The sequence below is a fragment of the Calonectris borealis genome, chromosome W, assembly GCF_964195595.1.
Source record: "Calonectris borealis chromosome W, bCalBor7.hap1.2, whole genome shotgun sequence".
In the NCBI taxonomy this organism is placed as follows: Eukaryota; Metazoa; Chordata; class Aves; order Procellariiformes; family Procellariidae; genus Calonectris; species Calonectris borealis.
This window is the reverse complement of record NC_134351.1, coordinates 17,521,741-17,665,919: the sequence shown is the minus strand read 5'-3', so window position 1 is coordinate 17,665,919 and position 144,179 is coordinate 17,521,741.

Sequence of the window (144,179 nt, the reverse complement as noted above, 5' to 3'; positions counted from 1 at the left end):
TCACTACAAATGAAGATTAAATTGGACATTTAGCCAATGCATTTATAGATACATGGTTGCTCACCAATGTTTAGCTTCTATTACAGTAGTTTCCCAGTGGTGCTCTGTACATGTACATATGAAGATGCAGTCTTGGCTTCAAAGAGCAAGATAATTTGACAGAAATTAAACAAAGTATGAGGGGAATTAGCAGCAAACTGAAAAGACAGACAATCGATGGGGATTAATTTTTTCATTAGTTTTTGTGCATTGAACAATTTACTTTACTGCACTTTTTAGAGTGAGAAGTTCTTGAGTGAAAAAGGGAAACTTAGGAGGATTCCCCCCATCCCCATTGTTGTATTTAGAAAAAGGCTTGAGGAGGTACATCTGTAAGATGCAACAGTAGAGGGGAAAAAGCACAGAAATTAAATTATCAGCCACCTAGCAGATATGAATGGAAATTTGAGTCCATTTTCTATATCTGAATTATGATTTTTTTTTCCCCAGTTGCTGTTTACTATATGAAACAATGGAAATCTACTTGGGAAATTACTGAAGTTTGTTCCTCTGCATCTGACAAATAAAGCAGAGCATCTGGCTTATGTCTGTATTACTGTCTATAATCCATGGCCAAACAGAAGATACTGGAAAGTAAGCATTGTCTTTCACAGAAAATGTAAAGATTTCAAAGTGTGCATTCTGTATTTGACCTAAAACATCTTTGACAATTATCACGGCAAGTCACGAGATCAAGACAGTGAACACATCTGATTAAGCAGATTTGGAAAGTTGTTCTGCCCATCTATAGCCACACCTTTTACCATTTTCATCTAGTGTTCATTCAGGGATAGTGGATTTTCTCCCATCTGGTTGAATATCCATCCAAAAATCACACAGCTGTCTTTATAAATAATTGAATAAGAACAGACTTCCCCACTAATAACAATTATTGAGGTGATAAGAGGTTACTAAAAAAAGTGGATTGTATACTTCCATCAATATACATGATGGAACTCACACTGAAGTAATCTATCAAATTTGCTTTCATTCTGTTCTTCAAACTGCAGAATAAATAGAGAACATGTAATTATTTACAGGGGAAGTATTTTCTGTAGATAAGATAATTTTAATTGAGATATTCATTATTAAAATGCCAATTAACCTTTATTATTATTTAAACTAAGCACAAAATAACTTTGATGCAGATATAGAACTGTAAAACATTTAATGAGGTAAATTGCTTATGGAGCTCTAGTTTAATTAGTTCAGTCATTTTCTGTCAGTTCTAATTATATAACTAAATTATCTACATTTGGTAAATATCACATTTAGTATGAACTTTTCTTTCATGGCAATTAGCTCAATATTCAATGACCTTATTTGTGTACACTTGTGACTTAATTTATGTTTTGTAAACAGTTATTGGTTCTTATTTCTCCATACAAACTGAATCAGTTTCAAGTTTTTTATCAATTCAAGATGCATTTTCAGCAATTCACTTGAAATGTATGGAACGTGTTATATAATTAATTATCAAAGTAACTGAGAGTTTGCATTTCCATTTCTTTTGCAGAAGACTTCTAGAAAACCGACACCTTTTCTAGCATGAGAGTTGTTTCCCATCAGCTGCTTTCAGCACACTGGATTCAGTCAATTAAGAGCATTCAGCATTCTGGCAGAGGAAGGTGGGATACCCACGGCACTACCTCCAGCTGTTTCCTTTGGGACAATAACGTCCTTGCAATTGGTCATTACTTAAATGAATATTCTCTCTACCACCATACCTACCACTACCATTTCTCACTTTTATCTAGTCAGTGAAATTGAGAAATGCCATTATCTTCTACCTAGGTAAGAAAACCTGGGAACATATCAGTAGAAAATTTCTTCTGCAGGGAGAATCAATAGGATCATCTCAGTCATTGCATTCTGCTGGTATTGTGTGGGTGCCTGTGTACATTCATCTTCTGTTTACTATGATTTGATGATAATTCTTGCATCCTAACTGTTTTTTACAAAATTCCACTTATTTCAATTAAAATATAAATATTTTTATCAAAAATCTAGATTTAATGTAATTATTATAATTAATCATAAAGTAAGTACAATTTGGTTAATTCTCAGAATCCACAGGTGTTCAACCGGCAGACCAGTCACCTGTCCCCTCTGCCACTGGGAAACAGACCCTTATTCACTCTTCTTCAGTAACCTGGTCAGTCAAGCCCAAACCAAATTTCTAATGTGCATAACATTCCCCAGTTGTTGAAACCAGGGATGACTAACTAGTCTTCCAGGAGCCAAAATTGTTTTGTGAATCATGTAAAGTTGGTTTATTTGTGCAACTGGGATACTACCTGGTCAGTTGACTGATGAAATTGAGAACTGATGCTACATATTTCTTGGCTGGAGAAAGGAGGTCTATGGTAGAACTGGCAGCTCTAGCTGAGCACAGTGCTGCAAAACCTGGGTGTTCAGTAGTCCTCAAAAATCTTGCTGGTGATAAAAGTATACAAAAGTTTTACCTCCCTGGTTGGTTGAGGGAGAAAACGTACTTCAGTAAACTCCATCTAGCCCATTGGTATGGGCTACCCATGCAGATGATGAAGCATTGATTTTCTATACTCTCAGCAAGCTACCTCTCTCAATAGTTTGCTAGGTGTTATACTGTCTTATTCTACAGGATTTGAAGTTGCAGCCCCATATAGAGGGTATTTAAGTTCTTTGGAGGTGAAAAATCATAAGCAGTAATGGCAAGATCCACTTTCAGAAAGAATTTCCAGTAGGACATTCAACAAGCTTCTGGACAGATGCAGATGGCAGAAAACTGACTCAGATACTGCTATATTCTTTAATTCACCCTGAGATGATTAACGTTGGATATACTCTTTTAATATATAATTACCTCTACCATAACCTCAGTTTTAACTAAGTTTCTCCCAGATATTGAAAAATAGCACTGTCTATTCCTTTTAGAGCATCCAACCATCAGCAAGATGTGATTTACAGTATTGAAAACAATTGATATGTCTAAGAATTACAGAATGGACATTGAATCTTCATCTACCACCAGGAAGAAATCAACCAAACTTATCAGCTTGATGTCTGTCTGTGTCATATCCTGGTCAAAGCAGAATGCAGACAAAAACAGGGAGATGATAGCTAGCACCTAGAAAGCAAGTTACTTTTATCACTAGAAGCTTTACTTGAAAATGCTAAAATAGTGAAAGCTGGTCAATATCTGAAAGATTGTCAGCATCCTCTGATGACTTCTTTGTTTCCCTAAAAACAATAGGCAGATTAGCACTTGTAAGAAAGAGGTTGCAGTCTTCCCATGCAAGGCACTCAATATTTTCTTAGTGACCTTAACTCACCATGAGGGCTGCGGTAGAATGGACATATACCATGTAAGAGAATTCAAGGAGTACCTCCACCGTTAATCATTTTGGGGAGAGCGGGGTGGATGGAGGAGATTGTTTCATGCCAAACTGAGAACACACAGGAATTAAATAAATCAAATGTAGTTTTTAAAAAACAGACAAATGTAGGGCATTCAGAAATTACTTTGTTTTCAGTTGTGCCCTGGCATTCATCGTTTGCCATTATATATCAGAAAGAGTGTGATAAGATTTTTTTCCTTTACATCAGAAGAATCTTTCTAGGAGTGGGTCCATTAAGTGCCTTCATTCCTATGTACTTTTGAAAGCGTACAACAGTAGGCAAAACATTAAAAAAAATGGAAAGGGAAACAATAATTCAAAGGAGACAAACAGAGCAATCTGAGGATTGTCTTTTCTATGGTTTAATTCATAAACTGAATAGTGCATGTTATGTTTAGTGTGATATTAATAGTGTGTGATATTAATTAACTAATGCAAATCATGAAACTTGTTCCTCCTAAGAAAATGACATCTTTCTGATTTTCATACTGAGCAACTGAAATATGTCTGTATAAGTCAATCAGATATCTGATTAATAATAATTATAGAAAAGAATCAATATATAAATTCCTTATCTTAAAGTGAATATTATAAATCATTGTTTCTATTAAAGTATTGTTTGCCTACACCATGTCTAAGAATTTTAAAGGCTCAAAAATCATGATGCTCCAGTTCTACTTTTCAAATATCTGCAGTGTAATTGTGTAACAACAGAAACTGCAGATTGGCCCCAGGACCCTGCCTGCTAGTGACCATTATATTTTTACTTAGATAGACCAGTTTTATTTATTTATTATTGTTTTCCTGCACTTTATGACAGTCAGAGTCAGTATTTGAATCACACACACTGAATCTTTAGTTTTAGAGAATTACTTGACACAGCCACTTAGTTTTTTAAAAATCAACAAAGAACACCAAGCAAAGGAGAAAGGTGGGTTGTTTTTTTTTTTTTTCATTTTTCATGTAGGAATGGTATTACACTGTACTGGAAATAAAAAGAGCTGTTCTGCCTTAAATGAACCTTACATTAGCATGAATTGAAATTACATATGTTTATCAAGAAAAGAATTGACTTCTATGCTATAATACTGTGACAAATCTTTAAACTAAAATGACCATTACAGTGAGAGTCATTTAATAAAATTTATACCTCTGTGATATAGATTGTTGTGGTTTAACCCGGCAGGCAGCTAAACACCACACAGCTGTTCGCTCACTCCCCTCCCCCCCCCCCCGTTGGGATGGGGGAGAGAATTGAAAAAAAAAAAAATTGTGGGTTGAGATAAAGACAGTTTAATAGGACAAAAAAGGAAGGGATAATAATAATAATGATGATGATGATGATGATGATGATGATGATGATAAAAGAATATACAAAATAAGTGATGCTCACCACCCACCGACTGATGCCCAGCCAGTTCCCGAGCAGTGGTCCCCCCTCCCTGGCCAACTCCCCCCAGTTTATATACTGAGCATGACGTCGTATGGTATGGAATACCCCGTTGGCCAGTTTGGGTCAGCTGTATTGGCTATGCTCCCTCCCAGCTTCTCACTGGCAGGGCATGAGAAGCTGAAAAGTCCTTGACTATAGTAAGCACTACTATAAAACTTATAAACAACTAAAACATCAGTGTGTTATCAACATTATTCTCATACTAAATCCAAAACACATCACTATGCCAGCAACTAGGAAGAAAATTAACTCTATCCCAGCCAAAACCAGGACATAGATAAATAGAGCTTTTCAATCCAAAACATCCATTGACCTGAATTTATGTTATGGGTAAAATACAACCCCTTGCATTTGTCTGTGTGTAAGCTATGGATGAATTTGTTTTCTAGTTCCTAACAGTAACTTCTCTATTAATTAACTGCATGTGAACCTTACCCATTTAAGTAAATTAATTCAAAATGTAGTTAGCTTTGAAATAATAGCACATTAATAAATACTAAGACCTCCTTGCTGAATAGGACACATTTTTAAAATAGACTCATTTCAAAAAAGGTGTATTTAAAGCATATAGACATCTAGAGATCCTTGTTCAGGATATTGTCAATACCTCAAAGATATTTCAGAAATCATTGATCTTTCTTCTTCATTGAGCACAATTACCTTTTAATTTGAATGACTTTTTAGAAGATTAGATTTCTGGTATAATAATGAGAAAAATTACCTAAAATAATTTCGATGATTTTTCCTATCATCAAAATGACATTTCTTTTGAGCTTTACGAACAAGTACAGTACATTTGAACTGAACTTTTGATCTAATTATTCCTATACAACTTGTATTTAACATCTTTGGTCTGAGTTAGTGATCTAATCTGCTGTATAACTCAGCTTTTATTGATCTGTTCTCATGCTGAGCAAATCAAGTCTCACTTTTATGGGAGAGATTGAAAAAGATAGTAAAACTGCCTCTGAGACAGCAGTTTAAATCTGTGCAATAACAGCGGAGGCAAGAGATAAGACTTCTATTACACTGCCAAACTTCACATGAACTCAAAGTGTCATTAAATAGTGACATTAAATGTGTCATTTGCCACATATATTTATTTTACTAGATAAGTTGGTAACCACCCATTTAGATGCAATGCAGTACCACATTTTCTTTGCCACATCTTCTTTGGCACAGAATCTATTCCTGATACTCAAAATACATTTGAAATATCTTTCTTGTGGTACTTTGCATACATTTCAGATTTTCTGTTCTCATGCAGTTTTCAAACCTTTTTTACTTGACTGAGTTCCAAAAGCAATTTTCAGTAGTGGGACCATTTTTAATATGCTAGTCTGTCATGATAAAAGAAGATTAATTCTCAGATACCCTTAGCTTTTCAATCATGATCCATAACATGTGAGTTCTGTAATGCCTAGTGTTATTACATTACTAAGCATGGAGGAAAATAGAAGCAGTCAAAGTGCTGTATCTCAGCTTGATGTTATTGAGCATAGTTTTACTTTAGAGGGTTTCCTATTGTGGTATTTTTCCCATTGTTCTCTGAGAAGAAAGACCTGATGAGCACACTGAATGTATACAGTATGTGCAATGGGTGACACTTTTCACTCCCATATACAGAACAGTGGTGAAGCAGAAAATGCTTGAAAATAGATTTCCTGAATTTTTTTTAACTTTAATATCCTGGAGTCAGTCCAAGATTGCTGATTGCACCTCAACGACTTGCATGTCTATCAATTACATGATTTTGGTGAACATTCTATCTTCCTATCTGAAAGTCGAGCATTTTATGATATTGGACCCTTAGATTGTCATATGGGAACAAATAAGAATTACCCATGATAAATACCATTAATCTTGATGTACAGTCTCAAAATACCCAGTCTTAAAACTTCAGTTTCTGGCTGAGATACCAAGACTTCCTGTCTTTAGCAAATGCATTTAACATTCATGTATTAGGGTGTCCTGGTTTCGGCTGGGATAGGGTTAAATTTCTTCCTAGTGCTGTGTTTTGGATTTAGTATGAGGAGAATGTTGATAACACACTGATGTTTTCAGTTGTTGCTAAGTGCCCTCCTAGTCCAAGGACAGCTCCCATGCCTACTGACTGAGCTAGGTATACAAGATGGGAGGGAACATAATCAGGACAGCCAGCCCAGCTGGCTAATGGGGTATTCCATACCATGTGACGTCATGCTCAGTATATGAAGGGTAGGCGTGATCCAGGAAGTAGCGATCGCTACTTGGTTATCGGTCAGCGCGGGTGGTGAGCAATTGCATTGTGCATCACCCATTTTGTATATTTTATCATTATCATTATTATTTTCCCTTTTTTCCCCTGTTCTATTAAACTGTCTTTATCTCAACCCACGAGTTTCTCTCACTCTTACCCTTCCGATTCTCTCCCCGTCCCGCTGGGGGTGGGGGGAGTGAGTGAGTGGCTGCGTGGTATTTGGCTGCCTGCCAGGTTAAACCACGACATAGGGCATAATATATTCCCATTTATTTTTCTATTTCAGATATGTAGTACTGGGATGAAGAGCTGAACCATAAGCATAAGTGGAATAAGAACGTCTGGATTGTGAGAGGGGGAGGAGGCAGACTATGATGAGCAACCAAGAGGGAAAGAGAAAAATTAATTATAAAGGCTAGACAAGACACAGAGACGGTGCTGTCAAGAAAGATCTCTGGAGCCCATTGTCATCCGACACTAAGGGGACAGACAGGTTCTTTTAGGGATCCTTGGCAGAATGATGATGGCACTAATCGTAGTTACAATTTAAGCTTTATTTTCTTAACAGGATATTATGATTAGTATAGCACAGAATTTATGATTAGAATGGCACAGGATTTGTCCAAACAGAATCAATATAGTACAATCTATAAGAATTTATAATACAATTTAACTTATAATTTCTAATCACCTGGACCCTCTGCAGATTGGGTCAAATCTTAATACATGGTTTGCTGTATCAATATAACAATCATAATCTAGACTCGAAAATCATATAAAAGAATATGAGTTACTCACTCAATCCTCAGAGGAAGCAGACGACTGTGGAGGTGTCCCTGGCCACCGGGGGGGGTCACAGGTCTCACTGTCCAGCAGCAGTTCTGGTCCAAGTTCCCCCACTTAGGATTTGTAACTGCTTGATTTTATAGACGGTGCTCTGTGCACTATTATGCTTCCCTGTTCTGTGACGGGCTCATCAACAACACCTGGCTGGCTGGGTGCCTGGGACCTTCAAGACCGGTAAGGAAGGGAGTAATCAGCCTGGCACCCAGGAATCTTGAGGCCAGTAGGGAGGGGAAGAAGAAATCTGTTTGGTTTGTCTACTTGGTGCACAGGACCTTCAGGGCCTGATAATGAGGGGAAAGGGGACTAATACATGACCTGCTTGGTCACAGAGAATGGCTGCTTGCCTTATAAAATGGTGTTAGTTATGCTAACCACATTACCAGGGGTTGGGAGCAAGGGGTACCGGTCACACTCATTGAGAAAATTTGTGCTTTCATCCACATGTAGTGGTTGGGCCACTTAAAGGTTATTAGTTCCCTTCATTTAAGAGATTTAAGTCTGCCTATAGTGTGGATTGGATACAGTTTTGGTGAGAGGGGATTGGAGGGGTTTTAATATCCTTTCCTCCTTCCCATCAGCATCAATGAATGAAATGAATACTCCACAGTCCTGCAACATGGTCACATCTGGACAGACCTGTTCAGTCAAACTGAGTCCATAACTGGCCCCGTGGATCTGAGTTTTCCAGCCTTACTTAGAAGCACAGAGCTGGCAGCATGGGACTGTGCAATCCATCTGTTTGGGGATTTGGCTTGCTTTTTAAGAGTGCGTGAAATTACACACAGAAAATGTTAAAAGGAAACTAAATGAGTAAAATTCAGTGCTCACCACTGTTATCGCTACTATTGTTTTAATTGGCTCACTATCAGCTTGGTCACAGCAGCACTAATCAAAAGGCCAAATGTTAAGGAAGACCAGCAGGATAATTATACTAGAATATTGACAGTCAATGGAGTTAACAGAGTTGAGTACGTTTTAACAAAACTAGGAATTTATAAAACTATTTTCTAGTGTTGACAGAGCATTAGAAAATACAGAATGAAGGTACTAGTGCAACAAAGCTGACCAAGCCCTGAAATCAAGTTGTGCATTCACTCTGTCGGGAAGGCAGCCTGCCAAAGGGGTATCATCTTGATTTCTCAGCAAACAAGTTTGAAAAGCTCCTGATGGCATCAGCCTTTTGGCTGCCAAATCACACACTGCTTTATTAAATTCAACAGCAGCCTCCCTCACCCACTTCTTTTTCAAAGGAAAGAAACTATGTTGTAATTTTATTCTTTTGGCTTGAATACCTGAAGATGTTAAATGGGAAATTTTAGGTATTGGGGAAGGGTTGCTTGAATTGGTTTTTGATTAAACTTAAAGATTAATCAAAGCTTGAGGAAAAACAATTTTTGTAGGATTACATAGGACAGCATGGGATCAAGTCAGTTGTTTTTAGGGCAGAGAGAGAATGATCTGATTTCCATCATTAATAAAACTGTATCATGTATGGTGAAAGAGATGTCTCCCAGGTGGCACTCCTGAGAAGGAATCCCTACATGGAGCCACTTCTGCACTTCAACTATTCAAAACTTCTCTGCAAATAGAATTTAGGAAACCTAACAGTGAAATGAGGCATGCCAATCAATATTAGGGGACTTATCCATCTCTCTGCTGGAGGTGTGAGAATAAGACAGAAGCCTTCAGCAGTGCTGAGCTACATGGGACTGACACAGCATATCTTTGGTATCACTGATTCCCAATCTGGGGGTCATGACCCCGTGGTGGATTGTGAGGCTATTTTCTGGGGAATGCAAAAGTTTTCTTCAGAAACTGAGCGTCTATTTAAATCTGTTTATAGACTTTCTGACTAAGAAGATAAGCTCCAGGAACTGTTTCCTTGACTAATGAATGTATGAAAACAGACTATGGCCAGATCCTGAGACAGGATGGAAGAAATGGTGTTCCTCCTCTTTCCCCCACTCTGCCCAGCAGAGCAGACCCGAGAGAGGTTCTCTGCCAGCAAAAGCAAATATTCTGTGTAACCAGGGCTTCCCTTCAAAAGGCTTCTCCCAGTTCTCTGCTGACCTGCCGATGGGGGGAGAGCATGCTGTATCCAGGCATGCCAGTATGCCTGCTATAGACACAGGCTAACGTGTGCCATCTTACAGCAAAACATTTTATAACTGCCTCTCTTAGGGGAGGCAGTGTCATCTGACTGTGAGGGCACTGCGCTGTGTTTCCTTGTGTCACCAGCTCTGCAAAACAACCACATTTTGCTTTCCTGTTTCCTCCCCCAACCCCCTCACTTTGTAGGTTTTATTTTCTATGTGGAATGATAAACTCTCTGAGATGGACGAGGTCTCAAACTTTAAGTAGTACTGAAAGCAATAGGATCTGCATCACTGGGGGACTTCTAGGTACTACATTAATAATAATAAAAAAAACATTCCTCCACTTCTTGACTTCTAGAGAGCTTGTCAGCTCCCTGAGAGTTTTTGATGAGCAAAAAATCAAGGTTGAATGGAATAATGTTAGGTGACGTGTGAATAGTCTGCTGTATTTTGCTGTATCATACTTGGAATCTAAGCATTAAAAGTTTCAAAAATTGAATTTTAAAAGTATTTACTTTTGCATAAGGTTTTGAATTTTCTTTTTCTTCAATTTTTCATGCTGATTTAAATATAAATAATATAAATAATATAAGTAATTAATGACTTAATTTCTTTTGTAAATGTTATATTTCCTTATTGCATACAAGATGATAAAACTTGTTTTAAAGCAAAACATTTTATTTTTTTAACTTTTAAACACTAAATTTCAATACAATATAATTTCACCGATTTCTTAAATCAGATTGCTGTATCACCCAACAATTGTTAAAAATTTCAGAAATGTTACTTTAATGTCCTGATGTTCATTTGAGTGTTCCTTGGAAATGTAAATGAAGTGTTTGGTGATCTCAGTTCAGTTCCTAGTAAATGTCCACATCACAAAACTACTACACTTAATTTTGCATGATTGATAGTCTCTGCTTAACTGAAACCTAGAGCTGAGCCAGCCTGGGGACTTTATTACCTCCCATTCTAGTAAGGGTGGTCCAGACAGGTCAAAGTCGAGGTCAATAGTAGGACAGAGAAGGCACTAATTTTGCTTTGAAAAAGACTTCTCTTAATGAAACAAAGAAATTCACTTTCCAGCACTGTTTAATGACCAGAGATAATCTGTCTAGGAATGAAAATGTTTGCGATAAATATTATCTTCTTTACATTCTGCTTTTAATCATTGAAAGTGTAATATTTTAAATACCCTTTCAGTATTAAATGATCACTGATTTTGTTTGGAAGATATATTTTATACCTAATTCTGAATTCTCCTACTTAATATGAACCACTGAGAATGCTTTTGTGCCTTTCTTTTCTCAGTTGTTAAAAAAAATGAAACGCCCTTAGCATTTGTTTAAATTTTCCTCAGAGTAACTGGAAGTTTTCTCTGCCTACTTGAAAAAGCAGCTATCTGCATAAAGTTTCTGAAGTCTCAGCATAGTTGAGAAAGGTGGGCATACTCACCCTTAAAATATATTTTTATGTACTACTTATCTGCTTAGTATTGCATCTATGATCAGTTCTGCATATAACGCAGAAGTCCATTAGCAACATGTTTTAATCCAAAAGAGCATTAACAGTAAGATTGGGGCACCCTGAGAAAGCCAGAAGGAGGGTAATTCAGTGAGTTGGGTTTGATTGCGTATTCTGTTTTCTATTGCAAGACATTTCTTTTAGGTTAGTGCCAGAGTAGGATGCAATGACATCACCAAGAGCTGAATCACAACTGGAGTAACTCATGTTAGTCAGGTCCCAATTCAACAATGAATGTAAATCTATAAGAATTAAACTTGTACTTAAAGTTATACTGAAGATATATAGGTGCCAGCTAATCAGGCATTTAAATTTTTCTTTTTTCCATGTAGGGAAGTCCATACTTAAATTTAGGAATACTCTGTACTTCTGGGATTTTTACAGTCCCTCATTTTTAGAATGTATTTGACTGGAATATGTGTCTGATTTTCTCAGTGAATGAATTTCACTGCAGCATTTTAAAAATAAAGAGTAGCTGGTTTTACAGTTTGAAGTGGAAAACCTGTGTGAGGTTGTACTGAACTGAGCTTCTATACCTGCAGAGCCAGCTTCTGCTTTCTGAAACTGTGGGCTGTAGGGAAAAAGGAAAGAACAAAAAGTGCTGTTTTTTTCTTTTTCTTACACTTAGGTAATAGAGATTCAGGTGCAATGCTTTGATGGATGAGAAGATGCAGCACAGAAAATTCAAATTCCAATCCAGAGCATCTAAATTCTGGGAGAAGTTTGGATTTTAGATTTGGCTCATCATAAATAAATAAGGCTTTTGAAAATATTGGAATACAAGTCTCATTTAGGCATACTCAAATGGAGGAGACATTTGTATCTGGTGCTTTGGTGTTTCCTCATTTCTGGTGTATTTTTTTTTTCTCATGCACTTTCCTAATCAACAGGTCTCACTGTAGCATACATGGGCCAGGTTGGGCCCCTCACTACAAGAAAGACATGGAGGTGTTGGAGCGTGTCCAGAGAAGGGCAATGAAGCTGGTGAAGGGCCTGGAGCACAAGTCTTATGAGGAGCGGCTGAGGGAACTGGGGTTGTTTAGCCTGGAGAAGAGGAGGCTGAGGGGAGACCTCATCGCTCTCTACAACTACCTGGAAGGAGGTTGTAGTGAGGTGGGCATTGGTCTCTTCTGCCAAGTAACTAGCGATAGGACGAGAGGAAATGGCCTCAAGTTGCGCCAAGGGAGGTTTAGATTGGACATTAGGAGAAATTTCTTTACTGAAAGAGTGGTCAGGCCTTGGAACAGACTGCCCAGGGAAGTGGTTGAGTCTCCATCCCTGGAGGTATTTAAAAGACGTGTAGATGAGGTGCTTAGGGACATGGTGTAGTGGGCATGGTGGTGTTGGGTTGACGGTTGGACTCGATGATCTTAGAGGTCTTTTCCAACCTTAATGATTCTATGATTCTATGATTCTACGATTCAATTCAGTTTTAAGGCATTAAATGTATCCTGATTTCTGTCATTGGATTGTATCCCTAAAATACAAGAACAAAAGTTTTAAACTGAAGGAGATCATGAAAGTTGGCTCTATGAAAGGAATTCTTCTCTTTCCTTTTCCTCATCCCCTTCAATCCAGTAACTCATTTTCTGATTGTGACTGAGTGTGTAGTCTAGCTCAGCTGAAAATTAAATAAGTATATTAATATAAGTGGAATGAAACGAAAGAGATCATCTTTTTGAACTTGAAGGGAAACACCTTTCAGTTTAGGTGTCTTGAATAAAGGGAATATGGACACTCAACATACAAAAGCAAGCGTGTTTTGGTTGGTTTTGTTTGCTACTGTTTCAAAATCTCCATGCTACTAAAAGTCTTACAGAGGGATTAGCATTGCACTGTTGATAAAAGATCAAGAAGACAATACAGAATGACCTTGCTTTGTAAAAGTAAGGATTGAGTATCTAAAGACTTTTGGAAACAAAGCATGATCTTCAATGAATTGGAACCATATGGAAGAGGGAAAAACCCAGGTCTAAGAAGTAAACATTAGTTGACGTTCATAGTGAAGATCAAAAGCTCCCATAAACCATCTCCCACAAAAAGGATGGAGAAAGCTCAGATTGGAAACTTCATTTATATTCTGCAATTCCTTTCACACTTCTTAAACCTAATTCCTAGTACAGAAGAGAGACTGAGAATTGTATGACTTAGATATCAGGTACTTTATATATATTACAGAAAAATAACCCGATTCATCTTTGTATTCCCTTAGCTTTACAGTAATGTGACTTTGACAGCAATGGAGCAATATCATTGTAACACAGGGAGTAGTGCTGCGATGAATTAAAGCCGCAGTAGGTTGGTGTTGGAGAAAGTTAGCCAGACTAGGCCGCGGTGGGAAAATTCTGAGTCATGCTGACAAGGGAGAAAAGAAAGTCATGCTGACCTTGCTCTGTGCAGATAAGCAACTTTGAGAAAGTACAGTATAAGAAAAACAGGATGGAACCCGGACCACGTAGCAGTAACCGAAAGTAGGAGGAATATGATAATGTAATTTTTAGAGCTAAGCCAATGATTGTGAGACAAGTATGCATAAGGTAGAACTTAGTGTATAAATATGTGTAGGGTTTTACAATAAAGTTGAAGCTGGCCTTATCACTCACATTGAGTCGACTGCCTGCCTTCCCTCGCTCGTCGCAAGTGGCGCCCGAACAGGGACCCCCCATCCCTGTTTTCCACCGGACAGCGAGATCGGAGAAGCACTGGTAGCAGCGACCAGGGAGCAGAAGATCAGTAGACGCTGTCGCGGCGTGCCTGATCCGTGCTTGAACCCAGGACGATTAAAAGGGGTTCGCCGTCCGATAGAAGGCTACCCGTGGGAAAAGGCTTCAAACGACCGGATAATTAAGAGGGTCAAGAGAAGCGCGCAATGGAAGTAGAGGTAGCCTTCGATATTTTAAAATGCTTTTTAGAAGAGCGGGGAGTAAGCCAATTAAAAGACCTGGCTGGGTTAATTGTGTTAGGGAAAGCGAAAGGGTTTTTTAAAGACCCTGAAAGTATGTTTGAAGTAGACGAGTGGCGTTCTTATGGAGATTGTTTGTGGGATCTAGTAATTGATGATGATAAATCAGCAAAAAAATTAATGAAATCTTGGAGAGATGTTATTAATTGCATAAAAAGATATAAAACTGAAAGGCGAATAGCTACAGCTGCCTCCGATCGGCTTGAGCAGTCCGATCCTGCCGCTGGACGTCTCACAGCAGGGGGTGACTACTTTTCACCTCCGCCTTCGGGAATTCCTGTTCCCGTCGTTCGCCGACCCTCTCGTCCCCCTCCTGATCCGCCGACAGAAAGGGCTTGTCCCTCCGCACCGCCGGGGGAAAGGGAGGGGAGAGGGAAGGTCCAAGTGAAAATGAGAGGGTAGACGGTAGCGGACAGGAGACTGCTCAAGCTGAAAGTCTTCTAAAGGCCTCACCCCCCCCACCCCCCCACCCCCCCCACCCCCCCCTCCCGTCCCAAGCTCATCAACAGCCGCGTTTAGTGCGGGTTAGTTGGGACAAAATAGCACGACAAGCTGTTGAACAAAAGATTTTGATTTATTAGATCAAATTAGCCCTCAAGCCTTCCCGGTAATCTACCAGGTAGATAACGCGGGGGCTATGACTGGGGTGCATCAGGCCCTAGATTGGAAAATATTAAATCAATTGCGAAACACAGTTAATGAGTCGGGAGTGCATAGTGAGCCTGCAAGGCAAATGCTAAACTATATCTGGGGTAGCGGAATGCTATGTCCAGAAGATATTAAGAACATAATGAGGCTTATTTTGAAGCAATCACAACAATTATTTTGGCAAGCTCACTGGCAAAGACTTTGTGAAATATCTGCGCGCTCGCCCCGAGCCCCAAATGATCGTTTAGCTGGAATAACTGTAGAACAACTAATGGGTATAGGTCCTTTTGCCTCTGTAGAAATGCAGATGCAAACTGGCCCAGACGTGTTGTTAGAATCTATGAAATTAGCACGAGAAGCCTTGCAGAAAGTTAAAACTACACCAGCTCCTCCCTCATATATGTCAGTTAAACAAGGAAGAGAGGAGCCTTTTGCATCTTTTGTAGATAGAGTCACAGACGCTATTGACCGCGCAGATATGGCAGATTTTATGAAAGGACCTTTGCTGAGACAGTGTGTATTAGAGAATTGTAATACTTATACGAAGGGCATCCTTGTCACCTTACCCTTAGACGCCACCATAGAAGTCATGTTAGAGCGAATGAGTAGAGTTCCTGTAGGAGCTCAAGCCATGTTAGTTGAAACAATCAGAGAACTAGGGGAAAAATTAGTCAAGGCGCAGGGACAGGCGTTTGCAGCTCTTGCCCCACTGAAGCCTCCGGATGCCCACCAAAGTAAGACGACTGGCCGACGAGAGTATAAGTGCTTCCGATGTGGCTACCTAGGACATCTGCGTCGACAATGTCGAGAGCTGCCAGAACTGTCAAATGAATAATCATAATACTACGGTCTGCCGGCGTTCGGGAAACGGGAAACCGAGCGCCAAGAGCCGCAGCGCGCCGACACCAATCGCGGCTCCGGTCACCTTCAGGCCAACGGCAGCCCCCAACCAAACGACAGTGCAGAGATACCAGACGCCATTGCCCAGTTTCGACCAGCAACCCAACTTCGACCAGCAACCAGGGGGAGCCTCGGACTGGATCTGGCAACAGCAGTAGATGTCACGCTAATTGACGACCAGCCGCGAAAAATTGCTACAGGAATTAAAGGGCCCATAGTTATCAATGGACAATCTCATGGAGCGTTGTTGTTGGGGCGATCATCCAGTGGTCTCCAAGGACTTTTTATATTACCAGGACTTATCGATTGTGATTCAAAAACTCAGTACCCACATCGTTGACCGAGCAGTGGATCGTATTGACCCTGACTTACCTGTGGACTTAACCGTTTTGCACGGCCCCACACATTTTATTGGTGCACTCACGCAGTGCAAAAAGAAAAAGGGGGAGACTGTGAGAGTATTAGAATGGATATTTACTGGAATGCAACCAAAGACTACAATTCAAGATAACGACACGTTTGATTGGAATGTGCTAGATTGAATTTATAGCTGTTACTGCTGTTTAGCTATTAATTCGCAGGCTCTTGTGCTTGCCATGGGGCTTGCTTGCCTTAATGTGTATTAGAGTCTTGTGCTCGTTAGTGGCTGCTTTTTTGCTCTCGCTGCTTGCTGTACTGCTGCACTGCTTATCGTCTTACTGTGCTGTGCCTGGGAACATTCTGATAACAGCAATGGGGATGCGCCTGGGCCGGCAGATGGCCAGGGCATCGCTGCTGCTTCTGTGCTGCTGTGCTGGACAGGCTGGAACTGCAGCGTGAACTCGAATCGAAGGGACTGTGACCTGTGGCTGAGTCCATGCGGGACAGGACACCCCGAGGCGTCTGTGACTGTGGATAAGCCCATGCCCAAGCAGCAGGAACCACCTGAACCAACGGAGGACAAACTTTACAAGAAGCAGCGCAAGTGCAGCAGTGACCCGACCTGAGCCAACTTTGGTGCCCAGTAACTCCACGCAACGCACCACCTCTGCTGACCTGAGTGACCACCATAACAGATGGAGCCCAAAGTCATGGACTAAATGAACGCAGTGGACATTTTGTGTACATTTATGGATATTTTATGGACATTTTACAGGGGATTACGCGGGCCTGTCCTACGTGTAGCCACCATGGGCCTGGTCTCGGAATCGGCGTGAATCCCAGGGGACTCGAGGCCAGAGAATTGTGGCAAGTGGATGTGACTCACATTGCTGACTTTGGCAGACTGAAATATATACATGTTACAATTGACACCTATAGCAAATTTATATGGGCCACGGCACAAACAGGAGAACGAGCACTCCACGTAATGCGACATTTGACTAGTTGTTTTGCAGTTATGGGAGTGCCACAAACGATAAAAACTGACAATGGCCCTGCATACACAAGCGCCAAAGTGAAACGTTTTTTCCAAACATGGGGAGTGCGACATACTACTGGTATTCCGCACTCACCCACGGGACAAGCTATCATTGAAAGGGCGCATCAAACGCTGAAACAATATTTGCAAAAATTTAGGGAAATCTCAGATGTACAAGAAAGACTTGTTAAGACTCTTTTTGTGCTAAATCATTTATGTATTTTTGCAGATCAGAAAGAGCCACCAGCATGGGTGCATGGTTATCCTAAAGAAAATAAGGATGACAAGCCAGTTTTCGTTATGTATAGAGATCCAGCAACAGGACTGTGGAAAGGTCCAGCAGAAGTGAAGTATATGGGTAGAGGTTATATGTGTGTACTTACTCCCACAGGGCCGAAGTGGATTCCAAGCCGCTGGACCAAAGCTGCTGTTGCTGATGATGATCAATGTAGCTCTGCCCATACTGATCCCAGCGATGCCGTTGCCCAGCCGTGCGAACTTATGGGTGGCGTGGGCGAATAAAACTGGGACGACAGACTTTTGCCTGAGTTCAGCTACGGCAACTGAGCCCTTTAAAACATGTCTGATAGGCTTTCCTGAAATTATTGCCAGAGATGTTGATAATTGGACGTCTGTAACAGTTAATTGTATAAATGTTACTGTAGCAGATTGCTCGGTACAACTAATAAGAGCCCTAAATCACACTCTCCCTTGGGACCCCCAAGAAATTGACCTTTTGGGGTCAGAAAAAACTGGAAATGCAACTGATAATGTTACTACTCAGACATGTTTTGTGTTTGGCAGCTTTAGCCGCTTTGCCGCACAGGCCCAGACTTTCAGTCATTGATCGGCATAAGCAGCCGCACTGATGATAACAACCCTTTTGTTAATACCACCGGTTGGACTGTTGTTTCACCTTTTACGAAAGGATTCGAAATAGGCCAATATTGTGGGAATTATAACGCTTCCAAAACACTCAGTGCCTATGGACGGAGTATGAAGGGAACCAATAACTCTTTGTGGAACAATGATATGGCCAAAGCTCTTCCCCCCGGATATTTTTTGATCTGTGGGGATCGAGCATGGCCTGGCATTCCAAAGAACGCCTTTGGAGGGCCTTGTTATGTAGGTAAATTAACTCTGCTCACAGTTAGCCGACAAAGTTGGCTCAATATAACTACAGTAGCGACAAATCGACACAAAAGGTCTATACATCAATTGCAAGCAGACTGTAACGACAATATAGAATTATGGTCAACCACAGCCAATGTATTTGCTTCCCTAGTGCCTAACATAGGCACTGCGCAAGCGCTGGCTTGGTATTTTATTAACAATTATAGTTATAGTAAAAATAGCATATCACTGTATTTTAAATAATGTTGTAAAAATGAACCACAATGTATTGGTGGTCCAAAAAGAAAAAGGGGGAATTGTTGGAGAAAGTTAGCCAGACTAGGCCGCGGTGGGAAAATTCTGAGTCATGTTGACAAGGGAGAAAAGAAAGTCATGCTGACCTTGCTCTGTGCAGATAAGCAACTTTGAGAAAGTACAGTATAAGAAAAACAGGATGGAACCCGGACCACGTAGCAGTAACCGAAAGTAGGAGGAATATGATAATGTAATTTTTAGAGCTAAGCCAATGATTGTGAGACAAGTATGCATAAGGTAGAACTTAGTGTATAAATATGTGTAGGGTTTTACAATAAAGTTGAAGCTGGCCTTATCACTCACATTGAGTCGACTGCCTGCCTTCCCTCGCTCGTCGCAGGTTGGGGGTTTTTTGGAGGGTTTTTTTCTTTTTTTTTTTTTCTTTTTTTTTTCCCCTGGTGAGTTATAATATACAAATGGAAGAAAATAATCTTTCTAGTAAGTCTGATGGTGATTCTTATGAATGAATACATACTGTAACTGAGCTTGAGTAGAATGACTTATTCTCAGATGTTTTCTTCCACCTTCTTGATTTTCTCCAGGTATGTCTGTTTTTTTCAGAAAGCAAGACTGCAGGGAATGATACCAGAACATCAGCAATAATCTCATCTTTCTCAAAATTTGATCTCATTGACCTGCCAAATTTGGCATGTACTCTATAAAGTCCTGTAATTTTGTATTTAGCAGCAGCTAAAAGAAAGAAATAAAATCAGAGTTTATACTTGGTTCATTCATCCCTGCTTCTATAACAGAGCAGCTAATCATTCAAAGACATATGTGCTTACTCTCCTTTATATATACCAAGGTCTGGAAGTATTTTCAAAAAGTTACGGTAAACATATGGGTAAATATTTCAAGATCACATCCTAAACAAGCATAATGAATTAATTTTATTTTAGAGTGTAATCTGCTATTGTTTCTTCTAATTGTTTTTTGAACCTCAAAAGTAATTTATTTGATAGGAGGCTTTTTCTTGTGTGCTTCTGATACCTTCCCAGGTCAGTCAAATGGTATGTTATCTTTATTTTTTTTCTTTCTTTAAAGGAATAACTTATTTTATCCTATTTTATAACTTAATTCTGGTGTTTTGGGGGGCATTTTCATTGGGAAGAATGCAGGTATTCAACTTAAAAAGAAGATTCCTACAGATTGACTTTAAAAAGCATGAAATTTGTTTGAAACAGTTTTCTTGCCTATATTAAAGCAGCCAGGAAAATAATTTAAAGCTGCTTTTAATACTACCTGCTCATCTTAATATTTTTCATGTTCCTAATTTAATTTTTAGGAGTTATAACATGAAAATAATGGCTGAGTGATATTTAAGTAAAATAGGGCAATTAATCTTCTTTAAGAGGATTTACACAATAAATGGTTTTCTAATGATCTCAACTTTTCAGAAGAGTAATGCTCATGATCCTTGATTTTAGTTTGCTGTTTTGTTTGTCATTTGATGATTTAATATTAAAATTATCTGCATTATTGAACAACATACTGCTCAAATATCCTGCGATACTAGAAAGAAATCCAATATTCTAAGCCTTTCACTATTATTAGTTCTGATTACTTTTTTTTTAAAAGACACGCTATTGGATTCCTAAGATTATCTGAAAATCTAATTTTTTCTTCAAAAAGAAGAATAAATTTTCAGTGACCAGCATTGAAACTGAGGAGCAATTCCAGTGTCATAGTTAGTGTGATTCAGCCAGCCTTACATGTTTTGTGATTAATTCATGATTTTTTAACTCTTTAAACAGGACTGCAAATCAAAAAATATCAGGGTGAATTTAATTAACCAAGGTTTTGATTATGGATGCACTTTGCCTAACCAAGGAAACCAGCCTGGAGTTCAACCACTAGTGTATTCTGCATTAATGTAGCACTAAAAATCTACATGCTTGATTCATCCAGAGACAACACATTCCTGAAGATTCTATAGATAACAGGAAGAAGCAAAAACACAAGGGGAAGGTATACTTGTGCAATGGTGAATTCTGAGCTCCTTTGGAATTAACATGTTGGGAACGTGAATCTTGCAGATAGCTCCTGTGGCACCCCCAACCCATTGCTAAAAAACGTTGTTATTAAAAAGCCATGGAGCTACTGTCCTTCCTCTTGTCATGGAGGGATGCTGAGGCCGCTGAGGCCTTTTGTGACTGTCAGCAAGAAACCAAACTGCATGTACATACATGCGTGCTGGCCAAGATAGTTACCACAGAGGTAAAAAAACCCCAGTGACTTCTCTCTCTTGCATTTTACTCTCCAACGAACATGGCACGTGACTGCTGTTAGCATTTCACTAACATCCCCAGTGTACCTAGCACCATACATAGAGTGAAATGATGTCACCCTCTCTTCCTGTTATTGGTCAGCTCCATCTGCCCCTCTTAGTAGAATGGTGGGCACTTGACTCAGAGCAAAAGTTGGGGTTTCTACAGAGACAACCCCCGAGATGTCCGATGCTTCCACCCAGACAGAACTGCTAAGGAAGGAGATTGTGGTGCAGACCTCAGGTTGCAATGAGTGTCCAGACCTTCCTCCTGAGGCACAAGCAAGTACCTGCAAAAGATGCAAGCAGATAGAGGATCTGTCACACCGGGTGGCTGAGTTACAGGAGACAGTGAGAAGACTGCATGGTATTAGAGGGGCTGAAGAAGAGATAGATGAGTGGTTTCAAAACCAGTCTGTTAAGGTTGATGCTACTCAGAAGGAGGCACCGTGGATCCTGGTGACCCACAAAAGCAGGACTCCGCTTCACTCTCCACCCTCCTGTATAACAACCAGGAACAGATACAATGTCTTACCAGCTGAAGATACCTATGAGCAAGCTCCGCAGGGAGAAACCATACCAGCAGCACACACTAGAAACGACAAAAAGAAACGACGAGTGCTCATAGTAGGTGACTTTCTGCTAAGGGGAACTGAGGCACCCATTTGTCAGCCTGACAGGGAATCAGGTGAAGTTTGCTGCCTTCCAGGTGCTAAGGTCCAGGATGTCACTGAGAGGATGACACAACTTGTTAGAAACACAGACTATTATCCACTATTACTCTTTGTCCTGGTTGCAGCTGGGCTAGAGTTAATTTTCTTTCTAGTGCTGTGTTTTGGGTTTGGTATGAGAAGAATGTTGATGGCACATTGATGCTAAAGTTGTTGTTAAGTAGTGCTTACACTGGTCAAGGACTTTTCCGCTTCCCATGCTCTGCCGGATGCACGAGAAGCTGGGAGGGAGCATACCCAGGACAGCTAACACAGCTGACCAATGGGGTATTCCATACCATGTGATGTCATGCTCAATATATAAACTAGGAGCGTGGTCCAGGAAGGGGGGATTGCAGCTCAGGGGGACTGGCTGGGCATCAGTCGGCAGGTGGAGAGGAATTGTATCGTGCATCACCTGCTTTGTATATTCTATTATTGTTGTTATTACTATTATTATTACCGTTCTACTTTGGTTTATTTCAATTATTAAATTGTTTTTATCTCAACCCACGAGTTTTTCTCACTTTTACCCTCCCGATTCTCTCCCCCATCCCACCGGGTTGGGGGTGAGCGAGTGGCTGTGTGGTGTTTAGTTGCTGGCTGGGGTTAAACCACGACAGTCCTTTTTAGCGCACAATGTGGGGCTCGAAGGGTTTAAGATAACAACAAATTAACCAGAGCATATTAAGGAATTTACATCTGTTAACAGTTGCCGGTCACAATATTGATTCATCTGTTCTTGATATTAGTTTATCTCATCTGCACCGTGCTCTTGTTTTTGCTGTACCTGTTAAAGATTCGTATTGGTTTTTGCAGCCTGCTGTACTCTGCAGTGATTAGTGATGTTTTGCGTGGGAGATTTGTTATTAAAACACTGGCATCGGGGGTTCTTTGGTATTTGGGATTTGTACTGAAGCCATTACTGTATTTCGGGTACCACCTCATAGAGACAATTAGCAATTATACCTCTTCCTCTGAGAGGTTTTTTATGGAGGAAATAGAGAATGGCCCCTTCACTACCTTCTTCTATGATGTTTTCTCCTCCGTTACAATAACTTATCAGTACCTCGAACATCCTTGGGTAGTTAAGATACATCTATTGGTGCTCCTTGGGAATATTGTTTCGGTTTTGTCTAAGGTTAATAAGCAAATTAAGAATAGCATCCAGAGATCTGCCCCAAGGCTGGATAGTTATGAGTGGCAGGGTGAGTGGGATAGCATGGGCAAATGCCTAGGACGGTGGGCACCCCCAGTGTTTTGGAACTTCACCCCTGAACAAGTGCAGAATCCTGAAAAATTAGTAGAATATTTGGAAAAAGGATGCTGTCACCCTGGCAATTCCAGGGAGACACAGATCACTGCAATGTGCTGGGGCCTGGCCCATGCCTACTGAGCCCTGTTCAACACCACTCAGAACCCTCAAGGGGAAGAGAAGGTCTCTGGATCTGATGACAAAGCAACAGACCCTGCGGCAACCCCACCCCCCACGGCAGGCACTGGCAGCTACTCCGCCCCCTGCGACAGAGAACCAACCCATGCCGGTATCAGTCGCCCCTATACAAAAGAAGAAATACACAAGAAAATCAGCTCGTTTAGTAAGGGATGAAAATGAACCAGGGCCATCAGGAGAACAGGAGGAGGAGGAGGCAGAACCCGTAAATGAGGTGGTAACCACCTGATCCCCATCCCTGAGTGAGCTGCGAGATATGCGAAAAGATTTCAGTCCTCGTACAGGCAAGCACATTGTCAACTAGCTGCTCCGATACTGGGATAACGGGGCCAGTAGCCTGGAATTAGAGGGTAGGGAAGCCAAGCAGCTGGGATCCCTTTCTAGGGAAGGGGGCATTGACAAAGCAATTGGACAAGGGGCACAAGTCCTCAGCCTCTGGAGGCGACTCCTGTCAGGCGTGAAGGAAAGATATCCCTTCAAGGAAGATGTTATATGCCACCCAGGCAAGTGGACCACCATGGAGAGAGGTATCCAGTACCTGAGGGAATTAGCCGTGCTGGAGGTGATTTATGATGACCTGAACAACGCACGAGCTTGATTGCAGCGCATGTTTCACATTCATGGATGACCTGTGCAATAGCGTCCATGGTCAAGTCCACCCCTCGATCACGAGCCCATCTATATGTTGCGTCTCTTCCTTGATGGCCTGACACGTCATGGGCCCACCGAGGTATAAACAGTTCACCCTTATGTTGCCAGTCCAGATCCACCTGAGCCACTCCAATCTTAGCAGCCTGATCCGCCTGCTGGTTGTTTTTGTGTTCTTCAGTGACCCGACTCTTGGGTACGTGAGCATCTACGTGACGTACTTTTACAAGCACGTTCTCTACCTGGGCAGCGAGATCTTGCCACAATGCGGCAGCCCAGATGGGTTTACCTCTGCGCTGCCAGTTGTTCTGCTTCCACTGCTGCAACCACCCCCACAGGGCATTTGCCACCATCCATGAGTCAGTATAGAGATAAAGTACTGGCCATTTTTCTTGTTCGGCCATGTCCAAGGCCAGCTGGATGGCTTTCACCTCTGCAAACTGGCTCGACTCACCTTCTCCTTCAGCAGTTTCTGCAACTTGGTGTATAGGACTCCATACAGCAGCTTTCCATCTCCAATGATTTCCCACAAGACGACAGGACCCATCAGTGAACAGGGCATATTGCTTCTCATTTTCTGGTAGTTTATTATACAGTGGGGCCTCTTCAGCACGCGTCACCTCCTCCTCTGGGGATATTCCGAACTCTTTGCCTTCTGGCCAGTTCGTGATCACTTCCAAGATTCCTGGGCGACTCGGGTTTCCTATTTGGGCCCATTGTGTGATCAGTGCGACCCACTTAATCCACGTAGCATCGGTTGCATGATGTGTAGAGGGGACCCTCCCTTTGAACATCCAGCCCAGCACTGGCAGTCGGGGTGCCAGGAGGAGCTGTTCTTCAGTACCAACCACTTCCGAAGCAGCTCGAACCCCTTCATATGCTGCCAATATCTCCTTCTCAGTTGGAGTATAGCGGGCCTCGGATCCTCTGTATCCCCGACTCCAGAACCCTAAGGGTCATCCTCGAGTCTCCCTCCCCTGGTGCTTTCTGCCAGAGGCTCCAGGTACGGCCATTCTCCCCGACTGCGGTGTAGAGCACATTCTTTACATCTTGTCCTGCTCGGACTGGCCCAAGGGCTACTGCCTGAACTATCTCCTGTTTGATTTGTTCAAAGGCTTGTTGTTGCTCAGAGCCCCATTTGAAATCATTCTTCTTCCCGGTCACTTGATAGAGAGGGCTTACAATCAGGCTGTAATCTGGAATATGCATTCTACAATGTCCTGATTCCGGCTGTGACAGAGTTAACTTTCATGGAGACATGGCTGTTATTTTGTTGATCACATCCATTGGGATCTGACGACGTCCATCTTGCCATTTTATTCCTAAAAACTGGGTCTCCTGTGCAGGTCCCTTGACCTTACTTTGTTTTATGGCAAAGCCGGCCTTCAGAAAGATTTGGACTATTTTCTTCCTTTTCTCAAAAACTACTTCTGCTGTGTTGCCCCATACAATGATGTCATCAATGTATTGCAGGTGTTCCGGAGCCTCACCCTGTTCCAGTGCGGTGTGGATCAGCCCATGGCAAATGGTAGGGCTGTGTTTCCACCCCTGGGGCAGTCGGTTCCAGGTGTACTGGACGCCCCTCCACGTGAAAGCAAACTGTGGCCTGCACTCTGCCGCCAAAGGGATTGAGAAGAACGCATTGGCGATATCATTTGTGGCATACCACTTGGATGCCTTTGATTCCAGTTCATATTGGAGTTCTAGCATGTCCGGCATGGCAGCACTCAGTGGCGGCGTGACTTCATTCAGTCTACGATAGTCTACTGTTAGTCTCCACTCTCCATTGGACTTTCGCACTGGCCATATGGGACTGTGAAAGGGTGAGCGAGTCTTGCTGATCACTCCTTGGCTCTCCAGTCGACGAATCAGCTTATGGATGGGAATCAGGGAATATCGGTTGGTGCGATATTGCCACCAGTGCACTGCTCTGTTTGCGATTGGCAGCTGTTTTTCTTTTACCCTCAGCAACCCTATATCAGAAGGGTCCTCTGAGAGACCGGGCAAGGTGGACAGCTGTTTAATTTCCTCCGTCTCCAGGGCAGCTATACCAAAAGCCCACCGGTACCCTTTTGGGTCCTCGAAATACCCTCTCCTGAGGTAGTCTATGCCAAGGATGCACAGAGCCTCTGGGCTAGTCACAATGGGGTGCTTCTGCCACTCATTCCCAGTTAGGCTCATTTTGGCCTCCAATACAGTTAACTCTTGGGATCCTCCTGTCACTCCAGAAATACAAATGGGTTCTGCCCCTTTATAGCTTGATGGCATCAGGATACACTGTGCACCGGTGCCTACGAGAGCCTTATACTCCTGTGGGTCTGATGTGCCAGGCCATCGAATCCACACAGTCCAGTAAACCCGGTTGTCCCTTTCCTCCACCTGACTGGAGGCAGGGCCCCTCTAGTTCTGGTCATAGTATCCGCTTCTCACTTCTTGCAAACGTGAATTAAGAATTCCTTCATTACAATCCAAAGATCAGCCCTTCTACTCTGTCTGGGGAACTGTTCACTGGAAACTGGACCGTCGTGAGACAGGTTTTTCCTGAAAACTGGAGCAGCATTTTTCCTGGGAGAACCCCCTTGTGTCATTGTTTTTCCTTGCAACTCACGTACCCGTCCCTCTAGGGTCAAGGTAGGTTTTCCATCCCACTGCCTCATGTCCTCTCCGTGGTCACGCAGGTAAAACCACAGGGTGCCCCGTGGTGTGTACCTTCTGTATCCTCTCTCTTGAGGAGAAAAACGCTGACTCCTAATGGCTGAGATACTGGTCCGTACAGGTGGAGAGTAGGACATATCCTCTTCGAGTTGCTGGACCTCCCGGGCCAGTTTCTCCACAGCTGAGAGAAGGGAGGAGGACAGTTTCTTCGAAATCTCGGAGTCTGCCAACCACGTCATCTACCCTTGGTGCTTCTTCCTCTTTCCAGCACAATACTGCCAACAAACTGGCATACGACGCTGGTGCACTCCGTACCAACTTCCTCCACATGGGTCACGTGCACTGGACTTCGTCTGGATCTTTGGGCATTTGGTCGTCATCCAGGTCACTATAAAGCGCCTCCAGCATTCCTAATTCCCTCAGGTACTGGATACCTCTCTCCATAGTGGTCCATTTGCCTGGGCGATATATAACATCTTCCTTGAAGGGATACCTTTCCTTCACGCCTGACAGCAGTCGCCTCCAGAGGCTGAGGACCTGTGTCCCTTTTCCAATTGCTTTGTCAATGCCCCCTTCCCTAGAAAGGGATCCCAGCTGTTTGGCTTCCTTCCCCTCTAATTCCAGGCTACTGGCCCCATTATCCCAGCATCGGAGCAGCCAGGTAACAATATGCTCGCCTGGATGACGGCTGAAATCTTTCCGCATATCTCGCAGCTCACCCAGGGATAGGGATCGGGTGCTTTCCATCTCATTTTTGAGTTCTTCTTCTTCCTCCTCCCCTCCTCGTGATGGCCCTGCTTTTCCTTCATCCCTTTCTAAACGACATGGCTTCTGCTTCCAGGATTTCTTCTTCTGTACAGGGGCGACGGATACCAGCAAGGCTTGGTCCTTTGGTTCAGCTGTAGTACCTGTTGCTGGGCTTTGGGTAGCTGCCGTGCCTGTCGCGGGGGTTGGAGTACCCGCGGTGTCTGTTGCCGGGGTTTGAGTAGCTGCAATGCCTGTGATGGGGTTTGGAGTACATTTTAGAGGGATGGCCCATAGACTACAGGAATGATATCTGTGTGTATATATATCAAAAGGCAGGAAAAGTGGTGGTAATTAATTGGAATGTATTGGAAAATGCGAGACCTGGGCATGACGTAAATGGTATAGAATAAAGGGTGGATACTGTCCTGGTTGCAGCTGGGCTAGAGTTAATTTTCTTTCTAGTGCTGTGTTTTGGGTTTGGTATGAGAAGAATGTTGATGCCACATTGATGCTTAAGTTGGTCAAGGACTTTTCAGCTTCCCATGCTCTGCCAGGTGCCCAAGAAGCTGGGAGGGAGCTAACCCAGGACAGCTAACCCAACTGGCCAATGGGGTATTCCATACCATGTGATGTCATGCTCAGTATATAAACTAGGAGGCGTGGTCTGGGAAGGGGGGATCGCGGCTCGGGGGGACTGGCTGGGCATCGGTCGGCAGGTGGTGAGGAATTGTATCGTGCATCACCTGCTTTGTATATTCTATTTTTGTTGTTGTTATTACTATTATTATTACTGTTCTACTTTGGTTTATTTCAATTTTTAAACTGTTTTTATCTCAACCCACGACTTTTTCTCACTTTTACCCTCCCGATTCTCTCCCCATCCCACTGGGTTGGGGGTGAGCGTGCGGCTGTGTGGTGTTTAGTTGCTGGCTAGGGTTAAACCACAACACTCTTTCATGTGGGCATAAATGACATGGCAAACCAGAACCTGGGCAGAATCAAGCAAGACTACAAAGCTCTGGGGGTGCGATTGAAAGGGATTGGTGCTCAAGTTATCTTTTCCTGTATTTTACCAGTTAGAGTAAAGGGTATTTAAAAGACATGTAGACGTGGCACTTAGGGACATGGTTTAGTGGTGGACTTGGCAGTTTTAGGTTAACGATTGGAGTGGACGATCTTAAAGGTCTTTTACATCCTAAACGATTCTATAATTCTAACATAAAGCTTCCTTCCTTAGGAATTTACAATGTATACGCAGTGAAGGGACAATGCAAACACAAACCCACAAGATGTTTAGAGAACATAGCAGAAGGAGTGAGGGAGGGTTGCTTCAAGGAATTATTAAGTCCTGGGAGGTTTATTTTTTTTGAAGGAGGGTGGATGGGACAGCATTGTCTGGTTGTTCCAGGTGTAAGGCAGGGTAGGGAGAAACATAAGGTGCAGCCTGGATGAAGGGCAATGGGACCAGAACACAGTGAGTGACTGGAGAGAGCTGCAGTGTCGAACTGCAGTGGGAGATTTTCCCACATTCTTTATGTTTATAAGGTTCCTCTGCCATATGGAGTCACTGAAGTTTTGAATGAGTAAACCCCGCATGCCACACCTGCAGCCTTCAGCGCCAAGGGCAATCACCCCCTACAGACACTGCTTAATTGTTCACCAGTTTAGTCCTACAGAGAGTACTTCTACAACTTCTTTGCTAGCATTCCCAATGCAAACAGTTAGAAAGATGTGTACCTACACATCTCAACGTGCAATGCTTCTAGCAGCCTTTTGGGCAGTTTCTGGGAGCTGAAAAATGCTGATTCCTAGCCTAGAGGGTGATACTAGGTAATACAAAGCAGAAATCCAAACTGCAGAATTCATGAAACTTTTTGTTGTGAAAAACAACAGACAAAGACAACATTGCCTGGAAGGGGAAATTTGAGTCTGCAAGCTGTTAGACTCTAGGTACTGATAAGGGAAGGGATCCTGCACTGCATTTTGAAAAAAGTACAGTAAACACATTTCTAGTCAGAACAGGTCTTTCCTGCCTCAGGCTTAATATGACACTTAATTGCTACTACATGTGAAAAGAAAAAGCAATTCAGCACTCATAACAAACTGCTTTTTCTCTGTCATTGGGGCTAAAATACCAAAGGATTCCTGCAAGCAAGGGAATTGCTGTCTGCAAAGATGTGTTGTGTTTTCATTGGATCCCCTTTTTGTGCAAGTTGAAGAAATAAATATTGCTTTAAATAAGAATAAAAGTAGTATAAAAAATAAACTTCCACATATATAAATGCAATAAATGGGCTTCTCTTTCCAGACTCACTATGCTGGAAGAGCCAAAGAAGGTTTTCAGTTCAAAAGGAAAATACTTTGTTCCCCACTGAAAATTGCAGGGCATTAGTTTCCCTGGGCTTCTCTGGGAAGAACACTTTTGGTGATTTTTCTCAAAATTCCATCTCTCACATTAGAAACATGCAAATGTGAAACACAGCTTCTTTATCCCCAGGGTAAAAATATTTGTTAATAAATTTAATCCTTGAAGCTGAAGTTCACTTTGATGAAAGTAAAACTTTGGGTCTAGCCATACTCCTGACTGTGAAACTGTTGTCCAAAAAGCGGATTCATGCCCGGCGTGCAAGTAACCAATTCCACACGCTCAGGAGAGATATTGTTTTATTCAGGCCTGGGTGCTCGGTGGACTTGCCACAAATCAAGCACACCTGGTCTAATCACCTTTTTGCTTATATCTATGCTTCTCATACATATTTTAAGATTCTTTTTTACATATTCCTTAAATTTCCGAGAACTAATTATAATATTACATCATCCTAGACACATGCGCACTGAAGTCTTTAGGGTCTTCTTGAGGGTCTCGAGTGGTCTCTGGTGGTCGGTAGGGTAGTGAACTCTTCATGAACCCGTTCCTTTCTTTCCTTATAAGGTCAAGGTTTGTCTCCGAGCCATGTCTGGACCACGTTCATTTATGGTTCTTAATTTCAAGGTTAATCATTACTAGGGTCTAACAATGCTACACACCTGCAAACACAATACCTGCTAGTTACCTAACTCCTAAGCAACAAGTCTTCATTGTTTAGAATTACAGAAGCGAGCAGTATGGAATAAGAGGTACTGTAACAGACTGTACCTACTGCATCAATTCCCCCCTTTGAGACTTATGATGTTGAGCATCATGAGTCTCACACTATTCACTTATAAGACATACATTGAATCATACAACAAGTAATTATAGCTAAGATGACGACCAGTATTGCAAGTAAAAATAACTGTTTGAGCCAATTTAAATTTGGAAGCCATAAAAATTTACTTCTCAGGTTAAAAGTTCCCAGATATTTCGATTTCTATTCCATTTTGGCAATAGAAATTGGGATTGAGCTTTACTGATCGTCGTAACTAATATCAACAGGCTCCACATTTTCTATTCCTAAACCCACAATTCCTAATTAATTTGGTTTCCTTTCTAACAATAAATATTTTAAATATCACAAATAATTCAGCAACATCTCCGGTGACTCATCAAGTACGCCTTAAAGTTAATTTCAATGGTTCCTTAGGTGTAGATGTCCACGGTCTAGGAGGTATTTTCTTTATTCTGATGTAATGAATCCAAGAGTTTATTTCTTCTAATTTTACAGTAGTGTTTGTTGTTAATAACACTTGGAAGGGTCCTTTCCACTTTTCTCCAAAGGGGTCGTCCTTCTACGTTCGCAGGTAGACTTGGTCTCCTGGGCTGAATGAATGTACCAGAAATTCAAGGGGTAAAAGTGTGCTCAAAAGAACATATTTGTGTAAAGAACTCACTATTTTACTCAAAGACAAGAGATATTAAGTTAACACTTTTTTCTCCTATTATGTGCATTTGTTCAAACCTTCCTGTTAGATTGACATTATAAGGTTTACCATACAGAATTTCAAATGGACTTATTTTTTCTCTAGCTCTCGGGGTCACCCTAATTCTTAACAAGGCAAGTGGTAAAACTTCAATCCATTTCAACTGAGCTTCCTGACATATTTTAGAAATTTTTCTTTTTAATGTTTGGTTCATTCTCTCTACTTGTCTACTAAATTGTGATCTTCTTAGTGTCTTACTCACATTCTTAATAACCTCCGCCACAAAATGTGGACCTCTGTCCGAGGACATCCCTAAAGGGACTCCAAATCTTGGAATAATTTCCTTTAATAAGTGTTTTGTTACCTCTTTTGCTTTGTTGGTTCCACACAGGAAAGCTTCTGGCCATCCAGAGAAGGTATCTACCAATACCAATAAATATCGGTATTGATTGCACCTTGGTAATTCTGAAAAATCTATTTGCCAATACTCACCGGGAGTTATGCTTTTCCTTACCTCTCCAGGAGGGGGTCGGATTTGTATTTTCGGATTGTTCCTAAGACAAATCTCACATTTATTACTCACACTTTTAGCAATCAATAATATTTTAGTCCCTATTGCATATCGTTTTACTGACTCGACCATTGCTTCTGCTCCCATATATGTCTCAGCATGGCTTGTGACCATCAATTTCTTCATGATTTCGGGAGTTACTATACATTGTCCATGTGAAGTAATCCACCATCCTAGATCATTCTTTCTGCACTGTAATAGTTCAGCCAACTTTTTTTTTTTTTTTTCATTATAATTTGGGGTGTGGTATTCAGCGCTACATGCTTGGCAGCTTCATTTGCCTTTCAATTTCTTTGTATTACTTTTGAGTTTCCTCTTTGCGCTTTACAATGAATCACAGCAACTTCTTTGGGTTTTTTTTTGTACTGCTTTCAATAAATTTAACATCTCTGATCCATACTTCATAGGTGAGCCACTGGCAGACAAAGTTCTCGCTCTTTCTATATCGCTCCATGGGCATGAACAACTCCAAAAGCATATTTAGAGTCTGTATAAATATTAACTCTTTTACCTTTAGCCAGATCTAAAGCTCTTGTCAAAGCTTTTATTTTTGCCTTCTGGGCGGATGTATTTGGAGGTAATGCTTTTACTTCTCGATCTTTGGTTAAAGTTACCACGGCATAGCCAGCCCTCCTTGCTCCTTTCACAGCAAAGCTACTTCCATCAGTAAATAATTCTTCATCCAGAGTCTGGAGAGGGACATCTTTCAGGTCTGGCCTGCTGGCATATACCTGTTTGATAACTTATAAACAATCATGATTAGGATCACTCTCTTTTTCACTTGGGATTAAAGAAGCAGGATTTAAAATTGTACTTACTTCAAAATGATGTCATCTTGTTCCACTAACAGAGCTTGATATTGTAGATTGAGGGGGTGCCATCTTGCAAATGGCTTTTTTCCTATTATTTCCCAATCTTCATTGTCCGTGGGAAATCTCAAATCCCAAATAAATTACAGTTTGTTTTGCAATTTGTGCTTTCTTTTCTGACACCCTGTACCCAGCCATTCCCAAAAAGTTTAGAAGGCTAACAGTCTTTTCTTTGCAGATCTCAATAGTATCTGCTCCCAATAGGATGTCATCAACATATTGAAGGAGGGTGATTTGATCTTCCTTACCAGACTACTGTTCCAATTCCTTGATCAGGGCTACTCCAAAGATGGTTGGGCTATTTTTAAACTCTCATGGCAGTACAGTCCAGCAGAGCTGAGTTCTCCTCCCAGTCGACAGATCTTCCCATTCAAAGGCAAAAATCTTTTGACTGTTTTCTTCCAGAGGTATACAAAAGAAAGCATCTTTCAGATCTATAACAGAGAAATATGCATTTGATTCATTGATAGTTGTTAGCAGCATATATGGATTAGGGACTACTGGATGAATGTCCACCACTAACTGATTTATTGCTCTTAAATCTTGAACCAGCCTATATCCTTGGTTGTGTGGCTTTTTCACTGGAAGGATAGGAGTATTGTCATCAGATTGACATTCTCTTAAAAGTCCATATTTGAGAAAGTTATTTATTATTGGTTCCAAACCTTTTCTGGCTTCTATACTAATAGGATATTGTTTCTTTCTTACTGGTCGAACTCCTGTTTTCAATTCAACTTTTACCGGTTCCGCATTTTTCACTCTTCCTGGTTTCTCTGTTGCCCAAGCAAATGGGTAAACTGCATCTTTAATCTCTTCTGGAATTTCTTCAGATTCATCTGGGTTTGTCTGTAATAAATAAACTTGGGCTTGCCAGGCATTAGCTTCAGGAAAATGAACTTGGATTTTTCCTTTTTTAAAGTTAATTTGTGCTCCCAATTTATTCAATAAATCCCATCCTAAGAGAGGCATGGTGCATTCCGGTATATATAAAAATTCATGCATCAATGTTTTTACTCCAATTTTACATTTTAAAGGTTTCAACAAAGGCCTTACCTCTTTCTTTCCCTTGACCCCAACAATAGATACATTAAATTTACTCATTGGTCCTTTACGTGTATTTATAACAGAATATTTTGCTCCAGTGTCCACTAAAAAATCAACTACTTTATTTCCCAGCTTTACCGGAACCAGGGGCTCAGCTGGGAGAATATCATTTTTTTTGCCCCCAGTCCCCATTATTCAGAATCCTCTCCCATCATAAGTAGATCAGCTTCAGGTGGAATTTGCTGTGGCTGAATCACAGCAACTTTCTTATTCTCTGGACACTCATTTTTCCAGTGTCCTTGTGTTATATGCAGCACATTGATTGATCCCTGACAGAGTAGACTTTAAATATATTTCCACATCTTTTACTTCTGCCACTTAAGTACTCTTTGCTTTTACCTCTCAAATATCCTCTGCCCCTACCTCCAGCAGATCTTTGGTCATTCACAAAAGCAGCCGCAAGAATTGCGGCTTTCTGTTTCCTATTTTTTTTTCTTTCATTTTCCGTATTAGTTTTTTTCCAATACCACTCTCTTTTCTCCAGGAGTTAACAAATTATTTAAAAAAATTTAAATATCTTACCAATCTGGATTATGATTTTTGATAATTGTCTTAAAAGATCTATACACCTTTTCAGGATTTTCTCTATATGATCCTACCAATTCTTTCCAATTAATCAAATCAGAAGTAGTAAAAGGTATTTTCACAAACACTGGTTCCCCCCTTAGGTCCACAGCCTGATGAAGGGGTGCTAATAAGACAGACCCCTGTTGGGTCCTAGTTCTGCCAGCTATTGGACTAAATGTATTACTTCCCCTTGCTTCAGTTTCAAAACTTTCATTTTTCCTCGGTGCCACCAACATCTGTATATCTTCTTCCTCTTCTCCTAGTTTTAAACACTGTTTTCCTATACTACAAGCAGAACAACAATGCGTTTTTGGTTCCTTGTCCTCCATCATCATCATCATCACATTAGAATCTGAGTCTAAAAGTTTACATTTCTTTCGAATTTCATGATCATTTCTCAAGGTAAAGAACAAGTCCACATAAGGGACCTCATCCCATTTACTCTGGTTGTCCACAAAATAACATAAGTTGCAAAATAGTACTATATTGCAAAGTTCCCAATTCTGGCCATTTTATCTCATCTTCTAATTTATACATTGGCCACCATTTAGTACATTATTCAGTTAATTTCTCCTTTCTCAAAGGATCTCCCCCAAATTTTCCCCAATGTTTTATGATGCATCCAATGGGAGACCAAGGTGTTACTTTAGACTATTGAGTTCCCATATTTTTGCCCAAAAAGAACGTTCTAAACCATGATTTCATATACTCCAGTCGTCACTGTCAAACATATATGAATATACCCTTTTTACCTTTGGCTCCACAATTTCATATACTCCTGTCGTCACTGTCAAACGCATATGAAAATACCTTTTTACCTTTGGCCACAATTTCATATACTCCAGTCGTCACTGTCAAACGCATATGAATATACCTTTTTACCTTTGGCCACAATTCCTTACCAAATGCATGCACAATTTTATACCCCAGAACAATATCTCTTTCACCTTAGCGTTGCACCGTTGAGTCGCTCACCTGCTCTGGTTGGGGAGGATACTCACGGAGTCCCCGATCAAAAGGTCGGTGCACGCTGGAGTCCAGAGAGCAGGGTCTCCCCACCGAGAGTCGGCAAGTCGATCCGGGCAAGGCTTCACAGCAGTCCCATCTGGGTCGCCAAAAACTGTTGTCCGAAAAGCGGATTCGTGCCCGGCGTGCAAGTAACCAATTCCACACGCTCAGGAGAGATATTGTTTTATTCAGGCCTGGGTGCTCGGTGGACTTGCCACAAATCAAGCACACCTGGTCTAATCACCTTTTTGCTTATATCTATGCTTCTCATACATATTTTAAGATTCTTTTTTACATATTCCTTAAATTTCCGAGAACTAATTCTAATATTACATCATCCTAGACACATGCGCACTGAAGTCTTTAGGGTTTTCTTGAGGGTCTCGAGTGGTCTCTGGTGGTCGGTAGGGTAGTGAACTCTTCATGAACCCGTTCCTTTCTTTCCTTATAAGGTCAAGGTTTGTCTCCGAGCCATGTCTGGACCACGTTCATTTATGGTTCTTAATTTCAAGGTTAATCATTACTAGGGTCTAACAATGCTACACACCTGCAAACACAATACCTGCTAGTTACCTAACTCCTAAGCAACAAGTCTTCATTGTTTAGAATTACAGAAGCGAGCAGTATGGAATAAGAGGTACTGTAACAGACTGTACCTACTGCATCAAAACTACTGGGTAGAAGGCAACATCTGTGACATGGATAATTCAGTAATACAGTGGGAGGAGTCTCTTAAGAATGGAGCAAAATAGTTTTCCCAGTCAACTAAAATTTTGTAACTACTCTGAAATCAGGACAAGATATCAAAATTGTGAGAACTACCCTGAACCTCTTCCTCCCATCTGTGTCAACTAAAATGCCTCATTCTGGTAGTTTGGGGCAATTTGGATATATCGCACAAGTGAGAATTTTCAACCTGAGAACAATACAAATTAGGTAATTCAATTTTTGTTTAATTAATTACCTAAGTAAATAGTTTAATTTTCCAATTTGGTCCTGAATGTCATATTAATTAAAATGCAAGTACCTCTAAATGTATCTCCCTTTAGTAAAATATACTGAATATATTGGCTCATGCCTGACCCTCTCTACCTCAAAATGGAAATATAAGGATGTCATTCCTGGAGCAAGTGCCACCTTGTTCCAGGTTAGAAAGTAGAAACCAGGTTATCCAGCAAACGAAATTCAGACCCCATCCAGAGGGACTACCCTTAGGGACAAAAAGACAGTTCATATTCTGTGAACTCTTGGAATTTCTGCTGAAATTGTCACCTATTGTCAACACTATAATGATAGTGCTCCTGTGCTACAAATTTACTAGTCTAGATCCTTTCAAAGAGAGATTGTTATGACTTTAAAAAATGAATAGGGCTGGATAGATTATTTTATCCTTTTCCCTCTATTGGCTCTAGAAATAGAAATTCTTGTGAGTGAAGCAAACCCTGATTCATCCATAACTCCTGCAATCATATTTTGTTTCCATACTTCCCAAAGCAGAGCTAGTCTTTAAATGAAAGAAAAAAAATCATACACATGTGAACAAGACTCTGTCTGGTATCACTTCGATAACAGATGACTACAGTGCTCCCCCTTAATAGTGGAAGTCCAAGAGGTATGGACCTCCTATAGCTCCTCCTGAAGTCCGTGGGTATATTCTTCAGTACAGTGTGAGCAACTTTGTGACTTTTAAACTAAACTCTTTTTACTAGTTGGGATCACTTATTCAGGTATTGAACATAGCTTGAACTGTATGTTCACCTCCTCCACACACACATCAATACCGAACTGTTTGTGCTACTTCACTCACCCAGGTCCTTGGATGAAATAAGGGAGATACAAGAAGTTTCTGGGGGAGTTATTTCAAAGGGGAAAGAAAAAACCAAAACCACCACCTGCAGGACTGGACTCCCATATCTGAGCTGGGGTAGCTCAACAGGACTATAGCTACACTCCTTTTCCTGCTCGCTGCCCCTGTGGCACTGGAGGATGATGGTGCATGGGTAGGTGCTGTGGCTCCTGCTTTTGGATGGAGGAGAGAGGGTTAGGCTGACTGCTTGGCAGTGTGGACACAGGATGACTGTATGGGGCAGGGATTATAGGAGGCAAGTGATGCCTTTCACAGACGGGAAGAGGAGGAATGACTGATCCGCAAAGAAGTGTGAAGGGTCCCAAACTTTGTTTTTTATCTATGACTGTCAGGATTGGATCACTTTGCTTTAGGTTTTCAGCCTTGGTCTTGTCTCCTCCTTTTCTCTCCTTGTACTAGTATAGATCCATGATTTTATATCATCATTCCTTAGGATTTGTTGTGAACATAGACTCTGATACTACTTGATCTATTTGCAAGGCATATGATAGGTGAGAAGGGGAAAAGGATCTTTGACCTTCATTCTTCTGGTCCATTACACCCTAATTAATACCCTCATACCCTCAGAACCCACTTTTTAATTTTGGTTTGTTCTTCTCTTATTGCTCCTCATAAGCCATTTCTTTTAAATCCTTTCATTGCTTTTGTTAATTTTTTTCTGAAACCTTTCCTGTTTGTCCTAGTGCATTTCATATTTTCATCTTCAAATGCTATTTCAGTTCTGCATGGCCCATACCCAGCACAATAACTCTGATACTTACAATACAAACAGCATACAAATGTAAGAAGAAAGAATATGTATCATAGCAAGGAATACTTGCAAAAGAAATTTTGACGTTAAGGCTAAGCAAATTCTATTCTTTTACTCCAGCAAAAAGAAATAGGACATCAGCAATATGCAAAATTATAGCTCTTTCTGCCTTTCCTACTACACTGAGCAGAATCTTCTGTCCCACCTGAAAATGCTCTGAAATGGTGAAAGTAGAAAATGAAACCCCTGATTGCTTGGGCAGTAGTGGGGGGGTGTGTGTTTAATTATTGTTTCAGAGCTGCCTTTGTTCATTTCTTTGTTTTACTTTTTAATATTTTATTCCCAACATAAGGAAGTTAAAATGTCATGAATTTTTAGAAGTATTGACACAACAGAATAGTTTGTCTTTTTCAAAGCCACTGCAGTCTATTATATAATAACATATACTGCATAATAACATACATTTGTGCAGCATTTAGGAAATGTGTGGTATTTACCTGATGGACTAAAATAACTGCCTCAAAGCTGTTACAGTCTTTAAGGTAAACATGTGTTTTGGCATGCATACTAATTTTAAAAATATTTCCTATTTACCCCATATGCTGTAATCACACAGTCTATTGTATACATGTATAGAAAGGCACACTTAAATGGATTTTTGTCAAGATGGTTCATAATAGTTCCTTCAGAGTCCTGATGTCTATCATGTAAAGTAAGTACTTAGATGATAAATTCAGCCACTTTTTCTTTGTTGTTTGGGGGTGCTGGGAATGCTTAGTCCACTTTGGGTTTTAAAGAGATTAGATCATAATAGGCAACACTGTGAGCAAGTGTTACTAGGAGCAAGTATGAAATGTCTGTGAGAAAGTGCCAAGCTGCTTGTTCTTTAAAACCTGACTTCATATTAAAGGGTGGAATATGTCCTTGCACAAAGTGTTAGCAAAATGCCCAATGCAGAGTGCTGCTTGAAGGGCCCCGAGATCCTGATCCAGCATGATTAACTCAGATAGCTTACTTGTATGTAGATACACCAGCATTTTAGATGTGCTGAACTATTTGCCCTACAGGAAGTTGTTAAATGGTCAATGGAGAGATGCAGATACCTCTGAAAGTCTCCGGGGTCCAATGTAGTCCATATAGAATATATGGATAAATTACCTTTTGTTTTCTCTCTGCAAAGGAGAGCTTCACACATAGAAATTGCTCCTTTTGGTGAAGAGGAAACCCTCTATGGTCCAGCTGGTACATGTACGTGAATGTTTTGGGTTTGGATGTGCACAATTTTGTTACACAAACGTCACCAATTTTGATTATTTTCTTTTTTTGTGTCGTGCTGCCGCTGTGGACACAGATCTGTTCACAGTGAATTTGGCCACAATCTTTCAGGAATACAATTGACTCTTCATCTTTTTCCCTTATAAATCAAGGATATGCTGGCTACATAAACAAAACAAATTTTTGGTTTCTACACCAAATGTGTGGAAACATGTATTTTATTATTGTTTTTCTTTTCAGTACTTAATTTCCACAAAACAAGCAAATTGTAAGTGAGCTATGTCAAAGTTAAATAGTTTGATTGGGAAAATCAAGATTATCACTTACTGAATTAAATTACAGCAACGTTATTTGCTCAACCAAAATCAGAGCTTCCTTGTCATACAAATAGAGACATTTTTAAGGTTAAAAAACAAAATACAATTATTGGGAATGTCACTTTATAAAGACTATAAGATGTTTGAGAAAGGAAGCTATTAGCAGTCATTATAGGAATATAAATGGTTAATAACATTTATTACCTCAACAAACACTTATATTTTTATAGTAACAGCAGTCTCAGACATGCCTCTTCATCCTATGTAGAACCAGAAGTAACATGGTAAATTATTATTCGTTGTGAATTAGGGTACCTGACCTCAGATGTCCTTTGCAACATGAGGTCTAGTTTTTTAAAAAATTCATTATTATTTGAATAATATAGAATGCATTTTGTAAACATTCATTAAAACAAAAAATGCTACATTAAATGGATAATGAAATTGGCGAGATACAAAGGACATCCTGAATAATTCAGCATATGATTGTCTTTATGTACACAGTGTGTAGAGCCTTGAACATTTCCTTTCTCAGAGCAACAAAATGCTAATACTAGACAGCTGTGATACCTAGGAAAGGAGCTCTTATTTGAAGACCTTTTTCTTTTTTTGAATCCAACCTTCAGATACCTAAAACTACAATTGCAATCTCACTCAAAACAAAAGCCATTTGTTGAATGGTGGCTTGTGTTCTTTACACAAATGAAACATAACATGCTTTGGTACTACAACTAATTTAATATAAAAAATTTAAATTATATAAAACTTTTATGCTAGAGACATATAAATGACCAGAATCGCTATTCTTAACATTAACCAGAGACAGTTTAACCTCTGCAATGTTTTATTGTTCTGTATCAGAACAGTGTGACAGCTACTAATTGTTTTTTGTTGCCTGAGGGATCAGCTAAAGAAAAAAGAAAGCTTCAGAGAAGGAGGGGAAGACAGAGGGAAGGTTACATAGTGTGCTATCATGAATAAATATTTGCAAGGCATCTTCACTATAAAGCATAGCTGTTTAGAGCAATGTAGCCTACTTTTGACTGTGATCTTTCATACTAAATTATGGCAGCTAGACAAAAGCCCCTCTGATGAACAAAATATAAAAGTAATGTTAATGAGAGCACCTCCATTTGTCTTACACTATCAAAGCCACAAGGAGTAAAAATTCAATATAGTATATTTTCAAATGTTACTTAACAACATTCTTAATCTGAATGGTTGAATTCAATGGTGTTGTGTCCATTGTCTCCATTGTTTCCATTGTCTGCACTAGGCTTAAGTATGGGCCATAAAATATACACCACAGAAAAATATAAGGCTATGATTGTTTAGGCTGACAGTACTCTGTTTTTCTAAGAAAGAGGGAAAGATGAAGAGTGAGTGTGTGTTTTATAAGAAAAAAAATACTTAAAGAAATGGAGCTGAAGTCCAGATTCTGAGTAGTTTTGAAAAGACAAAACCCGCCCATTTTATTAAAGAACATAGTGCTTGGGTACTAAATATTTAAGGAGTAAAGTTTCATTCCTACTAAAATCAATTGAAAAATAATGAACAAGTTATCAAATAAATAGTTAAACATTTCTGGAAAAAGATCAATCTCAAAAGCCTTATAAAAGTCAAGCAGTTGTAATTATTGACTAAATTGCTTGAAGAATATACTATACAGGCACTTGTGCTGGTTTTGGCTGGGATAGAGTTAATTTTCTTCATAGAAGCTAGTATGGGGCTATGTTTTGGATTTGTGCTGAAAACAGTGTTGATAATACAGGGATGTTTTGGTTATTGCTGAGCAGTACTTACACAGAGTCAGGGCCTTTTCTGCTTCTCACACCACCACACCAGCGAGTAGGCTGGGGGTGCACAAGAAGTTGGGAGGGGACACAGCTGGGACAGCTGACCCCAAATGACCAAAGGGATATTCCACACCATATGATGTCAGGCTCAGCATATAAAGCTGGGGGAAGGAGAAGGAAGAGGGGGACATTTGGAGTGATGGCGTTTGTCTTCCCAAGTAACTGTTACGCGTGATGGAGCCCTGCTTTCCTGGAGATGGCTGAACACCTGCCTGCCAATGGGAAGTAGTGAATGAAGTCCTTGCTTTGCTTTGCTTGCGCACGTGGCTTTTGCTTTCCCTATTGTCTTTATCTCAACCCACGAGTTTTCTCACTTTTACTCTTCTGATTCTCTCCCCCGTCCCACTGTGGGGGAGTGAGCGAGTGGCTGTGTGGTGCTTAGTTGCCAGCTGGGGTTAAACCACGACAGTCCTTTTTGGTGCCCAACGTGGGGTTTGAAGGGTTCGAGATAACGACAGGTTTGATTGGAATGTGCTAGATCAAATTTATAGCTGTTATTGCTGTTTAGCTATTAATCGGCAGGCTCCTGTGCTTGCCATAAGGCTTGCTTGCCTCACTATTAGTCTAGTGCTCGTTAGTGGCTGCTTTTTGCTTTTGCTGCTCGCTGTACTGCTTATCATCTTACTCTGCTGTGCCAGGGAACATTTTGATAACAGCAATGGCGATGTGCCTGGGCTGGCAGATGGCCAGGGCATCGCTGCTGTTTCTATGCTGCTGTACTGGACAGGCTGGAACTCCAGTGTGAACTCGAGTCGAAGGGACTGTGACCTGTGGATGAGTCCATGCAGGAGCAGGACACGCTGAAGCGACTGTGGCTGTGGATAAGTCTATGCCACAGCAGGTATACCCCTGGAGAGACTGTGTCTCATGGATAAGGCTCCACTTGGAGCAGGTACACCCCTAAGGGACTGCAGTCTGTGGATAAGTCCAAGCCGGAGCAGGGGCAAGGGGAGGAGTTCATTGCAATGTTAAACCCGATGGTCTGGTCCAAAGGCACCGGGGCAGAGATTGTAATGGATATACCTTTAAATTGTTGTAACCCGTGACTTGAGTTGCATGTTATGGGAATTACTATAGTAGGAACCCCTTGTTGCTAGCCAGGCTAGGAGCAAGGGAAGGAGTTCATTGCAATGTTAAACCCTATAACCTGGCCCCCAGGGGTGGGGATTGGCATATATGGGCCAAGAATCATTACTGTTCATAATAAAATCAGCAATAAATGCCTCCATAATCCCCATTTTATACAATAATAAAATTTTAACAGAGACGGGACTCAACCTCACTTTCATTAAAGTCAATAGCAAGTCTTTCATTAATTTCACTAAGAAACTGGCCTTTGTTTCTATCCAATAACACACCTGTTAAAAAACAGTCATGCTGGATACATATATATATTTTTTTAAAGGAGGAAACATATAATAGGATTACACTATATTGCATAATCTATTTTAGGAAAATGTAAAGGAGACTGTGACCTACCATAAGTTAATTTATTCCATTTTTATTTTTAAATAGTTAATATATGCATGTTTATATTTTTTTACTGTATTTTAAAACACAGTAGATTGAAACATCTTGGTCATTTTTTTACAATTTAAAAGCACATAATAAAAGGCATATATAAGGAAAATTGGTTAAAATGATAGGCACATCAAAGATTTTGTAGATCGCATAACCACTACCTAAGGTTATAAAAGCTTATATATTATTTGAAATACACAAAACTCTCCTTATGTCTCAAATTACTGCTGCAAAGTATGGGATAATGTTAGATCACTGTGGAATATAGAAAAACAGTATCCAGATTGTGAAATTATCCTCCTCTGTAAGGGACAGTTTAATGGTCTGAACGCGAACACACAATGCACATTTCTAATAATAGAGAGAAAAACACTGGGGATATATAAGAAAACAGACCAAAGGAATATGCAATAATCTACCAGTTCCTGTGCAGTCTATTGTAAGTTTTATCTCTAAGGGGGTGGGGGGAAAAAAAAAAGCTTAAACAAGGCCTATTAGCAGTAAATACTTCTGCCAATATCCCTCACAGTAGGGGAACTCCTCCAGCAATTTTCACGATTAATTAACAGTGGCAAGCATATTCATAATCTGGTGTTAATCTTGCAGCGTCTGAATGAACTCGGCTCTGGCACGCTCAGTTATTGTTTCCCTGCTACTAGTAGGATGAACTACTTGTTCAGGTCATGCTGTGTCAAAAGAGTAATAATGTGTTTATATAAACACTACAAACAGCACCTGCTTTAACCACACTTTTTATTATTTTTTTCCATCACCAGTTAGAACATAAAATCCTTTGGTGCAGGAATGCAAATGATGAGAAAATATTGCTACAGCTTGTGTTTGGAAGAGAAATATCAAATACAGGCAGAAGATGAAAGAAAAAAGTAATGTCTTTGTAACTACTTTGAATCAAAGCTTTTCTGTCCTTATTTTACAAGGTTTGGAGAGACTGTTGGTGGCTAATTTGTCAGCTGCTCCTGAACACTGTGGTGCTTTCATTGAGACCATCTCTTATTATCAAGACAATGAATTACACAGAAAGAAGGAACAGAACGGACAAATGTAGTACACTCTTCATGTTAGAGTTGATTTTATTTTTCTTGTCTCAGTCATATATTTTAGAATAATTTTGATAATACACTTTTGCAGATCCTATCGGCTGCCCAAGGAGAGCTTTTCCCAATAGGATTAATTGCCCGAAATGCATGACTTGCTGAGCGGAGACAACCCTGATTGATTGGTTAATGAGGATTCTCAGATGTGTAATTACACAATCACATCTGCACAGGTTGGAGTCCATTACTGAAGTAATTGAAAGAAGTATGATTTTTACAAAAGCAGTAATATGCTCCAGGGTGTGCATTGTCAACTTCATACCCCTACTGTACTTAGGGCTTATACAAATGACACCATAACTGCACACTAGGTCCTATGTTCACTTAAAGGATTTATACATACTAATTAACATAAAGTATGATTCTCACAATGGAAAAATTTAAGGGAGAGAACGATTAAAGCAGGTAAATGCATTGGGTTCATATATTAAAATATAAAACCCCACAATGTTTTAAATGGTGTAAAATTAAAGTGTTACTTAGATGACTGGAGTGCTAAAGGAAATAACATAAAAGAAAAAGAAATCCTTTCAGACAAGATTATAAAACAAGAAATGGAGCACCTTTAAGAGTTATACTGTTCTAGACAGGAAATGAGATAGACCCTATTATGCACGTTACATTTCTACAACATATTTTACTTTCTCTAACAGTCTGTATTTATTTATCATTTTAAAGTTCTGGAGTTGGTCATATTTGTAGGAATTGATAAAAAATATTTTAAGTACTTCCTAACTGATTAGACATGTATTAACCAACAGCTGTAGCACAGCAGTGCCTAACAAAAAGAAGGATATTTAGGCCATACAATATAGCTCTCCGTTCCTCCTTAGTGTTCATTTACACTGATTTCTGCATGTCACTAACTGGAATTAAGGTGATATTCATGAAATAACATGTAATGAAACCTCTTACAATTCCAAATTAAATCTGCATTATTCCTAGCAAAAGACAGACTCACAACTATAATTCCACCCCAGAGGTCTTATAAAAAACAGACCTTAGTGGGCTGGGTCCATCTGTGAAAGGGATTGAACTAAATGATTTTACCATCACACAGTGCGTCCAAAAGTGATCAACTAATATATTCAGCCAATATATTTTCTCTGCCAGGTGAGAAGAAATTCAGCCTAGGCCCCACTAAAGCTAATGAAAGTTCTGTGATTATCTTCATATTTTTATAGATACCATTTTCCCACCCTCAGCCCAGCTAAGGCCTCACAATACTTGGATGCTTGCAGCAAAATGTTTTTGAAATAATGTCCCTGTCCTCAATGCTGGGTCTCCAAGCTTCATCCAAAGTCCTACATTTAAGAAAAGCAGCTTAAGACAAGATAATGTAGGTATCAACTTATCAGCTTCAAGCATTGAAGATACTCCTAATGATGTACAATGTGTCACTACTTGAGAGCCTGAGGAAAACCATGATTCCCCTTTTTTCCCTTCTGAGCTTGCCTCACTACTGCATCTCACCTCTGATATTTGATATAAAAGAATCATATCTAAGGGGTTTTTTTGTTTGTTTGGTTTTTTGGCTGCAGAAAACAGAGGTTCATATTGAGGCTGTGATAACAGCACTGGGCTCCATGCCTATAATGTATAATGCCCCAAAATCCTCCACTGTGACACTGACGGCGGTGCCAAACAGCCGTAGAGCAAGTGGGAAAAATAACCCCATTCTGCACACCCTCATGGTGGGATGAGGCAAGGAGCAGACATATGGAGCCTGAAGGACCACAGGGTGCCTGCTCAGTTCCTCAAGCTACTAAGGGGCTCGCCCTAACCTTCATTATTGAGAAGGAGCCACAAGCTGGATCAAGATTAGTTTATCACGTTAGGAGCAAGTCTCCTGGTCTCAGTGCTGCAGGCAGGGGCCCACAAGCTGCTGCCTCCCCTGTTACCGTCCAGGGCACCAGGCACAGAGTCCACCCAGCAAACAGGCCGTGCAAATAGTAATTTTTACTTTAATATGTGCTCTGTGAAATCTAAATTTAGGCTTTAAAAGAAGAAACTACATAATTAGGCCGTAAGAGCATGCGTAAATTACTGGGTGTCGTGGTTTAACCCCAGCCGGCAACTAAGCACCACACAGCCGCTCGCTCACTCCCCCACAGTGGGACGGGGGAGAGAATCAGAAGAGTAAAAGTGAGAAAACTCGTGGGTTGAGATAAAGACAGTTTAATAGGGAAAGCAAAAGCCACGTGCGCAAGCAAAGCAAAGCAAGGACTTCATTCACTACTTCCCATTGGCAGGCAGGTGTTCAGCCATCTCCAGGAAAGCAGGGCTCCATCACGCGTAACAGTTACTTGGGAAGACAAACGCCATCACTCCAAATGTCCCCCTCTTCCTTCTCCTTCCCCCAGCTTTATATGCTGAGCCTGACATCATATGGTGTGGAATATCCCTTTGGTCATTTGGGGTCAGCTGTCCCAGCTGTGTCCCCTCCCAACTTCTTGTGCACCCCCAGCCTACTCGCTGGTGTGGTGGTGTGAGAAGCAGAAAAGGCCCTGACTCTGTGTAAGTACTGCTCAGCAATAACCAAAACATCCCTGTATTATCAACACTGTTTTCAGCACAAATCCAAAACATAGCCCCATACTAGCTTCTATGAAGAAAATTAACTCTATCCCAGCCAAAACCAGCACGCTGGTGTGCAGATTAACACCACCTCCAGTCATAGAACCAAGATCTACTAAACCCAAAACAGATTAGATTTGTTTTTACCAAATAAAATGGCAGTAAAGCCTGCACTGCACTACTCCCTTCAAGAGAAAATGGCACCTCTGGATACTGAAAGGAATTTCAAGTATATTTGGGATATCAAGTATATTTGAGTGGCTTCAAAGTGATTAACTTGAGCCCTGTGAATTATCGAAGTAAAGTATGACTATAGCTATTTGCAGAAACTATGTACTGAATTAATGATCCCGCTTCTTTGCATTTATATCAAAGAAACCAAGAAATCCCTATCGTTTTAAAAAAAATTAAAAAAAGGAATCCAGCAAATCATTTATAGCTATTTTGAAGTTGGTTTTGGTCATTAATATCCCCATTCACGATTCAGGATTGCTGGGTAATTAGTCCAGGTATTGGCACTTCAAATTAAATGCTTAATGATTTGCTAAGGAGAAAAACTTCCCCAATGAAAAAGGAACGCCTTCTTTAATTTTATGTAATTGGCTTAAATATTTATGTCTTGGAATCTGTGAATTAATAATATTTAATTGAACTTAATTGAAATAGATTTTTTAGCTTGAAAATTATTTAATTGTTTTCATGTACATATATGTTGTGGTGTATTTAGCACCAGGCTGCAATGAGTTCATTTGCCTATCAGTATGTTACAGAATAATTTAAAGGATCCTTTAGTACTTAGAAAATATGTATTTGTAATTTTAAAAAATATATTTAATTCTCTCAGACTATTTCATGCTAGGCAGAAAGAATAAACTACTAGCTCAATATCCATGTAATCCCTTGTAGCAATGCTTTCTCTAGCTTTCACTGGCAGGCAGCAGAGCACAAATTTGCTACAAATTTTGCCTGTGAGCAGAGACTGAAGCATGGAATAATGGACAAGTTACACTACCCCAGGAGGAGGCTCAGGAGACAATTTTCCTCAGAGACTGCCTCTGTGAGCATCTCTTGGGAACTAATGAAAATCTCTCTCTTATATTTGCTGAGGCTAAATAGCAGAGTTCTCAATCTACATGAAATTGTGGGAAAAATAATATATATCTGAAGCTACAGAAACATGGCATTTCTGAAGTAAAACATGCTCCTTGGATCAATGTACAGATTAATTTACATTTACAGGTTGCATGAGGGCTTTCAGCCTGTGTTTCGGCAAAGCTGGTAGCTTCATTGAGGACTCAGGTTTTGTCTGGTCCTTGCTGTGGAGTCCAAGCCAAGCACATCCATTCCCCACTGGTCTATGCTATGCTGAGCCCTGAGATACTACGGGGTGTCTGCCCAGGATTTGTCACCCCAGAGCCATGGGGTGTCTAGCCTGAATGTGACATACTGTTCAGGTGTGAGACAGGGCTCTTTCAGAAGTATGAATTACACTCAGAGAAAATTGTTGACTATGAGCATACATATTCATTTTATCTGAAGAAAGATCCATATCGGTAATTTCGTGGCTGTGGAAACTGGATAGGGTCTCCAGGAACTCAGGCCAGCACCTTTTCTGTCTTTGTGCCACCTCTCAGCCTCCATCTGACGCAGGAGAGTATAAATATGCAATACATGTGTCCTGGTTCTGGCTGGGACAGAGTTAACTTTCTTCCCAGTAGCTGGAGGGGGTGCTGTGTTTTAGGTTTGGTATGAGAGGAATGTTGATGGCCCATTGATGTTTTGGTTGTTGCCCAGTGGCGCTTGCACTGGGGACTTTTCGGTTCCCCATGCTCTGCCAGGTGAATGGGAAGCTGGGCAGGGGGAGCATAGCCGGGGCAGCTGACCCAGCTGGTCAATGGTGTATTCCATACCATGTGACATCATGCTCAGTATATAATTAGGAGGCATGGTCCAGGAAGGGGGGGGCACTTGTGGCTTGGGATGCGCTGGGCGTCGGTCGGCGGGTGGTGAGCAGTTGCATTGTGCATCGCCTGCTTTGTATAGTCTGTTATTGTTGTTGTTATCATTGTTATTATTACTGTTCTACTTTGGTTTATTTCAATTATTAAATTGTTTTTATCTCAACCCACGAGTTTTTCTCACTTTTACCCTCCCGATTCTCTCCCCCATCCCACCAGGTTGGGGGTGAGCGAGCGGCTGTGTGGTGTTTAGTTGCTGGCTGGGGTTAAACCACGACAGTCCTTTTTGGCCCCCAATGTAGGGCTCGAAGGGTTTAAGATAACAACAGATTAACTAGAGCGTATTAAGGAATTTACATCTGTTAACAGTTGCCGGTCACAATATTGATTCATCTGCTCTCGATATTAATTTATCTGATCTGCACCATGCTCTTGTTTTTGCTGTACATGTAAAAGATTGGTGTTGGGTTTTGCAGCCTGCTGTGCTCTGCAGTGATTAATGATGTTTTGCCTGAGAAATTTGTTATTAAGACACTGGCATTGGGGGTTATTTCGTATTTGGGATTTGTAATGAAGCTGTTACTGTACTTTGGGTACCACCTCATGGAGACAATTAGAAATTATACCTCTTCCTCTGAGAGGTTTTTTATGGAGGAAATACGGGAGGGCACCCTCACTACCTTCCTCTATGATGTCATCTCCTCCGTTACAATAACTTGTCAGTACCTTGAACATCCCTGGTGTGGTGATGCATTTCCTCCCCCCGTCTCCTAGGCTGCTTGTTGATCTCAGAAATTTCCATGAAACCTCTGCCTTGGTGTACTGAGTCTGGCAGTTGAGTGCTCCTTGACCGTATCAGAAACTCTGCATAGCTGAGCTGGTAATGTACTCCTACTGCCTGGCCCAGGTGTCCAGTAGAACAACACTGAAACCTTGAGAATTTTTAGTAGTTACCACCTGGGACTGTGGTATTTCTTGGGAATATTGTTTCGGTTTTGTCTAAGGTTAATAAGCAATTTAAGAATATCATCCAGAGATCTGCCCCAAGGCTGGATAGTTATGAGTGGCAGGGTGAGTGGGATAGCATGGGCAAATGCCTAGGATGGTGGGCACCCCCAGTGTTTTGGAACTTCACCCCTGAACAAGTGCAGAATCCTGAAAAACTAGTAGAATATTTGGAAAAAGAATGCTGTCACCCTAGCCATTCTAGGGAGACACAAATCACTGCAATGTGCTGGGGCGTGGCCCATGCCTACCAAGCCCTGTTCAACACTATTCAGAACCCTCAAGGGGAAGAGAAGGTCTCTGGATCTGATGACAAAACAACAGACCCTGCGGCTACCCCACCCCCCACGGGAGGCACTGCGACTACCCCAACCCCCACGGCAGGCATGGCAGCTACTGCGCCCCCTGTGACAGAGAACCAACCCATGCCCATATCAGTCACCCCTATACACAAGAAGAAACACACAAGAAAATCAGCTCATTTAGTAAGGGTTGAAGATGAACCAGGGCCATCAGGAGAACAGGAGGAGGAAGAGGCAGAACCCGTAAATGAGGTGCTAACCACCCGATCCCTACCCCTGAGTGAGCTGTGAGATATGCGAAAAGACTTCAGTGGTCCTTCAGGGGAGCACATTGTCACCTGGCTGCTCCAATGCTGGGATAACAGGGCCAGTAGCCTGGAATTAGAGGGTAGGGAAGCCAAGCAGCTGGATTCCCTTTCTAGGGAAGGAGGCATTGATAAACCGATTGGACAAGGGGCACAAGTCCTCAGCCTCTGGAGGCGACTGCTGTCAGGCGTGAAGGAAAGATATCCCTTCAAGGAAGATGTTATATGTCACCCATGGGAAAGCATCAGAGGTGGAAGGCTGCTGTATGGAGTCCTATATGCCCAGTGGCAGAAACTGCTGAAGGAGAAGCTGAATCGAGTCAGTTTGCAGAGGTGAAAGCCATCCAGCTGGCCTTGGATATTGCTGAACAAGAAAAATGGCCAGCACTTTATCTCTATACTGACTCATGGATGGTGGCAAATGCCCTGTGGGGGTGGTTGCAGCAGTGGAAGCAGAACAACTGGCAGCGCAGAGGTAAACCCATCTGGGCTGCCGCATTGTGGCAAGATCTCGCTGCCCAGGTAGAGAACGTGCTTGTAAAAGTATGTCACGTAGATGCTCACGTACCCAAGAGTCGGGCCACTGAAGAACACCGAAACAACCAGCAGGTGGACCAGGCTGCTAAGATTGGAGTGGCTCAGGTGGATCTGGACTGGCAACATAAGGGTGAACTGTTTATAGCTCGGTGGGCCCATGACACCTCAGGCCATCAAGGAAGAGATGCAACATACAGATGGGCTCGTGATGGAGGGGTGGACTTGACCATGGACGCTATTGCACAGGTTATCCATGAATGTGAAACATGCGCTGCAATCAAGCAAGCCAAGCAAATAAAGCCTCTCTGGTATGGAGGACGATGGTTGAAACATAAATATGGGGAGGCCTGGCAGATTGATTATATCACACTCCCACAAACCCACCACGGCAAGCGCTATGTGCTCACCATGGTGGAAGCAACCACCGGATGGCTGGAAACTTATTCCGTGCCCCATGCCACTGCCCGGAACACCATCCTGGGCCTTGAAAAGCAAGTCCTATGGCGACATGGCACCCCAGAAAGAATTGAGTCAGACAACGGGACTCTTTTCCGAAACACCCTCATAGACACCTGGGCCAAGGAGCATGGCATTGAGTGGGTACATCACATCCCCTAACATGCACCAGCCTCTGGGAAAATCGAACGATACAATGGACTGCTAAAGACTACACTGAGAGCAATGGGTGGTGGGACATTCAAGCATTGGGACACACATTTAGCAAAAGCCACCTGGTTAGTCAACACCAGGGGATCTGTCACTCGAGCTGGCCCTGCCCAATCAAAACCCTTACGTACTGTAGAGGGGAATAAAGTCCCTGTCGTGCACATAAGAAATATGCTGGGGAAGATAGTCTGGGTTACTCCTGCGTCTGGCAAGGGAAAACCCATTCGTGGGATTACTTGTGCTCAAGGACCTGAGTGCCCTTGTTGGGTAATGTGGCAGGATGGGGAAGTCCGGTGTGTACCTCAAGGGGATTTGATTTTGGGTGAAAATAGCCAATGAACTGAATTGTATGATGTTAATTGCTATATAATCCCGTATGTCATCTCTTCTATGGTTGCTATATGTCATACCAACGGTATTGCAGTAAGAATCACCCAGATTAATGAAGAATGAACTCTGATGAAACCGAGCAAAGTGCAACGATTATAAAACCTGACGAGCGCTGCGATAATGGAACCAGAACTGGCCTCAGCATGCAACAGTCCAATACCACACACCATCTCTCTTGCCCTTTAAGACTGTTTGTCGTGGTTTAACCTGGCAGGCAGCCAAACACCACACAGCCGCTCACTCACTCCCCCCCCGCCACCAGTGGGACGGGGAGAGAATCAGAAGGGTAAGATTGAGAAAACTCGTGGGTTGAGATAAAGACAGTTTAATAGAACAGAAAAGGAAGGGAAAAAAGAAAAAAAAAATAATGATAGAATATACAAAATGAGTGATGCACAATGCAATTGCTCACCACCCACGCTGACCAATAACCAAGTAGCAATCGGTACTTCCTGGATCATGCCTACCATTCATATACTGAGCATGATGTCACATGGTATGGAATACCCCATTGGCCAGCTGGGCCAGCTGTCCCGGCTATGCTCCCTCCCGTGTGCTGAGCATGGGAAGCTGAAAAGTCCTTAACTAGAAGGGTACTTAGCAAGAACTGAAAACATCAGTGTGTTATCAACATTCTCCTCTTACTAAATCCAAAACACAGCGCTAGGAAGAAAGTTAACTCTATCCCAGCCGAAACAAGAACACTGTTATGACAGATGGAGCCCAAAGTCGTGGACTAAATGAACTCAATGGACATTTTAGAGGGATGGCCCATAGACGAAGGGAATGATATCTGTGTTTATATATCAAAAGGCAAGAAAAGTGGTGATGATTAATTGGAATGTATTGGAAAATTGTGGTGGTGCATTCATACCCCCCTTCTTCCCTGGGCCACTAAACCACTCATTCGCGACAAAAATGTGAGACCTGGGCATGACGTAGATGGTATAGAATAAGGGGTGGATACTGTCCTGGTTCCGCCTGGGACAGAGTTAACTTTCTTCCCAGTAGCTGGAGGGGGTGCTGTGTTTTGGGTTTGGTATGAGAGGAATGTTGATGGCCCATTGATGTTTTGGTCCTTGGTGGGTGGTGCTTGCACCAGGGACTTTTCAGCTTCTCATGCTCTGCCAGGTGCAGGGGAAGCTGGGTGGGGGGAGCATAGCCGGGGCAGCTGACCCAGCTGGCCAATGGTGTATTCTATACCATGTGACGTCATGCTCAGTATATAATTAGGAGGCATGGTCCGGGAGAAGGGGGGGTCTTGAGGCTTGGGACGGGCTGGGCATTGGTCGGCAGGTGGTGATCAGTTGCATTGTGCATTGCCTGCTTTGTATATTCTATTATTTTTGTTGTTATCGTTGTTGTTATTGTTCTACTTTGTTTTATTTCCATTTTTATACTGTTTTTATCTCAACCCGCGAGTTTTCCTACTTGTGCCCTTCCGATTCTCTCCCCCATCCTACCGGAGGAGGGGAGTGAGCGAGCGGCTGCGTGGTGTTTAGTTGCTGGCTAGGGTTAAACCATGATAACATGTAGGTGCCATCCACCTTTTTGTTTTGCGGTGTGTTTGCCAAACCAGCACTATAAGTCTGCATAGACAAACCTGGTCCATGGAGACTCATAAGTCTGGAGTGACTTTTATTAAGAGCAGTCAATGGTTTAATAGATGTGTTCATTGCAAGCTCTTGTTCCCTTAGAAGCAATTTGGAACGTAAGGCACAAAAAAATCTTCTCCTGTTGGCCTTGCATTAAGTATAGTAGATGCAACTTTGCTGCTGTCCACTGGATCTCGTGCGTTGTACAATAAAACTTGTGCCCACTTTCACTGAAGATTGAGATGGTTTTGCTTTGTATTTTGTTTTGCTTTGTATTGAGGATGTGAACAGAAATAGGGGCATATTGCTGCAAGCTGTAAATGATGTGTGAAATGAAAAGGATTTTTTCAGTGCTTTGAGAGAACACCGACAATCCATTCATTTCCAGGTTTGCTCTAACAGGTAGCTCAGATATGTTCAACCAAGTGCTGAAGCCTTTGTAGATGTCGGCTGTCATAAGAAAAGCCAATGTCATCCCAAACCCTTTAAAATAATTTTTATATAAAAACAATGGCTCACTTAAACAATAGGATTTTTTTATCAAGTAAATGTGATAAAATATCATTTTATCATGTAAAGGAAAGTAAAATATCTTTTTACTGTGAATCAAGTTTTTATTTTTAAAAAATCAGAAAATCTAACTCTAAGCTATTACCCTGAAATAAACCAATATTAGATACTACTGAGCCTACTAAGGACTCCCAGCTCACATGACAAACATAATCACTTCTGAAGAAAAGAAAGAGTTTATAATGGTTCCCTGTTATTTTTGGAGACTAATTTACACTGCAAATGTTAATTAGATAATCCCTCCACTTTGAAGAAATCCTGATGAAAAGAGAGACAGTAAATGGTTCCCATACTGGACATTTCAAACTCGAATTGTTCAAACTTTAAGCCCACATATACCTAAGTATCTTTTCTAATCTTTGAAAAATAGATACAGTGGTCAATATTTCCAGATCTCATGAGTTGCGATGCAACAATCCTGGGGAACAGAACCTAAGCAAGAGGTGTCTGAGAGGAAATTCAGGTCAGCTGTATCTGATTTGGGTATTAAAGGACTGGAATATCACACTGATTCATCAGGTTTTTTAAAAAACAGCAGAAGATGTAGGTGTGGTCTGTCCAGACTTAAAATGGGAAGGAAGCCAGAGAGCTGTAGCAAGAGAAGCTATTTGGCTATTGCTGAAGTGGGTGGGGAGAAGAGAGCTGTTTCCAATCTGTGCAGCCATTGTTTGTTGGGGCATAAAACACTTTGCTAACCTAAGATGTTACTCAGACAAGATGTCATAATTTTTTCTGAACTTTGATAGGGGAGAATTGCCAGTGTGTTTTGCACTTACAGTTTTATGCTTCCTATTTAATTCTCAAGCTGTCCATTAGGTAGTGTTTATGTAGGTACCACTTATCAGTAGCTTTTTTTTTTAAGTTCTCTTTCATGTACATACATGTATTTGCCAAGGTGAGCTTCCTGCTCTTGTCTGCCAGATTTTCCCCTTGTCATGAACTCTGCTAATTGCAACTATTCGCTTGTTATGATGGTACTGAAAATACTGGGAACATTTAGATTAGTTTTCTGTGGCATGGACACAGGTGCCCTCCTTTGGCCTTTTCTCTTAATCTGTGGCAGCATTCAATGCAGAGGCTGACTCAAGAGGTAAGAAATGAAATGATCTTTCCTAACCCACTCAGAAGAAAGAGATAGGTACATAATATGATGAGGCACTGCTGGTTTAGTTGTCTTATCCATCCCACGCCTTGTGGTTTGTTGTTCACAGAGGAGTTTGGTATGTTACTAGTAATGGTATTTATATTTTCTTTTCTCTCTCTCATCCTGTTTGTGCTTTCCCTTTTCAGTATGTTAGTCTTCCATCTCTCCCAGTATCTAAAATTTGATGTTAAGAATGGCTCTCCTTGTAGACGTTTACTCCCTGTAGAAATAATTTTTTTTTACCAGGATAACGCACTTTCTGTCACTTCCGCATTTCTTCAGGAAGAATATCAGTGACCTTCTTCACCTAAGGTAATATCCTTTAGCCACCACTGCCTCTGAGTAATAAAACTGTTGTTAACTTAAATTTCTTTTCAAACTGTTTCCATATGTGGTTAAAGACAGCACAACATCTGTTTACAGAATATAGTCATAGTTTTTCTGCTCAACAAAAAGAGGCTACTAATGGCCTCTGCCCCACTGGAAATGTAATACATCTTCAGAAAGGCAGCAATGTATTTTCTAATTCCAAACTTATTAAAAAAGATGTTTTGAAATTGTTTTACTGAGAGGCCAAAGGGTACTCCACATTTTCTCTTTTGATTTCTCCATATAGCAAATTTAAAAGCAGTGAAGTGTCCTTATCAAAGACATACAAATACAACAAATTTGTTGCCATGTACTCTGAGCTAGGTAGAAGAAAGGAAAATGTGGGTTGACTCCAGCACACACAAGAGACTCAAAGAAGATGTCCCAAAGTTGATTAGTTCACAAGTCGGATAGAAGCTCCCCTTATTTTAGATTCTAGGCAGGTCATCATTTAAAAAAAAGAATTTATTACTAAGTTCCAGACTGTAAAAAATTATGCCTACTCTTAAATACTTGTAAATAGTAAAATACTACTAACAATAACTCAGTGATTTAATGCTGAATCTTTCAGTAAAGGATAAAGCCTTTCAGAAAAAACATTGCAAAAATCTGAAAAAAGGGAAAAGTAATGGCGAACGTATTTGGAACACTTTTTGATTTAAAAATTATATCTCCTTTTTTCTATCCTGATGTAGGTGTTCAGTATTGGGGAATCTTAAAAAAAAACCCTGAGACTGAGTTTCAACACTGAATGTGCAGAAAGAAGACTGTGAAAAGAAAATTTAAGAAATAACCTTGCTGATCAGAACTAGCCTTAAATTCTAAATCCTTCAATTGACTTAATTCCTAAATTAACCAGGCTTACTCAGTGTCAGTATCAAAGTTTAATTTTCTAATCTTGGATTTAATACTGCTGTTAAAGCAGTAACAAAACCACAATTTAGTTTGTTAGGAAGTTTGAAATGTAGCAGTACAAATCAAAAGCATGAAAGTAATTTTCTAATTTTTGTGAAGACAAGACACAGGTTTATTATTATGAAAGGTGATAAGAATTAGAAAGACAGAAAAGTCAGGCATACTATCCTGGTCCCCACATCACAAGCATAATTACAGTCCAGCTCCCTCAGTGCTGCTAAGGAAAATGATTGTGCTTAAGGTTTAAACATATAACAAAGTAAAGAAGAGCTTAAGTTTCCTATCTAACCAATGAAGATGTAGGTGTCATTCTGAAGGCCTCTGGAGCTATCCTGTCCATCTGTTTTAGGCATGGAAAATGTAGGCAGAGGGATCAAAGACATCTACTTCTTTAATGTCCAAGTAATTGCTTTATTTTAGGAGTGCTGCATCTTTAAAACCTTAAAAGTAGGCACAAATTAACTGCCTAAGGAAAATGGGGTGAATCCAGCCATGGCCTTCCCTATGTATGTGTTATAGGGACAGGTGCACTTTCTTGCCCTGTCAGAGTCCTGCTTGCTTTAAAGGCAAGAAAGCAACGATGGCTCCTGCCGGGCTCAGAAGTCATTTAATGGGACAAGACCCACTTCTTGTATTCTGTGTTCCTCCAGAGATCTCCACTGTAAAATATTGCAGTGAGCAGAGGAACTTTGAATTTTCCTGGATTGCCATGTGTTATGCAATGCTTGCTGAGGTTTTAGAGTTGAGGATAATAAAACCCTAATTGAGCTAGGACTATATATATTGGGAACTGATGTGAAATCACACACTCTTTTGTAAATTTTATCCATGTCTTCAGAAAAATACACAAACTAAAACCGGGATGTGATAGATGATTACCATGAACCATAACAAAACATGATAAATATTTTCAAAGCTTAAAAAAGGTTTGGGCTAAATAAATTTGGAAAATTGGAGTGGGAAAAATTATCTCTCAGTTTCTAATTGATACCAACTGCTAGAGCAAGCTGAATTTGATCATTAACTTTCAGATTTCCTATCTTTCTGGAGTCAAACATTTCTGAGCTTTCCTCAGGCTCATGTTTTGCTCTATCATGTTGTTTAAAAACCTGATTCTTTAGGATTAAAAAAAAAAAAGAAAGAAACCTCCAAATGAAGTGTTTTTCCATGTGTAGAAATCTAATTTTTTTCCACCTGTATTCCATTCCTGCAGAAACTTTAAGATTCTTTAAAAGTATGTTCAGAATTAGGTGAAGGGTAAAATTATGAATTTCCCACTTGGAAGAAAGTGGCTTAAATTCTATCCAATTATTTGCCATGGTAACCAGCTAAACACAAAAGGGCTGGAATGGATGTAGAGTACTGCCTCTATAATCATCACTGTATGTCCTTCAAATCATGGATATGCAGCACCACTATCCCAATCTACTTCAGGGCCATAAGCCTACACAGTAATTATATGCTTTGGAACACTCCACTTAAGTGCATCAATAATATAGTGAGTGAACACGTTCTTTAATTCTGCCCCTGTAAACAGAGAAAAATAATAAAGTAATATCTCTATCAGAAAATGGGGAAAAAAGGAAATTAGATGACTATATTATTTTTTAACCTACTTTCTGATATATCAAGTCCAGCAGATTTCTGATTTTAAATGATCTATTAATAATCAAACAAGTAAAAATGCTGGCTGAGTATTTTTCAGAACTATGATATGTGTTTACAAAAGCAAGTAAAAATGAGGAGCTCCAGATGAAGGGCTTCATCCCATCAATTGTTTCTTTTCCATGGGGCTCGCTGTGTTTCCACTAGTGGATTTCCATGACTTTGCAGGGGAATAATTTTGCAGCTTGGATGAGTGATTTGCAGAACTGGGCCCCACGCTGTCTATAATACAGTGACATATGTAGGGTCCACCTTGACCTTCATACATGTAAGTCTCTCCTGTTAAGGGTTATGAGGGAGGAAATGTAACTTGCCGTTTGTGTTTTAAATGCTGTCTAGGTAATTTAGGCCTGGATTGCAGACCAGGAGATTTGAGTTCCTCTCTGGCTCTGTTATTGAGCTGTTAAAGCTTCACCCTTGTGTACCTGCTTGCCCTCCTGCTCTTCCTCTGCTCAGTGTTTGGCCTGTGAACTCAGTGGAGCTGAGTTAACTCAATTATTTTCTGTTTGTACAGTGCTTTGCACAATGGACCTCCACTATGCCTGTCTGTAGGTGCTAATACAAAATATGGTCAAGATAAACTCAGATTAGCTTTGAAGTTTGATGCTTCTATTTCAGGTCTAATAAAGGCTTGTGTGTTCTGGTTTATTTTTTCTAACTGTATTAGTTGGCTCATAAAAAAGATAATATTTTTCCCTATGAATCTTGCATTGTTTATATTCTTAGACTATCAATGGCTATTATGATAATAATAATTATTAATTATAATCTCTAAGATTATTAATGCTACAACTGCACCTAATAACAGTTAGCTGAATACTAGAAGGGATGTTACACAGTTTTAGGGAGCTGACTGATTAAACATATGGGCCTAAGGGTGAGCATGAAGTGTCAGTTTTGGAGCTACATACTTCGTATGAGCAACTATACATTCATAATTGTAGTTTTTTTCTTACACAAGGAAAGGAAGCAGCCAACCCCAGGCAGGGTGAAGCTGACATGAGTGAACAACTCTGCAGCACATCAAGGCAATTTAACGGCATTAAAACACAAAAGTAAACTAAACAACCCTCAACCTTCTAAGAGTGATTAATCCTACCCCAGTTGTCTCAGCTCACACACAAACTTCTAAAAATGCTTTTCACTCCAGTGAGCTAACTCTTGTACTTGTGTCAGGAATTTGTATGTTAGATTATATATTTAACAGTGATAACTGCTGGACTGATAAGATTTAATAAAAAATCAAAATTTAAAAATGTGTACATGCTTAAACCTCACAGTTCTGCAAAAATATCAATACTGTGAAATGAGTGTCCTTTAAAATGAAGAATGTAGACAGCAGATGAAAAGAACCTGGCAAATATGATAATTTAAACACCACCACCAGAAACTTCATGACTTCTGAGCAGATGTCCTGATTTCTGAGAATTAACTTTCGGATTTTGAGCACTTTAGATTGTTGATAACACTATTTATTTATCATACTTCGAAAGCAAAAAAATGAAAATGTCTGGGAGAATTTTCATCTATGCATCTCTCCTACATCTATTGCAAGGTGTTAGAAAACGTCATGGCCTATGCATCCCTCCTGAATACAAGCAATGGTACACCATAAGAAGTCTGTTAATGCTGGTGCTCATGTCTAAAGCCCCCCCAAATAATGACCTTTATTCTCTACCAAAATAAGACATCTGACAATTAAAAAAAAATCTTTTGTGATTTTCTCAGGCTGTTAAATTTTTTATATTTAACAATATTATAGAAGTTAAAAAATTTTATACACACCAAGTTTATTCCCCAGAAAAAAGAAAGCTTTAAGTCTAAAATAATTTCCATAGTTTACTTTAAAAAGGCAACGATTAAAAAGTGGGTCTTACATGATAGTATATTACTCACAACTTTTTTACAATAAAAAATTGTTAAAGGTGGAACAGTGATCTGATTAGATATACATTTTACCTAGCAGAAACTGTGCTTTCTGCGCCTGCCACACAATACATTTTGTGTATGAGGAAACCATTAGAGTTTTATGGGGCAATTTGAACTGCCTGTAAAACTGATAGGGGCAAAACTAGTTGGATTTTTAACTCACAGTCAAGCAGAATATGTGGTGCTTTCACTGACAATTGTCATTGTTCCACATAAAAATGGAACCTGATTTCCACAAGTGAAAACAAAATAAAACATCAAACAAATATGACATTTACTCTACTTGTATGAAAATCGTGACCTTCGTGACTTTTTTTCAGGAAGTATTTCAATGCTTTTTTTGCACAAAAAATAAAGCAAAGTTCAGGTCAAGTCTGTCTTATAGATAAGAAATGAATGAAAGTGTCAATTTTTCTATTCAAGTACTCACAAACTAATAATTGCAGAGTCCCTGTAATCATAGCTAGAGCGATCACATAGAAATGATATTTCATATGCATTCTCCACTTTATTCTGAAGAATCTTAAGACATTTTTCAAGCCACACTTTCATAAAAACATTGGAAAAAAAAAAGCCTTTCTTAAGTGTAGCACCAAAGCTGATGGTGTGTTTCATGTGGTCTCAGAATTCATGGTCCCAAAGTAAGCTCCTTGTCTTACAGGAAGAGCTCATGCTGGGCAATAAGACTTTATTTCTTCAATCGCATCCAAGAGCCATGTGATCCCTCCTTATAACCCTTATAATTTCCTTGCACGATGACTTGGCATTCTTTCTCTCCTTTTCATACACTCACTGATTTATTATATCCACTTGCCCTTGTTTTAGCCCTGGGCTAGTGACCCCACTACAGCAGCCACCCGGGCAGGCTGCTCATCTCCCACCAGTGCCTACACCCATGGCATGGTTGGCACTGGGATTTCTGTAGGGCCATGCACCTATAGGGAGTGGATGTCTCCTTGTAGCTCCTGGTCTGGGCCAGGCAGTGGGTTCCTCTCCAGCACCCAGCTCTTGGGACTGCCTCCATGGCAGGTGTCTCCAGTGTAGGGGCAAGGCACCAGGCAGGTGTTCGTATAGCTCCCAGATCAGACCTGGCCACGGAGCAGGGATAACAGCAACTGCTTTGTGCCACTCAGGCAGGCTGTGAATGAGAGGTTGAGTCAGTGAGATTTAAATTTGTTGCCTCGTCGCAAACACACTTAAAAATCCCAATTACTGTTTTCCCTGTTAATGTTTTCAATAGGAGTTTATGTTGTATTCTCTGTTGTTACTTATATATGTAGAGTTCACTAGTAAGATCTTCATAAGTACTGTCTTCCCGTTATTATCACTACCATGATGACTACAATAGACACAGCAGGGAACTGCTAAAGTTTTAATGACAACCACCCTTAGTTCAAATTTCTCAGTAATAATATCGAGGTGTATGAAACACGTGGGCATACTTGAAACATGCTCATATGAGAAAAACTACTCTACTCCATTTTTTTGTTGTTGTTGTTGTAATCCAATGAATGTTTATGTATGATTGCTTTCGGTGAAAGGTTATTGCTTAGTTATATTAGTACTTGGAGATGGGCGGGAGGAGGTAGGAGGAGTTACTAAAAAGATTTCAAGAGCATTGTTTCTCTAAGACTTGCATATTTTTTGTATGACCAAACCAACTCTCTGTATTATCAAGCAGGCTCTACATCTCTAATTGACATTAATGGGTGACATTAGTCATATGATGTTGCTTTTATGAATTTATACACAGACACATGGGTCTAAATTTCTGTCCACCACTTAGAGATTTAGGCCATCTTGTGTTAATGTAACATCCATGCAGACCTGTCAGCCTTGGATACTTATAAATATTTTGTTGAAAAGGTAGTATAACTGTCAATTATTAAAATAGCATAAGAAGATAATTTCAAACTTGCTTCCTCTTTTCCATTACCAAAAACTAAATCTCAGAAATTCATACTGAATTATCAATTTTGACATTCCTTTCAGCAAGGAAAAACATTTCTTAGTTCTTATTATCAAACCCTGTAGCTTTAGCTCATTTTGAGAGAAAGATGAAAGTAACAGAGAAGGGCAAAACAGTTAATTCTAGATTGGTATAAATACATGATCCTGCACTGAGGTTTGATAATACCAAGTTTTCACCTTGGGTGGATTCTCAGAGATGAATTGTAAGCCACTGCAACTGGGAAGTTTGCCGTAGGAGCACCGGCAGACTCTTGGCTGTGGCAATACAAATGATGCTTCTGTAATAACCAATTAAAGGTACACACAGCAGGGAAGTAAAGGTAATGTTTGAGATCCACTGTCCAAATGATCATAAATTCCAAGCTCTTTGCACTCTAGGACAGTAATTGGTAATATTAAAGTAAGGTAACTATTAATACTTGCCAGATCACTTAATTTGCGTACCTCTGTAATCTTAATTACAATCTCAGCAAGAATGTCACCTTTTGAACAGGCAGATGAATAAAGAATAAAAAATCAGGTCTATAGGAACTCTCTCTTGGTGTCATCTAGTGGTTACATTCCCATACTGCAAAAAGGAAATTGTGTGTGGAGTTTTATTTTTATATATATATACTCTCATGCGAACACACACACATATATAAAATATGTTTGTTTCTGACTGAATGGAGTAAAGGAAACTGCCATTTTTAGCAGACAAGGCAAGGTTAGCCTTTCTCTGCTCTTCACCCTGGCCTTTTTGCTGTGTCTTCTTATGAGGTCAAGACACATTGACGGAGAGCTCAGTTAGCGTACACTGGTGTGAAGGTGCTGCCTGCTGCCCCATTTAGGCTGCTTGACTGAGTGACTGGGTGTTGTTAAAGGACATCCTCTGCCAACACACAAGGTATTTCCTTATGGCTGACTGAGTAGCACTCAGGGGATGCTCACAGATTGAAATGACATGCACATGGCACTGGAGGAAGACTCAGAGCAAAAAAGAAGCATCCCCTGACCCTCCTGCCAGCTCTTTCTGCCTCTCCTTGTCCCGAGAAGGGAATGGTATGGCTGACACTGGGACAGGTGGCACTGCAAGAAACACTTTGCCATAGAGGTGCTGAAGTGCCATTTGAAAAAAGAAAAAAAAGACAAGAATTTTTAATATAACTCTTACAATTGGGAAAGGGAAAGGCACTAAACCTCTGCTTAGAGTGAGAATGGATTAAAACCCACAAATTTTGCCAGGAATTACTACTCAGGAATATACACGATATTCAGACTTGGAAGTCCTTTCCCAGGAAGAATAGCCATTAATGCCAGTGAATTGTTTATAACCTTTCCAGAAGGATTGTAACATGTTTTGTTGCAACAGGGAAGGGAGATTTATAGCCTTAGAGAAGTTTTGATTCCAAAGAGAAAAGACTGAAGGAGGTTTCATCACTGAGTCCGTAAACTCGGTTTGTATTTCCCACATTCTAAGCCAAGATTTCCAAAACTTACATTGATCTCCTAATATGTGATCTGATATTCAGAAAAGCTTTGGCTGCAATGCTACCCGCTATTTTTTTGGTAGGGCTTACTAAGTGTTCAACCCTTCGGAAAATACTCTGAATAGTGATGATATCTACCTTTTAGTGATGTTCAGCAACTTTAGCAGTGCTTTGCTCAGATATTTATGAATCTATATAAGGTTCCTGTCACCCATACTTCAAAAAATGGATCAAACTTGGTCCAAGCTGAGTACAATATTTAAACAACACAAGTATCTAAATGTACTCCAAAACCCATTTTGACTTTCCATGTAGTTTTCAAAAAGTAGCCTGATGATGGAAAATGGGAATATGAAAATAAAAGATTGTTTGAAAATTTGTAAAATGTCTTTCCAATTTCAACAGAACCCATTGTTTGGGAATATACACACAAAACCATGTTCCTTGGCTCTGCCTCTTAGCAGGGCAAAAGGAGCAAATACCAAGGAATTTCCTCTTTTGGAGATTTTCATGGTGAGGGACAAGAGGGATTCAGCACCAAGAAGGACTGCTACTCTGTCTACCTCCAAAAAGTCCCGGAGCCAGGACTAGGAATAAAAGAGGGAAATACCCAGCCACATCATGCTCCAGCAGGCAAATAGACTCTAGGGCACCATTACCAACTAGCACAAGCCAGAGCAGCATAGAAAAGCATCCAAGTGCCGGAGACCCCATTTAGTCTCCTCCAAAGGTCACTCCTCACACAGCTACCTGGTAGCCACTGTCATAGACACCAGGTCTGCCTGGTGAGTTTTGGAGTTTTGGAGAGTACTAGACTACCTGGACCTGTGGTCTGAATCAGTATACTTGTGTTTTTGTCTTTAATATTAGCATTTCACAGGCTCATAAGAAGCCCTACTCCAGGCTGGAGTTCAGTTGCATTACGCATGGCACATCAAGCATCTAGAGACTTTAAAAAAATTCAGCCCCGAATGCTTTTACATTTTAAACTTGATTAGAAATAACTCATTCAGATGGATGTTATGCAAGGGCACTAAAATATTTACTGCTCTGTATAAAAATAACTGCTCCAAATACTGAATTTTAACTGTAGATAGAGAGGGAAACTATCCAAGTAAAACAGTAAAGAAATTATTGAAAGAATAAGACAAATTATACAATTACATATGCTCTATCAGGCTGATTGAAACTTACCAGTAAGAATATTTTTAATCTTGTTAAGGTTGCCTTATAAATTGTCACTAACATCTTGACTACAGCAAAGCATTTAAGCAAAGGTTTGTCTTTTCGCTTGAGTAAACCGTGGGAGCCAATGAGTTTTTATATGTGCTTAAAGAGAAGCACATCCTTACTGCTTTCATTTTTTTTTTCTTTTTTGAATTGGGAGTTATAACACCACTACTGGAACGACACCCTACCATCCCTGGGACAGACCTGTCAGGCAGACAGGACACATGATATGGAGGATTCCCTATCCTCTCTCCACCCGGCAGAACGTGGTAACTTAAGGGATAGGGGGGAATGGCAACAAGTTCCTGCCCGGCACAGCAGGCGCATCTCCTCTGTGACTACCTCTCCTTCCCAGGTGCCCTTGTACAATAGGTATGAGGATCTGCAAGTGGAACCAAACAATGATGAGGATAATGGTCCATCTAGGTTGGAGGTGTCGCCAAGGTTAAGTCGGCCTACGCCCTGCGTCAAAACCACTTCCATAAAGAAAAAAGATGGGTCATTGTCATAGGAGACTCTCTTCTGAAGGGAACAGAAGGCCCAATATGCAGACCGGACCCACTTCTTAGGGAAGTCTGCTGCCTCCCTGGGGCCCGGGTTAAAGATGTGACGAGGAAACTTCCTACCCTGGTACGGCCCTCGGATTATTATCCATTATTGCTTTTTCATGTAGGCAGCGACGAAGTTGCAATAAGAAGTCCAAGGGCAATCAAAAGAGACTTCAGGGCCTTGGGAAGAATGGTTAAGGGATCAGGAGCACAAGTAGTGTTCTCCTCTATCCTTCCAGTTGCAGGGAATGATGAGGGAAGAAACAGGAAGAGCCAGAAGATCAATACCTGGCTCCATGACTGGTGTCATCATCAGAATTTTGGTTTTTTTGATCACGGGCTGGTCTACACGACACCAGGCCTGCTGGCAACAGACAGGGTACACCTGTCTCAAAGGGGGAAAAGGATTTTTGCACAGGAGTTAGCAGGGCTCATTGCAAGAGCTTTAAACTAGATTTGAAGGGGGAAAGGGATAAAACCAGGTTTGCTGGTCATAAGCTGTGGGGTGGCATGCCAATGTTTGAGGGACGGTGTGCTAGCGAGGTCCTTCAGTCTCCTCCACAATGCGCTGAGTACACTGGAGCACATTTGAAATGTCTCTATACTAATGCGCGCAGCACGAGGAATAAACAAGAGGAGCTAGAACCTTTGGCCCAGTCCCAGAGCTATGACATCATTGGCATAAGCGAAACCTGGTGGGATGAGTCCTGTGACTGGGGTGCTGTGATGGACGGTTATAGCCTCTTCAGGAGGGATAGGCAGGGCAGGTGAGGCAGGGGGGTGGCGCTGTATGTATGGGAGGGGATGGATTGTATGGCACTTGCAGTTGGCAATGACATGGTTGAGAGCCTCTGGGTAAGGATTAAGGGGAAAGCAAATAAAGCGGATGTTGCTGTGGGAGTCTACTATCGACCACCCAGCCAGGACGACGACAACGATGACTTATTCTACAAGGAATTAAGGGATATCTCTAGATCAGCTGCCCTTGTCCTTATGGGTGATTTTAACTTCCCAGACATCAACTGGGGATATTATACAGTGGACACAAACAGGTCCAGGAAATTCCTGAAGCACGCTGAAGATAACTTCTTGGTGCAGGTACTAAGGGAGCCAACTGGGAAAGGTACCCTCTGAAATTTGTTGTTTGTAAACAGAGAGGGACTCGTGGGTGAAGTGGTGATTGGTGGCTGTCTTGGTCACAGTGACCACGAAGTAGTTGAGGTTCAAATCGTTGGCGATAGGAGGAAAAACTGCTGGCTAAAATTCAACCCTGGATATGGGGAGAGCAGACTTTGGGCTGCTGAAGGAGCTAGTTAGTAAGGTCCCCTGGGAATCTGCTTTTAAAGGTATTGGGGTCCATGAATGCTGGTCACTTTTTAAGAGCCATCTCTGAAGAGCGCAGGAGCAGGCAATTCCAAAGTGTTGGAAGTCAAGAAAGTGGGGCAGAAGGCCGGCTTGGCTGAGCAGGGATCTTCTTCTAGAACTTAGGCAGAAAAGGAAAGTGTATGGACATTGGAAGCAAGGACAGGTGAAACGGGAGGACTGCAGAGATGCTGTTCGCTGCTGTAGGGAGAAAATTCATGCGGCCAAAGCTCGATTGGAGTTCAAGCTGGCCAGCACTGTGAAGGACAACAAAAGGGCTTTTTAAAATATGTTGACAGCAAAAGGAGGATCAGAGATAACATTGGTCTGTTACTTGATGAGGTCAGTCACCTCACAAATAGGGATGTAGACAAAGCACAGACGTTTAATGCCTTCTTCGCCTCTGTCTTCAACACCGATGATGGGCCCTGGGACCCCCGGAGCCCTGTGTTGGAAGACCGTGACTGGGGGAATGATAAACTCCCAGCTGACTTTGAACTTGTTTGAGACTTGCTGCTCCAGCTGGATGCGCATAAATCTATGGGGCCTGATGGGATTCATCCCAGGGTACTGAAAGAGCCAGCCGATGTCATCGCGGGACCTCTCTCTGTTATTTTTCAATGGTCTTGGGAGTCTGGAGAGGTCCCAGTTGACTGGAAGCTGGCAAATGTTGTCCCGATTTTCATACTGTCTCTCACAGTATCCTTCTGGACAAAATATCCAGCACACAGCTAGACAAGTCCATAATACGTTGGGTGAGCAATTGGCTGATGGGTCGGGCTCAAAGTGTTATAGTAAATGGGGTTACATCAGGCTGGCGGCCAGTCACCAGTGGGGTTCCCCAGGGCTCAATTTTAGGGCCAGTGCTCTTTAATGTTTTTATAAATGATCTGGATGCAGGAATCAAATGTACATAGTAAGTTTGCCGATGATACTAAACTAGGAGGAGCTGTGGACTCCCTCGAGGGTAGAGAGGCCTTACAGAGAGATCTGGATAGACTAGAGAGCTGGGCAATCACCAACCACATGAAATTTAACAAGAGCAAGTGCTGGATTCTGCACCTGGGACCGGGTAATCCTGGTTATACACACAAATTGGGGGACGAGAGGCTGGAGAGCAGCCCCGTGGAAAGAGATCTGGGGGTTTGGGTTGATGGCAAGTTGAATATGAGTCAACAGTGTGCCCTGGCAGCCAAAAGGGCTGACCATGTCCTGGGGTGCATCGAGCACAGCATAGCTAGCCAGTCGAGGGAGGTGATTGTCTCACGCTACACTGCACTGGTGCGGCCCCACCTCGAGTACTGTGTGCAGTTTTGGGCGCCTCAATATAAGGCGGCCATCAAACTATTAGAGTGTGTCCAGAGGAGGGCAACCAAGATAGTGAAAGGCCTCGAGGGCAAGACTTAGGAGGAGCGGCTGAGGTCACTTGGTTTGTTCAGCTTGGAGAAGAGAAGGCTGAGGGGTGACCTCATCGCAGTCTACAACTTCCTCAAGAGGGGCAGCGGAGGGGGAGGTGCTGATCTCCTCTCTCTGGTGACCAGCGATAGGACACGAGGAAATGGAATGAAGCTGCGTCAGGGGAAGTTCAGATTGGACATTAGGAAAAGGTGCTTCACTGAGAGGGTGGCCGGTCACTGGAACAGGCTCCCTAGGGAAGTGGTCATGGCACGAAGCCTGTCAGAGTTCAAGGAGCATCTGGACGACGCTCTTAGTCATAAGTTTTAGTGTTAGGTAGTCCTGCGAGGAGCAGGGAGTTGGACTCAATGATCCTTATGGATCCCTTCCAACTTGAGATATTCTGTGATTCTGTGATTCTATGATTCTACTTAAATCTGTTCTTGAACAATATGAAAGAATAACCCTACAATATTATCGGAATGGGGTCAGTTATAAGGCTTATTTCTCTCCTTATTTCATTGGCATATGTTCATGATATCACTGAAGTTATATTTGCTATGTATATCAAACTAAAATGTTTAAAGCAGTTTCCTGTGTGCCAGACTGTGGCACAGGCCTGCCCCTTGTGCATGCTTCAGCTAGTCCTGGGCTCCTCAGTGAGAAGGAAACCCCATGCTCTGCCACTGAATGTGTGGCAAGGCTAGGACCAGCATGCTGGGAGCACCTGACCCACCACGGGCACGTAGACATAGTCTTTCATTGTGGTTTTTATTCGACACCACAGCTGCATTTTAACTTCTGTATAGTACTATTAATCTCACCTTAGATTGAAAAATATTTCATGAAACATTTGCAATGGATAGATTCAGTGAACACAAATACCTGTCCCTACTGCTCTAAGTTGGACAGTAGGCCCAGGGCTATTGCTATATTTATTAATAATTTCAGTAATTTCTGTCCTGTGTGTCACGATTGCATCCTGGCATCTTAAAAGTATTTGACTATGAAAACCATCATAAGCTATGACTTGGAGATCTGATTTGCAAAGACAATTTTATAAAAGATGTCCACAGAGATGACAATAGCAGGATTAAGATTATGATTTAGCTTTTCTTTCTGACTACACTTCCACCACTCACAGCACAGTCCCCGATATAACAGTTTCATTTAGTTTAAGTGCAGTCAGAATTGTTTATTCTGAATGGATGAGCTGAAACTATGGTGGAACAACCCAGTTTTCATGTGTCTAAACCTGAGTCTGAACATGAGACCAACACTCAGGAAAGTCTGAGGTAACAGGAATTTAGAAAAGAAGACAGGATGTGAAAAAGGGAAAAGAGGGAAATAAGGAAATCACTTCTTCATAAAATATCTCCAAATCTTCTTCAAGAAAGAGTGAAGAAAAATGCTTTTACAGTGAAGGCTTCTATTTTTTATCAAAAAATGACAGTTGCAGAAGTCACATTAAATAAATGCATACATAAATAGTTCAATACTATTCATTGCTAGCAATGTTGTTTCAGTCAGAAAAAAACCTGTTATACATGAGCAGAATACTCACAATCTGCTGTGATTGTTTTATCTTTCTTTAATTCAAGCTTTTACAACTAAAATGTACAAAAGTTAAAACCAATGATTTTGTTGTTGTTTGTGGGAGATTAATTAAACCATATATAAACAGATATTTTTTTTTCTGTGTGCATGCAAACTGATTTTATCTCCTAGATTGCCATCAGGAGACATAATTTGGTCTCTAACTGCCATTCATATGATGCACCATGCTACATTTTACATTGACAAGTTAAAGCCTTAACCAAATTTCTGTAGAAAAATGTTACTCAGAAAAATCTGAGAGTAAGACTTTGCATTTGTTTTAAGAAAACAGAACACATTTCTGATAGGTAGACCTTGGAGCTTTCTTATCTTAGTACTTATTTAGAAAACGTGACAAAAATGCTTTGTTTTTATTAATATCAAGACTTGCAAAGTGCCTAAAATACAACAACAACAACTAATTCTGCCATTATTTTTATTTGAGCATGCTGAATTCCTCCTAATATAAGACCCAGCAATGCCAGCACCAAATACAGTAAAATTTCTTATGCTGCCTGAATGGAAGAATTCTATTTTTTACTCTCTTTCGTTGCTCCTCCACTATTTTTTTCTACTCTTTAATGCACCAGTTCCAGCAGGGCTGTTTTACTGCACTTCCCAAATAGAAAATTAGGTTAAAGGAACTCTACTTCTTTCCCAAGGTAAATTACATTAAGTGCTGACCCAGAGACAATTTGATATAATAAGAATACTTTTGTAACTTTTCCCCCATGTAGCCATAACCTGATTTTTCTCTAAACATGGAGAAACAAAGGTTATAATTCAGGAACTGAAGTACTAACCCTTTTAACAGACTTTTTTTCAAATGTAATGTTACTGTGTAGAGCTAGCAAAAGGCTATATATTGCCCACTTTTTCTCTTGATGTTTGGCACCTTCCTATGTGAATAATCTCATTGGAAAAAAAGGAGGAATATTACTATTTGAAACTATATGAAACTGAAGTGTATAGGTCATCTCATAAATACAGTGGAGAGAATGCAAGACACCTGTAAAGCTTCATTCAGAGCAACTAAGACAGGTGCTGCATTAGGTGCTTTGTATGATGCTTTGAAGAGATTAACTTCTGTGGCATTATATCAGAAACAGAGGCAAATAGGTGCTGAATGTTTGCCAATATTGAATATGCTAAAAAAAAAATTCTTTATGAAATAAGCTGTGCATAATTATGAATGACAAAATTCAAGACAGATAATTTATCTGTGGTTCTGGTCATACAAGAGATTCTTCAGAAGTGGCATTGCATGTTCCCCTTTATAATCTCTTATGTTATATTGTATAATGTGAGTAACTTTAGCCACTCCAATAGGGTTATTGCAGTTACAAAGACTTTTTAAATTGATTTTTTAAATTCAAGTTTTCTAATTCATAATTAATGCCAGAAGAAATTTTAGGTTAAAAAACAAAGGATTAATCCATTTGGTACCTACTCACTGACTAAAAATATTTGCTGTATTATGATTATTGTCTGATCATTTGTTAGTTTTGTGTTTGTAAAGAAAATGATATCAAAATTGTCTCTTTATAAATGATTTAGTATGGCTCTTGTTTTTCCATGCTGAAGCCAATCTTCTGGTCTATGAGCACTGCTTTTAAAGTAGGTTTTTGTTGTTGGTTTTTAAAAATCTTTTTCCCAGGGATGGGAAAAAGACCCTAAGTGAACATGTTTCAGAATGTGTAAAAAATTTCTCTTGTTCCTTATATCTCTGTTTTTGTAATTCTTGCATGTGGCCTGCTCCCCTGTGTGTATCTACTTGAAGAAATAGATACACACGTTTTATTTTGACATGAAGGCCTTTTCACCAAATCAGTTGATTCCATTCAGTCTGCACTTCACTGACTCACGTCCAGGTACGTGAGAGGCCTGCAACTGCCTCCCCAACAAGTATCTTCAGACTTAATTGTCTCTGCCTGTTTTGCAGGTCCGTATTTTCTGACATTTGAAAAATCTTTGCTGAAAAAGGCATTAAAACCATTAATTGAAAACAAATCTTTTTCTTAGGTTTTGCAGTAAATAAGTAAAGGCCAAGTGTTAATAGACTAATTCGTCTGGTGCCTTTAGATTTCCAGAAAAGTTGATTATAATCGGTACCACAGCAGTCACTACTAGTGTCCGAAGTCAGTCTACACCTTTCTAGTTATCAGATCTTTTTTTTCAGCCTTTTTTTTTCTTCCGCTGCCTTTGTTTTATAACATTTTTGGAAGTATATAGAAAGTAAGATTGTGGATATGATTTAATATTCAATTTGAAAGAAGGAGATTGAGTGGATCTTTGTTAGCATCTCTGCCTGCTTTGTCCCCAGCTCTTGTTCGTTTTAGTAATGTCTGCCTATATCAGTCATGGAGAAAAAGGCTTGCTATACAAACAAACAAACAAAAAATTAACCCCCAAAATGCAGGTGTCTCCTTGGCTGTATACACAATGAAGCAATCTCTGCAGGTGAGCATCATACTCTTCCTTAATTAACTTAATCTTATCACATTTTTGTCTCTTCAGAGAATTATCTGAAAATCTCTGGGACAATTTTCACAATGGAATGGTGTCAGATGATTGCACGAGATTCAACTCACTGTTTCATTGCGTACACTACATATATATCCAGGAAAATTAATCAGCTCAGTATTATGTTAGTTTCTAAGCAATATAATATAGTTTCATACCTTGCCATTTACCAAATCCACTGTACTGGTTTTGGCTGGGATAGAGTTAATTTTCTTCATAGTAGCTTGTATGGGGCTATGTTTTGGATTTGTGCTGAAAACAGTGTTGATAATACAGGGATGTTTTCGTTACTGCTGAGCAGTGCTTACACAGCGTCAAGGCCTTTTCTGCTCCTCAGACTGCCCTGCCAGGGAGTAGGCTGGGGGTGCACAAGAAGTTGGGAGGGGACACAGCTGGGACAGATGACCCCAACTGACCAAAGGGATATTCCATACCATATGGCATTGTGCTCAGCAAAAAAACTGTGGGGGGAGGGGTGGAGGTTGGCAGGGGCTGCAGTTGCTCGGGGACTGGCTCGGTTGGTTGGTGCCGAGCAATTGTTTTCTTTTGCATCACTTGTTTTTCTTGGGTTTTATTCTCCTCTCTCTTTTTTGTTGTTTGGTTTTTTTTCTTACTTTTTTTTTTAAATTATTAAACTGTCTTTAACTCAACCCATGAGTTCTCTCACTTTTACCCTTCCTATTCTCCCCTCCATCCTACTGGGGGGGAGTGAGCGAGCGGCTGTGTGGTGCTCAGTTGCCAGCCAGGGTTAAACCATGACATCCACACACTTAAAAGCAATGAAATCAGTATTTAATGCATCATAAATTTGATTTTTTCTGACAATAAGCATATTCAGTTTCTGTCCTAATCATAATTTTTCCCCCGTTCTCTAAATCATCTGAATATACAAAGAAAATGTTCTATAGTTATATGTAGAACATATACAAGCCAAAAGTCTTACAACTATTCCAGTTCACAATAAATTCCAGCATGTGAAGGCCACAAAACTGAGTTATACTCTTCTCTTCTTGTACTAAGGATAAATTTGATGAAGTAAAAAAATCTGGCCCATTAATCTGATAAACTAAAATAAATGCATATCACATCAGAGTATAATTCTGACCTTTCACTAAATAGTATTAATCCTCGTGTATCTTGAAATATAAACAATATATAATGTGTTTTGAAAAAGAAGAGTATGTATATATATGCACATATCCCATATATATACACAGAGAGTGAGAGACATAGATGTAGAAGTATATGTGAATAATATGATATTATTTAAAAACTGTGAAAATATGTGAGAGAAGAGCTCAATCCTGTCCTAACTAATGCTGATTTTTTCACCAACAAAATATTAGGGAATTACTAGAATTACTCTTAATCTGCACTTACAAAGTCAGAAAGAATCAAACACACAAAATCAAGACAATAACAAAGTTAACATAGGAATTCCCAAAGCAAAGAGGTTTAAAATCATGCCACAGACACTATACACACTGAAATTTTTTTCAGGCCATTTTGCGTTGAATTTCTTAACATTTCTAAAAGGAAAATTTTGTGATCCACGTTGACATATTCATGCAAGTTATGACAACAAATTGTCTTGAGCCTAGAGTCATACTCTTGATCTTTGAGCTACAGTATCTGATGAAAATCAGAATGTTAATGAGCATATTTACCACATACACCTACAGCTTATATAATAATGTGGACAAACAATTATTTTTTTATAGCAAATCCTTGAGCAGAGCCATGGCTGAAGAACTCCAGTATGTCCTTTCCCTGACAAATATTATTAGTGGTAAGTTAAAAGTTTGCCTGCTGTCACAGTGACCCTAGCTGACCTCTTAATTTCTTGAGTTCAAGTCCAATTAACCTTTGGGAAGAAGTACAACTGCTCTAACCAGACAAGTCAATAGAATCTACTAGTAATAATTTCATTTTCTGGTTTGTCAAAGGGCAGTGGTCCCACCTCAACCATTTCACACAAAGGTGGTAATTTGTCAATGTTTAGAATGATCTGTACTGGACCATACCCAGCCCTCTCTCAGGTGCACTAATCAATTAAACGGGCCATATCTCAGTCATGCCACCCTGTGTGCTGCCACAGAAGAAGACACCAGTTGAAAAATTACTCTCCTCTTGTGATATTTGCTGGTTTAGTTTCAAGAATGAAAATATTGATGTACACTTCAAGCTCTTGTTGCCACAAGAGGCTTGAATTAGATCTATGAGAGTATGGTGGGAAAACCTGTCTGGTGTGAAAAACTACTTCTCAGCACTGCCTCTCTTCCACCACCTCTTTGTACTTGTGTAGCTGCTGTTGAGTTTATTGAGAGTTAGCCATAGCATAATGGAGGGGCAGAAAAGCATCCCAGGAGAGTAGGAGGAAAACAGGATTAATTAAAGTTGGCTCCAAGATTAAAAATAGGAAAGGGGAAAAGAAAAGCATGACAAAGTCCTATTATTTCAATGGTACTTTCTGTCTTTCAACTCTGACACAGTTGGGAGAGCATCTCTGACCCATGCACAAAAACACCATCACCAGGGAATGGCTCAGTGTGCAGTGGAGAGAGAGGCAGTGGCACTCACACCAGTGGCAAAGCTGTGATGATATTTCACCAGCTATCTAATCATGGGTACCTGAGTATTTTATGCAAATGTGTGAAGACAGGCTGGATTGTATGGCAGGGACTGGTCAATAAGAGGAAAGAGCAGAGGGAATCTGCTAATAAGGTCAAGTCTAAACGTTCAGTCCTGAGCCAAACTCCCTAGTGCTTCTCTTCTTTAAGGTGACAATCAGGTTTTGCTGCTGTCTTGTGAAATAAAAAGGAAATATGGGTTGTCCTGAGATTTAAGAGGGCTGAAATTAGATTTTTCTTCCCAGTGCAAGCAAAGATGCGAAGATTTTGGATGAAGATATGGAGCAACAAGCTAGGTGCTGAAATATGGGGCCCCAGGCTTAATGTCATAGTTAAGAGAAAAGTCCCACAAAGATTCAGCACTGGCCAACAAGATTAAGTCCTAGTTCTGGGAACAACTCTTTGTGGAAGCAGAACCCAAGTTCCTTGTAGTAGCACATGTCAATCCACCTTCCTAGACCAGAGCTAAACAAAGAAAGGGCAATTCTGGAGCTTACAGGGATGGAGTTTTTATAGTAAGTGAACTAAAAATGAACTTCCTAACCAGGTGTTTACTTTAATAAGAAATTTTATTTCTAATTAATTACTTTCTGCTTGTCTAATTTAAAGACGATGGTTTTAATACTTTACATATCTAAGTAATTTTTCATTGACTTATGACTACATTAATATATAGCAGTATTTGACAGACATAAGACAGAGACTCTAAATTCATCATTCACTAAGAGCAACAGCAACATTTTTATTACCAAAGCTAAGTTTGAAATCATAAGAAATCTTTAAAATACAACTGAAGCTATTTTTAAATTTACTTCTTTCTTGATTATTCTCATACAGAATATACAAAGAAGATAGTAAAAGAAAAAAAACCCACCTTTAAATTAGTTCTGCAGTTTCCTACCGTCCTATATTAAAAGCAGCCTAATAGAATTTATAGGAGTAGAACCCTTTTAGGCAGCACACTCTGTATTTTTTATTAAGTCCATACTTGCAGAATCTACTTAATGTCAATTTTGTACAATGGTTACACTGCACAGAGTATTTTATTTTAAACCTGCAGGACACAATGATAAATTGATAATTGACCCCAAGGCCATAGCAAATAAAGAAGCCCTGTTTTTCATTAGTACAGTATTACATCGTTGTTAGGGGAAAGGAGAGAGATGCTAATTGAGTACTGAGGAGTTCAACAATTAAGAAATCATCCATGGTTTTAATTTCACATGTTTAAGGCTGCAAAAAAATTCCTAATTGTGAACAGTAAAATAAAATGAGATTAATGTGAGATACAATTATATAAAGCTTCACTATCTAGAAGCGATTTCCAGCCCTCTATATTTATATAGACTGTGTGTTCACTAGGGGTATAGTCAACAAATACTGTACTCTTCCTTTTGTCTCCCTGCTCCTCTAAATCTACAGTATTTCCCAAGGCTTCAATTATCATAGGATCCAGAGGACAAATACTGTGTTGGTTATAAAAAAGAGGGTGCCTATTTTGAAACGAAACTCCAGAGCCTCCCATTGTAAATGAGTTTATTTTGTATTAGGCTTTCTTATGTTAAGACCAGGGCTCATTCATATTCCAATCAGAATCAGGCTAATTCTGTGATGGAACAACATGGAATCATTCACAGTATATCACAACCTGTTTTTTGGTTAGTGTTAATTAACTGACTGTGATGTTTGTACAGAGTTTCTGTCCTGGTTTCTGCTGGGATAGAGTTAAATTTCTTCCTAGTGCTGTGTTTTGGATTTAGTATGAGAAGAATGTTGATAACACACTGATGTTTTCAGTTGTTGCTAAGTACCCTGTCAAGGACAGCTTCCATGCTCTACCAAGCAGAGGCTGGGAGGGAGCATAGCCAGGACAGCTTGCCCAGCTGGCCAACGGGGTATTCCATACCATGTGACGTCATGCTCAGTACATGAATGGTAGGCGTGATCCAGGAAGTAGCGATCGCTACTTGGTTATTGGTCAGCGCGGGTGGTGAGCAATTGCATTGTGCATCACTCATTTTGTATATTTTATCATTATCATTATTATTTTCCCTATTCTGTTCTATTAAACTGTCTTTATCTCAACCCATGAGTTTTTCTCACTCTTACCCTTCCGATTCTCTCCCCGTCCCACTGGGGAGGGGAGTGGGGAGTGAGCAGGCGGCTGCACGGTATTTGGCTGCCTGCCAGGTTAAACCACAACAGTCCTTTTTGGCGCCCAATGTGGGGCTCGAAGAGTTGAGATAACGATATATCTGACCAAAGAGTGTTAAGGCAAAATCGTTACAAGCATTCATTATATTGGTTTAATAGTCGCTGGTCACAGTGTTGATTTATTGGCTCTCAAAGTTGTGGGGCTGGCTCTCAATGTTGGGTTATGTAATACCTTGCTTGCAGTATATGTTCCCTGTTGTGCTGTTTATCACTATTCAGAACTGGGCCAAGGTTATCATTTTGCTGCTGTTTTATGAGGTGATAAAATCATTGGTCGTAAGTCTAATCTGGTATCTGTATTCAGCACTGCCGTCATTTCTGTACCTCGGGAACCACCTCTTAGAAACTATTAGTAATTGCACTTTTTTCTCCTCGGAGAATGAATTTAGGGGGGAGACAGGATGGGGATGGGACACTTTCCCCCACTTGTTCATCTTCCCTTCCATATCTTCAGAAACTCCTTTTTCTTCTATCCTCTTCATGAAGATGTCCACAATATTCCCTGAGAATTTTGAATATCCTTGGGCTGTTCAAACAAGCATGATCATATTGCTATGTCTCCTGAATGTGGTTCAGGCCTTGTTTAGGGTTAAACAACTATTCAGGAATACCATCCAGAGATCAACCCCAGCAACAGACACGGTGGCTACTCAAAACCCCACGACAGGCACTGCGGCTACTTCAACCTGCACGACAACCACTGTGGCTGCTCAAACCCCTGCGACAGGCACTGTAGCTACTCCAAGCCCTGCGACAGGCACTGTGGCTACTCAAACCCTGGTGACAGACACTGCTGGTACTCCAACCCCCGCGACAGGCACTGCAGCTACCCAAACCCTCGTGACGGGTACTACAGCTGAACCAGAGGACCAACCGTCACTGGTATCCGTCACCCCTGTACAGAAGAAGAAATCTTGGAGGCGGAAGTCAGGTCATTTAGAAAGGGATTATGGAAAAGCAGGGCCATCACGAGGAGGGGAGGAGGAAGAGGAAGAACTCATAAACGAGACGGAAACCACCCGATCCCTATCCCTGAATGAGTTGCGAGATATGCGGAAAGATTTCAGTCATCGTCCAGGCGAGCATATTGTTACCTGGCTGCTCCGATGCTGGGATAATGGGGCCAGTAGCCTGGAATTAGAGGGTAGGGAAGCCAAACAGCTGGGATCCCTTTCTAGGGAAGGGGGCATTGACAAAGCCATTGGAAAAGGGACACAGGCCCTCAGCCTCTGGAGGCGACTGCTGTCAGGCGTGAAGGAAAGATATCCCTTCAAGGAAGATGTTATATATCGCCCAGGCAAATGGACCACTCTCAGTACCTGAGAGACTTAGGCATTCTGGAGGTGGTTTATACTGACCTGGACAAAGACCAAACGCCCAAAGATCCAGATGAAGTCCAGTGCATGCGACCCATGTGGAGGAAGTTGATACGGAGCGCACCAGCGTCGGATGCCAGTTCCTTGGCAGTATTGTGCTGGAAAGAGGAAGAAGAAGTGGATGACATGGTTGGCAGACTCCGGGAATACGAAGAAACTGTCTCCTCCTCCCTTGTCTCGGCTGTGGAGAAACTGGCCCGGGAGGTCCAGCAACTCGAAGAGGATATGTCCTATTCTCCACCTGTACGGACCAGTATCTCAGCCATTCGGAGTCAGCGTTTTTCTGCTCAAGAGAGAGGATATAGAAGATACACAGCACGGGGCACCCTGTGGTTTTACCTGCGTGACCACGGAGAGGACATGAGGCAGTGGGATGGAAAACCTACCTTGACCCTAGAGGCACGGGTACGTGAGTTGCAAGGAAAAACAATCATCACACAAGGGGGTTCTCCCAGGAAAACTGGGATGCTGCTGGAAAACTGCTGCTCCAGTTTTCAGGAAAAACCTGTCTCATGAAGGTCCACTTTCCAGTGAACAGTTCCCCAGACAGAGTAGAAGGGCTGATCTTACTTTGTATTGTAATTGTGATGAAGAAATTCTTGACTCGCGTTTGCAAGAAGTGAGAAATGGATACTATGACCAGAACTAGAGGGGCCCTGTCTCCGGCCAGGTGGAGGAAAGGGACAACTGGGTTTACTGGACTGTGTGGATTCGATGGCCTGGCACATCAGACCCACAGGAGTATAAGGCTCTCATAGACACTGGTGCACAGTGTACCCTGATGCCATCAAGCTATGAAGGGGCAGAACCCATTTGTATTTCTGGAGTGACAGGGGGATCCCAAGAGTTAACTGTATTGGAGGCCGAAGTGAGCCTAACCAGGAATGAGTGGCAGAAGCACCCCATTGTGACTGTTCCAGAGGCTCCGTGCATCCTTGGCATAGACTACCTGAGGAGAGGGTATTTCAAGGACCCAAAAGGGTACCGGTGGGCTTTTGGTATAGCTGCCCTGGAGACGGAGGAAATTAAACAGCTGTCCACCTTGCCCGGTCTCTCGGAGGATCCTTCTGTTGTGGGGTGGCTGAGGGTCGATGAACAACAGGTACCAATTGCTACCACAACAGTGCACCGGCGGCAATATTGCACCAACTGAGACACCCTGCTTCCCATCCATAAGCTGATTCGTCGACAGGAGAGCCAAGGAGTGATCAGGAAGACTCGCTCACCCTTTAACAGTCCCATATGGCCAGTGCGAAAGTCTAATGGAGAGTGGAGACTAACAGTAGACTACTGTGGCCTGAATGAAGTCACGCCGCCACTGAGTGCTTCCGTGCCAGACATGCTAGAACTCCAATACGAACTGGAGTCAAAGGCAGCCAAGTGGTATGCCACAAATGATATCACCAATGCGTTCTTCTCAATCCCTTTGGCAGCAGAGTGCAGGCCACAGTTTGCTTTCACGTGGAGGGGCGTCCAGTACACCTGGAATTGACTGCCCCAGGGGTGGAAACACAGCCCTACCATTTGACATGGACTGATCCACACTGCACTGGAACAGGGTGAGGCTCCAGAACACCTGCAGTACATTGATGACATCATTGTATGGGGCAGCACAGCAGAGGAAGTTTTTGAGAAAGGGGAGAGAATAGTCCAAATCCTTCTGAAGGCCGGCTTTGCCATAAAACAAAGTAAGGTCAAGGGACCTGCACAGGAGATCCAGTTTTTAGGAATAAAATGGCAAGATGGACGTTGTCAGATCCCAATGGATGTGATCAACAAAATAACAGCCATGTCCCCACCAACTAGCAAGAAGGGAGCACAAGCTTTCTTAGGTGTTGTGGGCTTTTGGAGAATGCATATTCCAGATTACAGCCTGATTGTAAGCCCTCTCTATCAAGTGACCAGGAAGAAGAACGATTTCAAATGGGGCCCTGAGCAACGACAAGCCTTTGAACACATTAAACAGGAGATAGTTCAGGCAGTAGCCCTTGGGCCAGTCCGGGCAGGACAAGATGTAAAGAATGTGCTCTACACTGTAGCCGGGGAGAATGGCCCTACCTGGAGCCTCTGGCAGAAAGCACCAGGGGAGACTCGAGGTCGACCCTTAGGGTTCTGGAGTCGGGGATACAGAGGATCCGAGGCCCGCTATACTCCAACTGAGAAGGAGATATTGGCAGCATATGAAGGGGTTCGAGCTGCTTCGGAAGTGGTTGGTACTGAAGCACAGCTCCTCCTGGCACCCCGTCTGCCGGTGCTGGGCTGGATGTTCAAAGGGAGGGTCCCCTCTACACATCATGCAACCGATGCTACGTGGAGTAAGTGGGTCGCACTGATCACACAACAGACCCAAATAGGAAACCCCAGTCACCCAGGAATCTTGGAAGTGATCACGAACTGGCCAGAAGGCAAAGATTTTGGAGTATCCCCAGAGGAGGAGGTGACACGTGCTGAAGAGGCCCCACTGTATAATCAACTACCAGAAAATGTGAAGCAATATGCCCTGTTCACTGATGGGTCCTGTCGCCTTGTGGGAAAGCATCGGAGGTGGAAAGCTGCTGTATGGAGTCCTATACGCCAAGTTGCAGAAACTGCTGAAGGAGAAGGTGAATCGAGCCAGTTTGCAGAGGTGAAAGCCATCCAGCTGGCCTTGGATATTGTTGAATGAGAAAAAAGGCCAGTACTTTATCTCTATACTGACTCATGGATGGTGGCAAATGCCCTGTGGGGGTGGTTGCAGCAGTGGAAGCAGAACAACTGGCAGCGCAGAGGTAAACCCATCTGGGCTGCCGCATTGTGGCAAGATATTGCTGCCCAAGTAGAGAACCTGACTGTAAAAGTACGTCACGTAGATGGTCACGTACCCAAGAGTCGGGCCACTGAAGAACATCAAAACAAGCAGCAGGTTTACCAGGCTGCTAAGATTGAAGTGGCTCAGGTGGATCTGGACTGGCAACATAAGGGTGAATTATTTATAGCTCGGTGGGCCCATGACCCCTCAGGCCATCAAGGAAGAGATGCAACATATAGATGGGCTCATGATCGAGGGGTGGACTTGACCATGGACGCTATTGCACAGGTTATCCATGAATGTGAAACATGCGCTGCCATCAAGGAAGCCAAACGAGTAAAGCCTCTTTGGTATGGAGGACGATGGTTGAAACATAAATATGGGGAGGCCTGGCAGATTGATTATATCACGCTCCAACAAACCCGCCAAGGCAAGCGCTATGTGCTCACCATGGTGGAAGCAACCACAGGATGGCTGGAAACATATCCCATGCCCCATGCCACCGCCCGGAACACCTTCCTGGGCCTTGAAAAGCAAGTCTTATGGCGACATGGCACCCCAGAAAGAATTGAGTCAGACAACGGGACTCATTTCTGAAACACCCTCCTAGACACCTGGGCCAAAGAGCATGGCATTGAGTGGGTATATCACGTCCCCTATTGTGGTGGTGCATCCCTCCGCCCCTTCTCCTGGGCCGCTCAGTGATCTCAGAAATTGCCATGAACCTCGGCCTTGGTGTACTGAGTCTGACGGTTGAGCGCTCCTTGACCATATCAGAAACTCTGCATGGCTAAGGCTGGGAACGTACTCCCACTGCCTGTCCCAGGCGCCATCTTATCTGAGTTGTAGCTCAGTTGTAACAACACTGAAACCTTCAGAATTTTAGTCACTACTGCCTTGGACTGTGGCCAGGACGGAAATTTACAGATGACTAAAGTCAATCATCTTGCGCACCTATAAATGGTGGTCCTAAGTGAGACCCTTTGAGCTCTCCTGGACTGCAGCAGGTTTCGCCCAGAATCTCCCTCTGAGATGAATGCTCCTCAGAGTTTGCAAACTCTCGAGTTTGCGATATTCGGCGGACCATTGCCGCCTGGCACGGGACCTGGGCTGCAGTACTCCTCGAGGCTCAACCCTTCGCCCATTGAGAAATTCCAAGACATTTTATGTGAGTATTTCACTGAACTCGAGGGGGATTTTTAACAGGTATATCTTTGTATATTTATCCATCTTTGCATCCGTGTGCGTGTGTGTGTGTATTGATGGAAGTACCTGCTAGCAAATAAAGTCTGCTAAAATCTTATGATCTATCTTAAGATTGTAAATGAACCTTAGACTGCTGCTAAACATATAATCCCTTAGACATATACCGTTGACCAAGTCTGAGACTAAGATTAGATCCAGCCGGGTCTTCTCTGAACCTCGTGACTCAACAGGAGGGTCTCGCTTAACCTTTTCATTCTCGGCCTCTGTATAAATCATCCCAACTCAGTTCTAACACAATACCCTGGCTTCAGCTGGGATAGAGGTAATTTTTTTGCTAATAGCTGGTATAGTGCTGTGTTTTGGATTTAATATGAGAATAATGTTGATAACACACCGATGTTTTAGTTGTTGCTAAGTAGTGTTTACATTAGCCAAGGACTTCTCAGTTTCCCATGCTCTTTTCCTTTGTATGCTTCATCCATGTAGTAAGTGATAGAGTGAACCTTGCCATCGAACTCTGCTAAGTCGCGCTTTTATAAATTTCTATTATAATCACTTTCTGCTAATACCATCAAAAGCGATTCTTTGAGCGGCCTCTAAACCACTCATTTGCGACACCAATCATGCACCAGCCTCCGGGAAAATGGAACGATACAATGGACTGCTAAAGACTACACTGAGAGCAATGGGTGGTGGGACATTCAAGCATTGGGATACACGTTTAGCAAAAGCCACCTGGTTAGTCAACACCAGGGGATCTTTCAATCAAGCTGGCCCTGCCCTTACATACTGTAGATGGAGATAAAGTCCCAGTTGTGCACATCATAAGAAGTATGCTGGGGAAGACAGCCTGGGTTACTCCTGCCTCTGGCAAGGGATAACCCATTCGTGGGATTGCTTTTGCTCAAGGACCTGGGTGCCCTTGGTGGGTAATGCAAAAGGATGGGGAAGTCTGGTGTGTACCTCAAGGGGATTTGAGTTTGGGTGAAAACAGCCAATCAACTGAATTGTATGATGTTAATTGCTATATAATACTGTATGTCATCACTTCTATGGTTGCTATATGTCATATCTACGGTATTGCAGTAAGAATCACCCAGATTAATGAAGAATGAACTCTGGTGAAACCGAGCAAAGTGCAACAATGAGAGAACAGGACGAGCGCATCAATATTGGAACCAGAACTGGCTTCAGCATGCAACAGCCCAACACCACGCACCATCTCTCCTGCCCTGAAAGACTGTTATGACAGATGGAGCCCAAAGTCATGGACTAAATGAACTCAGTGGATGTTTTAGAGGGACGGCCCATGGACTAAGGGAATGATAACTGTCTGTGTGTGTGTGTGTGTATATATGTATATATAAAAATATATATAAAAAGACAAGAAAGGTGGTGGTGATTAATTGGAATGTATTAGAAAATGTGAGACTTAGCCATGACGTAAACGGTATAGATTAAGGGGTGGATACTGTCCTCGTTTCAGCTGGGATAGAGTTAAATTTCTTCCTAGCGCTGTGTTTTGGATTTAGTATGAGAAGATTGTTGATAACACACTGATGTTTTTAGTTGTTGCTAAGTACCCTGCCTAGCAGGGCTAGTCAAGGACATTCAGCTTCCATGCACTGGAAGAGGTTGGGAGGGAGCATAGCCGGGACAGCTTGCCCAGCTGGCCAATGGGGTATTCCATACCATCTGGCGTCATGCTCAGTATATGAATGGTAGGCATGATCCAAGAAGTAGCGATCGCTACTTGGTTATCGGTCAGGGAGGGTGGTGAGCAATTGCATTGTGCATCACTCATTTCGTATATTCTATCATTATCATTATTATTATTATTATTATTTTCCCTTTTTCTGTTCTATTAAACTGTCTTTATCTCAACCCACGAGTTTTTCTCACTCTTACCCTTCCGATTCTCTCCCCGTCCCACTGGGGAGGGGAGTGGGGAGTGAGCGAGCGGCTGCGTGGTGTTTGGCTGCCTGCGGGGTTAAACCATGACAGTTTCCCAAGTATTCAAAGTTTTAGCACCTTCTTACATATGAAATTAGCTATGACTGAAAGTGCTCCATTAAGGACCCTATAATTCAGCTCCTGATTATTTCTTCCCCTCTCCAGCACTTCTGGATTCCTTTAGCTCATGCTTGCACAGTTGCCTCAGCGCAGCTTGAATTTTCCCCAAGCTCAGAGCTAGGCTGTGTTCATTCCTGAATTACATTCATCTTCCACAAAGGCAGTATGAAAGTGGTTGCAGCAGCACAAGGTTCCTGATACCTATGTTGTATCACGTTCAAAACCAGCAGTGAAGTCCCAGACCAGTTACAAAGGGAAGAAAGGGACATGTCCCGACTACTTGGGAGAGCCACTGCTTCACACTGAAATGTTTAATAATATAAAAAGTTAGCAATTCATAAATATAGTCTAAAATTAAAGAGTCAGGCAGTAATATGTTCAGGTCAGTCAAGCATTGATAACACTATCACAAAGCAATAAAAAGCTCAAATTAAATTAAATCTCTAGGTTCTGGGAAGCCAGTTAGTGTAACCTGTTTTGTCACATGTGGGTAAAGCAGAAAATCAGGATGTATACAAAGTACCATGTCGTGGTTTAACCCCAGCCAGCAAATAAACCCCACGCAGCCGCTCACTCACCCCCCAGTGAGTGGGGGAGAGAATCGGGAGGGCACAAGTAGGAAAACTCCCGGGTTGAGATAAAAACAGTTTAATAATTGAAATAAGACAAAGTAGAACAGTAATAATGACAATGAGAACAACAACAATAAGAGAATATACAAAGCAGGCGATGCACAATGCAACTGCTCACCGACCGCCGACAGCGTGTCACGAATGGGGGGCGAGCCCCCCGCCACACCTGGTTTTTATACTGAGCATGATGTCACATGGTATAGAATACCCCATTGGCCAGCTGGGTCCAGCACCCTGGCTGTGCTCCGCGCCCCCGCCCCGATCCACTCCCCGGTGCAAGCACCACCCAGCAACAACCAAAGCATCAATGGGCCATCAATGTTCCTCTCATACCAAACCCAAAACACAGCACACCCCCTAAGCTACTGGGAAGAAAATTAACTCTGTCCCAGCCGGAACCAGGACAGTATCCACCCCTTATTCTATACCATCTACATCATGCCCAGGTCTCACATTTTCCAATACATTCCAGTTAATCACCACCACATATCCATGGGCCATCCCTCTGAAATGTCCGTTGAGTTCATTTAGTCCATGACTTTGGGTTCCATCTCTCATAACAGTCTTTCAGGGCAGGAGAGATGGTGTGTGGTGTTGGACTGTTGCATGCTGAGGCCAGTTCTGGACGCTTGTCCGGTTCTATCATTGTTGCACCTTGCTCAGTTTCATCGGAGTTCATTCTACATTAATCTGGGTGATTCTTACTGTAATACTGTTAATATGGCATATAGTAACCATAGAAGTGATGACATGCAGGATTATATAGTAATTAACATCATACAATCCAGTTCATTGGCTATTTTCACCCCAAATTAAATCCCCTTGATTTAAGTCCCCTGGACTTCCCCATCCTTTCGCATTACCCACCAATGGCACCCAGATCCTTGAGCAAAAGCAATCCCACGGATGGGTTTTCCCTTGCCAGAGGCAGGAGTAACCCAGACTGTCTTCCCCAGCATATTTCTTATGTGCATGACAGGGACTTTATCTCCATCTACAGTACGTAAGGGTTTTGATTGGGCAGGGCCAGCTCGAGTGACAGATCCCCTGGTGTTGACTAACCAGGTGGCTTTTGCTAAATGTGTGTTCCAATGCTTGAATGTCCCACCACCCATTGCTCTCAGCGTAGTCTTTAGCAGTCCGTTGTATTGTTCGATTTTCCCAGAGGCTGGTGCATGTTAGGGGATGTGATATACCCACTCAATGCCATGCTCTTTGGCCCAGGTGTCTATGAGAGTGTTTTGAAGTGAGTCCCGTTGTCTGACTCAATTCTTTCTGGGGTGCCATGTCGCCATAGGACTTGCTTTTCAAGGGCCAGGATGGTGTTCCGGGCGGTGGCATGGGGCACAGGGTATGTTTCTAGCCATCTGGTGGTTGCTTCCACCATGGTGAGCACATAGCGCTTGCCGTGTCGGGTTTGTGGGAGTGTGATATAATCAATCTGCCAGGCCTCCCCATATTTATATTTCAACCATCGTCCTCCATACCAAAGAGGCTTTACTCGTTTGGCTTCCTTGATGGCAGCGCATGTTTCACATTCATGGATAACCTGTGCAATAGCGTCCATGGTCAAGTCCACCCCTCGATCACGAGCCCATCTATATGTTGCATCTCTTCCTTGATGGCCTGAGGCGTCATGTGCCCAGCGAGCTATAAACAGTTCACCCTTATGTTGCCAGTCCAGATCCACCTGAGCCACTCCAATCTTAGCAGCCTGATCCGCCTGCTGGTTGTTTTTGTGTTCTTCAGTGGCCCGACTCTTGGGTACGTGACCATCTACGTGACGTACTTTTACAGTCAGGTTCTCTACTTGGGCAGCAATATCTTGCCACAATGCGGCAGCCCAGATGGGTTTACCTCTGCGCTGCCAGTTGTTCTGCTTCCACTGCTGCAACCACCCCCACAGGGCATTTGCCACCATCCATGAGTCAGTATAGAGATAAAGTACTGGCCATTTTTCTCATTCAGCAATGTCCAAGGCCAGCTGGATGGCTTTCACCTCTGCAAACTGACTCGACTCAACTTCTCCTTCAGCAGTTTCTGCAACTTGTCGTATAGGACTCCATACAGCAGCTTTCCACCTTTCCCACAAGGCGACAGGACCCATCAGTGAACAGGGCATATTGCTTCTCGTTTTCTGTTAGTTTGTTATACAGTGGGGCCTCTTCAGCACGCGTCACCTCCTCCTCTGGGGATATTCCAAAATCTTTGCCTTCTGGCCAGTTTGTGATCACTTCCAAGATTCCTGGGCGACTGGGGTTTCCTATTCGGGCCCGTTGTGTGATCAGTGCGACCCACTTACTCCACGTAGCATCGGTTGCATGATGTGTAGAGGAGTAGAGCACATTCTTTACATCTTGTCCTGCCTGGACTGGCCCAAGGGCTACTGCCTGAACTATCTCCCGTTTAATTTGTTCAAAGGCTTGTCGTTGCTCAGGGCCCCATTTGAAGTCCTTCTTCTTCCCGGTCACGTGATAGAGAGGGCTTACGATTTGACTGTAATCTGGAATATGCATTCTCCAAAAACCCACAACGCCTAAGAAAGCTTGTGTTTCCTTTTTGCTTGTTGGCGGGGTCATGGCTGTTATTTTGTTGATCACATCCATTGGGATCTGATGACGTCCATCTTGCCATTTTATTCCTTAAAACTGCATCTCCTGCGCAGGTCCCTTGACCTTACTTCGTTTTATGGCAAAACCAGCCTGCAGAAGGATTTGGATTATTCTCTCACCTTTCTCAAAAACTTCTTCTGCTGTGCTGCCCCATACAATGATGTCATCAATGTATTGCAGGTGTTCTGGAGCCTCACCCTGTTCCAGTGTGGTGTGGATCAGTCCATGGCAAATGGTAGGGCTGTGTTTCCACCCCTGGGGCAGTCAATTCCAGGTGTACTGGACGCCCCTCCAAGTGAAAGCAAACTGTGGCCTGCACTCTACTTCCAAAGGGATTGAGAAGAACGCATTAGCGATATCATTTGTGGCATACCACTTGGCTGCCTTTGACTCCAGTTCGTATTGGAGTTCTAGCATGTCCGGCACGGTATCACTCAGTGGTGGCGTGACTTCATTCAGGCCACGGTAGTCTACTGTTAGTCTCCACTCTCCATTGGACTTTCGCACTGGCCATATGGGACTGTGAAAGGGTGAGCGAGTCTTGCTGATCACTCCTTGGCTCTCCAGTCGACGAATCAGGTTATGGATGGGAAGCAGGGAGTCTCGGTTGGTGCGATATTGCCGCCGGTGCACTGTTGTGGTAGCAATTGGTACCTGTTGTTCCTCGACCCTCAGCCACCCCACAGAACAGAAGGATCCTCCGAGAGACTGGGCAAGGTGGACAGCTGTTTAATTTCCTCCGTCTCCAGGGCAGCTATACCAAAAGCCCACCGGTACCCTTTTGGGTCCTTGAAATACCCTCTCCTGAGGTAGTCTCTGCCAAGGATGCACAGAGCCTCTGGAACAGTCACAATGGGGTGCTTCTGCCACTCATTCCCGGTTAGGCTCACTTCGGACTCCAATACAGTTAACTCTTGGGATCCCCCTGTCACTCCAGAAATACAAATGGGTTCTGCCCCTTTATAGCTTGATGGCATCAGGGTACACTGTGCACCGGTGCCTACGAGAGCCTTATACTCCTGTGGGTCTGATGTGCCAGGCCATCGTATCCACACAGTCCAGTAAACCCGGTTGTCCCTTTCCTCCACCTGGCTGGAGGCAGGGCCCCTCTAGTCCTGGTCATCATATTCGCTACCCACTTCTTGTAAGTATGAATCAGAAGTCCCTTTATTAAGGTCGGAAGTGGAATCAGCCCTTCTACTCTGTCTGGGGAACTGCTCACTGGAGACTGGAGCAGCAGTTTTCCAGGAAGAACCCCCTTTTGTGGTTGTTTTTCCTTGCAACTCATGTACCCGTGCCTTTAGGACTGAGGTAGATTTTCCATCCCACTTCCTCATGTCCTCTCCGTGGTCACGCAGGTAAAACCACAGGGTGCCCCGGGGTGTGTACCCACGATATCTCCTGTCCTGAGCAGAGGGATGCTTCCTCCTAGTGGCTGAGATACTGGCCCGTGCAGGTGGAGAATAGGACATATCCTCTTTGAGTTGCTGGACCTCCCGAGACAGTTTCTCCACAGCAGAGATACAGGCCCCTAAGGAGGAAGAGAGACTTTCTTCGCATTCCATCCCACTTCCTCATGTCCTCTCCGTGGTCACACAGGTAAAACTACAGGGTGCCCTGGGGTGTGTATCCACGATATCTCCTGTCCTGAGCAGAGGGACGCTTACTCATAATGGCTCAGACACTGGCCCGTGCAGGTGGGGAGTAGGACATATCCTCTTTGAGTTGCTGGACCTCCTGAGACAGTTTCTCCAGAGGAGAGACACAGGCCTATAGGGAGGAAGAGAGACTTTCTTCATATTGCCAGAGTTGGCCAGCCAGTTCATCCACTGTTTGTTCCTCTCCGTCTTTCCAGGTCATTATTGCCAACGAGTTTGCATGTGACGCTGGTGTGCTCCGTACAAACTTCCGCCACATGGGTCGGGTGCATTTGACTTCATCTGGGTCTTTGGATAACTGCTCATTGTTCAGGTCATCATAAATCACCTCCAGCACGGCTAATTCCCTCAGGTACTGGATACCTCTCTCCATGGTGGTCCACTTGCCTGGGTGACATATAACATCTTCCTTGAAGGGATATCTTTCCTTCACACCTGACAGGAGTCGCCTCCAGAGGCTGAGGACTTGTGTCCCTTGTCCAATTGCTTTGTCAATGCCCCCTTCCCTAGAAAGGGATCCCAGCTGCTTGGCTTCCCTACCCTCTAATTCCAGGGTACTGGCCCCGTTATCCCAGCATTGGAGCAGCCAGGTGACAATGTGCTCACCTGGACGAGGGCTGAAATCTTTTCGCATATCCCGCAACTCACCCAGGGATAGGGATTGGGTGGTTACCACCTCATTTACGGGTTCTGCCTCCTCCTCCTCCTGTTCTCCTGATGGCCCTGGTTCATTTTCATCCCTTACTAAACGAGGTGATTTTCTTGTGCATTTTCTTTTTTGTATAGGGGCGACTGATACCGGCATGGGTTGGTTCCCTGTTGCAGGGGGCGGAGTGGCTGTTGTGCCTGCTGTGGGGGGTGGGGTAGCCGCAGGGCCTGTTGCTTTGTCATCAGATGCAGAGACGTTTCCTTCCCCTTGGGGGTTCTGAGTGGTGTTGAACAGGGCTCGGTAGGCATGGGCCAGGCCCCAGCACATTGCAGTGATTTGTGTCTCCCTAGAATGGCCAGGGGGACAGCATGCTTTTTCCAAATATTCTACTAGTTTTCCAGGATTCTGCACTTGTTCAGGGGTGAAGTTCCAGAATACTGGCAGTGCCCACCGTCCTAGGCATTTGCCCATGCTATCCCACTCACCCTGCCACTCATAACTATCCAGCCTTGGGGCAGATCTCTGGATGACATTCTTAAATTGCTTACTAACCTTGGACAAAACCAAAACAATATTCCCAAGGAGTACCAATAGATGTATCTTATCTACTCAGGGATGTTCAAGGTACTGACAAGTTATTGTAACAAAGGAGACGACATCATAGAGGAAGGTAGTGAGGGTGCCATTCTCTATTTCCTCCATAAAAAATCTCTCAGAGGAAACGGTATAATTGCTAATGGTCTCCATGAGGTGGTACCCGAAATACAGTAATGGATTCATTACGAATCCCAAATACCAAATAACCCCCAATGCCAGCGTTTTAGTAACAAATCTCCCTGGCAAAACATCATTAATGACTGCAGAGCACAGCAGACTACAAAACCCAACTCCAATCTTTAACAGGTACAGTAAAAACAAGAGCATGGTGCAGAACAAATTAATATGTTACCAGATATAAATTCCTTAGTATGCTCTAATTAATCTGTTGTTATCTGAACCCTTCGCTGCCCCACATTGGGCGCCAAAAAGGACTGTCGTGGTTTAACCCCAGCCAGCAATTAAACCCCACGCAGCCGCTCACTCACCCCCCACCTCCGGTGGGATGGGGGAGAGAATCGGGAGGGCACAAGTAGGAAAACTCCCGGGTTGAGATAAAAACAGTTTAATAAATGAAATAAAACAAAGTAGAACAGTAATAATGACAATGAGAACAACAACAATAAGAGATTATACAAAGCAGGCGATGCACAATGCAACTGCTCACCGACCACCGACTGCGTGTCACGAATGGGGGGCGAGCCCCCCACACACACCTGGTTTTTATACTGAGCATGATGTCACATGGTATAGAATACCCCATTGGCCAGCTGGGTCCACCACCCTGGCATAAGAGTTTTCCCTTGTGACCTATCCCAATTAACTGGTATTAAATGTAAAATACACTAGAGGAGGAGGTGTAGTAGCTGAAATATATTAAAAAAAAAGAAAAAAGGGAAAAATTCTTAGAAAATTTATTCAGATGGTTCAGTCAAGAAAAAAAGTGATTAAAAATATAGTTCAATCATAAGTCATGAGTGATTTTGTTCAGTCTGGACAATTCACTCAAAGATATAAATCAGATCTGTTCTGAGTGAAATACAGCTTTACAAGTTAATCTATAGAAAGCCTATCTGGAAAATAATAACATTTTACAATTTAGTAAAGGTTCCTGTTTTGTTTAGTGGTACTACCAAACAATCCAGTATTTTTGCTATTTACTTCTTTATCATCTCCATGATCCATGGGTCTTTGCCATCTCTTTTGCTTCTGAGCATAGCTTCCAGGTCTAATCTATGATATGTTTGAAATCAGGTTTCAGCTATGAGGAGTATCTTTTTTTTCAGTACCTTGGTAAAATTACTTCCTTTGGAATGATAAAGAACAAGAGTATAATTGTGAGAGAACCAATATTTCTATTGTGTGGAAAAATTCTCCTTTAAAAGAAGAAATTACAAACTCGGATAAAAGGCTAGATATATGGTGCTTCGGTAATGGTGCATAAACCCTCTGGCTATCTCCAAAGGTGCTCAGCAGACTCGCCAGCTGTCTGTTACAGAGTTTAGGAGATTTGGAACAAGCAGCCTGCCCACCTGGCCTGTGAAGGTCCTTCACTGAGGAAGTCCTGAGAGCTGGGACAAGAAGAAAGCCATAATCCAAGAGCCAGCCAGAACCCTCTCCCTGCCGCCTACCCACAAAATACTTGGCATAGGGAATGGGCAAGCTAGAGGAGGATGGGCAAGCTGGCAGGAGGCAGGGAGCTGGGAAGTCCATGGCTGTCAGGAAAGCAGAAACCCTCTGAGCTTAACAGATGAACTGGCAGGAGTCAGATGGCCTATCCACCTGGCTTGCACCAAAACCACAAAACTGATATTTCTATCTAGCTGTTATTGTCTGAAAATTGTTCCTTTGAAAAAAACATGTTTGCTAGCCTTATCCAAAGTGACAGGTGCTCAACAGCCATTGTCTTAGGTTAGCACTATTATCTTTTGCCCCCCCTTCTATTGAGATGCTTTAATAGAATTTCCTGAGCAAGACTTTGGGCTAATGAAGACAGAACTATGGAGCTAGAAGACAATAAGAAGACCATGTGGGAGAGTATTTCTTCTGTGCATTTCAGAAGGAAGTGAACACTTACAGGAAGAAGGTCCACAGTAATAAATGAGTAAAGGGAAAAGAAAAGCATAGGCTCAGCAAAACTACTATTATAATTAATATTTCTTTAAACTCACTTTCTCACATAATATGAGAAAGCAACTCTTCCTGTGAGACTTAGCTGTTGATAAATTATGGGGTAAGCATACAGTCACATATCTAGAACCAGCATATGCCATGGGAAGAGGAGCACTACTTTTCTACTTCATACAGGACATTTTCTCTGATAAACAAACACAAAATCTTGATTGGAGGAAGTGTTAATGTTAATTATAATCAACTATAATCCTCAAAGTGTTATTGTTCTGTGTATAGCCCTCGCCCAGAACTGGGTTAAAAACCAGTTAATAAGAAATCAGAAAAATCAGAATGATGAAGTTAGTGAGTGGGTGTTTGATTGGAGGAGATCAAGATGTATATGTTTTAATTTAAGAACACTATGGTGATAGATAGTTTAGTTTGTTGTGGATTCTATATTGTTCGCTTCTGTAATTTTAAACAATGAAGATTTGTTGCTTAGAAGTTAGGTAACTAACAGGTGTGTGTTTGTAATTGTGTGGAGTAGTAATTAATTATAAACTGTGTGTTTTAGAGGTATTGTTAGATTTAGTGATAATTAATTTTAGCTATGGAAACTATAAACAAACGTGGTCCAAGCATGGCTCAGGGACAAATTGCGACCCTATAAGGAAAGGATGAAATAAGTTCATGAAGAGTTCACTACCCTGCCGACCACCAGAGACCACTCGAGACCCTCAAGAAGACCCTAAAGACTTTAGTGCGCATGTGTCTAGGATGATGTAATATTAGAATTAGTTCTCGGAAATTTAAGGAATATGTAAAAGAGAAATTTAAAATATGTATGAGAAGCATGGATATAAACAGAAAGGTGACTAGACCAGGTGTGCTTGATTTGTGGCAAGTCCACCGAGCACCCAGGCCCGAATAAAACAATATCTCTCCTGAGCATGTGGAATTGGTTACTTGCACGTCGGGCACTAATCCGCTTTTCGGACAACAGTTTTTGGTGACCCAGATGGGACTGCTGTGAAGCCTTGCCCAGATCGACTTGCCAGCTCTCGGTGGGGAGACCCTGCTCTCTGGACTCCAGCGCGCACCGACCTTTTGATCGGGGACTCCGTGAGTATTCTCCCCAACCAGAGCAGGTGAGCGACTCAATGGTGCAACGCTAAGGTAAATGAGATATTGTTTTGGGATATAAAATTGTGAAGGAATTGTGGCCAAAGCTAAAGAGGTATATTCATATGCGTTTGACAGTGACGACAGGAGTATATGAAATTGTGGCGCCAAAGGTAAAAAGGGTATATTCATATACGTTTGACAGTGACGACTGGAGTATATGAAATCATGGTTAAGAACATTCTTTTTGGGCAAAAATATGGGAACTCAATAGTCTAAAGTAACACCTTGCTCTCCCCTTGGATGCATCATAAAATATTGGGGAAAATTTGGGGGAGATCCTTTGAGAAAGGAGAAATTAACTGAGTATTGTACTAAATGGTGGCCAATGTATAAATTAGAAGATGAGGAAAAATGGCCAGAATTGGGAACCTTGCAATATAATACTATTTTACAATTAATGTTATTTTGTAGAAGACAAGGAAAATGGGATGAGGTACCTTATGTAAATTTGTTTTTTTCTTTGAGAAATGATCATGAAATTCAGAAAAAAATGTAAACTTTTAGATTCAGATTCTAATGTAATGATGATGATGATGGAAAATAAGGAACCAAAAGCTCATTGTTGTTCTGCTTGTAGCATAGGAAAATGATATTTAAAACTAGGAGAAGAAGAGAATACACAAATGTTAGTACCACCAAATAAAAATGAAACTTCTGAAACCAAAGCAAGAGGAAGCAATACTTTTAGTCCGATAGCTGGCAGGACTAGAACCCAGCAAGGGTCTGTATTGTTAGCACCCCTTCGCCAGGCAGTGGGCCCAAGGAGGGAGCCAGTATTTGTGAAAGTACCATTTACAACTTCTGATTTAATGAATTGGAAGGAGTTAGCAGGATCATACAGAGAGAATCCTGAAAAGGTGTATAGATCTTTTCGAACAATTATTGAAAATCATAATCCAGATTGGCAAGATATTCAAATTCTTTTGAATAATTTGTTTACTCCTGAAGAAAAGAGGGTAGTATTAGAAAAAGCAAATATGGAAAATGAGAGAATAAATGCAAGAGAAGGTCCTGCTTGTTTTATGCCAACTCAAGACCCAAATTGGAATCCTAATAGGGAAATTGATGATTAAACAGTATCAACAATTAATTTTGTATGGAGTAAAGAATGGAATATCCTGCCCAAAGAATTTGGCGAAATTAACTCAAATAATTCAAGGAAAAACAGAAGACCCATCCACCTTTTATGAACGATTATGTGAGGCAGCTAGGAAATGGACAGACTTAGATCCTGAGAGTGATGAGAATAGAGCAATATTTACTACTTTGTTTGTAGGGCAAGCTGCTCCAGATATTCGAAAGAAATTGCAGAAAGTGGATGGGATTACAGGAATGACTATATCACAGTTAATTGAAATTGCTTATAAGGTGTATAATAATAGGGAAGAGGAGGAAAAGAAAAATCAGGAAAAAGAAAAAATAAAAGAAAGGAAACAAAAAGCTGCTATTCTAGCAGCTGCTTTTGTAAATGCCCAAGGATCAGCTGGAGGAAGAGGTAGAAGATATTTGAGAGGTAGAGGATATTTGAGAGGAAAAGGTAGAGGAGGTAGAGATACGTTTAAACAATATACCCCATTAGGATTTAATCAATGTGCTGTATGTAAGAAACAAGGACACTGGAAGAGTGAGTGTCAAGAGAACAAAGAAGCAGTCGTGACTCAGTCACAGCAGATACCACCTGAAGCTGATTTACTTATGATGGGAGGAGATTCTGAATGATGGGGACTGGGGGTAGAAAATGATATTTTCCCAGCTGAGCCCCTGGTTCCGGTAAAGCTGGGAGATGAAGTAGTCGATTTTTTAGTGGACACTGGAGCAAAATATTCTGTTATAAATACACGTAAAGGACCAATGAGTAAATTTAATGTATCTATTGTTGGGGTCAAGGGAAAGAAAGAGGTAAGGCCTTTTTTGAAACATTTAAAATGTAAAATTGGAGGAAAAACATTGATGCATGAATTTTTATATATACCGGAATGCACCATGCCTCTCTTAGGATGGGATTTATTGAATAAATTGGGAGCACAAATTAACTTTAAAAAAGGAAAAATCCAAGTTCATTTTCCTGAAGCTAATGCCTGGCAAGCCCAAGTTTATTTATTACAGACAAACCCAGATGAATCTGAAGAAATTCCAGAAGAGATTAAAGATGCAGTTTACCCTTTTGTTTGGGCAACAGAGAAACCAGGAAGAGTGAAAAATGTGGAACCGGTAAAAGTTGAATTGAAAATAGGAGTTCGACCAGTAAGAAAGAAACAATATCCTATTAGTATAGAAGCTAGAAAAGGTTTGGAACCAATAATAAATAATTTTCTTAAATATGGACTTTTAAGAGAATGTCAATCTGATTATAATACTCCTATCCTTCCAGTGAAAAAGCCACATAACCAAGGATATAGGCTGGTTCAAGATCTAAGAGCAATAAATCAGTTAGTGGTGGACATTCATCCAGTAGTCCCTAATCCATATACGCTGCTAACAACTATCAATGAATCAAATGTATATTTCTCTGTTATAGATTTGAAAGATGCTTTCTTTTGTATACCTCTGGAAGAAAACAGCCAAAAGATTTTTGCCTTTGAATGGGAAGATCCGTCAACTGGGAGGAGGACTCAGCTCTGCTGGACCGTGCTGCCACAAGGGTTTAAAAATAGCCCAACCATCTTTGGAGCAGCTCTGAATAAGCAACTGGAACAGTGGTCCGGTAAGAAAGATCAAATCACCCTCCTTCAGTATGTTGATGACATCCTATTGGGAACAGATACTATTGAGATCTGCAAAGAAAAGACTGTTAGCCTCCTAAACTTTTGGGGAATGGCCGGGTACAGGGTGTCAGAGAAGAAAACACAAATTGCAAAACAAACTGTAATTTATTTGGGGTTTGAGATTTCCCAAGGACAGCGAAGATTGGGAAATGGTAGAAAAGAAGCCATTTGCAGGATGGCACCCCCTCAATCCAAAAGAGAGTTGAGAGGATTTCTAGGAATGGCTGGATGGTGTCGCCTTTGGATTCCAAATTATGGTTTGATGGCAAAACCATTGTATGAGGCAACCAAAGGCCCTGAAGAATTGTTAGAATGGACTCCAGAGTGCCGAAAAAGTTTTGATGACATTAAACAGACTTTAATGAAAGCTCCAGCTTTAGGACTCCCAAATCTGACCAAACCCTTTGAGCTATTTGTTCATGAGAAGAGACATGTAGCTATGGAGGTTTTGACTCAACTTTTGGGAGACTGGAGAAGACCAGTGGCTTACTTTTCTAAACAATTAGATAAAGTAAGCTCAGGATGGCCTAGCTGCTTGCGGGCAGTTGCGGCAACGGTTCTCATCAAGAAGCTAGAAAATTGACATTGGGACAGAAAATAACGGTTCACATATCGCATGCAGTACTTGCAGTACTAGAACAAAAAGGACATCATTGACTTACCCCTAGTCGTTTGTTACAATATCAGGCTTTGTTAGTGGAACAAGACGACATCATTTTGAAAGTGAGTACAATTTTAAATCCTGCCTCTTTAATGCCAAGTGAAAAAGATAGTGATCTTAACCATGATTGTTTACAAGTCATTGAACAGGTATATGCCAGCAGGCCAGATCTGAAAGATGTCCCTCTAAGCAGCTTTGTTGTAAAAGGAGAAAGAAAGGCTGGCTATGCCGTGGTAACTTTAACTGAAGATCGAGAAGTAAAAGCATTACCTCCAAATACATCCGCCCAGAAGGCAGAAATTTTAGCCCTGACAAAAGCCTTAAATTTGGCTAAAGGTAAAAGAGTCAACATCTATACAGATTCTAAATATGCTTTTGGAGTTGTGCATGCTCATGGAGCAATATGGAAGGAGCGAGGACTTTTGTCTGCCAGTGGTACCCCTATAAAATATGGAACAGAGATTTTAAATTTGTTGGAAGCAGTACAGAAACCTAAAGAAGTTGCGGTGATTCATTGTAAGGCTCATCAAAAAGGAGACTCAAAAGTAATACAAGGAAATCGGAAAGCAGATGAAGCTGCTAAACGTGTAGCATTAAATACTATGATTTATGTTTTAATTCCTTCAAAAGAAATTCAGGTGGAATCCCCAAATTATAATGAGAAAGAAAATAAATTAGCTATGCTATTACATTGTAAGAAGAATGATCAAGGATGGTGGATAACTTCACATGGACAATGTATAGTAACCCCTGAAATTATGAAGGAATTAATGGTCAAAACCCATGCTGAAACACATATGGGAGCAGAGGCAATGGTGGAATCAGTAAAACGATATGCGATAGGAACTAAAATGTTATTGATTGCTAAAAGTGTGAGTAATAAATGTGAGGTTTGTCTTAGGAACAATCCGAAAATACAAATCCGACCCCCTCCTGGAGAGGAAAAGAGAAGCATAACTCCCGGTGAGTATTGGAAAATAGATTTTTCAGAGTTACCGCGATGTAACCAATACCGATATCTATTGGTATTGGTAGATACCTTCTCTGGATGGCCAGAAGCTTTCCCGTGTCAAACCAACAAGGCAAAAGAGGTTGTGAAACATTTGTTGAAAGAAATAATTCCAAGGTTTGGAGTCCCTTTAGGAATATCTTCAGACAGGGGTCCACATTTTGTAGCAGAGGTTGTTAAAAACATGAGTAAGACATTAGGAATTAAGTGGGATCTCCATACCCCTTGGAGACCTCAATCTAGTGGGCAGGTGGAAAGGATGAATCAAACATTGAAAAGACAAATTTCTAAAATATGTCAGGAAGCCCAGTTGAAGTGGATCGAAGCCTTACCACTTGCCTTGTTGAGGATTAGGGTGACCCCTAGAGCTAAAGAAAAAGTGAGTCCATTTGAAATTTTATATGGAAAACCTTATAATGTTAATTTGATGGGAGGATCAGAGCAAATACATGTAATAGGAGAAAAAGTATTGACTGAATATCTTTTATCTTTGAGTAAGGTGTTGAATTCTTTGCATAAGTATGTCCTTTTGAAGACACCTTTACCTCTTGAATTTCCAGTACACTCATTTAGTCCAGGGGATCAAGTTTATTTGCGAACGTGGAAGGATGACCCTCTTGGAGAAAAGTGGAAAGGACCTTTCCAGGTGCTGTTAACAACAAACACTGCTGTGAAACTAGAAGGAATAGACTCTTGGATTCATTATGAGAGGATTAAAAAAATTCCTCCTGGACTGTGGACATCTGTATTTAAGGAACCATTGAAGTTAACTTTACGGCGTGTTCAATGAGATACTGGAGATGCTGCTAAATTAGTGTAATTATTTGATTTTTGAACAGAATTAAATTAGGGAAAGAGGGAAGATGTGGAATTTATTGTTGTTAATAATAACGATCAGTCAGATTGATTCTCAACTTTTGTTACCAAAATGGGATAGAAATCGAAATATCTGGGAACTTTTAGCCCGAGAAGTAACCAACATGTCCTCCTTTTGTATTGCAGCCGAGAATTCTGTGGGAGGGATGTATAGTTCTTGTTTGGTAGGAGTACCAACCCCGTTGGAATTGATAAAGAATTACACAATGTTTCAAAGTTTTGACATTAAGTTAACTTATCATAGCATTTATAGTTTGGGAAAAACAACTAGATCCAAGGAGAGAGGGATGTTAAGAGTCAAGGTGCAAGGAATGCTTCCAGCTGGGCATTGTGTTAAATTTATAAATTGCATTTCTAAATGTGAAAATTTAACACGTTTACAACCTCCTTTGAGATGTACCTCCACTCAACTTCAGAGTTATGCATGGGCTCATACTAAATTACCCCTTGGATGGTTTTTGTTGTGTGGACGAATAGCATATTCCTATATTCCGGTGAATGTGAGCGGAGGTCCGTGTTCAATAGGGAGGATAGCTCCGCTGCTGATAGACAAAAAGGACTTAGAACATGGTGGACGAACTAAAAGGAGTGTACATCAGATATCAGAGGATTGTGACTCGCAAGTCACTTTATACAGTTCGAGTGAGATGTCAGCTGCAGCTATCCTAGCACCCGGAGTTGGAATAGCTATGAATTATCACACCATAAAACGGATTACTTGTGCTTTAGTAAAAGATATAAATTATACCTCCCAAGCACTTTCGGCTATTGGTATGGAAATGACACAGATAAGAGAACCCACTCTTGAAAACAGGGCTGCAATTGACTATTTACTTTTAAGACATAATCATGGCTGTGAAGAATTTAAAGGAATGTGTTGTTTTAATTTAAGTGATAATTCACAGTTAGTGGAGAAGAAAATCCAACAATTAAAAGATTTAGTATTTGGGTTTAAAGAATGGGAAGGGTTAGATTTTTCTTGGTTATTCTCGTGGCTTCCAAATTTAAATTGGCTTAGACAATTATTTTTGTTTGTGATATTGATCGTTATTTTAGTTATGATTACATGTTGTATGATTCAATTTGTATCTTTTTGTAGACCAAATATTAGAAAATAAGTATTATGAGACTCATGATGCCTAACATCATAAGTCTCAAAGGGGGGAATTGTTAATGTTAATTATAATCAACTATAATCCTCAAAGTGTTATTGTTCTGTGTATAGCCCTCGCCCAGAACTGGGTTAAAAACCAGTTAATAAGAAATCAGAAAAATCAGAATGATGAAGTTAGTGAGTGGGTGTTTGATTGGAGGAGATCAAGATGTATATGTTTTAATTTAAGAACACTATGGTGATAGATAGTTTAGTTTGTTGTGGATTCTATATTGTTCGCTTCTGTAATTTTAAACAATGAAGATTTGTTGCTTAGAAGTTAGGTAACTAACAGGTGTGTGTTTGTAATTGTGTGGAGTAGTAATTAATTATAAACTGTGTGTTTTAGAGGTATTGTTAGATTTAGTGATAATTAATTTTAGCTATGGAAACTATAAACAAACGTGGTCCAAGCATGGCTCAGGGACAAATTGCGACCCTATAAGGAAAGGATGAAATAAGTTCATGAAGAGTTCACTACCCTGCCGACCACCAGAGACCACTCGAGACCCTCAAGAAGACCCTAAAGACTTTAGTGCGCATGTGTCTAGGATGATGTAATATTAGAATTAGTTCTCGGAAATTTAAGGAATATGTAAAAGAGAAATTTAAAATATGTATGAGAAGCATGGATATAAACAGAAAGGTGACTAGACCAGGTGTGCTTGATTTGTGGCAAGTCCACCGAGCACCCAGGCCCGAATAAAACAATATCTCTCCTGAGCATGTGGAATTGGTTACTTGCACGTCGGGCACTAATCCGCTTTTCGGACAACAGAAGCACTTCACAAAATTCTGAACTGTAACACAAAGAATGGTGGATAACAGGGAGCAGAGTTTGAAACATTTAGAACTCATTTTTTGTCACGGAAAATGAGATAAAAGTGACTATTACCTCCTTCTTGAAAAACTTAATGAGTATTTAATTCCATAAAACAGTAGCATAAACTAATCACGTTTTCCTAAATGATGCAGAGCCCTGGTGAAAACGTGAACCCTATGTCAAGAGAGCTCTGTGACTTTACAGAGTCAGTAAGGAAGAATACAGAATAAGTCATTTAAAGGTTGGATTCTTGAACAGTGAATAAATCTTGCTGTATTTTCTTTCTATTTTCATTATGATGTCATTAACAACAAGAAAGTCTTGTCGAAGAGCTGTAGGGGCAGCCCCTAGTAATGATTAAATTTTGAGTGAAACAAATGCCTTCTGCTTGGAACCTGCAGCATCCTTTTAACTCCATCCTTTTTTGGGGTTTTGTGAACTGTTACCCCTAAAGTAGTGCAGCAGTCCAGGTGGGTCACAGATGCAGACTCAGTGACTGATGCAAGTGGAATCTGCTACATTAACAATCTGAAAAGTTGCCTCATACCAATAGTAGGAACATGGCTGAATGTTGCAGATCCTGACTTCAGGCACCTCCCTCTCTAGGGGAGAATACCCTAATTCCACAAAAAATCAGTTTTAGGCATTAATTCTCTTATTGAAGCAGCCTAATACATAAGAGTAAGAGAAATGGTAAACGAAGATAGTTTATATTTTAGAGCAACCCTTCCCTTCTGACCAGCATTACTTCAGTTTTACACAGTTTGATTCTGAGCTAATCAGAAATAAGGTGGTGGGTGTCATAACAGCTGTTGTTATCTGGACACTGAGATCCCTGTAGTAGAGTTAGTCACATCTGTAGAAAACAAGATACACAGATGAATGTCATCTGTATACCCATGTCAAGAGGGTCAGTCTCAACTCATCACCTCTCCAAGTTTAGATCGTGAAGTGAAGGGAAAACAGGATGGGTCGATATGAGATGCTCTAAGAGTTGACTCATGAGGATGATGGGCATTTATACACCACTATTCTTTGCATTCCTCTTTTAAATATATTATTAATACTGGAAAGATCTTGCACTTTTCCTGTACTCTCAACTTTCTTTAAAACCAAAGTCAGTTCTAGATGCATAAGGAATGGAAAATAGCTCATATATAGCACGTGCAAACTCACAATATATTGAGAACTAGCAATTACCTTTTCTTTGTCTTAAATTACATTTTAATGTGAAGAGAACATGTATTCTAGGTGAATAACTGATAAGTAGATGTCCTGGTTCTGGCTGGGACAGAGTTAACTTTCTTCCCAGTAGCTTGGGGGGTATGCTGTGTTTTGGGTTTGGTATGAAAGGAGCCTTCATGGCCCATTGATGCTGGATGGTGCTTGCAGTGGGGGGGGGGGCGCACAGCCGGGGTGCTGGACCCAGCTGGCCAATGGGGTATTCTATACCATGTGACATCATGCTCAGTATGAAAACCAGGGGTGTGGGGGAGCTCGCCCCCCATTCGTGACACGCGGTCGGTGGTCGGTGAGCAGTTGCATTGTGCATTGCCTGCTTTGTATAATCTCTTATTGTTGTTGTTCTCATTGTCATTATTACTGTTCTACTTTGTTTTATTTCAATTATTAAACTGTTTTTATCTCAACCCGGGAGTTTTCCTACTTGTGCCTTCCTGATTCTCTCCCCCATCCCACCGGAGGTGGGGGGTGAGTGAGAGGCTGCGTGGGGTTTATTTGCTGGCTGGGGTTAAACCACGACAGTCCTTTTTGGCGCCCAACGTGGGGCACGAAGGGTTCAGATAACAACAGATTAATTAGAGCATATTAAGGAATTTATATCTATTAACATATTAATTTGTTCTGCACCATGCTCTTGTTTTTACTGTACCTGTTAAAGATTGGAGTTGGGTTTTGTAGCCTGCTGTGCTCTGCAGTCATTAATGATGTTTTGCCAGGGAGATTTGTTATTAAAACACTGGCATTGGGGGTTATTTGGTATTTGGGATTCGTAATGAATCCATTACTGTATTTTGGGTACCACCTCATGGAGACCATTAGCAATTATACCGTTTCCTCTGAGAGGTTTTTTATGGAGGAAATAGAGAATGGCCCCTTCACTACCTTCTTCTATGATGTTTTCTCCTCCGTTACAATAACTTATCAGTACCTCGAACATCCTTGGGTAGTTAAGATACATCTATTGGTGCTCCTTGGGAATATTGTTTCGGTTTTGTCTAAGGTTAATAAGCAAATTAAGAATAGCATCCAGAGATCTGCCCCAAGGCTGGATAGTTATGAGTGGCAGGGTGAGTGGGATAGCATGGGCAAATGCCTAGGACGGTGGGCACCCCCAGTGTTTTGGAACTTCACCCCTGAACAAGTGCAGAATCCTGAAAAATTAGTAGAATATTTGGAAAAAGCATGCTGTCCCCCTGGCCATTCAAGGGAGACACAAATCACTGCAATGTGCTGGGGCCTGGCCCATGCCTACTGAGCCCTGTTCAACACCACTCAGAACCCTCAAGGGGAAGAAAAGGTCTCTGCATCTGATGACAAAGCAACAGGCCCTGCGGCTACCCCACCCCCCACAGCAGGCACAACAGCCACTCCACCCCCTGCAAAAGGGAACCAACCCATGCCGGTATCAGTCGCCCCTATACAAAAAAGAAAATGCACAAGAAAATCACCTCGTTTAGTAAGGGATGAAAATGAACCAGGGCCATCAGGAGAACAGGAGGAGGAGGAGGCAGAACCCGTGAATGAGATGGTAACCACCCGATCCCTATCCCTGGGTGAGTTGCGAGATATGCGAAAAGACTTCAGTCGTCGTCCAGGCGAGGCGACATTGTCACCTGGCTGCTCCAATGCTGGGATAATGGGGCCAGTACCCTGGAATTAGAGGGTAGGGAAGCCAAGCAGCTGGGATCCCTTTCTAGGGAAGGGGGCATTGACAAAGCAATTGGACAAGGGACACAAGTCCTCAGCCTCTGGAGGCGACTCCTGTCAGGCGTGAAGGAAAGGTATCCCTTCAAGGAAGATGTTATATGCCACCCAGGCAAGTGGACCACCATGGAGAGAGGTATCCAGTACCTGAGGGAATTAGCCGTGCTGGAGGTGATTTACGATGACCTGAACAACGAGCAGTTATCCAAAGACCCAGATGAAGTCAAATGCACCCGACCCATGTGGCGGAAGTTTGTATGGAGCGCACCAGCGTCACATGCAAACTCATTGGCAATAATGACCTGGAAAGACGGAGAGGAACAAACAGTGGATGAATTGGCTGTCCAACTCCGGCAATATGAAGAAAGTCTCTCTTCCTCCCTATGGGCCTGTGTCTCTCCTCTGGAGAAACTGTCTCGGGAGGTCCAGCAACTCAAAGAGGATATGTCCTACTCCCCACCTGCACGGGCCAGTATCTGAGCCATTATGAGTAAGCGTCCCTCTTCTCAGGACAGGAGATATCGTGGGCTCCAGTCTCCAGTGAGCAGTTTCCCAGACAGAGTAGAAGGGCTGATTCCACTTCCGACCTTAATAAAGGGACTTCTGATTCATACTTACAAGAAGTGGGTAGCGAATATGATGACCAGGACTAGAGGGGCCCTGCCTCCAGCCAGGTGGAGGAAAGGGACAAATGGGTTTACTGGACTGTGTGGATACGATGGCCTGGCACATCAGACCCACAGGAGTATAAGGCTCTCGTAGGCACCGGTGCACAGTGTACCCTGATGCCATCAAGCTATAAAGGGGCAGAACCCATTTGTATTTCTGGAGTGACAGGGGGATCCCAAGAGTTAACTGTATTGGAGTCCGAAGTGAGCCTAACCGGGAACGAGTGGCAGAAGCACCCCATTGTGACTGGCCCAGAGGCTCCGTGCATCCTTGGCAGAGACTACCTCAGGAGAGGGTATTTCGAGGACCCAAAAGGGTACCGGTGGGCTTTTGGTATAGCTGCCCTGGAGACGGAGGAAATTAAACAGCTGTCCACCTTGCCCAGTCTCTCGGAGGATCCTTCTGTTCTGTGGGGTGGCTGAGGGTCGAGGAACAACAGGTTCCAATTGCTACCACAACAGTGCACCGGCGGCAATATCGCACCAACTGAGACTCCCTGCTTCCCATCCATAAGCTGATTCGTCGACAGGAGAGCCAAGGAGTGATCAGCAAGACTCGCTCACCCTTTCACAGTCCCATATGGCCAGTGTGAAAGTCCAATGGAGAGTGGAGACTAACAGTAGACTACCATGGCCTGAATGAAGTCACGCCACCACTGAGTGATACCGTGCCGGACATGCTAGAACTCCAATACGAACTGGAGTCAAAGGCAGCCAAGTGGTATGCCACAAATGATATCGCTAATGCGTTCTTCTCAATCCCTTTGGAAGCAGAGTGCAGGCCACAGTTTGCTTTCACGTGGAGGGGCGTCCAGTACACCTGGAACCGACTGCCCCAGGGGTGGAAACACAGCCCTACCATTTGCCATGGACTGATCCACACCGCACTGGAACAGGGTGAGGCTCCGGAACACCTGCAATACATTGATGACATCATTGTATGGGGCAGCACAGCAGAAGAAGTTTTTGAGAAAGGGGAGAGAATAATCCAAATCCTTCTGCAGGCTGGTTTTGCCATAAAACGAAGTAAGGTCAAGGGACCTGCACAGGAGACCCAGTTTTAAGGAATAAAATGGCAAGATGGACGTCATCAGATCCCAATGGATGTGATCAACAAAATAACAGCCATGACCCCGCCAACAAGCAAAAAGGAAACACAAGCTTTCTTAGGCGTTGTGGGTTTTTGGAGAATGCATATTCCAGATTACAGTCAAATTGTAAGCCCTCTCTATCACGTGACCGGGAAGAAGAAGGACTTCAAATGGGGCCCTGAGCAACGACAAGCCTTTGAACAAATTAAACGGGAGATAGTTCAGGCAGTAGCCCTTGGGCCAGTCCAGGCAGGACAAGATGTAAAGAATGTGCTCTACTCCTCTACACATCATGCAACCGATGCTACGTGGAGTAAGTGGGTCGCACTGATCACACAACGGGCCCGAATAGGAAACCCAAGTCGCCCAGGAATCTTGGAAGTGATCACAAACTGGCCAGAAGGCAAAGATTTTGGAATATCCCCAGAGGAGGAGGTGACGCGTGCTGAAGAGGCCCCACTGTATAATAAACTACCAGAAAACGAGAAGCAATATGCCCTGTTCACTGATGGATCCTGTCGCCTTGTGGGAAAGCATCAGAGGTGGAAAGCTGCTGTATGGAGTCCTATACACCAAGTTGCAGAAACTGCTGAAGGAGAAGGTGAGTCGAGTCAGTTTGCAGAGGTGAAAGCCATTCAGCTGGCCTTGGATATTGCTGAATGAGAAAAATGGCCAGCACTTTATCTCTATACTGACTCATGGATGGTGGCAAATGCCCTGTGGGGGTGGTTGCAGCAGTGGAAGCAGAACAACTGGCAGCGCAGAGGTAAACCCATCTGGGCTGCCGCATTGTGGCAAGATATTGCTGCCCAAGTAGAGAACCTGACTGTAAAAGTACGTCACGTAGATGCTCACGTACCCAAGAGTCGGGTCACTGAAGAACACAAAAACAACCAGCAGGCGGATCAGGCTGCTAAGATTGGAGTGGCTCAGGTGGATCTGGACTGGCAACATAAGGGTGAACTGTTTATAGCTCGCTGGGCACATGACGCCTCAGGCCATCAAGGAAGAGACGCAACATATAGATGGGCTCGTGATCGAGGGGTGGACTTGACCATGGACGCTAATGCACAGGTTATCCATGAATGTGAAACATGCGCTGCTGTCAAGGAAGCCAAACGAGTAAAGCCTCTTTGGTATGGGGGACGATGGTTGAAATACAAATATGGGGAGGCCTGGCAGATTGATTATATCACACTCCCACAAACCCACCAAGGCAAGCGCTATGTGCTCACCATGGTGGAAGTAACCACCGGATGGCTGGAAACATATCCTGTGCCCCATGCCACCGCCAGGAACACCATCCTGGCCCTTGAAAAGCAAGTCTTATGGCGACATGGCACCCCAGAAAGAATTGAGACAGACAATGGACTCCTTTCTGAAGCAACCTCCTAGACACCTGGGCCAAAGAGCATGGCATTGAGTGGGTATATCACATCCCCTAACATGCACCAGCCTCTGGGAAAATCGAACAATACAACGGACTGCTAAAGACTATGCTGAGAGCAATGGTTGGTGGGACATTCAAGCATTGGAACACACATTTAGCAAAAGCCACCTGGTTAGTCAACACCAGGGGATCTGTCACTCGAGCTGGCCCTGCCCAATCAAAACCCTTATGTACTGTAGATGGAGATAAAGTCCCTGTCATGCACATAAGAAATATGCTGGGGAAGACAGTCTGGGTTACTCCTGCCTCTGGCAAGGGAAAACCCATCCATGGGATTGCTTTTGCTCAGGGACCTGGGTGCCCTTGTTGGGTCGTGCGAAAGGATGGGGAAGTCCGGTGTGTACCTCAGGGGGATTTAATTTGGGGTGAAAATAGCCAATGAACTGGATTGTATGATGTTAATTACTATATAATCCTGCATGTCATCACTTCTATGGTTACTATATGCCATATTAACAGTATTACAGTAAGAATCACCCAGATTAATGTAGAATGAACTCCGATGAAACCGAGCAAAGTGCAACGATGATAGAACCAGATGAGCACCCAGAACTGGCCTCAGCATGCAACAGTCCAACACCACACACCATCTCTCCTGCCCTGAAAGACTGTTATGAGAGATGGAACCCAAAGTCATGGACTAAATGAACTCAATGGACATTTCAGAGGCGTGGCCCATGGACTAAGGGAATGATATCTCTGTGTGTGTATATATCAAAAGGCAGGAAAAGTGGTGATGACTAATTGGAATGTATTGGAAAATGTGACACCTGGGCATGATGTAGATGGTATAGAATAAGGGGTGGATACTGTCCTGGTTCCGGCTGGGACAGAGTTAACTTTCTTCCCAGTAGCTTGGGGGGTTTGCTGTGTTTTGGGTTTGGTATGAGAGGAACATTGATGGGCCATTGATGCTTTGGTTGTTGCTGGGTGGTGCTTGCATGGGGAGGGGGGCGGGGGGCGGGGCGCGGAGCACAGCCGGGGTGGTGGACCCAGCTGGCCAATGGGGTATTCTATACCATGTGAAACCATGCTCAGTATAAAAACCAGGTGTGTGTGGGGGTTGCCCCCCGTTCGTGACACGCGGTCGGCGGTCGGTGAGCAGTTGCATTGTGCATCGCCTGGTTTGTGTATTCTGTTATTGTTGTTGTTCTCATTGTCATTATTACTGTTCTACTTTGTTTTATTTCAATTATTAAACTGTTTTTATCTCAACCCGGGAGTTTTCCTACTTGTGCCCTCCCGATTCTCTCCCCCATCCCACCGGAGGTGGGGGGTGAGTGAGCGGCTGCGTGGGGTTTATTTGCTGGCTGGGGTTAAACCACGACAGTAGAGAAACTTTTTTAGGTTCAGTGGGATTGCCAGTACTATGTATTTTCTTGGATACAGTATATTTTCTGTCTCGCAATATTATTTTGCATTTAATAGACTTTGTGCTCTCTGTCCATAGGGCAAAATGACACCACAGATAATGATGATTTTCCTCCAAGAGCATTTCAATGCTTTGCTAGCAAACTTTCAAAATGTTTTAAGGATACTAATCAAACATTAAAAAATGCAGGCTGGTAAATATGTATTAAGAGAATAACTATAAGTGACTAATGAAATATTCTTTGGAGTTATTCTCTTTGTATTGTCATTGAAACAGATTGGCAAAATATTGCAAAATATAAGTGACACAAATATTGGAAACCCTTATTTTACCAGTGGTCTGTTCAAAAAGATGAATTCGTGTATGCCGCATTGTATTCCAGGACCAAAGTATATGCCATTTGATCCATGAAGAGCATTATAGCCAAGAACAATTCAGTTATGCTTGCAGATTTTTTCAAGCAGGTCTCTTTAGTAGACATACGCCTTTGCTAAGCAGAAAAAACCCCAAAGCGTTCTTCCTTGTCTTTGACTAATCTGTTGTCGCTATAAGTGTGAAATCTCTAAATATACGCACATTTACTACAAGCAAACATGCTGTCCAGAATCTAATTAGACAAAAATCTGCCCATCTGTTCTGCATTATCATAGGGTTTGCTCACATGCATTTTGTCTCATTACTAAAAGGCAGAGAGGCAAATTGAATTGATCTGGACTTCCTCTTAAAGTGGGATCAAGACATGAAGTCAGACCCTTGCTCTGAACCAACAAAGCACCACTGGGAGAAAGTGGGATGAGAGAAGTTTCTTTTTTCTAAAGCCACATGTCCAGTGTTTACTATAAGGCCTAAGGGTGTGCTAATACCATTGTTTGGCACAATACAGCACACCACACTACTACCATATAAACCTTGTTTTCAGTGAAAATTGTTTGCTTTTTTTCTTAGTCTCCTGTGTCCCATGTCTTTTTATTACTATCTGCCTGCCACAGTATGCTGCATTTCAAGCATAAAGCTTGTTTAATGGAAGGCAGGAAAGTTTCATTGAAGCAAACTTTTCTTATAAAAATAAAGAGAAAAATGTCTAATTTTTTTTTTTTAATTACACATTAATACCTTAATCAGGCTTTTGAAAGTGCTACTCAAGGCCACATGCTTCTGAGAGTAATTTTATATGGAAATAGGAAATTTTATATGAACATGCTAATTTGCATATTTTCTGATCACTTATGTTATTAATACCTAGCACTTACAAGCATTTATATATTTCTCCCATATGAGCACTTTGCATCAGCAGTGAAAAACTCTATTGTTTCTGAGAATAAGTATTTCTAGTGGACTGTTATTACATTTCTTTAGCAGAAACAGAGAAGTTTTATTTATAGTTGTGAATGCTATAAATGAACAAATACTGTGAAAATTAGTAGTTTCTGAAGATTAAGCAGAATAAATACAGGATCAGTTCAGATATGCATTCAAAAGTTAGAGTAAGTAAGGAAAAACTGGAATATATTTCTACCTTTTGCACAGTTCTCATTACTTGAGCATTTGAGCACATCACGAACTTTAATTTGCTAATCCTGCTTAATGACAGCTCCCTGAAAAGTGTAGGACTTGTGTGCCGGATCATCCCCAGGAGCCCCCTTTTCCTCCTGTTGCTGGTGACCGGTTGCTTCACTCCCTGGAGTCCATCTCATCTGCTTTCCTCTGGCTCTATGACTTCTCACTGATCAGATTCAGTAGATCAAAAGAAATGGAGAGCAGATCTGCTTGGGATACTACGACTATTTGCATAATTTTTATGCTAATGATAGGCAGATAAACCTGGGTACAGGGAAGAGTATATAACCTTTTCTCCTTGTTCTCTGCACCCTGAGCAGAAGAGAGTTTGTATAACTGAAACAGACTGGATCCTCCTCTGCAGTCATGTACTTTCCCCGTATACCTAGTTATATCCCCTGCTCCACTCAGAAAGTATACCAGCCAAGGTAGGACATTTTTCATCCAATGGCAGTTTAGTGTAAAATGGAGAAAGTGGCCTGAGAAATAGGACCAGAAACAGAGCTTATTTAGGACAGCAAGAAATTATGTGTTTTCATGTAAGCTCAGAAGAGCTGTTGTCCCTCATGGGAGTAAATAAATGAATAGATTTGAGCAGAAAATGAAAACTATTTTACAGAACAAATAATAGGAATGTTGTCACATTTAGTTTCTGATATTAACATTTTTGTTTAAAAAAATGTAGAGCCCATCAAACTTCAGAAAATATCACAAAATTATGTCCCCATAGAAAGCAGAGTCTCTTTTAAAGTGTAGAAAGGAAAAGGTTAGAAAATACTAATAAATTCCCATGACAGGATTCAGTTCAGACTTACAACTGCATTTCCTCCTTTACTATGAAAAAATTTACTGATGCTGTGCATAACGTACAATCTCACACAAAGATTTCATAGGCGGTGGTGGGCTGTGTCAGCCAAAGCAGCTCAGGGCTGACTGCATTAATCCTGCACACATGAGAGAAACGTAATAAGAATGTAGGAAAACAAGAGAGTCATGTTCAGAAACTAAGAGCTAACTAAGGGTTATAACACAGAACAAAGGGGAGGGAATACGTCACGGAAAGAAAGAGCGAGAAGAGTTAAGGAGAAGAGAGAATTTACATGTACAGGTGAAGAACTGGAGACATTAAAGAAAAAAGAAATTCAGAGAGATACCTAAGTTTTCTTCTAGGGAGAATCCAGTTTTAAAATTGCCTTTGTGATCCATTTAACCACATATGTAATGGGAAAATCCAGGAACAATTTGGAAGATTCTCTTGTGAATACCAATATTTGCCCTGTACAGAGAGTGGATCTAATAATAGATGCCATGGAATAGAAACTTCAATGCATAAGATGACTGACAAAAATAGGTGCTCTTGTATCTTTCTCTTTAAATTTTATTTTTTTCTTTACACTTCCTCTGTTTTCTTCTCTTTCTAACAAACATTTAATACAATTTTGCTGCTCTGATCTATATATTGGATTAAAATATACTGTGCAATACTGGTATTCATCTTATACGCATACTCTAAGGCCATTATTTATCCCTAAGTGATTTAATAAATACTTGCTTTTTACAATTTTAACACAGTCCCCTTTTGATTCTTGCAGCTATCCAGAGTCCAGCCAGCGCAAAGGTGGCATAAAGCCCTGAACTGTGTATTCAGTATTTCTCAGTTGACACAACACTGATCCTAACTTCATATTTCATTCTGGACAACTTGTCCAACTGTGGGATGAGCAGGTACACGGTGCGCTGGGTGAAGGGCAGAGCTCAAAGGGTTGTAGTGAATGGAGCTACATCTGGCTGGCAACCGGTCACCAGCGGTGTTCCTCAGGGTTCAATTCTAGGGCCAGTTCTATTCAATATATTTATCAACAATCTGGATGCAGAAGTTGAATGCACCATTAGCAAGTTTGCTGATGATATTAAACTGGGAGGCGCTGTTGACCCGCTCGAGGGACAAGATGCCTTGCAGAGGGTTCTAGATAGATTGGAGCATTGGGCTATGATTAATTGGATGAAATTTAACAAGAACAAATGCTGGATTCTGCACCTAGGGTGGAGTAACACCAGGAACAAGTATAAATTGGGAGAGGAGTGGCTGGAGAGCAGCCCTGCAGAAAGGGATCTGGGGGTGCAGGTTGACAGCAGGCTCAATATGAGTCAGCAGTGTGCCCTGGCAGCCAAGAGGGCAAACCGTATTCTGGGGTGCATCAAACACAGTATAACCAGCCAGTTAAAAGAGGTGATTATCCCTCTGTATTTAGTGTTGGTGCAGCCTCACCTGGAGTACTGTGCGCAGTTCTGGGCCCCACAATTTAAGAAGGACATGAAGGTACTCGAATGCGTCCAGAGGAGGGCAACAAAGCTGGTGAAAGGGCTGGAAGGCATGTCCTATGAGGAGCGGCTAAGAACTTTGGACTTGTCTAGCTTGGAGAAAAGGAGGCTGAGGGGCGACCTCATTGCTCTCTACAGCTTCCTGAGGAGGGGAAGTGGAGAGGGAGGTGCTGATCTCTTCTCCCTGGTATCCAGTGACAGGACGCGTGGGAATGGTTCAAAGGTTTAGACTGGACATTAGGAAGCATTTCTTTACCGAGAGGGTGTTCAAACACTGGAACAGGCTTCCTAGAGAGGTGGTCGATGCCCCATGCCTGTCAGTGTTTAAGAGGCATTTGGACAATGCCCTTAATAACATGCTTTAACTTGGTCAGCCCTGAAGTGGTCAGGCAGTTGGACTAGATGATCGTTGTAGGTCCCTTCCAACTGAAATAGTCTATTCTATTCTATTCTATTCTATTCTATTCTATTCTATTCTATTCTATTTTATTTTTCTGTCATCTGTATGGAATGCATTTCTTACACGTGCTGTGCAAATCATTAAAGAAAAATTAAAAAATAATTATTTCCTTTTTTAGGATCTTATTATTTTCTCTTTATTCACAGAGGTGGAACATGAGAGAAGCCTACGCCTTCCCCATAAATACTCATTTGCTAAAAGAAAACAAAGTATATTTTCCCTTTAGACAATCTGCATTGATATATTGAAAAAGCAGGGAAGGGGAAAAAGAGCCCATAATGCTTCATTAGTTAATTGCGCAGAGTACAGCTCTTTAGGGGTAAACAAGTGAAGGACATTTGCTGAATGGTCTATGCCCATCATGCATATTATGGTCTAATGGTGCTAGTAATGGTAGGAGGCTCCTGGAGAGTCATCTGTCAAATTAGCACACTGAATTATTTGTTGCCTCAGAGTAAAAGCAGCTGAGACCTGTTTGTAAGAAAATACAAGATAAAAAGACAACCCCTCCCCAAAATAACTAGTACAACTGCTTTGCATGTTCAGTAATGTCACTGGTATTTGTAAACATCAACAATATTTAAATAGTATGTGTGTGTAAAGATATTGGGATGTGCACATAAGTTCTGATAAATAATAAATACAATACATGTATACATTATCTTTATGTGTCTACTACAAAGACATGAAAATATGTATAGATGATTAGCATGATGCCAATCATCATTATCATTTATACTAATGCAACAGTGATTGCACTAATTTATACTATATATATCATATACTACTTATAGAATGTAAAAATATATATTGTATACAATATATGATTTATATGTTTGAATTTTTATAAAATTATAATTTATAAAATGAAAGTGTATAAATCCATTAAGTAGTGTACTTCAGCTGGAATCGCTTATTCTTTCTTTGCGAATCTCAGAATGTAGGTTCTCAACATATACACAGTGTTAAAATTATTTCATAAAAACATGAAATCATTTTTGTAATCACTGAAGAATATATCCCTTACTGCAAGTGTATCTAGAGATTATGAAGACATGTAAGATTTTTCAATTTGCATTGTGATAAAAAGAGTCACTGCTGGAGTTCCTCACTGGTAATAACTTGAAATTAATCTTTATTGCTCAATAACTCTTTTTCACTCCCTTCTGTCTTTATCCACTGTAAGTTATCAAGGTCATGGTAACTTTTCAACACTTCTGATAATGAATATCTACTGCGAATAGATCTTCAGCCCCAGGTGCTTTTTACTGCAGCCAAGTGTCCTGTATCTTAGTCACCAGGCTGGCTGTACATCTACTTTCCTCAAAGTTGTTTAAGTGAGATTTTTTGTGATGTCTGACACCATAAGATATGTGCTATGTGTTATCAATAACCTGTTGAAGGTATTTTAGCCTGTATATTAACTTAACTAACTTGCATGATGCAATTCTGTAAGGCATTGAACAGTCCCATGAACCATTTCATCATGATTTTCAATAGAACTGATCACCAAGAATACAGTTAAACATGGTAACATATGCTCTGCTGCATTTAAAAAGACAGATCCCCTATGAGACCTTTTACAGATCATTTACTTGCTTTTAAAAGTTGGTAGCTGCAGGTTTAGTATTTCAGACATTTCTCTTACAGGTCTTTGGAAGAGGATATTCCCCTCCAAATGCATAGATTTGTTCACTTAATATCCTAGCCACCAAACTAACCTCCCCATCTTCAGATAATCCAGAGAACATCAAGAGCTGCCTTTTTGCTGTATCAGATATTCATTGTGCTGCTACCTAGATTTGCTTTCCCACTAGGGTATAGAGCTGAAAGTGGGATTTGGAGGCTTTCTTATGAGGACACTTCTTATAAAATATTCTTTAACATTTTATAGAAATGATTACTGCTTCACTGATAGCTTTGAGTTTTCCTGTAGCTTGTTGCCCAAAGACAAAAGCAGCCTCCGGGGAAAAAGCAGGATCTTCCATGGAACAATGCTTCATAATTTTTTATCTGTGTTATGGAGATAGGTCTTCAGGACCAAGACAACTAACAGCTAATGCACATCGGCTAGTAATAACTACATGGAGAATTTACTACTTCAAAGATGTTATATACTTGAATCCATCTAGAAATCAATGTTACCAACCTTTCAAATACTTATTTGTGCAATTTTGTTCATTTTTGTTGCAACATTAGGTTCAAGGGCTCAGTATTTCTTTTTCTAAATATCATTTAGTCCCTCCAGAGCTGATATTTCAAAGCTTCCATCCACGCATCACGCACTAGGAGGGGAAGAACGTAAACCTGTGACGTGGAGGAAGAGCGCCTCACCTCTCTTCAGCATACTATAAGACATGCTGATAACCAATACTATAAATACCTCTTGGCATGAATCCCATGCAAAGAGACTTAATTAAAGGAAACATTTATGTTGGTAAATGTCTGTAAGCCAGAAGTGGTATTAATATTGATGATCAAATGTATTGTGGCACTTCAAAGAAAAAAACTATGGTCCTGAAAATATTTCTACCTCAGTTATTTTCTCAAACTTTATCTCCTTAAATGTACGACTCTTTCCTTTTATTTCCTATCTCTTTTCTTTCCCTTTCTCACAGAGACAGAGTTGTGCACGTGCGCATGCACACACACAGGATCTTTAATGCTGCCATTTTTATCTATATATGTGCTGGTTTAAAACATCAGTAAATGAGCATTTTAGAAATGACAGTGTACAGTTGCTAAACATATCCCATGAGCTAGCACTTGTAAAAATCTTGCCACTTAGATGTAGGCTTGCAGATATTTTTGTTTAATTGTATATGATTTGTATAAGAAGTAAAATTAGCAACGATGACTGGACAAAGAGAGGAAAAAAGCTACTTGTCTATATAACACTGGATAATTGTTCCTCCATATTTCACATTTAGATAGCCTGACTGCTTGATGATTATTCATTTGAATAAATTTTGTCTAAAAATGTGGCCTTAGAATAAAATTTGAATTTCTGAAGGCCAAAGCAAAGCAAAACAAGGAATTCATTCACTACTTCCCATTGGCAGGCAGGTGTTCAGCCATCTCCAGGAAAGCAGGGCTCCATCACGCATAACGGTTACTTGGGAAGACAAACGCCATCACTCCAAATGTTCTCCCTTCCTCCTCCTTCCTCCCAGCTTTTATTGCTGAGCCTGACGTCATATGGTGTGGAATATCCCTTTGGTCATTTGGGGTCAGCTGTCCCAGCTGTGTCCCCTCCCAACTTCTTGTGCACCCCCAGCCTACTCGCTGGTGGGGTGGTGTGAGAAGCAGAAAAGGCCTTGACTCTGTGTAAGCACTGCTCAGCAGTAATGAAAACATCCCTGTATTATCAAAACTGTTTTCAGCACAAATCCAAAACATAGCCCCATACAAGCTACTATGAAGAAAATTAACTCTATCCCAGCCAAAACCAGCACACAAGGCCAACAAGTAAGACATCATTGCCATTTATTACCCAGTAAAAAAAAAAGAGTTTCAATGGCACAACACCAGCTCCAGTGAAGCAGCTGATGCAGTAAAGGACAGTTGGTTGTACTTCGATTAGCATCTTGTGAGCTGATCATCCCCCCCCATAGAGATCTAAAGTAAATGTACTCTGAAGAACTGTTTACATGTGTTTGCAACAAACAACCTGTGCCTTGTAAACAGCTGACATCTGCTCAGGATCACACAGGAGCAGAGCCTACTTTCTTTACATTTAAAATTGTTATTCCAGGAATAAAAAAGCCAAATGACAACTGAAGAGTGTCAATTCATAATTATGATAAAAATCCTTTGTAAAAGAACACCTAAGTCCCTAGCTTGCTTAAAGGATTATATGTGAACCATGTGCAAAAGAGAAAACCTGTTTGTATTTTTAGTTATCAGCTAAAAATAGCTTTGGAAAGCAAAAAATATTTCATAATAACCACTTTTCTAAATTAATTTTATTTTATTGTCACAAGGACTAGGTTCTGTCAGCCTTTCTATTGTTGAATATTACTTTGCTTCCAGAAGCCTTGCTGGAATCAATCAAACTTTGTGAAGGCAATTATTTTGCATACAAGCCTGTATTCATAATTTGTCACAGAGCAGATATGGTCTTGGGGAGTCTGTATTCTGATGACTGATAATACAGGTTCTGTGCTCTACTGGATCATGCAGTAGCACATGGTTGATCTGGATTAAGCATGGACATATAATCATGTCATTGTCAAAATAAAGAAAACATAATGCAAAGATTATACTAGTCTGATTTTTTCATATTGGACTTGTCCTGGCTGCAGGAAGGCAGGTAATGCCAGATAAACATTAAGACAGGGCAGTATATACTGACCCTTCTTGCTGTGGTAAAGTTCACTTGTCAGATGTTTTGGAACAAATCTGAGTATAGCAGATCAGTGCTTTACATCCTGAGGCTACAGTGCTTTGATGAAGGTGCAGCTAGCTTTAAACTATTACCAAGATACAGCTGCAGTAGGTACATCTAAATGATTCAGTTTGCTTAAATATGAACCTGCACCCAAACTGCAGTTCTTGGATTGCATCTACTGCACATCCATTGACTTGTACTGTGGCTGAAGGCTGGTCCAAGCCTAGGTCTAGCTCACTTAGAGAAACACGGACACAGCTGGAGTAGTGGCTTGAGCTTGAGTGTATCCCCTTTGGGAACTATGGATGTAGTACTGGGTAGCTTTCTCCCAGTCCTCACTGGGTGATCAAACAAGCTTCTTCTCCATTGCACTGCACCATGCCACCATGTCCTTGCAATGCTCTACAAAAATTAATGCAGTCTAGGATCTATACTTCTGATTGTTATGCCAGTTCTCCATGACTATTAGGAGGAAGATTATTGTATATAAAACGCGATTTGGAATTTGCTAGCAAGGAGGCACGTTTGGGTGCCCCAACAGACACCTCTATTGAGTACTCATAACTGAGGTTGAGATTTGCAGAATAGTCTAACTGTTCAATATCAGAATAAGATTTTGAAGATTGTCTGCTCTAAAGTGAGGGACTATATTATTCTTCCTATTAAAAGTCTGGCAGATTTCCACAGAGATCCTGATGGTTCATGATAACGAAATTGTGAGGAAGAACAAAGTCAGGGCATTGGGAAAATACCTTCCCCTGGCCTGATTTGCAGTCCCCTTCTGTGTCCCCCTGGAAAGGTTCCATGGGAGTGGACCTCTGCCACAGCCCAGGAGCCAAACTATACAGTTTTGTGTAACTGCTTCATGGGACAGAGGGGCACAAGTGTTATATTAAAAGACCAAGTAGAGTATACTCCGGCTGTGGAATTAAGGACAGGCAACATAGCAGGTCTGAATGCTTTTAAGGACAGATCATACAAGGAACATCACTGCAAAGAGGCCCTCTCCCTATCCCCCCCCCTAGTGCTACATGGGGACCAGAGCAAAGAGAGGGCCCTTGTGTGCTATGGCTGTATGAGTGCAGGAGGTTTGTAGGAGATGTGCAGAAAACAGAAGGACGGGATATGCACAAGGGAACAGTCATGAAACAGAGGTGCTGTACTTAATGATATGAAGCTGCATCAGGGGAAGTTCAGATTGGACGTTAAGAAAAGGTTCTTCACTGAGAGGGTGGTCGGTCACTGGAACAGGCTCCTGACGCGAATGGGTGATTCAGATTGCTTAAAGAACCACTGTCAAAGGTATTAGCAAAAGTGGTTTTAATATCATGTTGTAAAAGTGCGACTTAACAAAGTTCGATGGCAAGGTTCACTCTATTACTGTACGGCACAATCATTTGAACAATGATTCAAAACTACCAAGGCACAAATCAAAGTTACCAAGTCAAAATCAAAGCTACCAAGGCACAAATTAAAGTTACCAAGACAAAATCAAAGTTACCATACTACAAGGTTATGCGTGATATCGGTCGTTTACCAAAGATCTGCTGTTGGTGAAGGGTCTCTCTGCCTCGAGGAGCAACCTTGAGAGGTGTCCCAGCTCAAGGGGAGATCACCGCCATGCAGCCAGGCTGCTTAGCAGGAAGAGCTCAAAGAAGGTTCACTTAGGCTGTCATATTTATGGAATAAAGTGGTTGGCTTGTAGTCAAATTACATGCGATGGGAAAGGTATGCATGAGACTCCTTGTACCCACAACTGTCTTTGTTCCTTGATAAATGAGTCTTGGAAAAGCTACCCGCTATTCAGGTGTTAATCGCATGATCAGTGTTCCAAGCTCATATGCATCGATGCTCACTGTGTCACTCTGCTCCTTTGTGGGTTTTCAGAGAACAGATTGGAACTAGAGGAGTTCTTGGCCTGGCTACGGCTCAGGCCTTTACCTCCTTTGGAGCCTGTACCAAACTACTGCTAGTTTGGTTAAGGGGTCGAGTGCATCCATCACACTCCACCCCGTGACTACAGTCAATCCACTTTATCGATTCTTAGAGTGGTAGTACAGTTACCTCTTGCCTCTATGTCATAAATATGTGGCGTATTGCAGATCAGTGGTAAGAGTACAGTTATTTGATAAGTTGTTTAGTTTAAGTGTCTGTCCTGGTTTCGGCTGGGATGGAGTTGATTTTCTTCCTATTAACTGGTATAGTGCTGCGTTTTGGATGTAGTATGAGAATAATGTTGATAACACACTGATGTTTTAGTTGTTGCTAAGTAATGTTTATGCTAGTCAAGGACTTTTCATTTTCCTGTGCCCTGCCAGGTGCGCAGGGGGCTGGGAGGGAGCGTGGCCGGGATGGCTGGCCCAGCTGGCCAATGGGCTATTCCATACCATATGACGTCATGCTCAGCATATAAGGCTGGGCGAAGAAGAAGGAGGGGGGGACGTTTGGCGTGATGGCGTTTGTCTTCCCAAGTAACTGTTACACGTGATGGAGCCCTGCTTTCCTGGCGATGGCTGAACACCTGCCTGCCAATGGGAAGTAGTGAATGAATTGCTTGTTTTGCTTTGCTTGCGCGCACGGCTTTTGCTTTCCCTATTAAACTGTCTTTATCTCAACCCACAAGTTTTCTCACTTTTACTCTTCTGATTTTTCCCCTGTCCCACCGGGGGGGAGTGAGCGAGCGGCTGTGTGGTGCTCAGTTGCCAGCTGGGGTTAAACCACCACAGTGTCACAATTAATGTTAGTTATATACCATTTCACATACACAATCAGTTGATTGTATACGTTTTACATGTTGGATTGATGTAATTTGTTTCATCTTTTGCCAAAGTTTGATATACAGAATGATTATTAGCAGTAAACATAATAAGGTCAAAACTAACAAAACTACAACTGGATGCAGCATCAAATTCAAAATTCCAGTTGCTGTTGGTGATCATCCAAAAAGAGTTTCCCACCAGTGATGTTCTCCATCTTTCTTCACTCGTTCCGGGATGTGGTGTATCCTCTCTGCATCATGATGGACAGTTATCAGGGTTCTCTGTCCGTTGTTACGAATTTGTTTTAGCAATTGACTCGGGTCATCATGTTGCAACAGTTTTCTTACCAATGTGAGATTCATTCCAATGGGGGTAGGCAATAAATCTTGATGCAATGTATAGTTAGATTATAGCAATTGGTGGGTTGTGACAGGAGCTGAATAGTTAAAGTCGCATCCCATAATTTTGGTAAAATTACAAATACAGATATTTGAGTGATTTTATATATCTACAGTGGTGTTGTCTATAAATATAGAATCACAAAGGGTTCTTATATAAACACATACATTTCCAACATATACAAGTACAGTTTCAGGGGTTTCATCAGGATGTATTTCAGAATGACAAGCATTTTGTTCAGTGTCAAGACAAATGTCTTGGGCCTTAATGGTATTACTTTCACAAATAAATCCTTGTTGTTCCCATACAACACATGCATCAATGTCAATAGTTTGCCATTTGTTCCGATTTTGTTGGGCCCATATTCTGTGTTCTAATGGATAGAGGACAGTTCCATGGTGATTTAATCCCAGTGCAATGATTGGGTATATGGTGTATACCGAAGCATTGCATATTGTCAAAACAAAAGCTGTGGCTTTACTGTCAGTGGGGTCATAAGAGAAATTGACTAGATGTCACCAAGATTGGAAATCCCTTTCGAATTGAGTTGCGTTATCCCAAATTACCTTTTGAATCTCAGTGGGCAAGGTGCCCTCATCGCCTTCCCTTATAATTGCTGTTACAGTAGATTGCACCCATAACTGAGAAACACGTATGGTGCAGAATGTACTATAGTTACCATATTGATTAGCATAAATAAAAGAAGTGAGGGTCTCTACCCTGTGGGTCGGGCTTGTCGATGTGTGAACTGAATTTGGTTCATGCTGGCGATGATAAGCAATCCTCCAATGGTTAACCTGATCTCCAGGGGAGGTGTGCTGGTATCATTCCCAGTATCGTTCCTGGAAAGGGAAAACAATACAAGTCTCGGCAGGGTTTTTCTGGACAGGTTACCCCTTAGTGGCTCAACTTGTTTAACTGCTCAGACTGAAGACAAAAGTCTCTTTTCCCACTCAGAATATCTCAGTTGTGTCTCTTTAAATGCAGTCAAGCTAAACATTAAAGGCCTTTTTGGCCCGCTCTGCCTGGTCTGGAATCGATTGCAATAAGTACCATGTTCTGCAAAACTCCATTCTGCTATAATAGGGCCGTGGGGGTGTACTGGCCCCAGTGACTGATATGTCTTTAATTCCTGTATTAGAGTTTTGACTGCCTCTTCATGTTCTGGCTTCCATTTTCACGGTTTTCCCTTTCGTAAAAGTGAGTACAGTGGGCGAGCAATAATAGAAAATCCAGGTACGTGTTTCCTCCAGTATCCTAAAGTACCCATAAGTTGTTGTAATTCTTTCCTAGATTGGGGCATCTGCAATTGTTCTATTTTATTTAGGGTGTCCGGCGGAATTGCTGCACTACCTGCAATCCACCAAGTACCTAAAAATTTTACTTCTCTACTTAGCCCCTGACATTTTTCAGGTGGAATCTCAACTTCTGCTTTATATAGTGCTTGCCACACTGCTGCTGCCACTTCCCCCACCTTTTCAGGGGAGGTGCCTCCGATTAGAATATCATCTATATGTTGGTACAGTTTCACATTCTGAGGAAGTGAGACTGTCTGTAAAAGTTCAGCAAGCGCAGCATGAGCAATTGTGGGTGAATGTTTATATCGCTGTGGGAGTCTGTTAAAGGTGTATTGTATACCATCCCAAGTAAAAGCAAATTTCTCTTTATCCTTTTCCTGCAAGGGGACCATAAAGAACATATCTTTCACATCTAGCACTGCCATCCATGGGTGTGCGGCTGCTTGTAGTGTGGCTGTTAAAGTTGCAATATTGGGTACTGCAACCGTTAGTGGAGCTGTGTTGGCATTTAGGTGCTGATAATCAATTGTCAGTTGCCATCTCCCATCCGACTTTCAGACTGGCCAGACAGGTGAATTGTATGGGGAGTAGGTTCTGGAAATAATGTGCCATTTTTCCAAGTCTGCTATTACATGAGAAATTCCATTTTGTTCTGCAGCAGGAATCGAATACTGCGGCACATTGGTAATTTTTGAATCAGGGAGTGCAGGGGCTGCGTGGAGTACACGCACTGTAACCTCCCAATTTCTACCAGGGTTGGGGTCGGTACTTGTACCAAAGAACCACACGCTGCCGTCTGGCAAGCGCCAGTTTTGTCCGGTTAAAACATCAAAACCCAAAATATTTTCAAAGCGAGTAGACGACATGTGCTTCTTGCCTGGGGGCCATAAATTAACTTTCATGGTTTGGCAAATAAATAACACTTGCTCTGTTTACTCCAGTGACTTTAATTCTCTGCTGTCCAGGTTGCATACCCAGCTTCTCGGCATCCTGTTGTGTTAGTATTGAAATTTTTGCTCCCATATCTATTAGAAATTTCACCAGTTGTCATCAAGGACCAACTGGAATCAGAATGTGTTCTGCTTTAATGATGGGTCTAGCCTCATATTCAGAGGAATCTGAGGGGAACAAGGGGTCATCATTTCCCTCATCATAGTCATCAGGATCACCCCAAATATCACCATCCCAATCCTCTGGGAACACTAATAGTTTCCTAATTTGCATGGGGTTAGGCAGGCGTGGGGACCGCATGAGTATCATCTCGATCTTTTCTTCCAACTTTTGTTTTTTCTCCTTTTCTTCCTGTAACTGCTTCTGTAGCTGTTCAATTTGCAGGGACAGTAATAACTCATCTGCCTTCCTGCCTTCTATTTCCTCTCTCAGATCTTGCCTCTCTCTATTATGCTTTTTCCTATCCTGACAGGCGGCTTCTAGGCAGGTGCCTAACATCTTACAAATAATTTCTTTTCCTTTACCATTTTTAAAATTTCCTCTTGCTAATTTTAATTGTTCTTCAATAGCACCCCAGTCATGCCAGTGGTCGCAAGCCCATTCTTCTGAGAATTTGGGACTCGGACTTATTCCATGCTTCCGTAAGTAATCAGTGATACTACTTGCCATCCTGCCGATTTAGGATCCTGCCGACTACACCAGGGAAATGGTCATGGCACCAAGCCTGTCAGAGTTCAAGGAGCATCTGGACGACCCTCTTAATCATATGGTTTAGTTTTAGGTAGTTCTGCAAGGAGCAGGGAGTTGGACTCGATCCTTATGGGTCCCTTCCAACTCAAGATATTCTATGATTCTATGATTCTACTTTATTGAAAGATCAATAGAGGGCCACACTGGCCAAACCTGAGCACCTACCCCAGCACATTACTAGCTCATGCATGGTATTAAGGAAAACAATAGTAAGGACTGAGGAAGAGGATGGACAGCTAAAGGCAGCAATAGGGAGGGAGGGGAGAAGGGGTGAATGGGTGAGGAGATTGTGGACAGGAATAAGGTTTGAAGCTGTGGAGAAATGTTGGTGTGTCTGGCTTCTTGTAATGTTCTTCCCATAATAGGGTCAGGCTTGATGGCTGGCATTTTTGGAGTTGGTATAAATGAATGTTGGTGCTCTTCCCTGTTCAGCCCAGCCTACTTTCCCTGAGCACTGTGAAGTGCTCAAAGACCTCTGCCTGGCCATTAGCCACCTCAGCACACAGTCCTTAGTTGCCTGCAATTGGCAAGGTCCAGCTCTAGGACCTGTAATGGTCGACATTGTCCTGCAAGGGACCCAAGGCTTTGACAGTAAGAGGTATGGCAGGAAAAAGAGGCCAGCCTCTCAGACAGGAGCATCTTCTGGTGCACAGAGTGGAGATTAAAGTGCAAATGCCCCAGAAGAGATCTGCCAGCAGCAGAAGACATCATGCACAAACAGCTAGGCCAGTTTGGATGTTTTGGGACCTCGTAAGCAAGTTTCTTGCACAGAATATGGCAGAGGGTTATGGGATGTTCCCAGTCTGGACAAGTTGGATAAAACATGGACTAGAAAGGTTGTAAAGGCATGAATGCAGCTGAGATGAACACAGCAATTTTCCCTTGAAAGGTAGATATTAGCATTTGGATCTGCAATAATTGCACTATACATTATAAAAGCAATCATATCCTGTGAAACAAATTTCCAAAGCAAAATTCTTAAGTTGCTTGATCAGCCACCTATATATATAGTTTTACATAGTTTCTGAAGAAATAGCATCTTTATGCCCAGAGTGTTACACTTGCAAACTTTATTTGGGGGGCGAAAAATTCCCTTGAAAATAGTTGCAATTTCTGATTGCAAGTTTTAGAATTGGCTTGATTTTTTATTAAAGATAGAAATTTAAACCTTTGTTTTAAATTTCAAGTCTCTAATTATAGCTCATGTGAATTAAATTATGTAGGTAATTTATCTGTGTTTGTTAATTACATGAAGCCATAATTCCATTCTTTTTGAATATCAGCAGGAATAATTTAATAAAAGTTCTTGTTACAGGAGCTTTTTCTCATAAACCTAATTGTTTACTTTTCCAAAGTGTTCTTGAGTAAACAGCAGCACTGGATAATAAATATAATTTTGTTTCCAGTTTATTTTTTCTGACTCGTAACAATTATGGATGATTAGTCTGGTATATTTCTTTCTACATTAGTTTTGTTATCAAATGATTTCAATTGCATATTCCATTTCTCAAGCTGGCAAAAAGTTACTATTTAGAAATAACCTTAATTCACCAAACGCAGTGTAGTTTTAGTGAGATGTGGTTTTGTTACATGGAAACTCATGTAATTTGAAATAATTATGTTGTTGAGCACATGTACAATACTATAGATATTTAACAGGTCTATTGTAAGTATATATAAAAAATAGATTCAAACAATGTATTAGAAAATTCTTTGATGGACTGAATTCTTATGAGTACAACTACTTCACAAAGATATTTTATACATTTACTGCTTCTATTTTAATCCTACTCATGCACACAGTTTATTTATGAAACTCATAATTTACAAGCTGCCTCTTAAATAACATAGTAATTGAAATCTTCTCTTTAATTTATACATTCATAAAAATACACTAGCTCTGTAAATGTTTTCTAACCAAACTCATATTGGATCATTGAGAATTTGTATTTTTGTGAAGAGAAGATATAAAGATGCCTTTGATTTTTTTTTCTCCCATGAAAGACCACCAAGATTATCTGTGTTGAGGTTTCTAGCATTTACTGCTGTCTTTGCTATGTGCCCAACTCTATTTATATTAAGTGACTTTTAAGTCTCTAGTCTAAAGCAATAAAATGAAGGCTTCCTGTCTTATTGATTTGGTGAGGCTTATTTTCACACTAATAAAATGGAACCCACTTTACTAAAATACACTTTTAGCCAATGTCTGTAAATGAACCCGAGTCTTGACAATTTTGGAAGAGGTCAACCTAGAGTAAGCAGGTCATATCTGTGGTAAATCAACTTCCAGGAACAGATCACTGGACACTATAACAATCAGGAGTGTTTTTTTAAGAGACCGACTTGAACTCTCCTTAACCAGAAAATAACATCTGACCTTGGCAGTGAAATTTATCACAACATTTCAATTAAAACTTGGCAGCCACATAAGCTGTTACAACTGACCTTATTGCAGGAAACATATGGGAGGGGAGGCTGAGGTAGGCTGCCAGCTCTTCTGTGAATATGAAGGATACACAACACAAGTCTTTCTGGTGTTGGTTGAGATTTACTAAGAGCCTCATGTCCTGGTTTCGGCTGGGATAGAGTTAATTTTCTTCCTAGTAGCTGGTATAGTGCTGTGTTTTGGATTTAGTATGAGAATAATGTTGATAACACACTGATGTTTCAGTTGTTGCTAAGTAGTGCTTATCAAGTCAAGGACTTCTCAGCTTCCCATGCTCTGCCAGGTGCACAAGAAGCTGGGAGGGAGCATAGCCAGGACAGCTGACCCAAACTGGCCAAAGGGGTATTCCATATGTCATGCTCAGTATATAAGCTGGAGGGAGTTGGCTGGGGGGGCAGTGATCGCTGCTCAGGGAGTGGCTGGGCATCAGTTGGTGGGTGGTGAGCAATTGCATTGTGCATCACTTGCTTTGTATATTCTTTTAATATTATTATTATTATTATTACTACTACTACTACTACTATTTTACTTTGTTTTATTTCCATTATTAAACTGTTCTTATCTCAACCTACAAGTTTTCTTACTTTTACTCTTCTGATTCTCTCCCTCATCCCACCGGAGGTGGGGGGAGTGAACAAGTGGCTGTGTGGTGTTTAGTTGCTGGCTAGGGTTAAACCACGACACCTCATTATCATTCTTTCTCAATAAGGAAATTACTGGTTGCCTAATGATGTTGATAATCATTCAGTATGTTTTTCATTTCTAAGTATATGTACATTAATATTAATGTAGCTCTGCTTACATCTTGTGCTTCATGATGAATGAAAACTGCCTTATATAACAAATAACTATTTGGTTTTCTAGAATATTAAATCTGAAAAGGAATGGAGCTAAGTTATGTACTATTTTGCAGTACCTCCCCAAACAACAAAGAAGGAATTGTCCATGCGAGCTATGTGACTTGCTAGGTAAGGCTTCTATAAATGTTATTTTCTATTTTACTGAGCTGGTTATCACAGCTTTTCCTCATGGAGCATGCAGTGTGCGGTGGAGAACTCTGCTTCCCAAAGCCACGGCTCTGCCAGGCTGCGAGGGTTTGGTGAGGAGGCAGAGCTGATGTAAAAGAGCATCTCCTGAAGGGAATGGTCTTGCCTCTCCTCTCCTCTTGACGTTCGTTGCAGAGTCTCGCCCCACGTGCATCAGCTATGACCCAGCGCTGAGCCACTGCCAGGCCAAGCACGGATGCTGGGGCCAGGCCAAGCACGGATGCTGGGGCCAGGTCAGGGACAGAGCTGCCAGCGGGGCAAGGACTGAGCACAGGACTGGAGCAGGGCAGCCCCTTGAAACAGCTGAGCCCAACTTACTGCACTGCTCTCCAGCTACTGTGGCTAGGGGAGGAGTAAGATTTCATGCGCTTTCTGCTGGCCGACTCCAGCCGTTACAGCAGGCCTCAGCTGCTGATAGGAGTTCAGCAGGGCTTGAGAAGGGGGAGCGAGAAATACCTCCATTTTCCCCCAGACAGTGATAAATTATATTAGCATATCTGCTAATGAGAAACCAGAGCTCACCTTCTGTCAGGCTCTGTGGAAGAAAGGTCCCGCAGGAGAGCTTAGAGCTGCCCTCCACCCCTCTGAGACCCGTGCCCAGTCAGGATTTTGGAATATCAGGTGACTTCTTTAGGTCCCTTGCTTAAGATGTGCATGCTTTTCTCCTGACATACATATCTAGCAAGCCTAGTTTTAGGTCATAAGAGTTTTAGAGTTACATTTTCTTTAGCAGTTTTTCTTCAAGAGTTTTTCACATTTTAATTTTTTTTCTTCAACAGCTTTTTAAACTGGTCTTCAAAAACCTCCAACTGTTCTTTCAGTGATAAAGACCCCCCCCCCCCCCGCACACATGCACACACACAACTTCCAGTAGGATAGAAATAAACTTGCTAGGAAAGATTTTCTGTAGTTTCTATTGTTATTCTAATAGCCACGTTCAGGCTGCTCAGCCCAGATACTCCCTCCCTCCCATAGGCTGTATTCTGCCAGGTGCTTGCAGGCAGAACTGCCACGAACAATGGAAAGTGCATCAGTAAATCAAGTGTCTGAAATACATATTGCTTTTAACACTTAAAAAAAGTAGCAGCTAATATACCACAGGTGTGCACCAAGTAGTATTATGGGAAGGCAATGTGTAGGCAAAAGGAATGATCTCAGTTTCAGGTCAGTGAAAGAAATTTGCTTTTAATGAGCTGAATTTGCTTTATAGATTTATTCTTGTTACAACTAGTTGTAAACAGACCATACAAAAGCCTGCTACTAAAATCTCATGACTTGTATTTCACCACTCTGACCAGAGAAAGCAGGCAAGTTAAATTTTCTCATGCATGGCTATGCTTCATCCTTGTTTGTGATCAGGCTATTTTTTATTCAAAACAATCATCATTTCACACGTGTTGACGTTTTATGACTTGAATTTTATGGTGTCATCTCCTTTCAATATATACAAATATTCCTTTGCCATTAGATGTGGAAATTTTCTTATGGATTTCCAAGAAGGGGCCATATCTTCCCAGGCTTGATTTAGTTCCCTATGCTGACGTCAATCACTACCTGAGATTTGGTGTTTTGGGGCGCTCATCCTGTCTAACTTTTCTCAGAATATGGGACCTCACCTGCCCATCTAAGTAACTGGACTAATTCCAGTTTAAACAAGAATTTAATACAGGAAGTTCTTGTGGCTTACGTTATTTAGTGGCTCAGACAAGCTGACTAGAGAGTGCCTGCTCATTTTATAACCTACGCACCTATAATACAGATTACACTGAATTGAGTCTAGACTTAGAAGTTTCTTCGCAGAGTCAGGATACACAGTGAATTAGCAAGAATCTGACAGAAAGAGAAGTTAGCAAGAGGACTAATGGGATCCCACAGCACAGCAAGGTCCAAGCACCAAGATACCTTCTTCATCCAACATACTGCAGACCATGACAGCAGTCATCTGCTAGCAGAGATGTAGGTGTGATGCAGACATGCAGCACGTCCACCTTTCTGGGCTGCAGGGGATGGTCCTGAGAAAGCATGAATGCTTTATTGACCCCTCGTGGCATAGGAACAGCTTGGGTGAGATGGATTGTTCCCTTCATGAGAGAGGACTGCTAATTCTATGGACGACATCCTTTGATAGCCCCTGCAGAGCAGTTCCTATAACTTATTTTTCACCTGTGGGAACAAATTGGAAATATTCAGGCACTGGCTTCTCCCACTGTGTCATGAATGAGTGGTTTAGAGGCCGCTTAAAGAATCACCGTCAAAGGTATTAGCAGAAAGTGATTTTAATAAAAAATTATAAAAGCGCGACTTGACAGAGTTCGATGGCAAGGTTCGCTCTATCACTTACTACATGGATGAAGTATACAAAGGAAAATCGTATTATAATTGAGCTAGAATGATTTGTACAGAGACCGAGGACAAAAAGGGTAAGGGAGACCCTCCTGTTGAGTCACGAGGTTCAGAGTAGACCCCCTTGCTTTCTAAACTCCTTCTCAGAGAGGAGTCTAGGTGTGGCTGGGTCTACCCCTAGTCTCAGACTTAGTCAATGGTTTATGTCTAAGGGATTAGATGTGTTTAGCAGCAGTCTAAGGTTCATTCACAGTTTTAAGGTGGATCACAAGATTTTAGCAGCACTTAATAATTAACTAATTTAACATTTACAAAGTAAGTTAGTAGAGTCTACTACAATCCTGACAGTGACTTAATTACAGTTTATGCTTACTATTAGTTCACACACAGACAGAGAGGCAGAAATATATATAAATGTACAAAAGGTATACCTATTAAAAATTTCCCTCGAGTTCAGTGAAATATTCACATCAAATGTCTTGGCATTTCTCAACGGGCGAAGGGTTGAGCCTCGAAGAGTGTTTCAGCTGAGGAGTGTTTCAGCCCAGGTCCCATGGCAGTCGGCGACGGTCCTCCGAATATCGTAAACTTGAGAGTTCGCAAGCTCTGAGAGGCGTCCAACTCAGAGGGAGATGCTGGGTGCAGCCTGCTGCAGTCCAGGAGAGCTCAAAGGGTCTCACTTAGGACCACCATTTATAGGTTTGCAAGATGATTAGCTTTAGTCATCCGTAAATTTCCATTCTGGCCACAGTCCCAGGTGGTAGTTACTAAAAATTCTCAAGGTTTCAGTGTTGTTCCACTTGAGCTACGACTCAGATAAGATGACACCTGGGCCAGGCAGTAGGAGTACATTCCCAGCCTCAGCTATGCAGAGTTTCTGATACGGTCAAGGAGCGCTTAACCGCCAGACTCAGTATACCAAGGCCAAGGTTTCACGAGAATTTCTGAGATCAACAAGCGGCCCAGGAAAAGGCGGGGGGAATGCACCACCATACACTGGAGCTCACCAGCAATCAGGCTAGATGAATTTTGGAAGTTAGTGAACGTTTATGTATGAATAAATGCACCCTCTAAAAGTCAAAGAGAGACCAAGAAAGAAAGAAAAGAATGAAGAGAGGCAAGAATGATACTTCATTGATGGACTAGGCTCATTTGCTTGGCACATATGGCTAGCTTTAGTTCTCTGCTACTCCATTTCAGAGCGGTAGGCAGGCATTCAACATAGTACCCGGGGAAAACAGAGAAGGGGCCACTCTGTGATTCAGATTGGATAGCTGTACAAGGCAATACAGAGGCATGAAGTGACTCTGCTCTGAATCTCCTGCCGAACTAATTCTAAAGTAATTATTGCATTCATGAGAATTTTGTTGCAACTAGCAATGTGCTAGTCATTTTTAAATTAATTTCTCCTCATCTACTATCAGCTTCACAGTAAACGCATGTAGTTTTTTACATGTTTTCAGGTTCTACTTCATAAAACCACCCTCAAGAGGCCCTGTTTCCAGGGAAGACATTTTATGCAGTGTGCGTATAGGCACTAGTATGCCATTATTAAGATACGAGCTTGCAGGATCTTCCCACAGGACAGGAGCATTGTTTTCTTTTGCTCTGTCTTGCTTTATTAGATTCTGTTATTTATAATGTAATTAATGCTTGAGTCTGAACCAGTGTAGACTAAAATGTGTGCTATTTGGTACAATTATTATTGCCCATATTCTTTCCTGACTATGAGCATTCCACATGGGGATGCAAGGGGTAAAAAACCCACTTTATTATCCTTACACAGAGAACATAAAAGCCAGCCTTCACTCTCGTGAGCAGAAGATCTTCTTCCTTGCCTGCTCTCTTGGGCATGTACATCCATTAAGTAGTCATTGGATAAAATATAGAAGCAGTCCTGGGAACAGAGCTGTGGTCCCTTACCGCACAAGTGAGTGCCGTAATCATTGGGCTAGAGCATCACACTCGCTCTTGTGAGCTATTTCTGGCTGAATAAATCTTGAATTCCTTCTGCACAGTTGCACACCTTCAGCAGAAGGAGTATGCCTGCCTTGCCTCCCCAGGCAGCTTTTATTCCAATGGCTTTAATAGAAATTTGAACACCTACGGCAGGAGATGGGATTGAATCTCTGTGTCTCACTTTTTTGTTTTTTTAATAATAACTTGATCCACTGAGCTGCAAAACCAGCTTTTGCTTTGGTTGTGCTTTAGATCAAAGCGTCTGATGCAACAGTACTTTGCAAAGATGCAAGTCCTTTTGGGGTGTGTTAGGCTCACTCACTAAAGGTGAACACAATTTTGAGCCTCTCTAAGGGAAAGATAGATGGTTGGGAAACTTCAAAGTCACAGAGTAGTTTATGAGGTTCAGACACCTCCAGAGTTAGCTGGCAACTGAGAGTCATAATTTAGGATTTCAGTGACTAACTTCTGCCCAAGTCTTGCTTGCTTTAATTCCTTTATTGGATTTGGCCCTAACACGGTGTGGGCCTCCTTTAGGACCACTATGATTTTGTGGTAGGAGTATAGCAAATTGGCAGATACTTAAACCAATATTCCCTCCAGATGAAAATAGCTAGTTGGAACAATCCCTTCCTATTAAATCTGCAACCTGATTATAATTTTCTTCTATAGCCTACTCTAGAAATACAATGACCAAGATGATTAAATTAATCATGTTCTGCCATGACTTAAATATACCATGCAATTTAAATGAAAAATGTGGTTGAATGTAACAAGGTCTCTGGTTTAAATTGTGCAATATTTGCATTCTTATATTCATTTTAGAAAAATGTGCCTGATGATACATAAATATACTCAGGAGCAATAGAATCAGATAGATAAATGATTGTGATTGAAAATAGATATTCACCCTGACATATCATGTAAATTGAAGATTTGAGTGAGAAAGTCTGTTACGTAGCAGAGATGTCTCTGAGAGAGAAATTGAGAACATTAGGACACATAGCATTATCTGAAAAGTGTAATTGCAAAACTACTGGAGTAGAATATGTACCAATTATTAATTAGTTCTTACAGTTATATGGGAAAAAAGATAATACTGTCACTGCCAGAAATGGTTAGTAACTGCTTAGCAATTATTTTTTAACCAAATGGTTAGAATAAATATTAAAAAGGTATTTAAAAATTAATTTAGATATTTCATGATATTACATTTTCACTTTAATATTAATTTACAACTTTCTCACACACTTTATTTAATGTAATTTTACTGAAAAGTAAAGAGAAGATCTTTTCAGTAGTATCTTGTTCTGATTCCATTAGCACTTTTAAGAAGTCTACAAAAAGAAAAAAAAATTATACAGTTTATTTGTGCATATAAAGGCACACTATCAAGAATTATATACTCTGGCACCTTGGTGAAATAGCCATTTCTATCAGGAGAGCATGGAGAAAGGTGCAAGTCAAGTGGGGAAAAACTTTGCCACCTCCAATATTGTAAGATCCTACATGACATTTTTTTTTCCTTAAACCAAGGCTTTTCTTTCATTGAGCTGCAATAAAAAGATATTTTATCTGTTCAGGTTAGATTGTTGTAAACATTATTATTGATATCATGCTAATTTTAGGCCTTATGTTGTAACCTATTATATGTTTACCCATTTTGCAGACCGAACAGGTTCTGAGTCAAGTGTAGTCACATGCAAATTGATATTCTTTTACATAGCTACCTCACATCTTTATGTTTCACTAACTATTTTAATTCCTTATTGTTATGTCATAATAACACAAAGATATTGAGAAACTTCAGGAATGCTAACAGCAGAGCCATTCTCCTCATAACACTACTGCTAGTGAATAGACACTTCTACTGAAATTCAAGCAGGTCTTACTGAAGGGAAAATGATACCCCTCCTATAAGACTGCAGATAACTCACAGGCCTTATTTTTAACTTCCTGAAAATTTTAGTTAATGAAATGTATTTGGCCTCTACCCTTCACATTTACCCTACATGTAAGAGAGATTTATTTTTATTATTGTTTTATTCTTGGCAAAATATTGACCAAAACCATTTCTGAGACTATGAAAAAAATACATACTTCTTTGGTATCTGCTTAACTGTTTGGTTGTGTTCCTCTACTGGTAGAACAAAAAACAGCTTGCTGCTATCGTTTTACATATTTCTCCTTTCCATTCCTATGATGTTTCTTACCTGTCTCACCATGAGTTCAGGAATTTCAGGTTTTAGGAAAATCTAAAGGCAATTGTTTAAATCACTGGAAATGTGTATTTACTTAAAATATCTCTTCAGATATTGATTCCAAGAATTTATGTGGAGATAACATGCCTTAAAAAAATAAAAAAGACGAAGCTATAAAACCTGAAATGTTCAAATATCATAGCAATCCAAGTTACAAATTCATCCAAGTGAAATGGACCTGTCTCTAACTTGTGATCCTTCAGGTCTCCAATGAGATAGAAAATATGATAATCCGTGATTAAACACAGCAAGAACTGAACAAAGCAAGAGTCATTTCTCTGCATATTTCAGACTGGCTGAAAGTGCTGCTCAGCACTAGAAACAATCTAGATGAGTTCTGGCCTACATTCAGTAAGTTACGTCATGAGCTAGACAGAGAACAAATCTGATTCATATTTGTTGTTCTTGCTTTGACCTCATTAACTACAGGCATAATTCAGTTTGCAATGAATAGGGAACTATTTTTTTTAAACCAGGAACTGGACTGGGTTTTAAAAAGAAGAAAATCACTTATGCCAGTATTCTCTTGCAACTCTTATATTTCCATATTCTAGCAAAGGCCACAAAAAACTCATGCTGGTTTTAGAATTAAATTTCCACCAGAAATAACAGAGAAAGTTATACCAAGAATTACCATGTCCTTCTGCTAGACTGGGGCTCTACTTTTAGGCCACAATGCCACAAAGCAATTAGGCAAGTTTATGCTTCTATGTGCCATTGACCAGGATATCAAGGCTTGTTATGACAAGATGCTGAAAAGACTTAACATCTATCCAATATCTCACCAGATCAGGTCCCAAATTTCTTCTTTACACGTGATCCAAATATAGCAGGAATGCAAAGGAATAATGCCTCCACTAGCCCTTTTTCACTCTATGCTGTTGGGCGAATGGACATGTTTGGTGTGCCCAAAAAATTCAGGATGGACCCAGGGATAGATCACATGAGAATCTGACACTGTTTCCCAATCACTGCAAGTGATACACGAAGAGTATGTGTACTGGCTTGGTAAGAAGGAACTAGCAGCCAAAGACAACAGTGGCAGGCAGAAGAGAGCTATTTTATATAGACAGATGGTCTGTCAATTATTTAGTTAAACTGTGTACGGAATAGAAGAAATCTAGTGTAAAATCAAAGATATTTTATTGCATGTGTTTATAAACATTTTCCTTCTAACAAAAGCATGTTCATGGGATAATTTTTTGCAGATTCCTGATTTTGTATTAAGTTCCTCTTATGATACAGGCCAGGCAGTTTTCAGATTTAATATGGATATGCATTTGCTTCGAGTTTTCTCAAGGATTATGGGATGTGTTAAACTGCATATAGTTCTGCATTATGGCTGAATACAAATTACAGAATATATACAATGTGTGCTGGTTTTGGCTGGGATAGAGTTAATTTTCTTCATAGTAGCTTGTATGGGGCTATGTTTTGGATTTGTGCTGAAAACAGTGTTGATAATACAGGGATGTTTTCATTATTGCTGAGCAATACTTACACAGAGTCAAGACCTTTTCTGCTTTTCACACTACCCTGCCAACGAGTAAGCTGGGGGTGCACAAGAAATCGGGAGGGGACACAGCTGGGACAGCTGACCCCAAATGACCAAAGGGATATTCCACACCATATGACGTCAGGCTCAGCATATAAAGCTGGGGGAAGAAGGAGGAAGTGGGGGACATTTGGAGTGATGGCATTTTGTCTTCCCAAGTAATCGTTATGTGTGATGGAGCCCTGCTTTCCTGGAGATGGCTGAACACCTGCCTGCCAATGGGAAGTAGTGAATGAATTTCTTGTTTTGCTTTGCTTGCGTGCACGGCTTTTGCTTTACTTATTAAACTGTCTTTATCTCAACCCACGAGTTTTCTCACTTTTACCCTTCTGATTCTCTCCCCCATCCTGCTTGGGGGAAGTGAGTGAGCAGCTGTGTGGTGCTTAGTTGCTGGCTGGGGTTAAACCATGACACAATATTAACACATTCATACAAAACACGAAAATTTATAGGGAACGCAGTACTTCTAATTATAGATATCCATGATGTTTGTGACAAATACATGCTAATAAGAAAAACTTCCCTGTGATTTTAGAATAGGCTGGCAATTTATGTTTACAATTCTGATGTTTGTTAAAGTCAGTTCCCTTTAATGCCACACTATTTGATCACTATTTTATGTACAGATAGTAATAAACTTGTTTCATTACTATACCTTTGTATATAAGCAGTTATCTTTTACACATACGAATCTCATTGTGTGTTCACACAAACAATAATCCATGCTAATTTTAAAAAGAAACCTGCCATATCTTGATGACCAAGTCCATTGAAGTGTCCTCTGCTGAAGATGGGGAACAAACAAAGGGTTTGTTTTGTTCATTAGAACAACAATAATGACAATCAAAGATGACACAAAGGAAGAAAATCAAAGAACATCTTATTCTATTTGTCATTTAAATGACATGGAATTTTCTTTCTCATTTATTCTCTTTTTGTTCCCTTTACTGATTAGGAAATGAAGATACATGAAACAGTTCCTGTCCTTTAAATGACAGAATCGACCTGATTTTTTTTTAATTTGTAGTGGCTGATAATAGACAGTGAGGAATTTATATCTGTTTCTCCTCACTGGATAAATTTTGAGGTCTTGTTGCTTTCAGAGAAATTTGAGCTGCTGTCACTGTCATGGTATATAATTGAGGGAGAGCTTTAATGCAGATGCAGTGCCCTAATGCAGAGCAAGTCTTAAGTCAGTAACAAATTTATATAATGTAGGATGCATCTTAGTACCTACTATTTACATTGCTAACTGCTGATCCCTGCAGACTGTGATTGATGTGTTGCTGATGCTGCTGTTCTGCCTGACACTCATGCAAGGTAAAGATATCCCATCAAGGTATAGAAGAGAATTGGGGCAGCAACACTGTAGAGGGAAATGACATTAAACAAGCGCTCATGAGATTTAGACACCTACAAAGCTTCTCCGTAGGCAGAACTGAGCTTCTAAGTGTTGAGTGGAGTCTGAGAATAAGAGAGCATTTGACATGCTGACCTTTTCAACGAAGGTCAAATGTATCATTTTGGAGTGTTTCTCCCCACCTACCTCACCCCTTCTCTCTCTCTCTCTCTCTCTCTCACTTGATTTTCTAGTAGGCATCTTATTTGAATGAATATTTCAAGAGGTCAAGGTGGACACATTTCAATGACCAGCACATTTTTGAAAATGTCATACATTCTTACTTTCATCTGTTGTTTAAAATCAACTGTAGTTTGGATGTTGTGGTCAAAAACTTTGTATCTTTTTGATGCTTTTTCCTTCATATGAAATTTAGAAGAGTTGATCAACTGACTTTGTAGAAAGTCTTTAGCTAACATAATACTTTAAGGACATATTTAATTGGATCACAGCTTGAAGTGGTAGCAAACTGAGTTTGCCCTTTGCCTTAACATACCTAGGAATCCTGATCTATATTCCTGATTGCTATTGAATTTTCTAGATTTCATTATAAAATCAATAACCGTTGCACATGGTAAAATAGTTTACAAGAGCTACAACATATTGTGGACTTCTGAAAACATACTGAGCTCACTGAAGCCACCCAGGCAGCCAATTAGGAGAAAACATCTATTAAGGAAAAACAGAGCAGTCCCATTGACTGCTATTGATTTTCTCTAGCCCTGTGAAAAGACAATCAATTAGATAAAGAAGGCTAATGTTACAGCTGCAATTTAATAACCCCTAAAGAAAGGAGGAGGGCTATTGATTCCTGACATGGCATGCGGATCTTACTGAAATATACTGAACTTCATCTGTCTTATAATCAGGCCTTGAGGAAAGCGGAAGGTCTTTTGGGGACTGAATGTAACTTGTGGCATAGAATCTCAACTATTAAACTGGCTTGGTGATGTCAGACCTAAGAAATGCAAATGAAACAAAACTTTAGAGGAAACACAAGCCCAGGGTTGAATACTAAATCATAGGAGCTATTGACAGACGCTGTCTTGGTGAAGGTTGTTTCTCTTTTTCATACAGAAAGCACCAGAGTACCACCTGTCATTTTCAAAAGCAAAGTCAGTTTTGCCAACCAGCCGTGAATGACAAATAAAGCTTTATATGAAACACAAGGGCATATTATGTGCTATTGTGTGTTCTGCTAAGTGCTAATTTATCATCTGGCTTGTTCTCTTCAGCACACACACGCACAAAGACATGAAATAATCCATCTAATTATGTGGCTATTTAGGAGAAAAACAAAGCAAGGTGTTTTTGTCTGATACAGAAGGTACGTGATACAACAAAGGTTTCAACAAAATCTAACACCACAGTTAATTAAAATAAATGAAGTGCTGTAAGCTGTAACAATTTTAGAACAAATAAACTTTTGCCAATTTCATATTTAGGGTAGACCCAGCTGCTTTTCATAAATAGATGAGTACTTTCATTCGTTTTTTGAGTCCCTAATTGGAAATGGCTAATAGGTCTTGTGGCTTTCCACTATAAAATCTGGTCTAAAATATCTTATATAGATATTTTCTTTATGCTTTTTTTCTATTGCTTGTATTTGATCCTTTCTCTCTCTATATATATGCCGGGTTTTTTACCAGCAGACAGCTGCTATTCACAATAATTGCCAGGGCAGTCAATTATACTTTAAATAGGCCTACTTGAGGGCAAATGAGTGTATGGTGGTCTAAATTGTGCTGGAGACATATTATACACAAAGACTGTCATTTCAAGCATCTGGAACATGACAAATATTATTTGGAAGCAGTGCGGTGCCTATATAGTATGCGTGCTCATTACTATATCAATATAGCAATACCCAGTGAACCGTGCTTGCATGTTTTGTAATGCAGGTGTGTATATATACTTGTACACACACACACACAAAAACACATACACATATAAATATATATAAAATGCACAGAAACGAACACCTAGACTGTATGGCAAACACGTGATTTCCTCAAATGCATGTCTGTCTGTATAAACTGAGAGAGGGTACAAGTGATCCAATATAACAGGGTTTTTCAAAGATTTACTTTTTCCTAATAATATAGAGTAGTATGGAACTCCATACAAGCAATAAGCAGTTAATTTGTTAAATCAATTAGTAATTTTTCTTCCTTGTGTGTGCATGCATTATAAACACCCTTCCTTTACTAAGGTAATATTAAGGTTCTAGAAAAGTCAGCCAGGCTATAATAACATTAAGATCAAGATAGTTAAAGCTGCATAAGAAATGTGCAACTTAACTGAAGACAGCACCGTGTACAACATTATGTGAATAATGATGAAAAAGCAAAAATCCAAAACATCAGGATAGAGCATTTGGACAAACACAACAAATGACCTAAAACATCCGAATTTCAGTTTACACTGAACATCCAAACATTCAGTTTAGTGAGTTATTTTTATACAGAAACAGCCTTAAAGGATTGCACAAAAGCAAAATTTTGTAGTTAAGGAAATAAAAAAAGGAACAGATATGAAAACTGGAATTAATTATTATAGTTGCCATTAAGTTCTTGCAGATATGACAATTTGCATTGGAAGGGCTGGTTCTGAGAGATGCTGAGCATTTCCTGTTGGTTCCCTTGGGAGTTCTGAGTATTCAGCTCCTTTTAAGATCAGGATGCTCATAATGGCTCAATTCTACAGGAGGAAGTAATAAAATCCATCTTTGCATGGATGCAATAATACAGATAAGATGCATCAGTCGCCGAGGAGAGCAGCTCAGGTGCTGGCATGATCTGCAGCAGAGCACTCTAGTGCGGTGCACAGGGGAGTTTCCCGAACCGGGGGAACCTCAGGGGGAGCTGAGAGAGCCACCAGGAGCCCGCAGCTCGCGTGACAGTGGCTGACGAGACCTGGGCAGGGCCAGGAGCAAAGGCGGCCAAGCCGCCCACACGTATTAAAAAAGCCCTTAGGGAGCGCTAACCCCCGCGAACAGGGTGGGCAAACAGGGCGTGGCGCATTATCAAGGGTGTTTGTGCAGAAGGGCGCACAGGAAGGGCGCTGAAGCTCTGCCAGCTCGACCAGGGAGCAATGGTATCCACCTAGCAGAAAGCCATGGCCTCTCTAAGCTCTGCACCTGCTGCGACTGATGCAGCTTCCCAGACAGAGCTCCAGTGGGAACATGCTGCCACCCAGGTGTCAGGCTGCAGGGTGTGCCCTACTCTTATGCCAGTACTGGACAGCAGTAATGAGCACACCTGTGGGAGGTGCGCCCAGGTGGAGGAACTCCTCAGCTTAGTGGCAGAGCTCTGGGAGGAGGTGAGTAGGTTGAGGAGCATCAGGGAGAGCAAGAGAGAGAGAGACTACTGGAATTGCACCCTACCTTCCCTGGGACAGGCCCAACAGGCAGACAGGACGCATGATACGGAGGATTCCCTATCCTCTCTCCGCCTGACTGAATACAGTGACTTAAGGGTTAGGGGGCAATGGCGACAAGTTCCTGTCTGGTGCAGCAGGTGTGTCTCCTCTGTGACTACCCCACCTTCCCAGGTGCCCTTGCATAATAGGTATGAGGATCTGCAAGCGGAACCAAACAATAACGAGGATGATGGTTCATCTAGCTTGGAGGTGTCACCGAGGATAAGTCGGCCTATGCCCTGCATCAAAACTGCTTCCATAAAGAAAAAAGGATGGGTCATTGTCATAGGAGACTCCCTTCTGAAGGGAACAGAAGGCCCAATATGCAGACCGGACCCACTTCTTAGGGAAGTCTGCTGCCTCCCTGGGGCCCGGGTTAAAGATGTGAGGAGAAAGCTTCTTACCCTGGTACGGCCCTCGGATTATTATCCATTATTGCTTTTTCGTGTAGGCAGCAATGAAGTTGCAATAAGAAGTCCAAGGGCAATCAAAAGAGACTTCAGGGCCTTGGGAAGAATGGTTAAGGGATCGGGAGCACAAGTAGTGTTCTCCTCTATCCTTCCAGTTGCAGGGAATGATGAGGGAAGAAACAGGAAGAGCCAGCAGATCAATAACTGGCTCCATGACTGGTGTCACGGGCAGAATTTTGGATTTTTTGATCATGGGTCGGTGTCACGAATGAGTGGTTTAGAGGCCGCTTAAAGAATCACCATCAAAGGTATTAGCAGAAAGTTATTTTAATAGAGATTTATAAAGGTGCGACCTAACAGAATTTGATGGTGAGGTTCACTCTATTACTTATTACACGGATGAAACATATAAAGGAAAATCATCTAAGGGTTTATATCTTAGGGACTATATGTGTTTAGCAGCACTTAATCATCAACTAATCATTAACAAACTTTAGTAGCACTTAATCATTAACTAATTTAATATTTAGGAAATAAGTGTTAGTAGAGTCTACTATAATCACAACTTAATTACAGATTATGCTTACTATTAGTCCACACATACAGACAGACAGAAATATGTGTGTGCATATATATATATACACACAGAAGGTATACCTGTTAAAAATTCCCCTCGATTTCAGTGCAGAAATATTCACGTCGAATGTCTAGGCATTCCCTCTCAACGGGCGAAGGGTTGAGCTTCGAGGAGTGAAAGGGGTTCAGCCCAGGCCCCGTCGTCGGCGACGGTCCTCCGAATATCGCAGACCCGAGAGGTCGTGAGCTCTGAGGGGTGTCCGACTCAGAGGGAGATGCTGAGCGCATCCTGCTGCAGTCCAGGAGAGCTCAAAGGGCCTCACTTAGGACCACCATTTATCGGTTTGCAAGATGATTGGCTTTAGTCATCCGTAAATTTCCATCCTGGCCACAGTCCCAGGTGGTAACTACTAAAAATTCTCAAGGTTTCAGTGTTGTTCTACTGGACACCTGGGCCAGGCAGTAGGAGTATGTTCCCAGCCTCAGCTATGCAGAGTTTCTGATACAGTCAAGGAGCACTCAACTGCCAGACTCAGTACACCAAGGCCGAGGTTTCATGGAAATTTCTGAGATCAACAAGCAGCCTAGGAGATGGGGGGAGGAAATGCACCACCACAATCGACCCCATGACTAAAGTCAATCCATCTTGATCACAGAGTGGCGGTGTGGTCACCTCTTGCCTCTGTGCCTATAAACAGATCAATGCCATATTCCAATTGTAATTTGAGGGAAATTTTTGGTTGATATACTTAATTATTAAGGTTTTGTTAAATACAATTAAGCAATGTTATATATGCGAGGAGGTTTTGGTATTAGTGCCATTTGTTTGGTTATCTTCCATACTCTAACACATAGAACAGTGTTCAACAACAAGCATAGTATAGTAGAAAATAGAAAAATTGTGATGGGATGTAACACTCGATTGAAAGTTCCTGTTGCTGTTGGTGACCATCCAAATAAAACATCCCACCAGTGATGTTCTCCATCCTTCTTTACCTTTTCTAGGACATGATGTATCTTCTCTGCATCATTATGGATGTTAATCAGAGTTCTTTGTCCGTTGTTTCGAATCTGGTTTAGTAATTGACTCAGGTCATCGTGTTGTAACAGTTTTCGTACTAATGTAAGATTCATTCCAATGGGGGTAGGTAGTAAATCTTGATAAGATGTATAGCTTGATTGTAGCAACTGAGATGCATAGCTTGATTGTAGCAACTGATGGGTTGTAACAGGAGCTGAATAGTTGAAGTCGCATCCCATAATCTTAGTAAAATTACAAATACAGATATTTGAGTGGTTAGATGTTTCCACAGTGGTGGTGTCTGTAAATATAGAATCACAAAGAGTTCTCATGCAAACACATACATTTCCAACATATATAAGTACAGTTTCAGGGGTTTCATCTGGATGTATTTCAAACTTACAAACATTTTGTTTAGTGTCAAGACAAATGTCTTGGGCCTTAATGGTATTGCTTTCACAAATAAATCCCTGTTGTTCCCATATAATACATGCATCAACATCAATAGTTTGCCATTTGTTCCCATTTTGTTGGGCCCATATTCTGTGTTCTAATGGATAGAGGACAGTTCCATTGTGATTTAATCCCAGGGCAATGATTGGGTATATGATACATACCGAAGCATTGCGTATTGTCAAAACAAAAGCTGTGGCTTTACTGTCAGTGGGGTCATAAGTAAAATTGACTAGATGCCACTGAGATTGGAATTCCCTTTCAAATTTAGTTGCATTATCCCAAATTACTTTTCGTATTTCAGTGGGCAAGGTGCCCTCATCACCTTCCCTTATAATTGCTGCCACGGTAGATTGTATCCACAGTTGAACTTGTATGCAGCTAAGAGCTAGAGAAATGTTATTTTGGGTTATGCCAAATGCATCTATAATTAGTCAGTGGTCTTTTTCATTAATTCTTTCCCATTTAGGCAATATATTAGCTAAAAGCCATTGACTATTTCCTAGCGCTGTCAAAGAAGATCATAATGGGTGTTTAAATTTATGTAAATCACTTGTTGCCAAACTTATTTTGTTTGCTAAAATTTCAGCATCCATGATGGTCAATATTCCTCATCCCATTCCCAGGATGCTAGTCACATCTCTCCTTGATCTTTTTGGAGAGGTGAGGGTTCGTCCATGCGACCACGCTAACCATCCTGTAAAAGACGTATTCAGGAATGGTGAGCAGGCAGGTTTAATTGTAGAGATATTGACTTGCATTGATAGCTCCACTCATTTTAGAGACCACGATGGATTAAATAGCACTTGCTGCTGTCCTATGGTTTTAATTATATAGGGACCAATGTTAAAAATGTAAGGAGACAGTTTGATAGGAGGCTGAGTTGGTGAATATGGTTGTGCGGTATCAATCCTGAATTGAAAACCTAAGCTGGAATGAGAGTTAGGGTTTGTCCAAAGACACATTACGAGTACTGAATGGGATATAGTAAAAGTATACCAGCATTCGTGTTTAAAAGGACAGGTATGTATGTTGTCTTTTCCTTCAACATTGTTTATAACAATGTGTAAGGTTGCTGTCATACATTTAGTGTGATTTTCAATTCAGCATCCTATCGAAATGGTGTCTCCTTTAGTTCCCTTTAAGGATGGAATTTGTTGATTTTCATTTTCATCTTTAATAATCCATTCCTGCCTATGAAAGGTGATGTTATTGTGTAGTGCTGTTGCAGATAAATTTAGATCAGGTGTAGGTACATTAAAAAGTATGTATGCATCAACCCACAGCCACCCCGTCATACACAAATTCCAAATTTTGCGCTCGCTAATCGTAAAATCAAAAAATAGTTCTACACCACGATTACCCCAGAAGCAAAATGTGAGTACAGGTTGTGTGAAAATGAAATTGTACCAACAATTTGGTTCTGGTGTTTTATAGCAAGATTTCTCATTGTCTTTAGGTTTAGAAAAATCGGTGTAGTATATTTTAATTTCAGTGGTTTTTTTGTGGGTAGATCCATTGATTGCACGGCACCCTATTTTTATTTCTTCCCCTGGTGTGCCTTGAAGTGATAATATTTGATGAATGTTATTATTGTGAGATATCTTAATTTCCTTCTGGTATAGTGCCTCCCATCTCCATTCATCTTTTGGATATGCCTCATTCCCATGTATAACTAAAATAGCAAGGTTCAGGTTTGTCTTATCTGTTGGTAGGGTTCCCACACTTCCAGTATAATTTAGTAGTGCATGGTCCCAAGGATCTTGTGTCTGAACTAGAAGGA